Below are 144,179 nucleotides of genomic sequence, written 5' to 3' on the forward strand. Positions count from 1 at the left end.
TTGTCAGTCCGCCCCTGGTCACACTTGCCCCTTTAAGTGGGATTCTTCTGTAAAATCCCCCCAAAAAGGGGAATGATTTAATTTCCTTCCTGGAAGGATCATATATAAACTGGGGGTGGAGTTGAGGGGGGATCCATGCTGGCTGATGGGAAGATAGGAAACAGAGATGACCTAGAGCAGTGGTGTCCAAACTACGGCCCTTTGGGCATGATTTATCCCACCAAAATGAGATACTATTCTGCCCACTGACATGAACAATGTGGCATAGTTCCTGCCACTGACACAACAATGGGGCACTATTCCTTCCTCTAATACCAAAGAGGGGGCGCAGTTTACTCCCACTGATGGCAGAAAAATTTCTATTCCTTCTGGCCACAGTCCACCCCCACCCCCCACAAAGTCTGAGGGACAGTAAACTGGCCCTTTGTTTAGAAAATTTGGAGACCCCTAATCTTGAGAATGGCATTTATATTTTGTACAATTCCTGGGAAGGGCACTCCTGCTATTGGTAATGCAAAAAGTACACTGCCACTCCACATGGAACTGATATTTGGTAAATAGAAGAATTTTTAATTTTATGGACTTGTGCTGAGAACTGTTGAAATAAAGTTAAGCTGGACCAAGCTTGTGATTGCTTCGAGTATCTGAAGTAGATCCTTAGTACCCTTGCTGGCAAAAAGTGGGATAGTATCCCATTAAAATTATGGAAGACTTCATGAGGTACCCACTTGTAGAAGAAGGATTCCTGTGAAACCAATTATGTGCAAACTTGGTTGGACTAGGGGATGGTGGTGGATAGGGTAGTGGTCCTGGAACCACATGCAGGACATCAGCCCTGATGCAGTGAGTGTCCCCAACCAAAGGAGCTGTGCTGACAGAAGTGACCAGGAGTATGGTACATGTGTGCATAGTGTGCAAATGTCTTAGATACACCATAACTGTGTGGGTGAAATGCAGTAATTAGGGGGCTGTGGACTGTGACTATAGCCAGTGTTAGGCCTGAGTAAGCCTTCGTGTAGATGGTCTCTGGTGGAGTACACATGGATGTTTCAGACGTGTTTTGGGACCCACCTACAAACCTCTAAAGACAAACATAGCTGTGCTGTGTGATCACTTGTATCTCCTATTGTAACCAACCTTAACATGGAGGAGGTGGAGAAGATAGCCTTGAACTTTCAGAGGGAATAACACCAAGTTCTTGGTTCAGGTATGTGGATGACACAGGTGCAAGATTATGACATCAGGAATACCAGCTTATAGTGAAAACAAACTCAGTGGAAAAGAACAACAAGGCACAGAATAGAAAATACCTTTTTTTGGACTAGATAACAAGGGGGAAGGGTGGCTTGACTTGACTTATTATTATTATACAGTATTTATATAGCGCCAAAGGGTTTGCTCAGCGCTGTACAATAGCGAGGGGGACAGAACATGAGACAAGACAGAAACAATACAATACACGAGGGGTTCGAGGGCCCTGCTCTTTCGAGCTTACAATCTAGGAGGGAGGGGATAGTGATACAGGAGGAAGTGGCTGTGGGGGATGGAGTGGTGGGAGGAGTGGAGGAGATCGGTTGTTAGGTGAGGGTGGGGTAGGCTTCCCTGAAGAGATGGGTTTTCAGGGTGCGCCTGAAGGTGAGGAGGGTAGGTGACAGTCTGATGGATTGGGGTAGGGAGTTCCAGAGGATGAGGGAAGTCCTGGAGAAGTCCTGGAGTCGGGCGTGGGAGGAGGAGACCAGGGAGCTAGAGAGTAGGAGGTCCTGTGAGGAGCGAAGGGCACGGGTAGGGTGGTATTTGGGTATCAGGTCGGTTATGTAGTTTGGGGCAGCGTTGTGAATGGCTTTGTAGGTCAGAGTTAGTAATTTGAATTTGATGCGCTGGGCAATCGGGAGCCAGTGAAGGGATAGGCAGAGGGGGGTGGCAGATGTGGAGCGGTTGGTGAGGTGGATGAGTCTAGCCGCTGAGTTCAGGATAGACTGGAGTGGGGATAGCGTTTGTTTGGGAAGGCCAGTGAGAAGGGAGTTGCAGTAGTCCAGGCGTGAGATGATGAGGGAGTGTACGAGTTGTTTTGTAGTGTCTGGGGTGAAGAGTGTACGTATCTTGGAGATGTTGCGGAGGTGGAGCCTGCATGATTTTGATAGTGATTGGACATGAGGTTGGAAGGAAAGGTTTGAGTCCAGGGTGACACCTAGGACTTTGGCTTGTGGGGTGGGACTGATGGTGGCGTTGCTAGTCGTGATGGACAGGATGGGGGGGGGGGTGCGTGCTGGGGGGAAAACCAGGAGCTCGGTTTTGGACAGGTTTTGAGGAAATGGAGCGACATCCAGTCTGATATGTGGTTCAGGAGGTGGGCGATGCGGGCGGAGAGAGAGGGAGTGAGGTGAGGGGTGGAGAGGTTTTTTTGTGTGTCGTCGGCATAGAGGTCATAGTTGAAGCCGTGGGAGTGTATCAGTTTGCCAAGGGAGGAGGTGTAGATGGAGAAGAGGAGGGGTCCGAGGACAGAGCCTTGGGGGACTCCAACAGAGAGAGGGAGGTGGCAGCGTTATAGGTGACGCTGAAGGAGCGTTGGGATAGGTAGGAGGAGAACCAGGAGAGAGCAGCGTCCCTGATGCCAAAGGAGTGCAGTTTGGTAAGGAGGAGGGGGTGGTCGACTGTGTCGAAGGCCGCGGAGAGGTCGAGGAGCAGGAGGACTGAGTCGCGGCCATTAGCTTAGCTTAGCAAATTGGGAGTTATTAAAACTCATCACATCAGTCTAAGATGGTAACAACAAACAGAGTCTAAAGACAAAGAACACAGACATCTCAGGGGGGCTTTAGAAACATTGCAGCCACCTAAACTGGGCTTTCATTAAAACATCTACAAGGTCAAGACAACAATTTACACCTTCAGCATTTGAATTGAAGGATTAGCACCTGATGTAGGGGGTCCTGCACGGCTCCGAAACATTGTGCTTGGTCCATTGTGATGGGATCATCCTTCAATAAAAGCTTCGGCTGAAACGTGATGATCAAATCAAAATGAGCAAATATATGCACTGCTATGACACCAAGGATGAGATTATGTAAATAGAACAGAGTGGTTCTACAACTTTCACACCTCCCATCCTGCTTCTGGAAAATCAACATCTGCTTTAACACAGTCCATGGTGATTGGACGAAGGTATGTAGACATACAGTAAATGCTGGGTATGTTCCTAACTTTCATTAGAACTCAAGAACTTGCTTGGATAAGCTACAAAATATCTTCATCGTTACAGAACAAGCCAATTGAACTAACTACTACTAGATGTACTATAACTTGGATAAAGGAGAAAGTTCACAGACTTCTTGAAGCTGCATTCATGTTGACCATTTACAGCACAAATGGGGGCCTTCCCAGGAGGATTAGGAACCAGATGGGGGCTTATCCGGGATGGACCAACTGAGGGCCCACCCAAGATGATTAAGGGGTCCTGTATAAGACTGGGTAAAGCACTCTTACCTACAGCACAGGGGTTTTTAAGTAAATTCCTCTTTTTCTCATGGAGGAAGTAGAACATCCTCCAGTCAGGTGGAATTCTTTGGCAATGCTTAGAGACAAGTCCATCCTGCTGAGACTTCCTTTTCCACAAGGCCGGAGAGTCAATAATATCCCTCCACAGTGTGCAGACGAGCCGACAGTGCAGGATAAGATCACAAGCAGGGACCACAGACAGAATTTCCAGCAGTGCTCCTTCCGGGATACCGTTAATGATCATTCTGTACTCTGTTCAATTCTTGCAAAGTCCAAAAAAAAAAAAAAAAAAATTTAAATAATGACAAACACTTGGAGACTCATAAAAGCATGTACAAAATGACAGTTCAGTGTAACTCTATGCTGCCCCTATATGGAAGTGCTAGAAATTACAGGGCCCCACAGAATGCACCTTATTTAACCTCCAATAATATTGGTGGTTGGGGTGGCCAGTCATTCGAACAGGGACATCACATCCAAGATGGTTCAGGGCTTTTAGAGGTCTACTTAAAAGGGGACTTTTGCAGGTAAATAACATGCAAATTATGCACATACAGTATAATCTCAGGGTACGATTATTGCTGAAATGAATGGTCCAGTGGCATAACAATAGCCATAGTAACCCATGTAGCTGCTAAGGGGCCAGTATAAAAAGGGCTGAAGCAGGGGCATACTGACAACTCATGGGGCCCCCAGGTAATAGGGGATCATGGGGCCCCTGTGTCCTTGCCCAAACTCAAAAAAGCCTATGAAAAAAGGTACCAGGGGCATCTCATGGGGTCCCCTACTGACCCCGGGCCCTCGGGCAGTGCCCGATTTCCAAATGGTCAGTCCGCCCCAGGCTGAAGTCAGACCTCAGAAATCTCCTAGTCACAGATCCTCCTCTGTGCAGTAAGAAGAATGTGCTTATCTGTATTAGGGGAGCAAATATATTGCGCTCTCAACTTCTGCTATGGATTGAAATTAACCCTGAATGTCTAATACAGTCACAAATCCCAGAGACTCTCCCCATCCCAGCTATGCAGTTCTACAAAAAAAAGTTAAACGTTTAAAGAAAATTTTAAATAGGGTAATAGAGTAATTGTGTGCAAGAACATTAATAACTGCATTGTACGCTAAAAAAAATCGTTCTGATTACTATTATCGCAATTGCAACTATAATGTTTATCCACAGCACAGCTTAAAGTGTATGTAAACCCCCACCTACATCCCGTTCAGTTTAGAATAGGAATGAAAGGTGAAACATTTGTGCATAGATATGTATATATATATATATATATATATACACACATATACACACACACATATATACACAAACATATATACACACACATATATATATACACACATATATACACACACATATATATATACACACATATATACACACACATATATATATACACACATATATATATACACACATATACACACACACATATATACACACACATATATATATACACACATACTGTATATACACATATATACACACACACATATATATATACACACATATATACACACACATATATATATACACACATATATACACACACATATATATACACATATATATACACACACATATATACACACACATATATATACACACACATATATACACACACATATATACACACATATATATATATACATATACACACACATATATACACACACATATATACACACACATATATATATACATATACACACACACACACATACAGTCATGGCCGAAATTGTTGGCACCCTTGATATTTTTCCTGAAAATCATGTATTTCTCACGAAACGTATTGCATTAACACATGTTTTGCTATACACATGTTTATTCCCTTTGTGTGTATTGGGACAAAACAAAAAAAGGGAGGAAAGAAAGCAAATTCGACATAATGTCACACAAACCTCCAAAAATGGGCTGGACAAAAGTATTGGCACCCTTTCACAACTGCGGATAAATAAGAATGTTACAAGCATGTGATGCTCCTGTAAACTCACCTGGGGCAAGTAACAGGTGTGGGCAATATAGAAATCACACCTGAAAGCAGATAAAAAGGAGAGACGTTCACTTAACCTTTGCATTGTGTGTCTGTCTGTGCCACACTAAGCATGGACAACAGAAAGAGGAGACGAGAACTGTCTGAGGACCTGAGAACCAAAATTGTGGCAAAATATCAACAATCTCAAGGTTACAAGTCCATCTCCAGAGAACTAGATTTGCCTTTGTCCACAGTGCGCAACATTATCAAGAAGTTTGCAACCCATGGCACTGTAGCTAATCTCCCTGGTCGTGGACGGATGAGCAAAATTGATGAAAGATTGCAACGCAGAATAGTCCGGATGGTGGATAAGCAGCCCCAAACATGTTCCAAAGACATTCAAGCTGTCCTGCAGGCTCAGGGAGCATCAGTGTCAGCGCGAACTATCCGTCGACATTTAAATGAAATGAAACGCTATGGCAGGAGACCCAGGAGGACCCCACTGCTGACACAGAGACATAAAAAAGCAAGACTACAGTTTGCCAAAATGTACTTGAGTAAGCCAAAAGCCTTCTGGGAAAACGTCTTGTGGACAGATGAGACCAAGATAGAGCTTTTCGGTAAAGCACATCATTCTACTGTTTACCGAAAACGGAATGAGGCCTACAAAGAACAAAACACAGTACCTACGGTAAAATATGGTGGAGGTTCAATGATGTTTTGGGGTTGTTTTGCTGCCTCTGGCACTGGGTGCCTTGACTGTGTGCAAGGCATCATGAAATCTGAGGATTACCAAAGGATTTTGGGTCGCACTGTAGGGCCCAGTGTCAGAAAGCTGGGTTTGCGTCCAAGATCCTGGGTCTTCCAGCAGGACAATGACCCCAAACATACGTCAAAAAGCACTCAGAAATGGATGGCAAAGAAGCGCTGGAGAGTTCTGAAGTGGCCAGCAATGAGCCCAGATCTAAATCCCATTGAACACCTGTGGAGAGATCTTAAAATTGCTGTTGGGAAAAGGTGTCCTTCCAATAAGAGAGACCTGGAGCTGTTTGCAAAGGAAGAGTGGTCCAAAATTCCGGGTGAGAGGTGTCAGAAGCTTATTGATGGTTATAGGAAGCGACTGATTTCAGTTATGTTTTCCAAAGGGTGTGCAACCAAATATTAAGTTAAGGGTGCCAATACTTTTGTCCAGCCCATTTTTGGGGTTTTGTGTGACATTATGTCATATTTGCTTTTCTGCCTCTGTTTTATATTTGTTCCAATACATACAAAGGGAATAAACATGTGTATAGCAAAACATGTGTTAATGCAATACCTTTTTTGTGTGAAATACTTGATTTTCAGGAAAAATATCAAGGGTGCCAACAATTTCGGCCATGACTGTACATATACACACATATACACACACACACACATACAGTTGCAAGAAAAAGTATGTGAACCCCTTGGGATTATGTGGAGTTTTGCATGAATTGGGCATAAAATGTGCTCTGAACGTCATCTAAGTCAAAACAATAGAAGAACACAGTCTGCTGAACATAATACTACACAAACATTAGATGTTGCCATGGTTTAATTGCACATAACATGTAAACATTCACAGTGCAGGGAGGAAAAAGTATGTGAGGCCCTAGCTTAATGACTTCTCCCAGAGCTAATTGGAGCCAGGAGTGAGCCAACCTTGACTCCAATCAGTGTGATGATATTGGATGTGTTGCTGACAGCTGTCCTGCCCTTAAAAAACACACACCTGTTTTGGGTTTACTGGTTTCAAGAAGCACTATCTGATGTGAACCATGCCTCACAGAAAAAAGCTCTCAGAAGACCTAAGATCAAGAATTGTTGACTTGCATGAAGCTGGAAAGGGTTACAAAAGTATCTCCAAAAGCCTTGATGTTCATGTGTCCATGGTAAGACAGACTGTCTACAAATGGAGAAAGTTTAGCAGTGTTGCTTCTCTCCCTAGGTGTGGTCGTCCTGTAAAAATGACTGCAACAGCACAGCGCAGAATGCTGCATAAGGTAAAGAAGAATCCCAGAGTGTCAGCTAAAGACCTACAGAAATATCTGGCACATGCTAACATTTTTGTTGACACATCTACAATAAGGAAAACATTAAACAAGAATGGAGTACATGGGAGGACACCACGGAGGAAGCCATTGCTGTCCAAAAAGAATATCGCAGCACGTTTGAAGTTTGCAAAAGAGCACCTGGATGTTCCACAGCACTACTGGCAAAATATACTGTGGACAGATGAAACCAAGATTGAGTTGTTTGGGAAGAACACACAACACTATGTGTGGAGAAAAAAAGGCACAGCACACCAACATCAAAACCTCATCCCCACTGTAAAACATGGCGGAGGGAGCATCATGGTTTGGGGCTGCTTTGCTGCCTCAGGGCCTGGACGGATTGTTGTCATTGATGGGAAAATGAATTCCAGAGTTTATCAAGACATTTTGCAGGAAAACGTACGACCATCTGTCCGCCAACTGAAGCTCCGCAGAGGATGGGTGATGCAACAGGACAATGACCCAAAGCATACAAGTCATTCAACAAAACAATGGCTGCACCAGCACAGAATACGCCTTCTGGAGTGGCCCAGTCAGAGTCCTGACCTCAACCCGATTGAAATGCTGTGGCATGACCTTAAGAGAATGATTCACACCAGACATCCCAAGAATATTGCTACACTGAAACAGTTTTGTGAAGAGGAGTGGTCCAAAATTACTCCAGATCGTTGTGCAGGTCTGATCTGCAACTACAGGAAACGTTTGGTTGAGGTTATTGCTGCCAAAGCAGGGTCAACCAGTTATTAAGTCCAAAGGTTCACATACTTTTTCCTCCCTGCACTGTGAATGTTTACATGTTATGTGCAATTAAACCATGGCAACATCTAATGTTTGTGTAGTATTATGTTCAGCAGACTGTGTTCTTCTATTGTTGTGACTTAGATGACGTTCAGAGCACATTTTATGCCCAATTCATGCAAAACTCCACGTAATCCCAAGGGGTTCACATACTTTTTCTTGCAACTGTATATATACATATACACACACATATATATACATATACATATATACACATATATACATATACACATATATATACATATACACATATATATATATACACACACACACATATATGGCTATGCTAATGGGGGGGGGGGCGTCAGGACAAATCTGATCATTGAAGGAGAGCAGGCTGAGTTCCCAGCACAGCTAGAAAACTGACCACACTGTGCTCTCATGCCTAGTGTGGTCAGTTTTTGACAGGAAAGCAGAGGTGCTGGCAGGAACACCAGGGATTGCCTACAAAGGAAGCAGGATACGTTTTCATACAAGTACATGGTACGGCAGGCACATATTAGAAATATGAAATGCTGTGTTTACAAGGCCCTGTTCACACTTTGCGTATCTGAAATTGCTAGTAACATCTCATGATTCTAGATCAGGCTACTTGTTATTGGCATGCCAAATGTGATTAGCAGACACATATTTTGTTGTGCTACAAAGGTGCAAAAAAGCCTTGCTGAGAAATGTGTGATGCTCCATGCCAGAAAAAGTGCAGGAGCTTCTTTGGCACATTTATTGTGCATAGCGCAGCCCATTTAAGTGCATGGGCTGCGCTATGTGGTGGCACAGTGGCTAAATGGTTAGCACGTCCGCCTGGCAGCACCACGGTCGCCGATATGCACAGCCATCCAAAGCAGTGTGCAGGAGCTGTCAGGGAGGAGAACTGTTCTGTTTACAAACAGTTCTCCTCCCCGTCGGAAATGCTCAGCAATCACTGGGCGCCGGCGAGTAATCACCGACTGGGACCCAGTGATTGACAGCCGCAGCCGTGCATGTCCCCTACCCGGAAATGCAAAATCACGTATATATACGTGATTTTGCGCACCCATGCCACCCTGTAGCAGTATATCTGCTATAGGACGGTCAGGAAGCAGTTAACATGTGATCGGATTTAAAGGGATGAGGTGGCAACCCTTATCGAAGCCACACAATGAGAACATCAGATGAATGGTCCTCTGTTTTGTTTTTTTTTGGGGGGGGGTTGCATGCAAGTCTCATATTGAAAGTGAAGAGGTTACATTTCTTTTCTTTTTAAGTCACCGGTCACACCGCTGCAATTTAAAATCACACAGTTTGCGATTTCAGGTGCAATTTCTGAAGACTTTATTGCGATTTTGTAAAGATTTTTAACGATTTCTTGCAATTTGCAGTGCGATTTCCATTATATTCTATGTATGTAAAATCACAATAAACCGCAGAAAAGGTAATGCAGGAACTACTTTAGAAATCACACTGCAGCAAATCGCACGTTAAGACACCGATATTCACATTCAATAGATGTAATTTCAGGTGTGATTTCTGAAGACTTCAGCCCTTGTTCACACCGCCGCAATTTCAGGTGCGATTTGGGAATTGAAATTGTACCTGAAATTAGATCTAATGAATGTGAGTGTCTTAACAAATGCGATTTGCTGCAGTGCGATTTCAAAGTAGTTTTTGTATTACTTTTTCTGCAGTTTATTGTGATTTCACATATAGACTGCAACAGAATTCGCACTGCAAAACGCAATGGAAAATGCAATAAATCGTTGGGAAATCTTCCGAAAACGGGGTGAAACCGCAAACAAACCACGCGATTTTAAATCGCATCCAGTGTAAACCAAGCCTTATTGTGACTTGTGAAGGTTTTCAATGATTTCTTGCAATTTGCAGTGCGATTTCTATTGTATTCTATGTGAAACTGCAGAAAAGGTAATGCAGGATCTACTTTAGAAATCGCGCTGCAGCAAATCGCACATGTTAAGACACTGACATTCACATTCATTAGATGCGATTTCAAGAGCGATTTCTGAAGACTTTATTGCTACTTGTGAAGATTTTCAACGATTTCTTGCGATTTGCAGTGTGATTTCCATGTATGTGAAATCGCAACAAAACTGTAGAAAAAGTAATGCAAGAACTACTTTAGAAATCACTCTGCAGCAAATCGCACCTGTTAAGGCACTGACATTTACATTCATTAGATGCGATTTCAGGTGCGATTTATGAAGACTTTATTGCAACTTGTGAAGATTTTCAATGATTTCCTGCAATTTGCTTAGTGATTTCCATGTATGCGAAATCGCAACAAAACTGCAGAAAAAGTAATGCAAGAACTACTTTAGAAATCACACATGTTAGGACACGGACATTCACATTCATTAGATGCGATTTCTGAAGACTTTATTGCGACTTGTGATGATTTTCAACGATTTCTTGCGATTTCCACTGCATTCTATGTATGTGAAATCACAACAAAGCTGCAGAAAAAATCATGCAGGAACTACTTTAGAAATCACATGTTTGGACACTGACATTCACTCGATGCGATTTCAGGTGCGATTTCTGAAGACTTTTTTGTGACTTGTGAAGATTTTCAATGATTTCTTGCAATTTGCAGTGCGATTTCCCTGTATGTGAAATCGCAATAAACTGCAGAAAAAGTAATGCAGGAACTACTTTAGAAATCACGCTGCAGCAAAACGCACATTAAGACACTGACATTCACATTCATTAGATGCGATTTCTGAAGACTTTATTGCGACTTTGTGAAGATTTGCAATGATTTCTTGCAATGTGCACTGCGATTTCCATTACATTCTATGGATGTGAAATCGCAACAAAACTGCAGAAGAAGTAAAGCAAGAACTACTTTACAAATCGCACATGTTCAGACACTGACATTCACATTCATTAAATGCGATTTCAGGTGCGATTTCTAAAGACTTTATTGCGACTTGTGAAGATTTTCAACGACTTCCTGTGATTTGCTTAGCGATTTCCATGTATGTGAAATCACAACAAAACTGCAGAAAAAGTAATGCAAGAACTACTTTACAAATCGCACGTTAAGACACTGACATTCATTAGATGCGATTTCTGAAGACTTTGTGACTTTGTGAAGATTTGCAATGATTTCTTGCAATGTGCACTGCGATTTCCATTGTATTCTATGTATGTGAAATCGCAAGAAAACTGCAGAAAAAGTAATGCAAGAACTACTTTAGAAATCACGCTGCAGCAAAACGCACGTTAAGACACCGACATTCACATTCATTAGATGCGATTTCTGAAGACTTTATTGCGACTTTGTGAAGATTTGCAATGATTTCTTGCAATGTGCACTGCGATTTCCATTACATTCTATGGATGTGAAATCGCAACAAAACTGCAGAAGAAGTAAAGCAAGAACTACTTTACAAATCGCACATGTTCAGACACTGACATTCACATTCATTAAATGCGATTTGAGGTGCGATTTCTAAAGACTTTATTGCGACTTGTGAAGATTTTCAACGACTTCCTGTGATTTGCTTAGCGATTTCCATGTATGTGAAATCACAACAAAACTGCAGAAAAAGTAATGCAAGAACTACTTTACAAATCGCACGTTAAGACACTGACATTCATTAGATGCGATTTCTGAAGACTTTGTGACTTTGTGAAGATTTGCAATGATTTCTTGCAATGTGCACTGCGATTTCCATTGTATTCTATGTATGTGAAATCGCAAGAAAACTGCAGAAAAAGTAATGCAAGAACTACTTTAGAAATCACGCTGCAGCAAAACGCACGTTAAGACACCGACATTCACATTCATTAGATGCAATTTCTGAAGACTTTATTGCAAATTTGTGAAGATTTGCAATTATTTCTTGCAATGTGCACTGCGATTTCCATTATATTCTATGAATGTGAAATCGCAACAAAACTGCAGAAGAAGTAAAGCAAGAACTATTTTACAAATCGCACGTTAAGACACTGACATTCACATTCATTAGATGCGATTTCTGAAGACTTTATTGCGACTTTGTGAAGATTTGCAATGATTTCTTGCAGCATGCAATGTGATTTCCATTATATTCTATGGATGTGAAATCGCAACAAAACTGCAGAAGAAGTAAAGCAAGAACTACTTTACAAATCGCACACGTTAAGACACTGACATTCACATTCATTAGATGCGATTTCTGAAGACTTTATTGTGAATTTGTGAAGATTTGCAATGATTTCTTGCAGCATGCAATGTGATTTCCATTATATTCTATGGATGTGAAATCGCAACAAAACTGCAGAAGAAGTAAAGCAAGAACTACTTTACAAATCACATGTTAAGACAGTGACATTCACATTCATTAGATGCGATTTCAGGTGTGATTTCAATTGGCACAATCTCACCGGTATGACCGGGCACTAAAAAGCAAAAAAAAAACACACACACAATGTTGCAGTGGCCGCTGGTTTTCTTTTTTCTTTCTAAGCTCCTTCCCAGTTTTCTGAGCAGGAAGCAGAGAAGAAAGGACGGAAGGGAGAACGATCGGTGAGACGCTCAGCCTGCATTTTCTTGCAGCCTATTAGAAAATGATCAATGTGACGGAGCCGCCCCCCACCCTGTCCCCGAAGGCACAAAACGTCTCTACATCAGAGATGGGGGGCCCCTCCTGCCTTTCGATGTTGGACGCAGATTGTCCCCGCAGCGGATCTTGCTCTCAGACAGGAAGAAGTCGTCTCTCCCTGGGGTGGGATTTACGTTGAAGTTTCACTTTCATGCGACGTCATCCTCGGGCTGAGGGAGAACTCTGCAGAGATGATGTAGATGGGGGGAGTGGGATGGGAATAATCGTTGTGGTGCTGGCGTAAAGGTCGTACAGCGATTACTTCCTCTCTCCGTTCCTGATGTCGCCTGTGTGCGTTCGATGGATTTCCCAGCAGTCAGCGGGGATCTTCCTGGCTCGGGATGACGGACAACCAGCAGAAAATGGCTTCCCAGGAGGAAGTGTGAAGCTTAACAAGGACCTGTCATTATCCCAGCTGACTAGTCAAATACAGAGAAGCATTTGCTTTTGCTGTCATGTGAGACGGAGAACAAGGATCTGTTCCATTTAGCAACTTCCCTACCAGGACAATTCTGACATTTCTCTCCTACATGTAAAAAAAAAAATAAAAAATTAGTATTTATTTGCTAGAAAATTACTTAGAACCACCAAACATTATATACACTCCCCGGCCCCTTTATTAGGTACACCTGTTCAGGTGCTTGGTAACACAAATTGCTAATCAGCCAATCACATGGCAGAAATTCAATGCATTTAGGCATCTAGACATGGTGATGACGACTTGCTGAAGTTCAAACCGAGCATCAGAATGGGGAAGAAAGGGGATTTAAGTGACTTTGAACGTGGCATGGTTGTTGGTCTGAGTATTTCAAAAACTGCTGATCTACTGGGATTTTCACGCACAACCATCTCTAGGGTTTACAGAGAATGGTCCAAATAAGAAAAAATATTCAGTTGTGTGGACAAAAATGCTTTGTTGATGTCAGAGGTCAGAGGAGAATGGGCAGACTGGTTGGAGATGATAGAAAGGCAACAGTAACTCAAATAACCCCTCGTTACAACCAAGGTATGCAGAATACCATCTCTGAATGCACAACACGTTGAACCTTGAAGCAGATGGGCTACAGCAGCAGAAGACCACACCGAGTGTCACACCTGTCCAGGGGCGGACTGACCATTTGGAAACTCGGGCACTGCCCGAGGGCCTGGGGTCAGTAGGGGGCCCCATGAGATGCCCCTGGTACCTTTTTCATAGGCTTTTTTGAGTTTGGGCAAGGACACAGGGGCCCCATGAGTTGTCGGTCCGCCCCTGCTCCTGTCAGCTAAGAACAGGAAACAGAGGCTACAATTCGCACAGGCTTACCAAAATTGAACAGTAGAAGACTGGAAACCAGTGCCTGGTCTGATCAGTTTTGATTTCCCCAGAGATGGTTGTGCGTGAGAAATCCTGGCAGATCAGCAGTTTTTGAAATACTCAGACCAGCCTGTCTGGCACCAACAACCATGCACATTCAAAGTCACTTAAATTCCCTTTCTTCCCCATTCTGATGCTCGGTTTGAACTTCAGCAAGTCGTCTACACCACGTCTAGATGCCTAAATGCATTGAGTTGCTGCCATGTGATTGGCTGATTACCAATTTGTGTTACCAAGCAATTGATCAGGTGGACCTAATAAAGTGGCCAGTGAGTGTGTATGTATATATATACAGTGGGGATCGAAAGTTTGGGCACCCCAGCTAAACATTTGTATTACTGTGCATAAAGAAGCCAAGGAAAGATGGAAAAATCTCCAAAAGGCATCAAATTACAGATTAGATATTCTTATAATATGTCAACAAAAGTTAGATTTTATTTCCATCATTTACACTTTCAAAATAACAGAAAACAAAAAAATGGCGTCTGCAAAAGTTTGGGCACCCTGCAGAGTTAATATCTTGTACTGCCCCCTTTGGCAAGTATCACAGCTTGTAAACGCTTTTTGTAGCCAGCCAAGAGTCTTTCAATTCTTGTTTGAGGTATCTTTGCCCATTCTTCCTTACAAAAGTCTTCCAGTTCTTTGAGATTTCTGGGCTGTCTGTCACGCACTGCTCTTTTAAGGTCTATCCATACATTTTCAATTATGTTGAGGTCAGGAGATTGTGAAGGCCATGGCAAAACCTTCAGTTTACGCCTCTTGATGTAATCCCCTGTGGATTTCGAGGTGTGTTTAGGATCATTATCCATTTGTAGAAGCCATCCTCTCTTTAACTTCAGCTTTTCGCAGATGGCATCAAGTTACCATCCAAAATTTGCTGAAATTTTATTGAATCCATTTTTCCTTCTACTCATGAGATGTTCCCTGTGCCACTGGCTGCAACACAACCCCAAAGCATGATTGATCCAACCCCATGCTTAACAGTTGGACAGAGGTTCTTTTAATTAAATTCTGTGCCCCTTCTTCTCCAAACGTACCTTTGCTCATTCCTGCCAAAAAGTTCAATTTTAACCTCATCGGTCCACAGAACTTGTTTCCAAAATGCATCAGGCTTGTCTATATGTTCATTTGCAAAGTTCAAACGATGATTTTTGTGGTGAGGACGTAGAAGAGGTTTTCTTCTGATGACTCTTCCATGAAGACCATATTTGTACAAGTATCTCTTTATAGTGAATAGTGTACCACAACTCCAGTGTCTGCCAGATCTTTCTGGAGGGATCGTGCAGTCAAACGTGGGTTTTGAATTGTTTTTCTCACAATCCTGCAAGCTGTTCTGTCTGATATTTTTCTTGGTCTCCCAGATGTTGCTTTAACTTCCACTGTTCCTGATGACTGCCATTTCTTAATTACATTCCGAACAGAGGATATTGACATCTGAAAACGCTTTGCTATCTTCTTATAGCCTTTTCCAGCTTTGTGAGCGTCAACTATTTTCAGTTTCAGTTTTCTAGACAACTGCTTAGAAGAACCCATGGTGCTGATTGTTGGGGCAAGGTCAGATGAGTCTGGGCATTTAAAACTTTTGAGATTGACATCACCTGGTCTTCCCAGACGATGATTGAGAACAATCCATGACACTGGCAGGTCTCAGCTTGGCAAAGGGGCAGTGCATGCTATAAATTCTGCAGGGTGCCCAAACTTTTGCAGACGCCATTTTTTTGTTTTCTGTTATTTTGAAAGTGTAAATGATGGAAATAAAATCTAACTTTTGTTGACATATTATAAGAATGTCTAATCTGTAATTTGATGCCTTTTGGAGATTTTTCCATCTTTCCTTGGCTTCTTTATGCACATTAATACAAATTTTTAGCTGGGGTGCCCAAACTTTCGATCCCCACTGTATATATATATATATATATATATATATATATATATATATATACACACACACACATATATACATATACACACACATATATATACACATATATATACACACACATATATACATATACACACACATATATATACACATATATACATATACACACACATATATACATATACACACACATATATATACACATATATATATACACACACATATATACACACACATATATACATATACACACACACACACATATATACACACACATACACATATATACATACATACACACACACATATACATACATACACATATACATACATAAACACACACTTTTTTTGTTGTTGTTGCATAAACCCTGGAGAATAAATTGGTGGGTGTTGCAATTTTTTTATGTCAGACGGTATTTTAGCCGTGGTTTTTCAAACACAATTTTTTGGAAACAAATAAAAACTTTAATGAATGTTATTGCACAAAAACACTGTAGTATACCTATTTTTTTGTTAAAATGTAAATGATGATGTAGCGCCAAGTAAATAGATACCAAACATGTCACACTTTAAAATTGTGTATGTCCGTGGAACGGCGCCAAACAACGGTGCCTAAAATCTCCATAGGCGATGCTTTAAAAGCATTCACAGGTTACCAGATTAGAATTACACAGGAGGTCTGGCGGTAAAATCATTGCTCCCACTCTGATGTTTGCAATGATACCTCAGGCGTGTGGGGCGATCACCATTTCCATATGTGTGCGGGACTTGCATATGCGTTTGTGTTTGCGCATAAGCACGGGGAGGGGGGGAAGCACTTTAATTTTTTTTTATTAGTTATTTGAAACTTTTTTACGCTGTCTTTTTAATTCAACTTTACTGCTTTCACAAGAGATGAACAACATCCCTTGTGAAAGCATGGGCCATGACAGGTCCTCTTTATGCTCTATTAGACCACAAATCTCTCCTCCGGCCTCCAATGCAGCCGATCGGACACAGATCAGTCTAATAGGCTTCTTTCCTGGCTGCTAACAGCCAAGTAAACAAAGAACTGAAACCAGGAGTGACAAAATCCTCTTTGCTTCCAGTTTCTGGGAGTCACACAGAGGGAGGAACAAATTCAGTTCCTCTATCTCTGCCATTTGCAGTGATCCCGGGCTCCGCTATCGAATGCGAGAGCCCTTGAAAGGTGGCAGCGGCGACAGGGGCGTATTTACCACAATGCAAACAAGACATTTGCCTAGGGTGGCATTTTTCAGGGGGGGCAGCAGTGTTTTTCAGGGGGGCAGTGCTGCCCCCCAAAAGAAGGGATGGAAGAAAGGACACACGCAGCATGGGGAGCAGGTGGGATCTGAGACAGGCTTCAGGCTGCTTGATGGTGTACGCCAGGGGTAGGCAACTTGCGGCTCTCTAGCTGTTGTGGAACTACATTTCCCATGAGGCATTGCAAAGATTACAAAACTGACAGTTACAGCTATGACTTGTAGAGGCATGATGGAACTTGTAGTTCTGCGGCTATCAGGTTGCCTACCCCAGGTGTATGCGGAGCCTGACTCTTGTTCCCGGGGATGTCTGGAGCTGAGGTGTCCTCTCTCTCGCTGGGGTGGTGGGGGGTTGTCAGTGTATGGGGGGTGGTGGTAGTGGAGGGCTTTCTTGGGTGTGGGGGGGGGGGGGGTGCTGGGGCATTGTTGGTTCTCTTCATGGGGGAGGGGGGTATTGGTCAGTGTCAGGGTTTCTCCGTGGGGGGGGGGGGGGAGCCGATTTTTGTGTTGCCTAGAGCAGCATGAAACCTAAATACACCACTGAGAGGCGGGAAGGGGGGGAATCACTTGCGGCACCCACAGAATTGATCAAGTGGCTGTTCAGCAAGTCGAATCACTTCTGCTAAAGAGGGAATTGCCGGCTGTTAAATTTGATACCACGATGATTCCTGAAGGTGCAGGGCCGGCATAATCCTGGTATAACCACTTCAACCCGAGGACGTCATATGATATCCTATGGGGGGTGGGGCAGTGGCTAAAGTATATCTGACATTAAACCTTTTTTCACCCCCATTTTGGACAGAGTAGATATGATGGGATAGGACTGCAGAGACAGCGCACTCTCAGGCCGATCACACGGGACCCATGGAGGTTTCAGCGCACAATAGGGCTGGAGGGATCAGGATGAATGGATCTTCTATTGCTGCACTTAGAGGCGCCCTCTTGTGCTTAATATATTGCAGATAGCCCCTTCTATCTATTGAGTGGCTGTCCTAAGGACATTTGTTGAAACAATAAATATCTTGTTTGATTCTTTCTGTATTTCTACTGCTGCTCTCTCTGGGACCACCAGTGACCCTTGCGCTCAAATGGACTACTATATAGTTAAAAGAGAACTGCAAGTTCCAGCAGTCCCAGTGTCCAGAGCAGCACACAGTCAATAGAGAACTGCAAGTTCCAGCAGTCCCGGTGTCCAGAGCAGCGCACAGTCAGTGCAGAACTAGGGGTGGGCTGACCATTCAAGCACTCGGGCACTGCCCGAGGGCCCGGGGTCAGTAGGGGGCCCCATGAAATGCCCCTGGTACCTTTTATATGCTTTTTTGAGTGTGCTTTGAGTGTCGGCAAGGACACAGGGGCCCCATGATCCCCTATTGCCCGGGGGGCCCATGAGTTGTCAGTCCACCCCTGTGCAGAACTGCAAGTTCCAGCAGTCCCAATGTCCACAGCAGCGCACAGTCAATGCAGAACTGCAAGTTCCAGCAGTCCCAGTGTCCACAGCAGGGCACAGTCAATGCAGAACTGCAAGTTCCAGCAGTCCCAGTGTCCACAGCAGGGCACAGTCAATGCAGAACTGCAAGTTCCAGCAGTCCCAGGGTCCACAGCAGGGCACAGTCAATGCAGAACTGCAAGTTCCAGCAGTCCCAGGGTCCAGAGCAAGCGCACAGTCAATGCAGAGCTGCAAGTTCCAGCAGTCCCAGTGTCCACAGCAGCACACAGTCAATGCAGAACTGCAAGTTCCAGCAGTCCCAGTGTCCAGAGCAGCACACAGTCAATGCAGAAATGTAAGTTCCAGCAGTCCCAGTGTCCACAGCAGCGCACAGTCAATGCAGAACTGCAAGTTCCAGCAGTCCCAGTGTCCATAGCAGCGCACAGTCAATGCAGAAATGCAAGTTCCAGCAGCCCCAGTGTCCACAGCAGCGCACAGTCAATGCAGAACTGCAAGTTCCAGCAGTCCCAGGGTCCACAGCAGCGCACAGTCAATGCAGAAATGCAAGTTCCACCGGTCCCAATGGTGGGATAGCAACATGCAGTCAGTAGAGAATGCACAGGAGGGCGCCTCTAAGTGCAGCAATAGATTTAGAGACTTAAAAATAATATATCCATTCACATTTTGCAGAATATATTTGAGCATGCCATACACCAATCTGACATCCAGGTCACTGGCAGCAGAGGGTTAAATGCAAATGCAAAGTGCAGAGCTGCTGGTAGATGTTCTAACAGTATGCACAGCACCAATACGCAGGCAGTGAAACTACACTGAAGCCAAGCTGTCAGAATCTGACAACGTGGGACCTCAGACGCTAGGGGCATGGCTATGCATTTCAAGATGGTACTGCATCTTTTTCAAGTGGAAAAATAAATAAATCATCTATTGCTACACTTAGAGACGCCCTCTTGTGCTTTCTTAATATAGTGCAAATAACCCCTTCTATCTGATGAGCAGCTGCCCCAAGGACTTTTGTGGTTGCATTACATACTGTACAGGGGCGGACTGACAACTCATGGGGCCCCCGGGTAATAAGGGATCATGGGGCCCCTGTGTCCTAGCCCACACTCAAACCACACCTAAAAAAGCCTATGAAAGGTACCAGGGGCATCTCATGGGGCCCCCTACTGACCCCGGGCCCTCGGGCTGTGCCCATATGGTCAGTCCGCCCCTGATACTGTATCTTGTTTAACTCTTTTTATGATTCTACTGCTGCTCTCTCTGGGACCACCAGTGACCCTTGCACTCAAATGGACTACTACATAGTTAGTAGAGAACTGCAAGTTCCAGCAGTACCAGTGTCAGGATAGCAGCATGCAGTCAATATGGCACTTCCCGGTGTCCCAAACACAGCATGCAGAATGGCCATAACCTGTTCCCCTGGAGCTTGGCTTTGGTTGAGGATTGGTGGGGAAATGATCAAGAGATGGGCGTCAGGATGGCATATGCAGGGGAAAGCTAGTATTGGTGGGCAGAAAAGAAAAAGGGTTCCATTGTTCCCCCTGGATAACATGTCACTTAGTAGGTTTTTTGGGAGCAAACACCCCCTCTAGCCCACCCTTTATCATCACTCAATGGCAACACATCTTCACACCATGTTGCAGCAGATGGAGGTAAAGGAGACTAGCAGGCTTGTTTTATTTCTAATTTAACCTGGACTTGGTCATGGATTAACCTCAAAAGCAGGCCATACATGGGTTGAATTCCAAGCGATTTTTTGATTGAAAACGTCTTTTGTTCTGTAATCCAGTGGTGCCACCAATGAAAATCGGTCATTTTTCATGAATTTTCCAGCATGCCCAATAAACGAAATGGGGAGTAACCATGAAAAAAGTCCGGTGCCATTGCCCCACTAACAGAGCGAAAATCGGTCGATTATTCTTAGGTCCGAATTTTCGGATGAAAAATCGTTCGGAAACCAACCCATGTATGGCCGGCCTAATAATGTACAGGAGTCATGCGCTTGATATCACAGCTAGCGGTATCTCTCAGCAAACTGGCAGGGTAGGTAGTTGATGGAGTGCCATTAAGTTGGCCATATACGAATCAACTGAATCAGTTGAAACCCTTTCTGTGGGTGGCCCCGTTGGCACTACCCAGTTTGACGAATTTGACCTTTCAATTGGCTTTTTGTCAAAAGAGACAGGCAAGAAAAACTGACAGCCAAACATCACATGCACCAAATCAGATGCAATCCCTGTTCAGATATTCTGACAGCTGAAGGTTCTGGCTGTTGGAGATACAAGAGCCATCACTGCCGATTCATCCATCTATAGAACTGAATGGGAGAAATCGGAACATGTATGGCTAGATACAGGGGCGGACTGACAACTCATAAGGCCCACGGGCAATAAGGGATCATGGGGACCCTGTGTCCTTGCCCAAACTCAAAAAAGCCTATGAAAAAGGTACCAGGGGCTTCTCATGGGGCTCCTCCTGACCCAGGGCCCTCGAGTTTCCAAATGGTCAGTCCGCCCCTGGGCTAGAAGTAGCGTCTAGTTGATTATGAGAGTTTGCACATTTTTAGGTTGGCACCATTAACTCAGATTCAAAGTTAGGTACCGAGTACTCAACATAGCCAGTGGAAGGAAACCCATGTAGGCCCCTTAGCCTAACCTTTAGGGCTAGAGGCTGAATTGCCTCCAGATTAAGATAGGGCACTGAGTATTTCAAGAATTCAGACATGTTAACATGTTTATTACTGGTTCTATTCTGAATTATCCTTAGAACATTTATTGAGCAGGAGTGTCTGTAAATTTAGTTCTGCAGCAGGGGCGGACTGACAACTCATGGGGCCCCCGGGCAATAGGGGATCATGGGGCCCCTGTGTCCTTGCCCAAACAAAAAAGCCTATGAAAAAGGTATCAGGGGCATCTCATGGGGCCCCCTACTGACCCTGGGCCCTCGGGCAGTGTCCGAGTTTCCAAATGGTCAGTCCGCCCCTGGTCTTCACCAGGGGCGGACTGACAACTCATGGGGCCCCCGGGCAATAGGGGATCATGGGGCCCCTGTGTCCTTGCCCAAACTCAAAAAAGCCTATGAAAAAGGCATCTTATGGGGCCCCCTACTGACCCCGGGCAGTGCCCGAGTTTTCCAAATGGTCAGTCCGCCCCTGGTCTTAACCTAGTTGAAGATAATAAAGTTGTTGGTCTGGTTATTTTGGATAACGGTTAAGGGAGAGGAAGAAGTGAGTATGGCATCAGTCAAGTCCCAGCAGACCTAGTGTCCACACAGCTAAAGGGGAACTACAAGAACTACTCTCGGTTTTTAGATGGCAGTGCCCAACCATTAAAGAACTATTGGTCCCTCTAGTTCCAAGAAATCTCCTTCTAGTAAGGTCCATGGCCATGAGTTTCTCCATGACTATTTTTGGAGAAAACACTAAGTACTTAGCCCGATATTCAGAGAAAGAGTCTTATATTGTATGTGGAGTTCAGCCATCAGAGTCCTGAGCCCAAATTCCTGGTGTTGAGGTTTCTAGCAATATTCAGGTGCAGAATATGTTGAATCCTGTGCTCCCTGCCGAGTCTCCAGATCCCCTGGGTGAATACAGGAACCCATTGATCAACTATGTAGATTTGTTTATAGCACTGGGTAGTTTAATCCAGTTCTCTCACCAGGGCCTACAGTTGAAACGTTGCAGCCAAGAATGTTAGAATCCTCTCCTATAGCTCCAGCTCACTTTTCTCAACCTACAGGCCTGGCTGTATGTCAGGTCCATCAAGGGGGTAGCCTCAAGCACCCAGACCCGAAATGACACCAGGGTAATAGGGTCTAAACAGTGTGGTCCAGACAGGATACATCACTACTGCCAGGTTGACTGACCCTCCTTCAGGCCATCTCCAGTTTCCTAATCGAGCCAGTCTATATACTTATTCAAATAAAAAGATGGCCACGACCCAAGTCTATAACTGGCTTATATAGCAAGGACACAAACAGGCATCACATAGCGAATGAAGGGGAGAGAACAATGTTCCTGGACAACTTGCCAGCCAGCTTGCCAACAACCGAATTAACCGGTCTAACAGTATGCGTTTATAACAAGGGTTTAATTAGCACACATTTGCAAATACATACGTAAGCCACAGAGCCACGTCACGGCACCCTGATAATCTGTAGTCCTAACTCTACAATTTCTGAGAGCCCCCATAGTAGAGGCACATGCATTTAATGGATAGATCAAGGGCAGGTGGACCTGAGTAAGCCCACCCCTCTTAAAGGCAAAGGAGTGCACAGGACCCTAGCATATAGCACAATGGCAGCCTAGTGCACCCACGTACCTAAACTCCAACATGCAAGTAAAAAGATGGCCACCGCCCAAGTCTATAACTGGCTTATATAGCAAGGACACAAACAGGCATCACGTAGAGAATGAAGGGGAGAGAACAATGTTCTTGGACAACTTGCCAACAACCGAATTAACCTGTCTAACAGTATGCATCCACAACCCTCAGCAATAGAGACTCAGCCCATTTGTTTGTGGACTTCCTCTGAATGCAAGTTTACAAAATTAGTCCATTTTCAATTTGGTATTTTCTTTCTACTGGTCAATTTCAGAACCCTTGCTCACTAAGGGTATTCTCAATAGAGTTTTCCAGCTTTCCTCGAAGGAGCCATCATCATGGAAAGCCTCTTCCCCAAGGGGAAAGTGGTATCCCAGGAAGGTACATGGTCTTTGATAGCGCTTGGTTTTTCACAGACGACTCAGGCAAAACCCCTGCTTAGTTTGTAGGCTGGTGTAGTTCTCACTCAATCCAGCAGTTGGCGCCATGTCGCTGTGCAGATAGCCGAGACTTAGAGGCTTTTAATGGTTGTTGAACTTGGATGGGGTGCAGGGTGAGCTTTGGGATACTCCAAATTTAGTGCACGAAGTAGAGGACCCTCGTTGCCTTGTCTACATTCTACAGGACAATTTTCCTCTTGGCAGACCATAGGAGAACAAGCAACCCTCAGACTCTGAGCAAAGGAACATTTCCAAATCAGCAATACTGGAGCAGGTGGGCAAAGGGTTAAAGCTGCAACAGTCACATTCTAGCCTATATTCAAAATGTCCCTGGATACTTGGATGCATCCAATACCTGCCAGACACTTCTGCTGGCCTCCAGGCCAGTTCCCCAAGGAAACTCCTTTGAATTGGCTCCAGCTCCTTCCAGAAAGTAGTCCCCAAGCTCTCACTGAGCTGGGACCTCGATTAACTCCTGCTACTCTGTCCCTTCAGGCTGGGTCTTCCCCTCCTGGACAAGAACCCTTCTGTTCCTGGCCCCAGACTATTTATACACTTCTCAGCCACCTACTGGGCATCTTCAGCCCCCGAAGATTGTCTGAAAGCACATGAATATTCAGGCCCAGCATCTGCCTCTTCCAGCCTACTGCATTCGAGAATCCACTAGAAGTCAGGGGGAAGCAGTGGCACCTCCAACCAGTGAGACTTAGAACAGCAAAAAATAATCACACATTGTCCACTGCCTACAAAGGAGCCTAAGCACTGGATTTACTAGAACATCTCTAGCAACCTATGCTAGGAGAGTGCTACAAAATATTACCCCAAGTGTGAATGGCAATTATTACAATGATGCAGGGGCAGACTGACCATTTGGACACTCGGGCACTGCATGAGGGACCGGGGTCAGTAGGGGCCCCATGAGATGCCCCTGGTACCTTTTTCATAGGCTTTTTTGAGTTTGGGCAAGGACACAGGGACCCCATGATCCCCTATTGCCCGGGGGCCCCATGAGTTGTCAGTCCACCCCTGCATTGATGGTTACTGTAAGTGATACTAAAAGTCTTTCTACAAGTATTCCTGTAATTTCTGGCATACTCCTCTCTCAAATACAAGAACCTCTACCCTTAATTGGTCTCTGTGTGCATGCCCCACCCCTATTGGGTACCTCAACTTCTAACCCCGCCCACACAGTCTCTTCTCTCCTCTGCACAGTCGCAAGGCTTCACTACCAGTTTCCCTTAGTTAAGATGTCGGCGCCTGGACCTCAAGTTGAACGTCGAAGTCAGCTTTGGTGAGGACAGCGCTGGATCCCTGGACAGGTAAGTGTCCTTATATTTAGCCCTCATGCACACTTGACGTTTGATAACGCTGGTAACATTAGCTGTGTAAAATCAAGTTTTTCAGATTTTTTTAGCATTTAGCTGCATTTTCCACATTTGCTGTTTTTAGCTTTTTTTTACCAAAAAGAAAAATTGGGGGGTAAAAAAACTCCAAAAACGCTGGTTTGTGTTGTTTTACTGTGTTTTTCAGCATTAGAGCATTTTCACAGCTAAAAAACTCCTTGTCCTCTAGTCCTGGGTTTTTTTTTCCAGCCAAAAAATGTTGATTACAGTCTGGGTGTGTGTGGACACATAGGATAACATGCTGGGGGGTTTACTGGATGTAGAAAAAAAACCCTGAAAAGCCAAAAACAGTCGCTGTAAAAACGTCCCGTGTGCATGTGGACTTAATGTCAGCAACTACAGTATTTGTAGCTGCTGACTCTTATTTTTTGGGGAGAAGACTGAAGCTCCTCTTTAACTTGGGCTGCAGAGTGTGACGGGTGGCTGTTGAGATCAGTAGGGCCACACCACAACCACAAGCCAAATAAAGAGCCAAGTCTTATGCAGACCATAGACGGGTCAAAAATCGACTGATTTTTCAGCCGAAAAAAAAAAAAACGGCAGATTTTCACACTGTTAATGGGTTAATTGGTCAGCTGTTTTTCGGGTTTTGGCACTTTTTTTTATTGGTGAAGTTGGAAAAAAATCGTCCGATTTTGTCGATTGGACGATTTTCCCAGCAATGATGGGCAAATCGGACGATCTTTTTACCGATTAAAAATCTGCACATGAGCCATGGCCTGTGAGAAGGAGAAAAAGAAGAAGAAGAAGAAAAAGAAGAAGAGGAAGAAGAATAAGAATTCCAGTCCGCTATTATATTTGACATGAAAAAGTATTGCAGTTGCAACAATGTATCTATTTGTATCTGAATAAAAACATCTGTATCTGAAATGGATACAAATAGATACATTGTTGCAACTGCAATACTTTTTCATGTCAAATATAATAGCGGAGCTCTCTGCAAGGGACAGAAGCAATTAAATGCCGGCCGTAGACAGGATGAAAATCGGCCAATTTTTTTTTTTTCTAAATGGCCAGTTTTTGACCCATCTATGGCCTGCATTAGAATGTAAAATTGACATGCAGCAAAACAGGGGAAAAAAAAAAACACACACACACACACAGATGTCAACTGCTGCTATACCGCCCTCTGAAAAGTAAGCCATCACGGGTCACTTTTCAGAGGGCAGTTAGCGTTACCACCAGTGTGAAAGAAACCTAAGGCTCCCTTCACACCCAAGCAATTTGCCATTGTTTTTAATGGTGGTAAAGCAATAAAAAAAAAATACACAAAAAGGGAAACACCCAGGTATGAAGCCAGCCTAAAATATTTTAGATTGCAGAAACGCAGTACAGTCCATTTAACATGATTTCCTATGGGACATGTTCACACCTGTGCGTTTTCACCCGGTGCATTTTTTGGAAAGGGTCAGGGACCTTATTTAATGCAAAAAGTTGAGTTTTTGGTTATATAGACTTGAATGGAAACGCTGCAGAAAAGAATGTATTGAATTTTTGCTGCATTTGTGCCGCGTTTTTGATGCATTTTGAATCTGCCTAACAAGAAAAGAAAAAAAAAGGCATCAAAAACGTGGTAGAAGCGGCTCAAATGCATCCTGCATAGGTGTGCACCTAGCCTTAGAGGTAGGAGGTGTTCCTCTTTCCTGTCCTGTAAGGTGGTCTGAGATGACAGAATCCCCTCCACTACCTGTCAGAGGCTCCGTACACGCAGGTGAAGGAACTGATATGAGGACAGATCTGGGTGGCCGGTATGTCCTGTACACATCCCAAGGACCATGTGACCCGGAAGAGCCAGGAAATCAGATTTTCATATGTAAAGATCTGCAAAGCCAATCCAAATCTGAGCAAAGAAGGATATCTGGGTAGCTGCACCTGGCTATGCTGCAAATCAGGATTGGCCGGCTCTTCCCACACCTGTGTATGATGAGCTCCCTTCTCGTATGGATTAGCTGGCATGATCGGAAATGGCTGTCCTAGTCTTCTAAGCTATTGGTCACACCCCTGCGATTTAACATCATGCAATTTGTGTACGATTTCTAAAGACTAATGCAGGCCATACATGGTTTGAATGCTAAACAATTTTTGGTCCGAAAATCGAAAACGTTGTTTGTTCGGTAATCCGATGGTGCCATCAATGATTTCAAAATCGTCAGACCAAGTCATAAAGTTCATCCCATAGAACAGGCAAAACTTTTTCTGTTTTTTCCAGGCTCATGCGCATATTATTTTCGGAAAAAAACGATCGTACGATTTGGCCATCATTGAGTCGAAAATCGGTCGTTGAATTTTCCAACATGCCCGATCACCGAAAAGGGGAGGAATCGCGAAAATCAGCCGGTGCCATTTACCCACTAACGGAGCAAAAATCATCCGATTATTCTTAGGTCCGATTTTCAGAAGAAAAATCGGTCGATTTTTGACCCATGTATGTCCGGCATTAATTGCGTCTTGTGAAGATTTTTAACGTTTTCGTATGATTTGCATTGCGATTTCCATTATATTCTATGTATGTGAAATCGCAATAAACTGCAGAAACAGTAATCCAACTGCCCCTCCTTTAGCCTCAGAGGCAGGGGCCGGGGTGTATTTACCACAAGGCATTTGCCTAGGGCAGCATTTTTCAGGGGGGGTAGCACTGTCCCTTGGATGAAGGGACGGAAGAAGGGACTCACACGGCATGGGGACCTGGTGGGTTCCGAGAGATGCTGTGGGTTTCATGGCGGTGTATGCACAGCCCGATTCTTATTCCTGGGGATGTCCGGAGCTGTGAAGATGAGTGTCTTTCTCTCTCCCGCCATGGGGGATGGGGAACAGTGGTAGTGGAAGGATCGGGTGGAGGGTGTTCTTGGTCAATGCCAGGCTCTTTTTGCGGAAAAGGGGGGAGGGCGCGCCAATTTTTGTGTTGCCTAGGACAGCACAAAACCTAAATACACCACTGGGCCGGGGAGTAAACCTGCCACAGCTGTGGAATTGTACCCCCCCCCCCCGTTGTGTTTGGTGAGCACTAACACCTGCTGAATTTGGCCCATTCAAATAATTTCGGACTGCTCTGCAACTGCCAGTGTTGCTGCATGTAGAGGGTTAAAAAGGAGGCGATATGTCAAATGCCTCTGAAAAGAAATTAAGGGTGTATCACTTTTCAGAGGAGCAGCATCTCTCGCTGCTTGTGTTGCTAGTTGCATAGCTCCCAAATGTACATCATGTGGGGGGGGGGGGGGGGCTGTAAGCCGTCGATCGCAATCCAGTAGATGGTGAACACGGCCCTGCATTGCCGGTCCCTCTCACCAGCCTTCGCAGCTCTCCTCTTCACTGCAGAGCAGAGAGCGGGTGCTGTCGCAGTACTGGATGGATGGAGGGGGAGAGCTGCCGGAGTTAACTTTTCACATTAACTAGCAAGTGATTGGTTGTGGGGACCGCCCAGGTACCAATCACCTGCTGGTTAATGTGAAAACTTACCTCTGGCAGCTCCCCCTCCATCCAGTACTGTGACAACGCCTGCTCTCCTGTACACCTGTGTAAGGTTGGAGAGTGCTACCTACTCACTGTGTGTGCTGAGGGGGGCAGAGGACACTGCTTTGGGGGGGTGATGTGAAGGGGGGGCAGAGGACACAGCTTTGGGGGTGTGATGTGAAGGGAGGCAGAGGACACAGCTTTGGGGGTGTGATGTGAAGGGAGGCAGAGGACACTGTATGGGGGTGTGATGTGAAGGGGAGCAGCGGACACTGTATGGGGGTGTGATGTGAAGGGGGGCAGAGGTTACTGTATGGGGGTGTGATGTGAAGGGGGGTAGAGGTTACTGTATGGGGGTGTGATGTGAAGGGGGGCAGAGGACACTGTATGGGGGGGTGATGTGAAGAGGGGCAGAGGACACTGTATGGGGGTGTGATGTGAAGGGGGGCAGAGGACATTGTATGGGGGTGTGATGTGAAGGGGGGCAGAGGACACTGTATGGGGGTGTGATGTGAAGGGGGGCAGAGGACACAGCTTTGGGGGGGTGATGTGAAGGGGGGGCAGAGAACACAGCTTTGGGGGTGTGATGTGAAGGGAGGCAGAGGACACAGCTTTGGGGGTGTGATGTGAAGGGAGGCAGAGGACACTGTATGGGGGTGTGATGTGAAGGGAGGCAGAGGACACTGTATGGGGGTGTGATGTGAAGGGGAGCAGCGGACACTGTATGGGGGTGTGATGTGAAGGGGGGCAGAGGACACTGTATGGGGTGTGATGTGAAGGGGGGCAGAGGACACTGTATGGGGGTGTGATGTGAAGGGGGGCAGAGGTTACTGTATGGGGGTGTGATGTGAAGGGGGGTAGAGGTTACTGTATGGGGGTGTGATGTGAAAGGGGGCAGAGGACACTGTATGGGGGGGTGATGTGAAGAGGGGCAGAGGACACTGTATGGGGGTGTGATGTGAAGGGGGGCAGAGGACATTGTATGGGGGTGTGATGTGAAGGGGGGCAGAGGACACTGTATGGGGGTGTGATGTGAAGGGGGGCAGAGGACACAGCCCCCTTTCACATCACCCCCCCAAAGCTGTGTCCTCTGCCCTCCTTCACATCACCCCCCCAAAGCTGTGTCCTCTGCCCTCCTTCACATCACACCCCCATACAGTGTCTTCAGCCCCCCTTCACATCAACCCCCCCAAAGCTGTGTCCTCTGCCCCCCTTCACATCACACCCCCATACAGAGGACACTACACGGGGGGGGGGGGGGTTGTAGATGGGGATCAGAGGACAATACAGTGGGGGGGTGATGTGAAGGGGGGGGCAGAGGACACAGCTGTGGGGGGGGGGGGAGGGATAGAGGCTGTAAAAGGGGATCAGAGGGCACTACAGTAGGGGGGTGGTTTGAAGGGGGGCAGAGGATACTGCTATAGGGGGAGGGGCATAGGACACTAGAGTGGGGGGGGTGATGTAAAGGGGGGGCAGAGGATACTGCAGGGGTGGTATGTAAAGTGCAGAGAGAAAAAGTGCCTAATATTATCTAACATTTCTACTAGTGATTGTTTATCACACCTCTTAGTTTTTAGTACGGGGTAGTTGGGGGGGATATTACATACTTACAGTGGTGCTCCACCCAAAAGGGGAGGTTCTGTTTTAATGCTTTGTCCCCCGCCCCCCATCAAGGATTGGCACCTTGGGGGAGCAGGTACCCGAATTTGACAGGTACCCGCTCCCACTTCCGCTGCGATCGCCTGAGACGATTGGAAGCAGAAGTCGTCCTCCCTCCCCATAGTCTTCTGGGACATGTGACAGGTCCCAGAAGACTACGGGGCCATTCCCACAGCGCAGCTCTTCTTGCACATGTGCAGTGGGCACCCGGCTGTGAAGCCGCAAGTTGTCACAGCTGAGAGCCCACACTCCGGGGAGAGAAGACGTCCAGTGAAATCAGCCATGGTGAGGACACCACTGGACTGAAGGACTTTTTTTTTTTTTTTTTCTCTGCAGGAACTCCGCTTCAAGCCGGCCATACGCAGGTTGAATTCCGAAAGAATTTTCTTTTGAAAATCTTTTCTACAAATTTTAATTTGAATTTTGCACCATTAGTGGGTCACAGAAATGGCCAATTTTCGAGCGACCATCGAATTTGAGTGATCGGGCATGTTGGAAATTTTTTGGAAAATGAACAAATTTTGAATCAATGATAGGAGAATTGTGAGAGAAACATAAACGAAAAGGAAATGAGCGTGAGCCATGACCTGGAAAGAAAAGAAAATTCCACGAAAATGAATTTTTGTAACAGGAGGTGAAGTTGAAGGCTTGGTTGTTTGAATTTCAAAATCAATGGTGGCGCCATCGGATTACAAAACGCACAATTTCCGATTTTCTTAACAAAATTCCTTCAGAATTCAACCCATGTATGGCCTGCATTTTAGTTGCACATTTTTTTAGGGATTGTAGGTAGCGAGGAGATCGATTTGCTGCACATTGTGGGTTGTGATTTCAAGTTAGTGCTGTCCCATCATTTACCAGTCCTGATTGGAGATCGTTCCATCACAGAGAATAGCAGCTGCTGGGAGTGAACATATTGATTGCATTTTTATTGCTTGTATTTCTCTGCAGTCTGTAAGATATTTTATATAGTCAGAGAAGAAACAAAACTCCTCCCACAAGCTTTAACCAGTTCTGTGCTGGACACTGAGAAGTCACAAGACTGCTGATGAGAAAAGGTATTTAGCAGTTTATATTTACTAAAATAATTGCATTTCCATGTTCTGTGAACTGTGGGAGACCAGATATAGTGAATGCGGGGTCCGGGGAGACCGGATATAGTGAATGCAGGGTCCGGGGAGACCAGATATAGTGAATGCGGGGTCCGGGGAGACCAGATATAGTGAATGCAGGGTCCGGGGAGACCAGATATAGTGAATGCAGGGTCCGGGGAGAGCGGATATAGTGAATGCAGGGTCCAGGGAGACCGGATATAGTGAATGCGGGGTCCGGGGAGACCAGATATAGTGAATGCGGGGTCCGGGGAGACCAGATATAGTGAATGCAGGGTCCGGGGAGACCAGATATAGTGAATGCAGGGTCCGGGGAGAGCGGATATAGTGAATGCAGGGTCCGGGGAGACCAGATATAGTGAATGCGGGGTCCGGGGAGACCAGATATAGTGAATGCGGGGTCCGGGGAGACCAGATATAGTGAATGCAGGGTCCGGGGAGACCAGATATAGTGAATGCAGGGTCCGGGGAGAGCGGATATAGTGAGTGCGGGGTCCGGGGAGACCGGATGTAGTGAATGCGGGGTCCGGGGAGAGCGGATGTAGTGAATGCGGGGTCCGGGGAGAGCGGATGTAGTGAACGCGGGGTCCGGGGAGACCGGATATAGTGAATGCGGGGTCCGGGGAGACCGGATATAGTGAATGCGGGGTCCGGGGAGACCAGATATAGTGAATGCGGGGTCCGGGGAGACCGGATATAGTGAATGCGGGGTCCGGGGAGACCGGATATAGTGAATGCGGGGTCAGGGGAGACCGGATATAGTGAATGCGGGGTCCGGGGAGAGCGGATATAGTGAATGCAGGGTCCGGGGAGACCGGATATAGTGAATGCGGGGTCCGGGGAGACCGGATATAGTGAATGCGGGGTCCGGGGAGACCGGATGTAGTGAATGCGGGGTCCGGGGAGAGCGGATGTAGTGAACGCGGGGTCCGGGGAGACCGGATATAGTGAACGCGGGGTCCGGGGAGACCGGATATAGTGAACGCGGGGTCAGGGGAGACCGGATATAGTGAATGCGGGGTCCGGGGAGACCGGATGTAGTGAACACGTTTTAGTAACACTTTATATTTACAATATGACCTGAGTCACAATTGCATATGCTAAATTATTTTTATATGCTATTTTTTTTTCCCACGAAAGTGGAGTTACCCTTTAAGGTTTTCCTGCACTGGTTCCATCCTGAGGCTGCTATGTGCTGCACTCCTATAATGATTCCTATAATGATTCCAGTGGACAGTTTGTTGTTTTTGTAACTTTTAGAGCCAGTTTACACTATATGCATTTTTTTTCTGCAACCAGAACGCACCGGAACTGCAAGCACTGATGTGAACTATGATATTGGCAACCACATCGCCAACTTTCTGTGCGTTTTGGATGCAGAAAAAAAAGCAACTGAAACACATGGAGTGTGAACTGGCCCTTTAAAGAGGAATTCTGATCTAAGCAAAAAGTTTTCTGCAGTTAAAGTATGGGAGGAATTTGGGGAATGCGGTCCTTCTGATCCCATTTCTTGCATTCTGCTGGTCCTCACATTGTCACAGCCGGCAGTGACTGCAGACATGAAGTTTCAGACAGATGCATGCCTCGCCCCTTGCAGATGCATTGGCTGCAGCATGATGTAAGGGGAGGCCGGGTATTGTGCTGACACACTATGGGAACTGGTGCCAGGAGGTAACCTAATAATAGGAAGAGGCTGGGACTGGCTCACAGTGCTGGGAGGACAGTGTACTGAGCTGCGCTCTTCTCCTAGGCCTGTGTGCTCCAGCTGACTACTCCTCAACCTGCACCCCATCCAGGTAAGGCGCTGCGTCCTCCTGCCTCTTCCGTAACTCATTCCCGCGCTCTCTTTACGGAGATCTTCTGGCTCAGCTGTGCGAGAATCATCATTCCATTACTAAAACTGGAGCACTCAGAATCTGCTGCAGCTCTGCATGGCAGCCAATCCGCTTCCTCTTGTTCAAGTAAGCTTTGACTATAAAAACTGGAAGCTGATTGGTTCCTAGGCAGAACTGCTCCACAGTTTTAGTAAATCTCCCCCAAAGTTGCAGAACAGGAACCGTTTAACCTCTGCAGGTAAAGGCGGAAGGAGAGGAATGTCTACTGGGACTGAATCAAAGGGTTAACGGCCCACCAAGACCCTTTAACACCCTGCGACCCAGTACTGAGATCTGCGCTCCCCGATTTCTGTCCTGTCTGTGGATGGCGTAGTCGTATTTCGCATGCAAGCCTTAACCCTCGCATGACTAGAGCTCAGTGATGCACGGAGGACTAAGAAAGATTTAGCAACATCCATGAACTTGACTATAACTGACTAATTTTCCGACCGAAAACATTTTGTGTGTTTTTTTGTTTTGTTTTGTTTTTGTCTCTTTATTTGTGTGTGTGTTTTGTGTTTGTGTTTTTTATGTGGGAGGGGGATTTTTTTTACTTAGTTTTTTTTTTGGGTGGCACAGTGGCTTAGTGGTTAGCACGTCTGCCTTGCAGTAATTGGGTCATGTGTTCGATTCCTGACCATGGAGTTTGCATGTTCTCCCTGTGCCTTGGTGGGTTTTCTCTGGGTACTCTGGTTTCCTCCCACACTCCAAAGACATGCTGATAGGTTAATTGGCTCCTGTCTAAATTGTCCCTAGTGTCATCCCTGGCCACGTGGGATCTCCTGCATGGTAGGGGTTGGGGAAAGATTTATTTGCATGTTGGGGAAAGACCTGGCAACCTACCCTGTAAAAATAATTGCTAAGAGAATTCATGGAAAAAGTCGCTTACGAGTGACGGTCCATGTAATCGCCAAGGGTCGGATACCACTGAATGGATAGATAAAATCTGGAACATGTTGTTTTTTTGTGCGGTATTTTTTTTTTTGTGTGTTTGTTTTGTTTTTTGTTTTGTTTTTTTGTGGGAGAGGGGTTTAGGTTTTTTGTTGTTTTTTTTGGGGGGGGGGGGTATGGGTTTTTTTTTTTCCTTTTTTTTTGGGGAGGGGTTGTATTTCTTAGTGGGGGGGGGCGTTTTTTTAATGATTGGTAAGCTGCAACATGTTAGGTTTTTTTCGTGTGTTTTTTGTTTTGGTTTTTTGTGGGGGGGTATTTAGTTTTTTGTTTTGTTTTTTTGTTTTTGGATTTTTTTTTTGCTCTTTTTTTGGGGGGGGTTGTGTTTTTGCTTTTTGTTTTTTGTTTTTTTATGATTGGTAAGCTGCAATATGTTACAGTTTTGGGTTTGAGCCCGGGTTCACACTGATGTGGTGAGGAATTCTCAGTTTTCTGTGTGAATTCCGCACCACATCAGAATCGCACCTCGTTCATGCAAACCGCTGCGGGTGTGTATGGTAACAACACCCTGAAATTGGTTCCTAAAAGACAGTGCGATGTGCAGAAACAGATCGCATAGGTGTGAATACCCATGTGATCCGATTCTAGTGCAGACAAAAAAAGGGTCCTGCGCCTTTTTGGTGCATATGTGGAGCGATTTTGAGCCGTACAAAATGTATGGCTGAAATTGCACTGCACAGAAATCGCATGTGATTTGCACAGGAATGCGATGCGGGTCCTGTGCGAATCACATGCGATATACCGCACCGCATATATGTGAACCCGGGCAGGCTGATACCTCTTTAGGCTAGTTTCACACGTATGCAGTTTACGTTTGATCCATTTCAGCAGTGCTTTTTGCAGTGCATTTCGTGTTTTTTGCACATGCGTTTTTGCCACTTTTTTTTTTTTTTTTCAACTTGCTTGGCAGAGTAAAATGTGTCAACACACTACGTGCTTTTCTGCAGCGTCTCCATTGACATCCATAGAACCAAAAACGCAACGTTTTGCATTTTAAAAATAGTCCCCGAGCCTGGGTTCACACTTCTGTGGTACAGCACATCGCATGTGATTCGCATAGGAACCGCACCGCATTCCTGTGCAAATCACATGCGATTTCTGTGCGGTGCAATTTGAGCCATACGTTTTGCATGGCTCAGATCGCACCGTATCCGCACCAAAATAGTGCAGGACCCTTTTTTTTTTTTTTTTTTTTTTTTTTTTTTGTGTGCACCAGAATCGGATCACATGGGTATTCACACCCAAGCAATCCGATTCTGCACATCGCACCACGTTTTCTGGGTGTTGTTAATTTAACATACAAGCCCGCAGCCGTTTGCATGAAACAGGTGCGATCGTGATGCAGTGCAGAAATCGCACAGAAACCAGTGTGACTTCTACACCGCATCAGTGTGAACCTGGGCTGACCCTTTCCGGGTGCACCGGGTGAAAACGCAGAGATGTGAATCTGTCTCATAGGAGATCATGTTAAATGGACTGCTGTGCATTTCTCCAAAATGCAGCCAAAAATGCATAGGTGTGAACCTAGACTTAATGACTGCTCTGCTGACTACCATCGTCCAATCATATGGAAGGAAAAATACTGTTTGTTTTTTTTTTTGCTCCTTGCATGTGATAAGGTTTTCTTTGCAAAGTGAAATGTCTCCACATTCCACAAGCTCAGGGTCAAATCCCCTTGTAAAATGAACAGCTTGTTTGCCTTCAGTAATCCCCACTCTAATTCTTTGTATTCATTTTAAGATCGGACTTTATTTGTGCAGAGTAAACTTGGCCAGAAATGGAGACAATTTTGTCTGAACTTTCGCATGGATTGTCTGCAAAAAAAAAAAAAATTCTGCTTAAGAAAAAAAAAAAACTGAACAAAACGCGGCCTCAAGCAGAAAGTGCAGGGTCTGGAGGAGGATCAGAGTCAGCTGCCAGAGTCTGATGAATGCTGAGACCAGGGGATGCAATGACAAAGGGGTGCTACGGCTCCACAGAGAAGCACAGGATCTGTAGGAGGAGTTCTGTCCTCCACTCTGCTGCTGGTTGGGGGCAGAGATGAGCCTCTCTGTAGCCGCACAAAGAAGGACAAGATCTGCAGGAGGAGTTCTGTCCTCCACCCTGCTGCTGGTTGGGGGCAGAGATGAGCCTCTCTGTAGTTGCACAGAGAAGGGCAAGATCTGTAGGAGGAGTTCTGTCCTCCACCCTGCTGCTGGTTGGGGGCAGAGATGAGCCTCTCTGTAGTTGCACAGAGAAGGGCAAGATCTGTAGGAGGAGTTCTGTCCTCCACCCTGCTGCTGATGGGGGCAGAGATGAGACTCTATGTAGCCGCACAGAGAAGGGCAAGATCTGTAGGAGGAGTTCTGTCCTCCACTCTGCTGCTGATGGGGGCAGAGATGAGACTCCCTGTAGCCGCACAGAGAAAGGCAAGATCTGTAGGAGGAGTTCTGTCCTCCACCCTGCTGCTGATGGGGGCAGAGATGAGACTCTATGTAGCCGCACAGAGAAGGGCAAGATCTGTAGGAGTTCTGTCCTCCACCCTGCTGCTGATGGGGGCAGAGATGAGACTCCCTGTAGCCGCACAGAGAAGGGCAAGATCTGTAGGAGGAGTTCTGTCCTCCACCCTGCTGCTGATGGGGGCAGAGATGAGACTCTATGTAGCCGCACAGAGAAGGGCAAGATCTGTAGGAGGAGTTCTGTCCTCCACCCTGCTGCTGATGGGGGCAGAGATGAGACTCCCTGTAGCTGCACAGAGAAGGGCAAGATCTATAGGAGGAGTTCTGTCCTCCATCCTGCTGCTCATGGGGGTAGAGATGAGACTCCCTGTAGCTGCACAGAGAAGGGCAAGATCTATAGGAGGAGTTCTGCACGCCACTCTGCTGCAGGACTGCTAAGACAAAGTGAAAGCAGAGACAATAGTTGATGTCACAGCTGTTGGAGAAGTACAAGGGCCACATGAAATGGCTTGGCGGGCCAGATTTGGCCCTCGGGCCTCGTGTTTGACACATGTGCTGTACAGGATTACTTTACCATTTCCTCTGGTACATCTCCATGCATTCAGTCATTTCCACAAATGAAGGTTCCTGGCAACAAATATGATATTTCTGGGTGACATTGATCATAGCCTATGGGTAGTACAGTATATATCATTTTTCATCATAGGAAACTGCATTGACAATTACAATTTTGTCTCTTCAAACAAGAAAATGTTCCATCCTTCTCCTCCTTTTTTTGATTTTTTTTTTTTTTCTTATGGTCAAAAATGATTGCTGATTGGAGCACATTACCTGCAGAAGCTCCAGGATGTACACATGCCATGGCCGCGTCCAGTGGCGGTGGGTGGTACCACCACTGGACGTGACCCATTCAAGTGAATGGAGCCACACCACAAAGGCCCTGCAACTGGTGGTAGAAATTTTGAGGGTAAAGCAGGAGGTGAGGCGGAGAAGATCACATTTTGGCTTCTCACCGGCTGTCAAGCGTTCTTTGAAAAGATCTGCGGCAGTATAGCCGCACGTATGAATGAGCCCTTTTAAAGAGAGAGGATCTGTGCCATCTGCAGGTTGGAATCAATACCAGTACCAGTCTGCTGGTAATCAATACAATTGGATGTAATAGTAATCACATGGTTGGGAGCCAGACTGATTCTTAATCATGAGTCTGGGACCTGCGGCTAAGGGCTTATTCACATTCGTGGTTGAGGGTTGATAAAACGTAACAGTTGAACAGCCTGCCAAACGCAATCTGTTCAAGTGAATGGGACAACTTTTTACTATTATTTATTATATCAGGTACTTGTATAGCACCATCAATTTGCGCAGCGCTTTACATATATATTGTACATTCACATCAGTCCCTGACCCTCAAGGAGCGTACAATCTAAGGTCCCTAACTCACATTCATACACATACTAGGGACAATTTAAACAGGGGCCAATTAACCTACCAGCATGTCTTTGGAGTGTGGGAGGAAGCTGGAGTGCCCAGAGGAATCCCACGCAGGCACAGGGAGAACATGCAAACTCCAGGCAGGTGGTGCCATGGTTGGGATTGGTACCAATGACCCTAGTACTGCCAGGCGGAAGTGCTAACCATTTAGCCACTGTGCTTATTATTATTATTATTATTATAATACAGGACTTCTATAGCACCAAAAGTGTGCACAGATATAAAGGGAGACAGTACAGATACAATACAATCAAAAAAAGAGGACTTGGGCTGGCCATGCACTATACAATTTTTTTTTTTTTGTCCAATTTCTGCCCGATTTCCTTTAGATTTACCTTAAAGTATGTAGTGCAAGTGCCTACCTAATTGGATACAATTGAAAGTGTTGCTAGTTTTGACCTCCTATTATATGGTTTTTGGTAAATCTAAACCTCAAAAAATCTCAAGAAAATTGTATAATGTATGGCCAGCCTAAGAGGGCCCTACATATAAGAGCTTACAATCTAACAGGGTGGGGCAAGTGGTAGAAAAGGTTGTAACTGTGGGGGATAAGCTGATGGAAGTGATAAATGTCTATTCTGAGGCGTGATGGGCTTCCCTGAAGAGATGAGTCTTCAGGGATCGCCTAAAGGCAGCCAGAGTAGGGGATAGCCGGATAGATTGAGGTAGAGAACTCCAGAGGTTGGGAGAGGCTCTGGGGAGGAGGAGACCAGGGAGCTTGGGAGCAGGAGATCGAGAGGAGAGGATGGTTTGGGTGATACTTGGAGACAAGATTGGTGATGTAGTTCGGGGCAGAGCTGTGGATGGCTTTGTGTGGTGTTAGTATTTTAAATTCAATTCGCTGGGTAATTGGAAACCAGTGGAGGGATTGACAGAGAAGGGTGTGCAGTTGGTAAGGTAGATGATCCTGGCAGCAGCATTCATGGTAGACTGAAGAGGGGATAGCCTACGGAGAGGTATGTCTATGAGAAGGGAGTTGCAATAGTCAAGGAGAGAGATAACAAGGGAGTGAATGAGTAGCTTGGTGGTTTCATTGGTTAAAAAGGAGCGAACTTTAATGATGTTACGGAGGTGAAGTCTACAAGCTTTGGACAGTGATTAGATTTGGGGCCAAAAGGACAGATGGGAGTCTAGGATTACACCTAGTACCCTGGTTTGAGGGGAGGGACTGATAGTTGTATTATTGATCTTGATGGAAAAGTCATGAAGGAGTGCACGTGTCAGAAAGCCGGATATGACCAGAGATGTGTGGACTGATACAGGGAATATCAGGCTTCAGGAGTGATGTAATAATATAATTTATTGTGAGAAAACGCACAGTGCAAACAAAAACCAAATAACCAAACCTTCACCCAATATATATAATATAAACAGCATAGTCAGGCAGGCTGGGTCAGGATCAATCGGGCGGGTCAGGTACAGAGGAGTAGGAAAACAGATAGTCAAAGGGAGAGCTGGGTCTGTGCAGGCGGAGTTCAGTTGTAGTCAAAATCAAGCAAGTAGTCAGAATCAAGCAAGTAGATCACAGGAGTCGGGATACAGGACAACAAAGGCTCATGGGAAACAAACACCAAGGCACTGACTACAGGCCTGGTTACTGTTTAACCACCTTCCGCCCACCCTATAGTACAATGATGGGCGCAAGGTGGTTCTGATAGGATGTCATATGACGTCCTACCATTCTCACTGCGCATGCGCGGCTCAGGGAGCTCGCAGCGCGGTGATCGCCGGTGCGCTGTGTTCCTCGGACACAGCGGATCACGGAAAGAGCCGAAGATTTCGGCTCAGTCATGTGATCAGCTGTGTCCAATCACAGCTGATCACATGTAAGCATGGAAATGCCGGTTATCGGCATTTCTCTCCTCTCTAGCTGTCACGCTGACAGCTCGAGCAGAGAGAAGAGCCGGTAATCGGCTTTCCGCGGAGGGGACATGTACACTGATCATGAGGGCACTGATGATCAGTGTGCCCTGATGATCAGTGTGGCCCCAGAAGTGCCACATGCCAGTGCCATGTGCCCATCAATGCCACATGTCAGTGCCCATCTGAGCTGCCTTTCAGTGCCACCTATCAGTGCTGCCAGTCAGTGCTGCCTATCAGTGCCATATATCAGTGTCCTGTATCAGTGCTGCCTTTCAGTGCCCATCAGTGATGCCTGTCAATGCCCATCAGTGCAACCTACCAGTGCCTCCTCATTAGTGCCACCTATCAGTGTCCATCAGTGCAGCCTATCAGTGCCCATCACTGCAGCCTCATTAGCGCACATTAGTGAAGGAGAAAAATCACGTATTTACAAAATTGTATAACAAAAACTAAGAAAAAACGTTTTTTTTTTTCAAAATTTTCAGTGGTTTTTGGTTTAAGAAAAAATAAAAATCCCAGAGGTGATTAAATAAAGAAAGCTCTATCTGTCTCAAAAAAATGATAAAAATTTCATATGGGTACAGTGTTGCATGACCGCGCAATTGTCATTCAAAGTGTGACAGCGCTGAAAGCTGGAAAGTGGCCTGGGCAGGAAGGGGGTATAAGTGCCCTGTAGGCTAGTGGTTAAGTACACCTCCTGCAATCAGCCTCAAGTGATGGCTTGATTGCAGGTGAGATCCTGGCTGCTGAAAGGCACCTGCTGGTAAGTCCCGGTACTGCAGCCCATAGAGCAGGTGAGCCACAGCACCACCAGCAGTGAGCCCTTTCCTGACAGCACATGGGGGAGGAAATATCAGCTCGATTTTAGAGAGATTTAGTTTAAGGAAGTTGTGTTACATCTATGTAAGTTAGAAATGTGAGAGGAGACTGAAGGAGTGGAGAGATAGATTTGGGTGTCATCGTCATAGAAGTGGAATTTGAAGCCATGGGAGGTTATCAGGTGACCATGAGAGGTGTAGATAGAGAAGAGAAGGGGTCCAATAACAGAGCTATAGGAAACACTGAGGGAACGCTGTGACAGGTAGGAGCAGAACCAGGATAGAGCTGAATCTCGGAGACCAAGGCAGTGGAATTTATTGAGGAGGAGCAGATGATCAACAGTATCAAAGGCCACAGAGAGATCTAGTAGTATGAGAATGGAATAGCAACCATTGGTTATAGTAGTTAGTAAATCGTTAGTGAGCTTTAGTAGGACAGTTTCTGTGGAGTGCTGCGAGCTAAAGCCAGACTGTAGGGGGTCAAGAAGGTTGTTTTCAATGAGGTAGGAGCTAAGACGGTTGTATACTAAGTATTCTAGAAGTTTAGAGGTGAATGGGAGCAAGAAGATGGGTCTTAAGTTGTTCAGATTGGTGGGGTCCAGCGAGGGCTTTTTAATTATGGGAGTGATCTGTGCAGGCTTTAGGGGGGAGGGGAAGGTGCCAGTAGAGAGGGAGAGTTTGAAGATGTGAGTTAGGGAGCCTAGGATAGAAGAAAATGGTGACCAAAGTAGTTGTGAGGGAACAGGATCCAGGGGACAATTGGTTAAGTGGGCATGTGAGAACAGTTTGGTAACCTCTTCAGTAGTAGCTGGGTCAAAAAAGGAAAGTGTTGACTGTGCTGTTACACCTGGTATGTTAAGTTGGTAAGATATCTGTATAGTGGATGTGTCCTCATGGATTGCATCAGTCTTGTTTTTGAAGTGATTGACAATCTCTTGGGTAGTGAGTGGGTTAGTGGGTGAAGGAGGTAGGGGACAAAGCAGAGAGTTAAAGGTAGCGAAGAGCCGACGAGGACCGGATGAAAAGGTATTAAGAGAGACAAAGTAGGTTTGTTTGGCAGCATGAAGGGAGGAATGGTATTTTAGAAGGGCAGGTTTATATAGAGTGAAGTCCTGCAGGAATTTGGTTTTACACCACAATCTGTCAGGGATCTCCGCGATCCCTGCAGCGATGGTCCCGGCGCAAGCGCAGTGCGCCACCCTGTGCAGGGACGTGGACACTAGGTCCGGGCCAGCCGCGGCGTTCGAGTTCACGCATGCGCAGTAGAAGCCGCGGCCGCCCGCTGGGCACCAATGGCAGCGCAGGGCGCGATATTTAAACGGTCCTGAGCTGTCATTCAGTGCCTTCTGGTCTTGCCTGCATTCCTGAATCTGTGAACCTGTGCCCTGTGAGTTATTGACCCAGATTGTACCTGACCTTACCATATTCTCCTGTCCTGACCCTTGCTTTGTCTGACCTCTCTCCTGGATGCCCCCTATCGGATCTGACCTGCTGATGCTGACCTGGCGTGTGACCCGACTATTCTCTGCCCGCTGCCTTGTACTGCACCGTCCTCTCTGTTACCGACCCGGCCTGTCTGACCTTGCTCAACCATCCATCCGTTCATCCCTCGCAGTGGGGTCTTCAGACCTCCTCATATCAGACTCTTTCCCGTGGGAGCCCTCGGCGTATACCACTACCACTAACGGACATACCCAGTAGCCACGACCTGGTCTCGGGGTGCTCCAAGTCCATCCCCACCATCAGGGGCCCTGGTGAACAAGCACTCTGGGACTTAGATTCCGTGCGCTGGGGACGCCTATTCAGTGGAGTGCTAGTGGTACCGCCGGGCGGTCCCTTTCACAATCGTTCAAGAGCATGATAATGTCTCTTGAGATTTTTGGTGTTGTCAGTTTGCCAGGGTTATAACAGTCGGGGCCTGATTCTTCATGTAGTTAGAGGAGCAAGTGCATCCAGTGAGGATGAGAGTGAATTGTTGTAAACAGAGATGGCCAGGTTAGGACAGGAAAGGGGAGAGATTTTGCCATATAGGTGGTCAGTAGCAGAAAAGAAAAGTGAAGGGTTAAGTGGTGAAGGTTTCTACAAGTAATCATTTTCTACTTGGGGGGATAAGTGGTTGAAGACAGGGACACGGTGAAAGTGAGTAGGTTGTGATCGGAGAGAGGAAAGAGGGTGTTTGTAAGGTTGCTAGGAGTGCAGAGATGGGAGAATACAAGGTCATGGGTATTACCACTGGAGGGAGTGGAAGTATGGGTCCTTTGTGTTAGGTCAAAAGATGAGGTTAAGTTGAGAAGCTAAGCAGTAGCCAGGCTGTTAACATTAACAGGGATGTTAAAGTCACCAAGAATAATAGTGGGTATTTCAGTGGTGAGAATGTAGAGTAGCCAGGCAGGGAAGTCCTCAAAAAAGCATGATACTGGTCCAGGAGGCCGATAAATCACCTCAATCCTCAGAGGAATTGGCTAAAACAGACGAACAGTGTGTCTCGAAAGAAGGGAGGGATATAGAGGGAGGGGTAGGAAGGACTTGGAAGGTGCTCTGTCTGTGGGGTTAGAAGGAATCAAATTCCACCTCTTTTACGTCCACTAGGTCTTGGTGAGTGAGTCCAGTGGAGGCCACCATGAGAAAGGGCAGCAGGAGAAACAGAGTCAGAATCCTGAAGCCAAGTTCAGTTATAGCAAGTATGTTAAAGTACTGGGAGCTAAAAAGGTCATACACAGATGTGAGCTTGTTACAGACTGACCTGGCATTCCAGAGAGCACATGAGATTGGGGGGCTGGTTTTTGGGAGCAGGAGGAAGGAAATTAAAACAGCTGAGTAGATTGCAGCTGTTCCAGAGGAGGAGGGGTGTTGGATGTGGGGTTTGCTTTTAGAAAATGGAGGGCCAGGATTGGGGAAAATGTCCCCAGAGATTAGGAGAAGGAGGGTAAGGAAAGTAAGATGGGGGTTGTATGTATATGAGCGCACATTTTTCACTGCCCTGGTTTTTGTGTCAGCATGTGGGTTCAGTATTTGCAAGAGGTGATGGCTGCAGTAAAAGGGAGAGGGTAGGAGTGAGGGTGATGTAAGCTGTGGGATGGAGATGAGGGGGTAAAGTAAGGAGCACACAAAGTCAGGTTTTCGTTTCCCATTGTTGCTCAGACTACTTAAGGGCTCTTCCCCCACCTTCTGGGCAATGCCTCCCCAGGGATTGATGGAAATTCCATAAATATTCTGGCTGCAACCTCTGCTCTCCCACCCACTATGTTCTGGAAGTCCCCAGATAGTTCCAGAACACAGGAGGAAGTAGCAAGGCAGCACCCTGTGAAACCCTGAGCAGCCCTAACCAATCAACTCTTGCTCCTCTGCCTATTGAAGAGCCAACTAAATTTATCTAATAACTAGCAAACAAAGAGGGTGCTACACAAAAAAGTTCATCATTGCCCTAAAGACCAATTCCTGTTTTACCTAAATATGTACAGGCCCGTCTTGAACATTTTGATAATGGAAAAAAAATGGTGCCAGGTCCTGTAATCAGAAATTTCATGAAACCACTCATCCCCTACTAACATACCTTTATGTTGTTGGTATATCTCCTGCATCTGAGCAGGCAAGCAGCTTGGACCTTCCACATCTTAGAGTTGGAAAGAATCCTGCCCCAGTTCCCATGAACTTGGACAGCTGCTGAGATACAGAAACTGAACTGCAGCTTTGATGGCGATAATGAGAACGATGTCTCATGTGAAGCAGCAAAGGAGGAAAAAAAAAATCTCATCTTTCAAGGTGAAACGGAGATTTCCCTACTCTTCTGCCTGAATTATGTCATCATAGAGCATAATGCATTAAAAAAGATTGAAAATATGTCTTTTATCTGAATTGCTGTTGCAAGGAAAGGAAAAGAAAGTGGATTCATTTAGTGATTTCATCAGCTTTTTTGCATTAAAACCGGGTCATCAGTCTAGCAACTGAATTTGCACAGCAGAAATAAGAACATGGCACATTGATTAAAACCAATTCAAATCATTGCGTGCAGATTGGGAGGCGGGGCAAGCTGTAAAGTCACTTATGAGATATTCATTACCGCTCACAGCTGCTTCCCATAATCTGAGCCCCCAGGACATGCAGAAGTGCATCTGAATTGGGAGTTAAAAATTAGAAACACACAACCTTTTAGATCTGTTATTTTTAGTCTTCGGAATCCCCTTCAGTATTTAAATTTAAAAAATGAAATTATCTTAAAAAATTTCTGTCGCGTACCTGGATAGGGAGCCTGACGTGAAGAGGCAGGCCTCCCGTACATCTCCGGTTCAAGGACCGCTGGTGGTGGGACCGCGGCCGCAGGGGCACGGTGGGGTATGAGTGCCTGTGATCAGTCCAGTGGTAGCTGGCAGGCAGGTGAGCCGCAGGCAGGGGCAGACTGACCATTTGGAAACTCGGGCACTGCCTGAGGGCCCGGGGTCAGTAGGGGGCCCCATGACATGCCGCTGGCACCTTTTTTCATAGGCTTTTTTGAGTTTGGGCAAGGACACAGGGGCCCCATGATCTCCTATTGCCCGGGGGCCCCATGAGTTGTCAGTCTGCACCTGGACGCAGGGCAGGCTGAAGGCAGGGAGCAGGATCCGGATGCAGCCGTGCTGGATGGATCACTGGGCAGCACAGTGGCTAAGTGGTTAGCACTTCTTCCTGGCAATACTAGTGCTATTGGTTCAAATCCCAACCACAGCACCACCTGCCTGGAGTTTGCATGTTCTCCCTGTGCCTGCGTGGGTTTCCTCTGGGTACTCCAGTTTCCTCCCACACTCCAAACACATGCTGGTAGGTTAATTGGCTCCTGTCTAAATTGTCCCTAGTATGTGTATGTATGAATGTGAGTTAGGGACCTTAGATTGTGCGCCCCTTGAGGGTTAGGGACTGATGTGAATGTAATATATATATGTAAAGTGCTACGTAAATTGATGGCGCTATATAAGTACCTGAAATAAATAAAATACTGAGGGGTGCGTTTTGAGGATGCAGGGTCAGATGACCCAGGATCAGTAGCGGTCGAGCAGATCAGGCATAAATGGCAGGAGGAGGAGTAGTCGGGTCACAGGCTAGGACAGCAGGGGAAGATCAATCAGACAGGAGCGGAGACAGAAGGATAATCCAAGGCAAGCCAGAGGTCAGGGCAGGCAGCGTTCAAGCAGAGGTCAGGAACAAGCTGGTTCAGTATCAGGAGTCAATCACAGGAATCGGGCAACACAAGCAGGGATAAGGCCAAACGGCAATGAGACATTTACTGCAGTCAGATTAAATAGCCCTTTTAGCGCCAGCATTAGTGACAGGTGTGCGCCTGGATGCACGAGTGCGCGCCCCTATGCCCAAGCACCCGCACATCTGCCCGGCTCCTAATAACTCTGCGCATATTTGTGCGCCGTGGATCTTCGCCTGCACTACGGGCAGGCCTTTCCTGACAATTTCTGTTGGAAAAGTTTTTAACTTTATTTTTCAGCTGGTTAAACTTCCATGGAGGGCTGTGTGAGGCCTCAATCCTTATTTGAAATCGTGTTACTCCTTAAAATTAGAACAACGCTACTTCCACTTGCCCAGCTGCCTCTAATCTTGAGAAGAGGAGATTAAGGGGGGATATGATCTCCATGTATAATACATAAGGGGGGATATGATCTCCATGTATAATACATAAGGGGGGATATGATCTCCATGTATAATACATAAGGGGGATATGATCTCCATGTATAATACATAAGGGGGGATATGATCTCCATGTATAATACATAAGGGGGATATGATCTCCATGTATAATACATAAGGGGGATATGATCTCTATGTATAATACATAAGGGGGGATATGATCTCCATGTATAATACATAAGGGGGATACGATCACCATGTATAATACATAAGGGGGGATACGATCTCCATGTATAATACATAAGGGGGATACGATCACCATGTATAATACATAAGGGGGGATATGATCTCCATGTATAATACATAAGGGGGATATGATCTCCATGTATAATACATAAGGGGGGGATATGATCACCATGTATAATACATAAGGGGGGATATGATCACCATGTATAATACATAAGGGGGGATATGATCTCCATGTATAATACATAAGGGGGATATGATCTCCATGTATAATACATAAGGGGGGATATGATCTCCATGTATAATACATAAGGGGGATATGATCTCCATGTATAATACATAAGGGGGGATATGATCTCCATGTATAATACATAAGGGGGGATATGATCACCATGTATAATACATAAGGGGGGATATGATCTCCATGTATAATACATAAGGGGGATATGATCACCATGTATAATACATAAGGAGGGATATGATCTCCATGTATAATACATAAGGGGGGGATATGATCTCCATGTATAATACATAAGGGGGGATATGATCTCCATGTATAATACATAAGGGGGATATGATCTCCATGTATAATACATAAGGGGGGATATGATCTCCATGTATAATACATAAGGGGGGATATGATCTCCATGTATAATACATAAGGGGGGATATGATCACCATGTATAATACATAAGGGGGATATGATCTCCATGTATAATACATAAGGGGGATATGATCTCCATGTATAATACATAAGGGGGGATATGATCTCCATGTATAATATGTAAGGGGGGATATGATCTCCATGTATAATACATAAGGGGGGATATTTTTTCCCTGCAGGAGCAAATTGGATCATGCTTCACTGGGTTTTTTCGCCTTCCTCCGGATCAACTGTGGGTATAGAATTATAACTTTTTTTTTTTTTATGGTTGAACTGGATAGACTTTTTGTCTTTTTTCAGCCAGACTAACTATGTAATCTATATCTCGTTCTAAATCAAGTGCAATGTGCTAAAAACAGTACATATATAATGTCATGTTATGCGACCCCCCCCCCCCTTATAAAGTGCAACCAAATAGATATACGCTCTTTCCCTTTATACAACCTCTTTTCATATATACATACTGTATATCTCAAAGGACGTGTAGTGATGAAACGCGTAGGGTGGGGCCAGGAGGGGACGTCACCACGCATGGCGGTGTTGAGTGTCACGGGTTCGGTTTGCGGCTGGAGACAAACCAATTCACAACTATATACGAGTTCACTTGTGTCAGTGGAGACATAAATATATGTAAGTTGTTTTCTACTGTTTTTATATGAATAAACCTGGTGAATGGTTTTACATTATGGAAGCTCCTTTCTTCTTTTTCCTTCTATGAGTGATTGAGTGTGCAGTTCTAAGAAGCCCCTGGAGACAGAATTGCTAGCTGTAGATCATTACTCCTAGAGCAACAGGTGTTTATGTTGGTTTATGATTCGACCAGCATATCGCTCTGGTGAGTTGATTTTGATCTGTTTGGTGGTGGAAGAGCACTTTGTCGGTGGTGTCATTAGAATGGTTTAGCACTCACAAAAGGAAGACTTTTCATTGGTGGACTGTTTCATGTTTTTTATGGACATAAGAATACATGCTGGATTTTGTGGGACATTAGAGAGTGTTTTGAGTTAATTATTGATTTGGTGTTAACACGTTTTTATGGTATGTATTTTTTTGCACTTTTACATATGCTTGCAGTGGACACCTTGTTTTAAGAACATATATGTATATATGATAAGAGGTTATATAAGGGAAAGCTTGTGTGTATGTGTGTGTGTATATATATATATATAATTTGGATGCACTTTATAAAGGGGGGTCATATAATATCAGATTATATTTGCACTGTTTTAGCACATTGCACTTTAATTAAAACAAGATATAGATTAGAGGCAGCTGGGCAAGTAGCGGAGTAACACATTGTTTATGGTTCTACCATAAAGAACGGCAGCTGCTTTAATAGGTTATGGATTTTTGAGCAGTTTGAGTGGTCCAGGGCACAGTCCTATATAACATATTAATTTACTTGAAATCACAACAGCTAAGATAATGGAGAGCTAAACATCACACCTATCCAAGTCATGCTGTTTTCACATAAGCTGGCTGAAAAACCCATCCAATCCAAGGGCTCAAAGTGACACTCAAGGCTGTTTGGGATATAATAGAAATCACAATGAGAACTTCTAATGTTGGAAATTCTCAGTGCGTATTGACCAATTCTTCCTGTATGTAGCGCACCTCTGTAGGGAGCTTCTGTTGATTTAGTGAATAACTTTTTTAAATTTTAGGGCAAACACAACCATGCACACAGCATTTTCTCCTTTCACTGGCTCAAAAAAAAACAGACTAGGGGTATCCTTTTTTTTTTTTTTTTTATTCTTTTATTGTAGATTAAATTTGTATAGGGTGAAGGGAGCATGGGATATCCCAAAAATGCAGACTTATCTTGGGACACATCTCTTTCCACAGATCTGATAGAAAGTTCCCACAGAACTTTCTACTGGCTAAGAAATGCCTAGGACCTCCTTTTGCAGAACTGAGAACTACACACATTCACTAGGGCACAGAACTTAGGTCCGTAATCACAATGCCATGGGATCATTGATTGCCTCCTTCCGATATCCACAAGGCACTCTTCAGTGAGGGAGACACAGACTCACAATACCACATGAATGCTAGACACTCTTTCCCCCAACTTCCACTGGGTACTACAGTGAGCTCTCCAGATTAGAACATTCCCAGACCAGACTTTTTGGAAATACAGGCCCTACAGCTGAGACCTCAATGACCTTCAGGCAGCGTTTCCAGCAGACTGCCCTTAGGGGCAGAGCCCCTAGGCAAGGGAATCCTCTTGCAGGAATAGTCCTAGGACCTTTACTCTAGTCCTCTGACTATTTATCGGCACTTCAGTCACATACTTTAATCCAATTTTTAGCACTGTGACACTGATATGATTTTTTTCCTTCACTTCTTGACTTGGTCACATATGTACTAAAAATGTGACTCGGGGAGTCAGAGAAGTGGGGGAGATAAAACCGGAAGTCAGGGCAAATCTCCGCACTGAGGGCAGAGATAGCAATAAGAAGAGATTTCAAAGAAAATCTGTCACTTTGTCCATTCGGGACAATGTGACAGGTTCTCTTGAAACTCCTTCACCCACACCACTACTTACTTTCCCTGTGTTCCATGCTGACTTGTACCAGTTGAAGATATTAGTACCCAATATGGGGAAGCATGTGATCTTCACACCTTCCCACCAGGATGCAGTTCTTAGAGCTGAGTGGCCAATATCTAGACCCGAACACCATCCTATGAGGGAGGATAGAAAGTCATAAACTGTGAAGAATTTTATCACTATGACAATGTTCTCTTGAAAAACCACTTTCCCCACACAGTTATTTACCTTCCCTCTGTTCCATGCTGCCGTGTCTGCTTAAAGATATTAGTACCCAGTATGGGGAAGCATGTGATCTTCACCCCATCCCCCAGGATGCAGTTCTTAGGTCTGAGTGGTCAGTCTCTAAGCCTAAACATAGTCCTGTGAGGGAGGAGAGAAGGTCCTTAACCCTGAAGAGTTTTACCACTTAGGCTCAATTGAAAAACCCCTTTCCTCACACACAGCTTTGCACCTTCCCTGTGCTCCATGCTGCCTTGTTCTCTTGAAGATATTAGTATCCGGTATGGGGAAGCGTGTGATCTTCACTCCTTCCTCCCAGTGTGTTCTTAGGGCCAAGTGTGGTCAATCTCCAGGCTCAAACACAGTCCTGTGAGGGAAGGGAGAAGACCATTAACCCTGGAGAACTTCATCACTAAGACAGCAACACTTGCCTTTACCAGAAAGACTGGTTCTGACTGGCAACAGTGGCTCTTGCCAAGAGAGCTGGTTCAATACTGGCCTTTACCAGAAGAACTTGTTCTAGCTAGTAATACAGTATATATATATAGATAAATCAATGCAGAAAGTGCAGTAACACACATCGATTGATGAATTTAACTTCACATAACTACAATATGCTATAATTGATGGCCTACTGCAGTTTATATTACTAAGGATGACAAAATTGAGACTTTTAATTTTGTTGTAATTTTCTGAAGACATCTGAAGATTTTGGCAAGACTTGACCATTTTAATGGAATGCATTGAATTTAATTGGGAAGGCAAAATTAGGGTGGTTTGTTTTAGAGGTTTATAAGAGTGCAATGGGCTTAAAATGGCTCCTGAGGATTACAGATGCCCCTTTTTATCTATCCTGGACTTGTTCTTGTGCCATAAAATGGTTGAGATGGACTACGCTCATCCCTACTCATTACCACTGTTGGCTTCATCTAAATAAATTATTTTAAATTCCAGGCTGCTCAGCGAAATATCAGAATAGTGGGCAGGATCTTCAGAGGCTCTGGAAGAAGTTGCTTTTCCAAAATAAGCCGAAAACACATCAGCCTATAGAACAAGATGGGGAGAAATCTCATTAAAAATGGATGCGGAGAAGGTGAGTTGGATCTTCTCAATGACACTTTTTTTTGGCATGTTTTGTGGCATGGAAGAAACATGATCTGTCATGGCAGCATTTCAATGTGTCACAAGGGGAACATTTTCTACTACAGAGGAATTTGAATTCTGGGAAATTGATCAGAATGGAGGAGATGGCTGGAAGGTGGAAGAGGTTCCCGGAGACTGTGGAGCTACATTTCCAGATGACGGTGTCAAGAAATACTTTGCTTCATCCTTTGAGTGAGTTTACCATCTTTGTATTTGTCCTGCTCCTTTACTTTGGCAGTCTTGTTGTCTGCTAGGTATGTTGTAAAAGAGAAACTACAATGTTACATTCCCACACGGATCTGGCCATTGGGTGTAAATCCTCAGGAAGTGCAAAGGAGAGCTAGTCCCACCCCCTCACTTTCTGGGCTATCGAGAGCAGTAGTGGGTCTTCTGACTTTTAGTCATCTATAGAAGCCAAGAGACACAAATGTGCAATGCAGAGTAATCCACCCAACTGTCAGGAATGGACTGGCCAATGGTGGTGGGACTCACCTGCCTTGTGGGCTGCAGTACCAAGGCTGGCGAGCGGGTGCTCTCAGCAGCCAGAATCTCACTCCTGCAGTCAGGCCATCACCTGAGGCTGATTGCAGGAGGTGTATTTAAGCAGGACCAGGCCTGTGATCAGTGCCTTGGTGTATGTTTCCCATGAGCCCCTGTACCTGCATCCTGTCTGCTTCCTGCCTGATCCTGTTTTGATCCTGACTCTGAACGAACTCCGCCTGTCCTGACCTCGGCTATTCCTGACCACTCTTCCGCTCGCTCCTGGTACCCTGTTTGCCCATTAGCTACCGACCCAGCCCGCCTGACTACGTTGTGCTCCATATATATATATATATATATATATATATATCAGTTTAGGTTTGGGTTTGTTTCACTTTGTTGTATGTATTTGTGTTAGTTTTGGGTTTGGTTTGTTGCACTGTGTTTATGTTTGTGTTGTCCTTAATAAATTATCTTGTTTACACGCTATACCTGAAGTCTGTTTCCCTGTGTCGGTCCACACACCTCTGGTCATTCCCGAAGCACTGACACCAAGACTGTCTGTATAGTTCTGTTCTTGGGTGACATCCCTTTCTCTTGGCTCAGCAGGGAAGTGACATCGCTCAGCACCCAGCTAGCCCTTCCTCTTAACTTTTTTTTCATCTAGAATAAAAATGAATCCCAAAAGCCTGAACAACCCATGCTCTGCTACTGCACCTAAGAGCACAACCCCTTTATCCCTTACTACCACTGCCCCAACACCCATGACCTTGCTTACCGCCATGGCTCTGATGTGCATCTTCTCACATAGCACCACTGCCCAAAACTGTACTTTTCAAGCTTGTCCCAAATGCCCTGATATGGAATATGTCACTCACCACCCCTGCCCTGGCACTCAGTTATTCACTCACCACCCCTGCCATTACAAAGGCTTCCCCAGTTGTCACCATTGCCCCGATGTGCACCATCACACCACTACCTCGATGTGTACTTTCTTACTTGTCCCAGTATGGACTACCTTACTTACAACCCCCGTCCTGACATGCACTTCACTCATGACCCCTACCCCGATGATCACTTCCACATTTGACCCCTCTGCCCCGACAGGCACTTCCTCACTCATTATCACTACCCAACATGTTCTTCCTCACTTCCCACCCCTGCTCTAATGTGCACTTCCTAACTCGCCACCCCTGCCCCAACATGCATTTCCTCATTCATCATCTTTGTTTCAACATGCTCTTCTGCACTCCCCACCTCTGCCCCAAGTGCCCTTTCTCACTTGCCACTTTTGCCTCAATATGCACTTATTCACCATCTTTGCACCAACATGCACCTTCTTGTTTATCACCCCTACTCTGTCATGCACATCCTCATTCACCACCCTACCCCGATTGTGCCCTTACTCACCACCCCTGCCCCAACATGCACTTCTTCACTCACCACCTCTGCTCCAATGTGCACTTTATTACCACCCACCCCTGCCTTACTCACTCACTACCCATTCCCAATGCTCAATTCTTTGGTCTCCAGCCTTTCCCTGATGTGCATTTCTTCGCTCTTCACCATTGCCGAGATGTACACTTCTTCACTCACCACCCCTTCCCAGACATGCAATTACTGACTCCCCACCCATTTTCAAAGTGCAGTTCCTTGCTCTCCATCCATGCCCCAATGTGCACTTCCTCACCTCCTCCCACACCTGCACTTCCTCACTATCACTGCCCCGGTGTACATTTTTTTACTTGGAACCACTGCCCCGACGTGCAATTCCTCACCTACCATCCCTGCCCTGACATGTGCTTCTGTATTCATTTGGTTCAACGAATTAACAGTTTTTTGCTTTGTTTCTTGCTAAGGACCAGTGCTGTGTATTTTGTCTGCATCTATTAGCTAATGGGCACAAGTTGCAGATCAATGTTTTGTAGCCAGAAATGAAATGCTTAGCTGTACATTTGAACCACTTGCCCTCCTGAGGAATTACACCCCTTCCTGACCAGGCCATTTTTTTGCGGTGCGGCGCTGCGTTACTTTAACCGACAATTGCGCGGTCATGCAAATTAAATTTATGCCCTTTACTCCCACAAATGTAGCTTTCTTTTGGTGGTATTTTGATTGCCTGTGCGTTTTTTTTTTTTTTGCGCTATAATCAAAAAAAGACTGACGATTTTGAAAAAAAAACAACAATATTTTTGACTTTTTGCTATAAAACATGTTCAGTAAAAATTTTTTAAAAATCTAATTTTGTAATACATTTAGGCCAAAGTGTATTCTGCTCCATGTCTTTGCTAAAAAAAAAAAATCCCAATATGTGTAAATTAATTGGTTTATGTGAAAGTTATAGCGTCTACAAATGGCGGTGTGTATGTATATATACTGTGATTTTTTTTTATTCTAGTAATGGCAGTGATCAGCGACTTATAGAGGGATTGCGGCAGGCATTCTGACTCTGGGGGGGAACTGACTATCTGCCACTGACATCCCCAGTGACAGTAATACAGTGATCAGTGCTAATAAAAAAAGCATTGACACTGGGTAGGAAGGGGTTAACATACGGGGCTATCAAAGGGTTAACTGTGTGTGCTTTACTATGTAAGCATGCTGGTTTGTATTACTCTGCTATGGAGGTGCAATACAAAGCAGCATGCTGGCACTGACAGGGGTGATCTGTATTGTTTATATACAGACCTCTCCCCTTTCAGTGTTCCTCAGCAATGCCGCTGGGGAATCTCTGGCCGGGACCCAGTGATCGACAGCTGTAGCCGCCAATGGTGGCGCGGGTAGGGCAGCGCACCCCCTACCCGGAAATACATGATGTTGCGTAGCCCTGCCACCCTATATCAGTACTTCTGCTATAGGGCGGAGGGGAAGTGTTTAAAAGAGTATGTGACTTCCGGTTCCGGCGCCGGATGCTGTAGTTCGCGGGACCCGCGGCTCCCGGGATCCCGGCTCTATAAAGCCTGCCTACTGCCTCGGGGACCCCCACTATATAGCCTTGGGGTGCCCCTTACCTTCCTGCAGCGGCCCCAGCATGGAGCGGTACCTTCTGCCGGCGCAGTCCGGCCATGAGTCGGCCGCCAGAGCGGAGGGATGCGGCTCTCCCCCTTCTGCAGCCAAGATGGCCGACGGTGCCTGTCACAGCATGGACACAGGCACAGAGCGGGATCGCAACGTGGGAGCAGGTATGACAGAGCCTCTCCCCACCATCCTCACTGCCTCTCACTCCCTCCTGGCATTGATAACACTCCTGAGCAGTATGTTAAAATAGCTCAGGCAGTGTCCTCCATCCTGCTCCCAAACATTACACAGGCTGTAGATAGAGCTGTCAGCTTGGGCATGGAACAGCTAAGAAAAGACTTAGGCGATCATTCTAAACGTTTATCTGAGGCTGAGCAGCGCGTATCAGATTTAGAAGATGAAGTCTATTCAATGCAAGCGGTTACGTCACAATCCAATTGTGTACAGCAAAGTATATTGGATAAACTCGACGATCTGGAAAATCGATCACGTAGGAATAACCTACGCATTGTGGGTCTCCCAGAATCCTTTAATACAGGTTCTCTCCCCGATCTCTGCTCAGCGCGGATCCCTGCAGCTTTGGGCCTATCCTCCTCTTGCCAGGTAGAGAGAGCTTATCGCCTGGGGCCCCAATCTAATGAGCGTTGTGCGCCACGCTCTGTGATTGTCCGCTATCTCAACTATGCTGACCGCGTAGCGATCCTCACCTCTTTCCGTAACTCCCGTTCTTTGCAAATTGAGGGTCACAAATTACTACTACTATTTGCGGACTACTCACAGGAAGTATCACGTAAACGGAAAGCATTTCAGCATGTTTGTGCCACTCTTTACCAGAAAGGAATAAAGTTCACACTCGCATATCCGGCCACGTTACGTCTCACTGCACCATCGGGGGATTCTAAATCTTTCGTTCATCCTGAAGAAGCCCACCAATATCTGCAAGACCACCTAAATGACGGGGATCAGTTGCCGCAACCCGCGGATAGAAATTTTGGTCCCAGAGACCAACGCAGTCCTCGCAAAGACCCCCCTAAACGTCAACGTACCAATCCAGCGTCCTCCAAATCTCGCCCGCCTTGAAGGTCTGAGAGGCCATCGGTCTCTTCTCAACTTCTTCAAGCCTTTCTCCTGGTCCGATTGGTTCATTTGGAACTGTTTTACATTTTTTTTTTTTTTTGAGTGGTTTCTCTTGCTATTTTCTGATATGCTAACACACTCAAAAGTATGAGTCTATTGGCTGTTCAGCACGAGCTGTTTTTTTTATACTATCTGATGTTGAGGTGTTTCCTCGTACTCACCTGTTTCAATGTTACTGTTTAATTTACCTATATATCTGATTTTACTACTTCCTTACTCCTGCATGTGCCTGGTTCCATATTTCAGCGGTGCTGTGGATGGCGGGGTGCTGGAGCCGTTGTTGGGAATAAGTTTGAGGGACGCCCTTCCTCATCTCAACAATTAGTCTCTGGTCCCTGGGGCAGGCCCCTCCCCTGCTATTCCCGGTTACGCGGGTATTGGTGGAAACAGCATGCGGAATGACGTGAAGTCCTGTATACAGTACTGGTATATTGTATGCTTTGATTTTTTGTTGGGCTCACTCAGGGCCCTTGCTCCTGTCTCTGTCTTCTCTTCTCTTCTTTCTTATCTCTACTTCTTGGGAGAACTCCTTTGTCCTTTGAGACCAGATTCCAATCACCCCCAGTCGTCCATCACAACCGCGCCATTCGTTCCTACATCTCTAATTGGTACGACTCTTATCCTTTTATTATATATATCACAACAGTTAAAATGACACGTATATTTTCTTGAAATGTTAAGGGCCTCAGATCTCCTCACAAACGCATGGCGATACTAAGACACTTGCGGCGATTACGCGCGGATATAGCTTTGCTCCAAGAAACTCATCTTACCCAATCGGATTTTGCCTGTATGCGTAAACTCTGGGTAGGCCAGATCTTTGGCTCCTCCTCCTTAAATAATAAGGCTGGGGTACTTATTCTTATACACAAACGGCTTAATCCTGAATTAATTTCCATGGACGCTGACACTGAGGGCCGTTTTATAGCAGCACATATTAAACTCGGATCCCAAGAGCTGGTTCTCTCCAGCTTTTACGCACCCAACTCCCCGACGAGACAGGTTTTCCAAGCCCTCTCATCACAGCTGGCGGCCTATATTCACAAGCCACTCGTCATGGGAGGGGACTTTAATTCCGTTATGCAGGAGCAGGAGGATAAATCACAGAGTGTTGAACGTGGACTTCGCTCCTCTCAGGTCTCCCGTCCAACACCTACTTTACTATGTAGCTGCATTGAAGCAATGCAAATTACAGATATATGGCGTTTAACCCATCCGGACAGCAAAGAATACACTTTCTATTCTCCCGTTCATCATTCTTTATCTAGAATCGATTATATTTTCTGTAACTCCGTATTACTGCAATATGTTGTATCATCTACCATACATGACATAGCCATATCGGATCACTCTCCAATTTCTATTACTATAAATTTTCTAGACCCTACGCCACATCCTAGGATATGGCGCTTTCCTTCGTTTCTGGCGAATAATCAGGAGCTCTCCCGGCAGTTACAAGACACATGGGCAGACCTCCAAACTACTAATGCGGCCCATGTTTCCAATCCAAATTTGTTTTGGGATGCGGGGAAGGCGGTGTTACGTGGTAAAATCATTGCTTTTACGTCCGCTTATAAAAAAAGAATTCTGCACAATTTTACTGAGGCTAGTAACCTTCTTAGACTGACACAAAGAGTTTTGGCAGAATCCAATATGCAGGAAAACAGGAAAGCTTGGGCGGGTCCAAAAAAACAATTTGACACATGGGCGGCAGCTCAGGAAACACTATATCACTCACACCTTGACTTACAATATCATAGGTTTGGTAACAAACCAAGCAAACTACTGGCGCGCCTGTGTAGGAAGCCTTTCACCCCCACACAATTCACCCCTCTTAAAGACTCCCAGGGGGCACTTAAACAATCTCTGGAAGAGATCATATCTATTTTGGAAAGCTTTTATGCAAAGTTATATGGGCTGGATCCTATTGACCAGGAACAAGCACACTCCTTTCTGGACAGTGTAAATCTACCTCAAATAGATCCAATAGCACTGCAATCTCTAAATGCCCCTATATCACAAGCGGATATTTGTCTAGCTATTAGATCTTTAGCTAATGGCAAAGCTCCGGGTCCGGACGGGTACACTTACGAATTCTTTAAACTTATGGACAAAACCCTCTCTCCTACTCTACAGCTGGTTTATCAGTCCATTCAGGAGAGTGGGCTTTATCTCCCATCGGCTTCGCAAGCCCATATTAAATTAATAGCTAAAAAAGGCAAAGACCCTTCGGATCCTGGATCATATCGTCCCATTTCCCTCCTTAACCTAGATGCAAAGATCCTTTCTAAAATCATAGCTAACTGTTTGGACATTATTTTACCCTCGCTTATTCACCCTTCTCAAGCGGGTTTTATAAAGGGACGCTCGGCCACGTCAAATATCCGCAAAGTGCTTACACTTTTGCATCAGGCTAAAAATAATCCACTACAGGATCTAGCGATTGTCTCTCTTGACGCTGAAAAAGCCTTTGATAACGTCAGTTTTCAATGGCTCAAATTAGTTCTCGCTAAATTTGGCTTTTCCGGTCCATTTACACAGTTAATTCAGGCTATGTATACTGCCCCAATGGCCCAGATAGTAGCAGCGGGAAAAATATCCAACCCTATTCTATTACATAAGGGAACAAGGCAAGGGTGTCCATTATCCCCCCTGCTTTTCAATCTTGCATTGGAACCTCTAGCCCGTTTCTTGTTATTTCAATCACACCTCCATGGTGTTCCAATTGGTCAACAGGATCTTCGCTTAGCTTTATTTGCTGACGCTATATTAATATTCACTTCCAACCCAACTCTAGATTTACCATATATCCAGACGGTTTTCGCAGAATTTCGGTGCTGTTTGGGCCTCCGTATAAATTTTGCGAAAAGTGAGGTTCTTCCCCTATACCATGCTCGACTTCCTGATTGGGCCTGCAACTCCCTCTTTAAAATTAATACTAATCATATTACTTATCTGGGTATTAAAATTGGGAAATTATCCTCGTCCCTTTATTCTCTGAATTATTCGCCAGTCATTCAAAAAATTTTAGTGGAATTGGAAATGTGGAAAGACCTGCCGTTATCACTCATGGGCAGAGCCCATCTCTTCAAGATGACGAGTTTTCCGAAGCTTTTATACCCTCTCCAAACTATCCCACTCCTGCTCAAACATACGGATATAGTCAAGCTAAACAAGGCGGTTTTCTAGTTTCTTATGGAGGGGGCGCCGCCCGCGCATAGCTATACATAAGTTGTTTCTCCCTAGATGTGAGGGCGGACTGGGCCTCCCCAACATTAGACTTTATAATCTATCTTGCATTTTACGGGTGTGTATAGATTGGCTCTCCCGAGCGTCCGTGTTCTCCAATTACCAACTTGAATTAGACATGGTGAGCCCGTTTGATCTGTCAGCCCTTTCTACATTCTAATTCCAACTCACTACCGGAACATCTTAAACATAATCCACTCATACGGGACACACTCTTTACATGGAGGGAGGTCAGACGTAGACTAGGAGTTTCTCCCTGGCTATCTCGTTTTCTTCCCATTCATCACAATCCTTCCTTCTCTGTCTCTCAACAACATGCAGCTTACGATCTGTGGTACAACCAGGGTCTTAGACTTGTCAGCCAATTGTATGACTTTGCATCAGGATCTCCCCTTCCGTTCCAACAAATCCTTAGCTCGTTTGAGTTGCCTTCTCATCATTTTTTGTACATTTTACAAGTCAGGAATTTTGTGCAATCCATAGCATGGAATAAACCCACTCGTTTCTGCACGACTGTGATAGAGGTCCTTGTAAGGAATCAGAAATATAACATATCTAATATTTATAGTCAGTTGTCTATGCAATACGCAACACCGCTGGAATCCTCCACATCCATCAAATCGTGGATCCGAGACTTTGACAACGCTTTCACTGCGGAACAACTACTCACAGGCTTTAACATGACCTGTGTGTTCAACACTAACGAATTTTGGCGGGAGCAGCAGTTTAAAATTATGCACCATGCTTATATGCCCTGTCTGTACTCACGTTCAGACTCAACGATCTCTACGTGTCCGCTCTGTGGTTCATATAAGCCGTCACTTCACCACAGGTTCTGGAGTTGCCCATTGGTCTCTACCTTCTGGAACCAACTTTTGAACTTTATGCTCTTCATCACTACTCTCCCGTTACCTAGAGACCCACTGCTTCTTCTTTTCGGCAACTTGGATGCTTCCGTGTCTGCTGCTCCACATCAGCACATTGCTATGCTCAGAACTGCCAAACCGTGGCTGTCCACATGTTTGATGGCTGCGAGAAGGTCTATTCTAAAAAAATGGGTTTCCAAATGCCCGCCAACCATCTCGGATCTCAAATTGGAACTTAACTTCATACTTCGTTTGGATCGGCTCAGCATCCATATCTCTCCATCCACATCAGGAGTGGAAAAGTTCAACCGCAAGTGGGGTCAATATGTTTCAAGAATATTTCCTACCTCGGAGATCCAGCTCCCCTCCTAAGGATTTCTAACCTTGTCCTAACTTAGCCTCTAGGCGATTCCTGATGCACTGTGTTTTATTTGTATTAGGGGGCAATTGATTGCTAAATTACCTTCTCTAAGTTTTCCTGGAACTTTACTCAACTATTTTGGCAATCTGCCCCTTTTTCCACCTTGGCTTCTGTTTTTTTTTTTTTTTTTTATTCTCTCTCTCTTTCATAATCTCGCTTCACTGTTGACTCTCAGTGAAGCGTCCCCGTAATAGCACATTTTCACACATAATGTAGAGCTGTTTCCTATTATATTATCATATTATCTTAATATCCTATCACCCTATTATCTTAGTCTCCTAATTTCTATATTCCGGCTTGTCCTCTTGGTCTTCTGGTCTCTGATCTTTGGTTACACAATTCCTTGTCCTCCTTTTCTCCTTCTTTTCTTTCCTGTCTGTATACTCCTTTCTAGGCTGGTTCCCTCAGCCCCTTGTTCTTTTTTCTTCACTGCTCTATCTCTCGACTTTCTGTTCTCATTTTTCCTCTACTTCTTACCCATATACACGATGACTTTCCTCTTGGTCATTTGACAAATGGTCAACATGGAATACATGTGCGGATCTCTATTTTGCTCATACTTACGAAGGTATATACATGTACCTTTCTAAATCCTGGATACTCTATTCTTAAGCCCTTGCAACCTGATACATCATACGATGCCTCCTTTCCTATAAGTAACTTTCTCCTTCCTAAATTCATCTGATTCCTCTTTGTCTCTCTCTGGGCTTGGGCAATTTGTTTATGAGAATAATTTGTTTATGAAAACAATTGTTATTTCTTGAATTTTTCACCTGCTTTGGCATGTTGCCACGCTATGAATACTGCATAAATTCACCGTTGGTTAATGTGTGTATACAATAAAACCAAATAAAGTTTCTTTAAAAAAAAAAAAAAAAGAGTATGTGACCAAATGACAGACTGGCAGCTGGATTTGTTGTTTGGTTAATTTTGTATTTAATATATTATTCATGTAGGTTGTTGCAACCTCATTTGCATTGCCTTTCACTGGAATTCTGACAACTTTCCACCCAGACCTGAATAATTTGCTCTAATAAACTCTGGCAGCAAAACCTTCATCGTCACTAGTGGTTGATTGATGTCCTTTCAAGCCTCAGTGGTGCTCTGTGTTATAAAGATGATGAAAACATAGAGGTGTGCTGGATTTATACCATGAAGTGCAATAGTGAGATTAGACAAATTCCAAACGACAAGGGGCTCACTTAGGGGAAGTGGGTGGAGACATGAAAATTATTTCCTTATACCCCAGAGGCCAACTGTAATACCCCAGAAGAGTCTGAATTTAGAGCCATTTATCCAACTGTCCATCCTGAGCCACTGGTTTATAGCCCAGATACAGTACATACTAAAAATAGAGCCATTTAGTCAACTGTCCAACCAGAGCCTATGGTTTATAGCCCAGATACAGCGTATAAATAGAGCCATATATCCAACTGTCCACGCAGAGCCATTGATTCATAGCCCAGATGCATCCTAAATATAGAGCCATTTATCCAGTTGCCCATCCAAACAATTGGTAGCCCAGATGCAGCCTTAACATAGAGCCATGTATCCAACTGCCCATCCAAACCATTGGTTTATAGCCTAGATACAGCCTAAATGTAGAGCCATTTATGCAACTGTCCATCCAGAGCCATTGGTTTATAGCCCAGTTACATTCTAAAAACAGTCATTTATCCAATTGTAAATGCGGAGCCATTGATTTATAGGCCCACTACAACCTTAGTATAAAACCATTTATCCAACTGTCCATCCAAAACAACTACATTATAACCTTGATAGAACCTCAATACAGAGCTTTATATTCAACTGTACATCCAGAGTCATTGGTTTATATTCCAAATACAACTTAAAATGAATACCATGTATCCACCTGTCCATCCAGAGTTGCTGATTTATAGCCTAAATATAGAGCCATTCAACTCTCCATTTTATAGAACATACCTAGTCTAGAATACATGGTCATTTCCTAAAACTCTGCATGGGTGTTTAATGCCTATTAGCCTTCCCCAATGCAATATCTAGACATCACTGGAGATTTTTTTTACTATCTCTTTGGCTTCTTCATATAGCTTGATGGATATACTCTCCAGTTGCTCCCCAAACCCTGATGGCTAAAGCCAAGTTGTCCAGATCTTGCATTAATGATGGCTACTAAGCCTTGGACATTTGTACAAGCCATATTTTCAAAGATCCTTTGCCTAACACCTTCCTGTCCATGTCCATATATGTCTAGCTTTTCCAGCAGTGTAGGGGTGCCATACATGAAAAGTTGTTTCTTAATGTTGTGTTCCTGAATAATGAAATATGATCGATGTTCTGGGGGTCTCTTCTGATTGCAGATGGTGCAGTAAGTTTCAGGTGATTGATCTAGTCAGTGAAGGCTTTTCGGAAGAGGCCTTAGACAATGAGCAGCCCAGCATTGTGGTCAGTGACTGGTAAGTCATCATCAGAATCCCACATTCATTAGACTGTGTAAGACCTAAAGCTCTGCATCCCAAAGCTCATGCTCCCTGCAGATTGAAGAGTGCTAGATCTGACTAATCGGGGGGGAAGGGGGGGGGTGTCGGACTTCTGCAGAAAGAACACTGCTTCAATGAAGAGGGTCCCTCTTTGCAGCAAGCCAGCAGGAGATAGGTTGTAGCTGCTTTTTAAAGAGAGAAATAAGTATTTGATCCCCTTCACAAAACATGATTTAGTACTTGGTGGCAAATTCCTTGTTGGCAATCAGAGGTCAGACGTTTCCTGTAGTTGGCCACCAGGTTTGCACACATCTGAGGAGGGATTTTGGCCCACTCCTCTTGGCAGATCCTGTCCAAGTCATTAAGGTTTGGTAGCTGACGTTTGGCAACTCGAACTTTCAGCTCCCTCCACAGATTTTCAATTGTATTACGGTCTGGAGACTGGCTAGGCCACTCCAGGACCTTAATGTGCTTCTTCTTGAGCCACTCCTTTGTTACCTTGGCCGTGTGTTTTGGGTCATTATCATGCTGGAACACCCATCCACGACCCATTTTCAATGCCCCGTCAGAGCTGATAGCAGGACAGTCAGTCCACAGGCTGAACCACCCCCATGTCACCATCATCAATGCACTCTATTAAGGAGACCTTTTCCTATTGTGCCAGTAGTCTTGCAGTCCAGAGAAGAGTTGCCCAGTGCCAACAATTATTTTTGCCAGCTTAGCCACTTGTTGCTTTAGATTCACTAGCTACTAGTGCTTTAAAGGAACATTACACCTGCCAATTGCTGCTTCCAGGGGGAGTGTTGTTCTTCTCTTCCCTTATTGCATTGTTCCTCGGAGAACCATATTTCACACTTCTTCTCGCTGTGCACGAACTGGGCCCTATTATGCGCGCATTACAGTCTTCACTGCCTTTTAAAGAACATTGGTTCTTTTGGGGTAAAGAGCTCTTTTTCTAATTCGAAGCCATTTCCTTGCCATCAGGTCCTGAGGGCCCAAAGTGAGCTAGTCCACCAGTTTTGATAGTTCTCTCTGCTCACTGGGGACAGTAAAGCCACCTCAGGTTGAAGGTATTTGGTTAGTTCCTGAAAAGCAGGCCTGCTAACACTAACTTGGATTTTGTGATAAGTGTTGTTTCCTTTCTCTGCTTAAAGTTGAACATAAGTAGTAATTGACTCTGCACATGCCAATTCTGTTTATGTTGTGTAACCAAGCTACATTGAAGTTGCTATAAATCTTTTAGCAGGTCATCCCAATCAGTGTGTGATTCTATTTTTTTGGGGGGGGATTTATCTGGTTAAAAGTATACTGTGGTGTCAGCAGGGGTTTGACTTTCAGAGAGGGGTCCATACAGAGTCACAGGGAGCCCGAAAATCAGTCTACTTTTTGGGGGGGATTTATCCGGTTAAAAGTATACTGTGGTGTCAGCAGGGGTTTGACTTTCAGAGAGGGGTCCATACAGAGTCACAGGGAGTCCGAAAATCATCCATCTCCTAGGGGGTAGTGATACATGAGGGTTTCTGATTTTCCTCTGAAGGGAGTGAATGGCTTTAGCTTTGGGGACAGAGAGACTTCTTGTAACGGGTTACCTTCTCTACAATATATCATACAGCTGTCTATGTGAATTTACAGGTACTGTGGCCGGACAGATGCGGGCTGTCTATATGATCTCTGTGTAGAGCTTCTCTCTGAAACCCGTGATGTGATCACTGAACACAAGAGTGACACCATCGCAGTTCCACAGTCTGCTGATAGCACCTGGAACGAGGTGAGTATGATGTGAGATACCATGGTAAGCAGTACTGATTCCTCAGCATTAAACTATCGTTTTACATTTTTATCTAACTCTCCTCTCCTGGAATACTCTGCACTTGCTGGAGGACTCTGCTCCTTCCTCTGTCCAGCTCTCCTCTCCTGAAATACTCTGCACTGCCGGAGGACTCTGCTACTGCCGGAGGACTCTGCTCCTTCCTCTCCTGAAATACTCTGTACTGCTGGAGGATTCTGATCCTTCCTCTAGAACTCTCCTTTCCTGAAATACTTTGTACTGCTGGATGAATTTGCTCCTTTTAACTCTCCTTTCCTGAAAAACTCTGCACTGCTGAATGACTCTGCTCCTTCCTCTGATCTCTCCTCTCCTGAAATACTCTGCTCCTTCCTCTGTCCAGTTCTCCTCTCCTGAAATTCTATGCTCCTTACTCTGTCCATCTCTCCTCTACTGAAATACTCTGCACTGTTGATGGACTCTGCTCCTTCCTCTATAACGCTCCTCTCCTGAAATACTCTGCTCCTTCCTCTGACTCTGCTCCTTAGTCTGTCCATCTCTCCTTTCCTGAAATACTCTGTTCCTTCCTTTGTCCTTCTCTCCTCTTCTGAAATACTCTGCACTGCTGGAGGACTCTGCTCCTTTTAACTCTCCTGTCTCGAAAAACTCTGCACTGCAGGATGACTCTCTTCCTTCCTCTGACTCTCCTGTCCTGAAATACTCTGCTCCTTCCTCTATAGCTCTCCTCTCCTGGAATACTGTGCAATGCTGAAGGTCTCAGCTCCTTCCTTTTACTCTCCTCTCCTGAAATACTCTGTTTTGCTGGAGGACTCTTCTCCTTCCTCTAACTCCTCTGACTTTCCTCTCCTGAAATACTCTGCACTGCTGGAGGACTCTGCTCCTTCCTCTATAGCTCTCCTCTCCTAAAATACTCTGCACTGCTGGAGGACTCTGCTTCTTACTCTTACTCTCCTCTCCTGAAATACTCTGTTTTGCTGGAGGACTCTTCTCCTTCCTCTAACTCTCTTGAAATACTCTGCGCTGTTGGAGGGGAGGACTCTCCAATATCATTTTCTACAGTTTCACTTGTGTTAATATTAGTTTTTATTGTCTTCTTCTCCTCCCACTGCAGATCACTCATACGTTTTCTGGTTACGGTCCAGGAGTGCGCTTTGTCCAGTTCAAGCATGGCGGTCAGGACTCCGTCTTCTGGAAGGGCTGGTTCGGAGTCCGTGTGACCAACAGCTGCGTCAGAGTTGAAGCTTAAAGACTTATTGCTATGTGACTCTGAATCACTGTCTGTCTGTGCTGCCCCATCTCCACCAATGACATTCAAACTTCCCTCCCTAAAACGAAAAAAAAAAATTATACATGGAGAGTTAAAGTTGTTCTAGTTTGAAACCCATACTGTAGAGATGTACAGAACCCAGACTAATATTATAATACTACTCTTTAGTCCAGTATTGAAGTAATTAAAGTATATCTAATTTAAAGCTGACTTTTAATCTATTTGCCTTCTCTGGTCCTGCCCATCAATAACTTGCTAATGACATTTTTAAATAAAACCTTTCCATTTTCACTGTATACAGCGGGTAAAAAGTATTGAACACATCACCATTTTTCTCAGATATATTTCTAAAGGTGCTATTGGCATGAAATTTTCACCACCTGTCAGTAACAAGCAATGCAATCCATACATACAAAAAAACAAATCAAATAAGTTCAGAAATTAAGTTTTATGTGTAATAAAATGGAATGACACATGGAAAAAGTATTGAACACATGAAGAACGGGAGGTGCAAAAGGGTATGCAAAGCCAAGATACCAGCTGAAATCTATTGGTAATTAGAAAGCAATCCTGCCCCTTGTCAGTCCAGCTTAATATCAGCTGGTTAAGTCTCAACTAATGGCCTATAAAATGATATCTCATTACCAAGGTGTCGCACAAGAAACATCTCATGATGGGTAAAAGCAAAGAGCTCTCTCAAGAACTGCACAACATTATTGTTGCAAAACCTACTGATGGCATTGGTTACTTAAGGATTTCCAAACTTCTGAATGTTCCAGTGAGCACTGTTGGGACCATAATCTAGAAGTGGAAAGAACATAATTTCTCCATAAACTGTCCATGATTGGTGTTCCTCGTTTCTTGTGGTGAACATATCATATCAATAGTACCTTTAGAAATATATTTACCTAGAAAAATGTGATGTGTTCAATACTTATTTAACCCGCTGTACCTTATTTTAGATCCAGCCTACTGACTGTGCCCATTTTTAAACCACACCCTCATTTTAGCCACACCCACACTTTGCACCATTTCATTGCAAGTATGACAAAATTGCCACAACAGCGGGATTGTCTTAAATCAGAACTCCACATTTTCGGAAAAAAAAACAACACTGAGGTAGGGTTTATATAATGGAAGAGACTCTCTTGGTCTCTTCTTTCCTAATTGCTTCTTCCTGTCTGTCAGCAGTATTGTACACTGAGTCATGCATGCGCAGCATCTGCAGAGTAGGTAAGTGATTTCCATGTCCATGCATGTGAGTGACATCATCGCAGCCTGGTCATTCAAGCAGCCGAATAGGGTGAACCTGAAAGGGAGACCAGGTGAAGATGGAAGTCCGGGACAAGCTGGAGTGCTAACACTGCAGCATTGGAGGACTTAGTTTGACAGGTAAGGCTGCCATACTATGCTATCATGCAGTGCGTATATGCACAGTACGGCATAAATCTCTTGGGAGCCCATTAGAAAATATATATATATATATATATATCAGTTTAATTCCACTTTTGTTGCAGATTCAGAAATAGCTGTTTGTCTGCCTCTGTCCATGTGCATAAGGATCAGAAGTATGTAACGCTTCTAGTGCAGGGATCAGGAGTATATAAGACATAAAGCATACCTCTCTACTTTTTGAGCTGGGAACGAGGGATACCTATTAGCAAAAAAGTATGTAGGCACAGGACACACACCCTGCCACACCCCCCAGAGGAGAATTATTTATATATATATATATATATATATATATATATATATATAGATTAGTTGGACCCACTTTTTTTTTTCTTTTTACTGCTATCTGTTATACTGACTTTTGAAATTTACAGGCAGCCGTTTAGAAATTGGATGAAAGGTTTAGCACTGGGAAACAATTGTGAAAGATAAATCATGCATTTTATATACAACTATATAGATCAGACCAAAATGAGGAGGAAAAAGGGACTTTGTTCGAAATCAGGGAAAGCCCCTCAAAATCAGGAACAGTTGGGTGCTATGCATATAGCACAAGGATCAGGAGTATGTACCACATGGAGTGCAGGGATCAGGAGTACACAAACCATACAGTGCAGGGACCAGAAGTATGTTGCACACGGAGCGCAGGGATCAGGAGTATGTTACACATGGAGCGCAGGGAGTCCCCCCAAAACAGGGACGAAGGGGAACATATGTTGGGAGAGCCGAAAGGATGCTGTACATACTTTCCTAAAAACATCACAGGACTCTGCCTCAGTACCCTCAGCCCTGATACAAGTTATGTGCTGGCCCTTGGGAGGAGTTATGCAAATATCAAAATAACTTGATAGGTGGATGTCAGTCTGGAGGAGTGGGCATTCCTACATGGGCTGAGGTTGCATGCAGACCACCCTCAATATTGACCACATGTGATGCTGAGCCCCCATGATTGAAGAAACTGAAATCCAATTAATGAAAGGCTGGTCAGGGACAGCCATCATGGCAAGAAAAGTACTAAAATGCTGCTGGACGTCCTCCAGCCAGGAAATGAGGTGGTCCTATCTGACTTGCTGCAGCTTCTAATGCACATTGTGCACTCACAGTGTGCAGTGAAATCAGAGCAAGCATTTTCAGTCCAGGAGAGGGAGTCGCCTCAACTGTGCAGACAGAAGGGAAGGCTGGAGGTCAGATCTTCCTTTTATTTTTATTTTTTTTATTATTTATATATGTACTATAATGTGCTGCACAACATAAATTAAGCCGAGTCTGACAGCATTGCAAACCAATGAATTTGTATAGCTCGGTGTTCAGTGCTGTCATGCTAACATGTTTCACCCATTGAGGGCTGAAGTTTAGAAGTATTTTGGTACTTTATATAAGAGCAGATTACAGTGAGGACCTTTGCTACTCAGTGCTGCTTTTTTGGAGCCCAGGCTGGTGATGAAACGGGAAGCTTCAATGCTGAATCACAAGGATGACTGAACAGCAGGATTGCCAACTCTCTGTAATTTTATAGACAATCCATGAAAGTAAAGCTAAATAAACCAGTCTGTGGATGTCCATTCATGTGTCTTTTTGCACTCCAGTGTTTAAAAAAAAAAAAAAATGTGGAGGATTCCGTCCCAGTTTTATTGTCAAAACGTAAAGCGATTCTAAAGGTTTTTTTTTTTTTTTTTATAGAACAAACCTTTTATACTTACCTGCTGTGTGCAGTTGTTTCGCATAGAACAGACTGGATCCTCCTCTTCTCGGGTCCCCCATAGGCTCTCCTGGCCCCTCGCTCCTGCTGAGTGCCCCCACAGCTAGCAGCACTCCATTGAAGTTTATGGGGCCAATAACACACTGAGGTTCATTTACTAAAACATGAGCGTGCAAGATTTGGTGCAGCTGTTCATGGTAGCCAATCAGCTTCTAACTCTGACATATAGAACCGCAGGACATCTTTGCTCATCCAGAATTCAGGAGTCTCTGAGGACATGATTACAGGGGAAGCCATGGTCATCTCAGGGGTTGGAGAACTCATCCCTGCAGTGCTTGTGGCTTGTGTCTCTTTAAAGTAGGAATCAGAAGCAAAGTGAGAGAAGTGGGCATATTACATCACCACTAATGTATTCCCCTGCACTAACCTGAGTAGTTGAACTTCCCAGGATGTGCACGGTCTCCAGGAACTAGAGCATCAGGTTCCTAATGTTTCTGCAATGTTTCAGAGTGTTGGAGGTGAGCAGGGTAAAAGGAGCATTTTCCTGCACTGGATCCTGATGGAACATTTGATGGTCAGAGGTTAAGGGAATGCTCTCCAGAATTGTGTTGACACCCCATGGCACTTATGTTTCTACAACCTCTGAGATGGGTGAAGGATGAAGGAGTGTTTCCCTGTGCTGGGTCCTGATGGTACTCTAGACGAGCAGAAGCCAGAGGATTGTTTTTCTGTACTAAACCCAAATGCTTCTTTTGATCTACAGCCTGAGAATCCAGATGGGAGTATTCGTCAGATTGTAGATAGAGATGAGCGAATTATTCAAAAATTTGATTCGGCTGATTCGCCGAATTTGAGGAAGAAATTTGATTCGATGCGAATTAATTCGCTACGAATTTAACTTATTAAAAGGGTTTCTAGGCTTCAGAGAGCCTTTAAATTAGTGCAGAACACTGTACCTTTAATTTAAATGCCCTTGGAGATGAGGAAGGACAAGGAGAAGGATGAGAAGAAGGAGAAGGAGAAGGATGAGAAGAAGGAGAAGGAGAAGGATGAGAAGAAGGAGAAGGAGAAGGATGAGGAGAAGGAGAAGGATGAGAAGAAGGAGAAGGAGAAGGATGAGAAGAAGGAGAAGGAGAAGGATGAGAAGAAGGAGAAGGAGAAGGATGAGAAGAAGGAGAAGGATGAGAAGAAGGAGAAGGAGAAGGATGAGAAGAAGGAGAAGAAGAAGGATGAGAAGATGGAGAAGGAGAAGGATGAGAAGAAGGAGAAGGAGAAGGATGAGAAGAAGGAGAAGGAGAAGGATGAGAAGAAGGAGAAGGAGAAGGATGAGAAGAAGGAGAAGGAGAAGGATGAGAAGAAGGAGAAGGATGAGAAGAAGGAGAAGGAGAAGGATGAGAAGAAGGAGAAGGATGAGAAGAAGGAGAAGGATGAGAAGAAGGATGAGAAGAAGGAGAAGGATGAGAAGAAGGATGAGAAGAAGAAGAAGGATGAGAAGAAGAAGAAGGATGAGAAGAAGGAGAAGGATGAGAAGAAGGAGAAGGATGAGAAGAAGGATGAGAAGAAGGAGAAGGAGAAGGATGAGAAGAAGGAGAAGGATGAGAAGATGGAGAAGGATGAGAAGAAGGAGAAGGAGAAGGATGAGAAGGAGTTTCAACCGCTGTATGGAGGGAATGTCACAGAACTGTCAGAAATAGCGGAGCTCTGCAGATACACTTAGCGGAGCTCTGCAGATACACTTTTTGCCGGCTTGGAATTCTTATTTTCATCCTACTTCTTCTTCCTCATCCTCAGAAGAAGAAGAAGAGGATGAGGATGAAGAGGAAGAAGAAGAAGTAGGATGAAAATAAGAAGAATTCCAAGCCGGCAAAAAGTGTATCTGCAGAGCTCCTCTAAGTGTATCTGCAGAATAGAGGAGCTCTGCAGATACACTTTTTGCCGGCTTGGAATTCTTCTTATTTTCATCCTACTTCTTCTTCTTCTTCTTCATCCTCATCCTCAGAAGAAGAAGAAGAGGATGCGGATGAGGATGAAGAGGAAGAAGAAGAAGAAGAAGAAGAAGAAGTAGGATGAAAATAAGAAGAATTCCAAGCCGGCAAAAAGTGTATCTGCAGAGCTCCTCTATTCTGCAGATACACTTAGAGGAGCTCTGCAGATACACTTTTTGCCGGCTTGGAATTCTTCTTATTTTCATCCTACTTCTTCTTCTTCTTCTTCTTCTTCATCCTCATCATCAGAAGAAGAAGAAGAGGATGAGGATGAAGAGGAAGAAGAAGAAGAAGAAGAAGTAGGATGAAAATAAGAAGAATTCCAAGCCGGCAAAAAGTGTATCTGCAGAGCTCCTCTAAGTGTATCTGCAGAATAGAGGAGCTCTGCAGATACACTTTTTGCCGGCTTGGAATTCTTCTTATTTTCATCCTACTTCTTCTTCTTCTTCTTCATCCTCATCCTCAGAAGAAGAAGAAGAGGATGAGGATGAAGAGGAAGAAGAAGAAGAAGAAGAAGTAGGATGAAAATAAGAAGAATTCCAAGCCGGCAAAAAGTGTATCTGCAGAGCTCCTCTAATCTGCAGATACACTTAGAGGAGCTCTGCAGATACACTTTTTGCCGGCTTGGAATTCTTCTTATTTTCATCCTACTTCTTCTTCTTCTTCATCCTCATCCTCAGAAGAAGAAGAAGAGGATGAGGATGAAGAGGAAGAAGAAGAAGAAGTAGGATGAAAATAAGAAGAATTCCAAGCCGGCAAAAAGTGTATCTGCAGAGCTCCTCTAAGTGTATCTGCAGAATAGAGGAGCTCTGCAGATACACTTTTTGCCGGCTTGGAATTCTTCTTATTTTCATCCTACTTCTTCTTCTTCTTCTTCATCATCCTCATCCTCAGAAGAAGAAGAAGAGGATGAGGATGAAGAGGAAGAAGAAGAAGAAGAAGAAGTAGGATGAAAATAAGAAGAATTCCAAGCCGGCAAAAAGTGTATCTACAGAGCTCCTCTATTCTGCAGATACACTTAGAGGAGCTCTGCAGATACACTTTTTGCCGGCTTGGAATTCTTCTTATTTTCATCCTACTTCTTCTTCTTCTTCTTCTTCTTCATCCTCATCCTCTTCTTCTTCTTCTGAGGATGAGGATGAAGAAGAAGAAGAAGAAGTAGGATGAAAATAAGAATAATTCCAAACCGGCAAAAAGTGTATCTGCAGAGTTCCTCTATTTCTGACAGTTCTCTGACTTTCACATTTACAGCGGTTGAAACATTGTATCTGTTTCCGAATAAAAACATCTGTATCCTAAATGGAAACAAATAGATACAATGTTTCAACCACTGTACATGTGAAGGAACTGTCAGAGAACTGTCAGAAATAGCGGAGCTCTCTGCAGGGACACTTTTGCCGGCTGATCGGGAAAAATCCGATTCGCGCACCCGAAGTAGGCTAATATTCGGATTCGACGCGAATCGAATTTTTCCTGAAATTCGAATCGAATTCCACTTCGCCTGGTTCGATTCGCTCATCTCTAATTGTAGACAAGTTGCATAGTAAATGTACAGAACCTTGGGGAGGAAATAATTGTGTTTTTAAAAAGCCTTATGGGCAAAAGAGTTGTTGTTATGTAACAATTTTGGAAACAAAGGAATGTATTCCTGAAGTATTTTGTGGGAAAAGGAATTGTGTTTCAGTAGAACCATCTGGTGGTCGCATGAAAACCTTGTCAGCATGCAACCCTAAAAGATGAAGGATTGTTTGCCTGTAACCATTTGTAGGATAAAGACCTATGTGGCCTCTTCCTCTATTGCTACAGTTGCAAGTACTACCATCAATGATTCTGCATTGGGTGCCATAAAGAAGATACTACTAGGCAAGGGAGAAATTTTGACCCAATTAAATTCCATTCTGTATAGGAAGCTGCAGCTGATAGATTTGATATCCGTCTGGAACAGAAGTCTCCAAACTGAGGCCCATGGGCTGGATACAGTCCTTTGGTTACCTTTTATGTAGGCCTTGGATCCCTATTGCTCCCACTGATACAAAGCACTATTCCTCCCACTTACATAAATGACGAGGTCTCAGTTCTTCCCATAATGCCAGCAGGGGGCATAATTCCTCCCACTGGAAATGATGAGTCCTATTATTCCCCCTGTAAACAATAATGGGGCATTATTCTCCCCACTGACACCAACAATGGTGCATTACCACCACAGGTGCTATGTAATTTTATTACTCCCACTGGGCCTAGAGTCCTAAGCATTTATTTACTCTCTGATGCTGGGGAATTTTCTACCTCCACTGAACCCCTCAAGGCCTGAAGGACAAAAATTGTCCCTTTTGTTAGAAAGTTTGGAGACCCCTGGTCTAGGATAACCCAGGTGTTGTGCTGACAGGCCCAGAGTTAGGAATCACATAGTAAAAGTGTGTGAAATGTGTCAGAGTTCAGGTCCTGGTGCCCATTCCATTAAACAAGCTCCAGGTCACATGGGAGCAGCCCTATAGTGGGCTCAAACATCTTAGTACTGAAAATGACAAACTGCCAGGGAACGAGGGAAATGTCTGAGAATGTTGACCGCACACAATATCATATTTGCCCGTATTCTTGCAGTATGTAGATTGAGACCAGCGGTTGAAATGGATTTGCTGGGTGATCCTCTGGCTAATATGATCCATTCCTATTAGAATACAGTTGCAAGAAAAAGTATATGAACCCCTTGGGATTACGTGGAGTTTTGCATGAATTGGGCATAAAATGTGCTCTGAACGTCATCTAAGTCACAACAATAGAAGAACACGGTCTGCTGAACATAATACTACACAAACATTAGATGTTGCCATGGTTTAATTGCACATAACATGTAAACATTCACAGTGCAGGGAGGAAAAAGTATGTGAACCTTTGGACTTAATAACTGGTTGACCCCCCTTTGGCAGCAATAACCTCAACCAAACATTTCCTGTAGTTGCAGATCAGACCTGCACGACGATCTGGTGTAATTTTGGACCACTCCTCTTCACAAAACTGTTTCAGTGTAGCAATATTCTTGGGATGTCTGGTGTGAAGGAGGGTCAACCAGTTATTAAGTCCAAAGGTTCACATACTTTTTCCTCCCTGCACTGTGAATGTTTACATGTTATGTGCAATTAAACCATGGCAACATCTAATGTTTGTGTAGTATTATGTTCAGCAGACCGTGTTCTTCTATTGTTGTGACATAGATGACGTTCAGAGCACATTTTATGCCCAATTCATGCAAAACTCCACGTAATCCCAAGGGGTTCACATACTTTTTCTTGCAACTGTATACCAGATAGGTGAGCAGTAGCCTTCTCTCATCTGCAAAGGGACATTTTCAAATGTCAGTGGCGCTGTAAATGGGGAAAGCGACCCTTGGAGTACCAGATTGTCATAGGCAGTCCAGGAACAAAGACACTTATAGGCATTTTCAACAGTGTTAGAGTCAAGTAACTATACACACAGTTTAGTAGCTCATTTCAGGAGTTCAGAATTTACTTTATGCAAGTACTGATTTTGAATTTGTTGTCTATGGGCACTGCCCTTTTACTGCTGTACTACTTGAACTCGTTATTAACTAAATCAACTGCAGTCAAAATACAGTAAATTAGTGATCAGAGACAAATATATTTCTAGAATAAAGAAGAGTTTGAGGGTAAAAGAATCATGCTTTATTGATACTTGAAGTTCCAGAATAATGACAGTGTGATACTTTGGGTTTCAGTTACATTAGATTAGAAATACAGAGGCAGTTAAGCACCCAAGCATTCAGATTAACAGTGACTGTGACACTTGGAGAATGACTAATAAAAAACATATCAAGTGTCACATTTTTATGCTGATGGATCCTACATTTCTATGGAGACACTGCTGTTGGTCATACGGACTCCATACCAGCCAGCCCAGTCCTGCGTGTCGCTTCCGCCATGCTGAAACAATATATAGCGTACTCCTGGTCCATAGTCACTGAATGTATGTGTTATCTAAACGAAAGAAAGACAAATGAGACTAGTTAAGTCAATATAAAAATGAGTGAAGGCGCACCAAACATAAAATCAAAGCTGGTTCACATAAAAGAAATGTTAACATTCGCAGAAAACTATGTAAACGATTAGTTCTGGAAGATATTACATGCATCTATACCCACCAATGCCAGCTAACAAAGAGCAATTGTTAGAAATGCCTCAATATATACAGAAAATTTCAAATATCATTATTATACAATTATTCTATAGTGCCAAAAGTTTGTGAAACATTTTACAATATTAAAGGAGAATGTCGTTGCAATACAATTCAGTACAAGAGGATTAGTTGTGCTTACTAGGGATGCACCAACACTTTTTTCCTGGCAAGTATGAGGATCGATTGGCTAGATGGCTTCTGATTGGTGAGCACTGTCCATGTGATGGTGTTGGTGTTGACCAATTAGAATTCCTATAGCCAGTACTGTCAGCAGTACATGCAGAGGAGATTTCAAATCCCCGGACCTGTGATGCAGCTTTTCATTGTCTGACAGAAGGGGGATTGGCAATCTGGTACAGTGGGACAGGGGGGAATGGGCAGGGGGTCCAGTGGATAGCTGGAACCACTGAAGGCTGGGTGGAGAGCCATGGGAGAGGCAGGTGGAGCCCAAGCCGCTGATGTCCACAGTGGGATTGGGAGCTGGAGCTGGTGGAACCCATCATGCAAGGAGGTTTCCCGCACCGCTCCTGTGTGAACTCAAAGTCACCTGGGTTCACGCAGGAGCTGTGCAGGAAACCGCATGTGATTCAGACAGGAGTCACACCACATTTCTGTTCAAAGAGCATGCATCTGTTTTGGTATCGGAAGCATTTGCACGAGTATCTGTATTTGTGCAACTACTTGGTATCGGCACCTAAACCAATATCTGTATCATTGCAACCCTTGTGCCTACAATCTAATAGGGGGAGGCAAGTGATACAAAGGGTAATAACTTTGTGTGATCAGTTGGAGAAAGTAAAGTTTATTAGCTGGAGTTGGGATAGGATTTCTTGAAAAGGTAAGTTTTCATGGATCACATAAAAACTTACGGACACATTGAGGTAGGTAGTTCAAAGAGGAGAGAGTTTCTGGAGAAGTCCTGGAGGTGAGCATGATAGGAAATGATGAGGGAGTTAGAGAGAAGGAGTTCTTGGGAGGAGTGGAATGGAAAGTTTGGTTGATATTTTGAGATGAGGTTGGTTATGTAGCTGAGGGTAGAGTTAGGGATGAATTTATACTGTATGTCACTGTTAGTGTTTCGAGTGTTTTACTCTGGGCAAGCGAAAGCCAGTGGAGTGATTTACAGAGGGTCCGATGGTCACTGAAAGGTTGGCCAGGTGGGTGAGTTTAGCAGCAACATTCATGACAGAATGAAGGGGGGTAGATGGTGTAATGGTAAGCCAGAGAGAAGGGAGTTGCAATAACAGTCAAGGTGAGACATAACCAGGGGGTGACTTAGTATCTTTATGATGTTAAGAAGGGGTACATTTTGGAAATATTACAGTGGTTAGGACAGCAAAATTTGGACAGTGTTTGGATGTGAGATCAGATTCTAGGATTACACCCTGGCATGGGCAGAAGGACTGAGAGTTGTGCGATTTATCTTGAGGAAAATGTTAGGGTAGAAGTACAAGGGGAAATATTAGGAACTTGGTTTGATTGAAAGATTAATTTTAAGAAAGTAGTATTATATCCATACTAATATGTCATTTAGTAAATTAATGATGCCTGTGGGGACCAAAGGGATGACCTGAGGAGTACAGAGAAAGATTTGGTTGTTGTCAGCATTGAGATAGTATTTGTAACCATGAGAGGCTATAAACTGGCCCAAGGAGGTGTAAATAGACTAATATAAGGAGTCCAAACACAGAGCCTTGGAGAACCACTACTGAAAGGGGAAGAGGAGTGGAATGATAGAGTTGTGGTGAGATAGGTAGAAGGAGAAGCAAGAGAAAACAGGGTCTTGCAGACCATAAGAGTGGAGTTTTTTTTCAGTAGGAGCTGGTGGTCAACTGTATCAAAGACAGCAGAAAGTTAAGAGTATGAGTACAAAGTAGTGACCATTGGTTTTAGCAGTTAGTACATCATTAGTGAGTTTTAGGAGGGCAGATTTGGTAAAGTGTTGCTGGCTGAAGCCATACTGTAAGAAGTACAGAAGGTTGTTATCAGTGAGGTAGCAGCTCAGATGGTTGTAAGCAAAGCATTCAAGAAATCTAGAGGTAAACTGGGAGCTAGGAGATGTGTATTAAGTTGTTAGGATTGGTGGGGTCCAGTGAAGGGTTTTTTTAGTATAAGGGTGACCAATGAATGTTTTGAGGGGGGATCGGGGGAAGATACTGTGACGGGAGTCACTTTGGGTGGGGGGCCCATGGAATCCAGCTCACTTTGGAGAAGTGGGAGACCCTTGCCTCAGCTCCCCATATCCCTCTTATGTGTAAGTCACCCTGTGCCTGTTAGGGGTACAGGGTGATCTGTCCTAATATTGGGGTGGGGGGTTGTTGATTGATTAATGCCATGTGGCTGCACCCCATTGTTCTATTGTGTGTCTCTTGTTGCGGAGTGTAGATTGCCCAGCCCTATGTCCTTATGCAGGGAGGGGGGATTTTCCCCTGAGTGTAAAAAAGCCAGTTCGAGTTTCAAATAAATAGTTCCATGTTCAGACAGACTGGTGTCGTCTAGTCTTGTTTGGTCAGCGGTGGTGTCTGTGGACAGTGTTTGGAATGGGAAGAGGTATTATAATGGAAGTACCCAAGCGCAGACTGGGTTGGTTCCATTACAGATACCTTTAGAGAAGAAGAGATTGGAAATGTGAGTTAGAGAGCATGGAGTAGAGCAAGAATGACTGGGGCCCAGGTGGTGGGTGATGAAGTGTGCCTCAGAAAAAAGCTTAGCAGCCTTCTCTGTGGTGACAAGGTCAAAGAAGGAGAGGATTAAATGTGGTGGTAGACATGTTTGTTATGTGGGGAGATATCTCTAAAATTCCATCCAGATATAAGATCTTTAATTTATGGATGTTTCAGTATTTTAGCACATTCACATAAAACAATATAGTGGGATATGTAGGGAGGCATAACATTACATGCTGCCAACGGGTGCCGCTGCCTTTTGCTATGACCACAGGTGGTGGGGAAAACTCCTGTAGAGAGCTCTTGTCTTCAGAAAGCAGTCGGACCAATAGCTGATAGTCACAGCCGCTGTCCTTCCGAGCTGCATACCTGGTAAAAAACAAAAAATGTTAGTGTAGCTTCAACTTTGAGTTATATGCTACAATTTCCATTTGATAATACATTGAACTTTTCCTATCACTTGTTAAAAAGATTGAGAAGGAGGCCTAACTGCTTTGTAGTAATCTGATACCTTAATTGGATACAAACATTTTATTAACCGCTTCCTGTCCGCCCTATAGCAGAAATACTGCTACAGGGTGGCACTGGTGCTCAAAATCATGTATATATACAGTTCTCTCCCCTGTCAGCTGCAGAACACTGCTTTGTATATCTCTGCATAGCACACACAGCACATAATGTGAAACAGCACGCAGTTAACCCTTTGATTGCCCCCACATGTTAACCCCTTCCTGCCCAGTGTCATTAGTACAGTGTCAGTGCTTTTTATTAGCACTGATTACTGTATTTGTGTCACTGGGGATGTCAGTGACACCAAGTCAGTTCTCCCCCGGTGTCAGAATGCCCACTGCAGTCCTGCTATAAGTCGCTGATTGCCGTCATTACTAGTAAAAAAATAAATAAAATTCTGCTATATATACCGCCATTTGTAAACGCTATAACTTTCACGTAAACCAATTAATTTACATGTATTGGGAATTGGCAAAGATGTGTAGCAGAATATATATTGGCCTAAATTTATGACTAAAACTTACATTTTTTTATTGGATATGTTTAATAGCAAAAATTAAAAAATTTAGTTTTTTTTCTCAAAATGTCGTTTTTTTTTTTTTGTTTTTTTTTTAATAGTGTAAAAAATAAAAAACAGAAGCGATCAAATACCACTGAAAGAAAGCTCTAATTGTGGGAAAAAAATAATGTAAATTTAATTTGGGTGCAGTGCTGCATGACCGCGCAATTGTCAAAGTAACGCAGTGCTGTAACGCAAAAAATAGCCTGGTCAGGAAGAGGGGGAAATCCTCGGGAGGGCAAGTGGTTTAAGCTCTTGGAATTTTGGTATTAGAGTGGAATTTCACTCTCTCATGAACTATTTTTAATCCCTATGCTGCTAGCCTTAGCAAATAGACAGGAAAGTATAGCATATTTAGGTGTTTTGTTTTTTTTTTTACATCTCTTCAGTTACTCCCTTGGTTCCATGCCTAGGCAAATTATGTCATACATCCCAGGAGTCTTCAGGTGGAGAGGAGGGGTTTTCTCAGCTAAGCTTAGCCTGCATGCCTGAACAAAGGGCAGATGGATTCTAGAAAGTAAATGCCCTTACTCAAGGTGGCCATGGCCAAAAATGCTAGGGGGTGTTTTTCAAAGTGGTTTCTCAACAAAATAAAGCATAGAGACATGGATGGAATTAAAAACAAATTAAATAGCATATTTGGTTTGTGGTGCTCAGATACAGTGTAGTTCTGCTTTAACTTTACTATATTCTATAGTAGTGCACCTGCTGTAAGAGGTAGGAGATACTATAGAGAATAACTGCTAGTCATTTCTAGCAAGTTATGATAATAGATACTTTTTAAAATAGGGCTGCCATTTGACTAATGATTTGATATCAAAGTACATGAAATGTTGTGTGTTTTTTCCTAGCTACATCATGAGTGGCATTTGAACTGCACAGGTACCACCCAAATGACACCAAAAATATATGTAGCATTCTGTAAATTAATATTATTATTATTATTATACAGTATTTATAAAGCGCCAATAGTCGCTCAGCGCTGTACATTACAAAGGGGGACAGATCATGTGACAGAACAATACCAATACAATGCAAAACATGAGGGGATCGAGGGCCCTGCTCTTTCGAGCTTACAATCTAGGAGGGGGGGGATGGTGGTACAGGAGGAGAAAGCTGTGGGGGATGGAGTGGTAGGAAGAGTGGAGGAGGTCGGCAAGTTAGCAGGGGGTGGGTTAGGCTTTCCTGAAGAGATGGGTTTTCAGGGTGCGCCTAAAGGAGAGGAGAGTAGGTGATAATCTGGAGAAGTCCTGGAGGCGGGCATGGGAGGAGGAGACCAGGGAACTAGAGAGAAGGAGGTCTTGTGAGGAGCGGAGTGTGCGTGCTGGGCGGTACTTGGATATTAGGTCGGTGATGTAGTTCGGGGCAGTATGGTGGACAGCTTTGTACGTCAGTGTTAGGATTTTGAATTTGATCCGTTGCGCAATCGGAAGCCAGTGGAGCGATTGGCAGAGGGGGGTGGCGGAGATGGAGCGGTTGGAAAGGTGAATGAGTCTGGCAGCCGTATTCAGGATGGACTGAAGCGGGGATAGCCAGCGGCGAGGCAGGCCAGTGAGGAGGGAGTTGCAGTAGTCGAGTCGTGATATGATGAGGGAGTGGATGAGCTGTTTAGTGGTTTCTGGGGTTAGGAACGTGCGGATTTTGGCGATGTTGCGGAGGTGGAGTCTGCATGAGTTTGTTAAAGATTGGACTTGGGGCTGGAAGGACAGGTTGGAGTCCAGAATGACACCAAGTACTCTGGCCTGCGGGGCGGGTTTGATGGTGGCGTTGTTAGATGTGATGGAGAAGTCAATGGGGGGTGGTGTCCGGGCTGGGGGGAAGACAAGAAACTCGGTTTTGGAGAGGTTCAGTTTAAGGAAGTGGAGCGACATCCAATCTGATATGTCGCTCAGTAGGTGTGTGATTCGGGCGGAGACCGAAGGGGTGAGATGGGGGGTTGAGAGATAGATTTGTGTGTCGTCAGCATAGAGGTGGTAGTTGAAGCCGTGAGAGTGTATGAGTTGGCCAAGGGAGGAGGTGTAGATGGAGAAGAGAAGGGGCCCGAGGACAGAGCCTTGAGGAACCCCAACAGAGAGGGGGAGTGAGGGGGAGGTGGTAGCATTATAAGTAACGCTGAAGGAGCGTTGTGACAGGTAGGATGAGAGCCAGGAGAGAGCAGAATCTCTGAGGCCGAGGGAGTGTAGTTTTTTGAGGAGGAGGGAATATCAGTTTATTCATTGTATTTACCAGTCTGTGACGACAATAGCCGGTTGATATATGTCCATAATATCCGCACTGTATCCTGTTTCCTTCAGGTCAATGAGCTGAGACATGGCATCAGACCTGGAAAGATCAAAACATTTAATAATGTCCCATAAACTCATTACGTCGCTTAGTCTGAATTGTGAGATTCCCATTTTCCTAACCACAAGGCAGAAGATCAGGTCTCCTCCAGCCCATGCTGGCCCTTTAAAAAAAAACATACATAGTCACATAGTCTGGCTGAAAAAAGACAAAAGTCCATCTAGTTCAACCATAAAAAAAAAAAGTTATAATCCTACACCCACAGTTGATCCAGAGGAAGACAAAAACCCAGCAAAGCATGATCCAATTTGCTCCTGCAGGGGAAAAATATCCTTCCTGATCTCTCGAGAGGCAATCGGATATTCCCTGGATCAACTTTACCTATAAATGTTAGTATCCAGTTATATTCTGTGTATCCAAGAAAGAATCCAGGACTTTTTTAAAGCAATCCACTGAGCTGGCCAGAACCAACTCTTGAGGGAGTCTATTCCACATTCTCACAGCTCTCACTATGAAGAAACCTTTCTGTCTCTCGTTTCTACCTGCGTTAGGAGTATCTACAAGGTCTAACAGCCGACTGCCTTCTCCATACTACTATAAGCCCCCCACTACAGATGGACTTGGACACCACCTCCACATGGACCTTCTACTAACCCCCATTGCTGTAAGGTCCATCCCCAAACGCACACAGGGTAGATGCGTCTTAGCGTTCCCTCCCCCCACTCACCTGAATTTTTTTTAATTTTATATATTAAAAAGCACCATGACCCAGAATTCTTTTACCTTCTTATAGTATAGAAATAGTCATCCATAGATTTAAAATGAAACTAGTTTATAATAATTATTGTGTAATAACATTAGATAGACGGAAAGTTGGACTTACTGAAAGGATGTTACAAAATATTTGGTGACAGATGGATTTGGAAAATCCTCTCCTCCATCTCCAGGTAAATTTTCAATTTTCCATCCATTACCACCATTCGCGTTTATATTCCATTGGTTGAAAGAGTCTATAATATGGAAACAAAATAAGACTGAATGTTGAAATTGATGTTTTTTAAATAATGCGCAGAATTTTATTATCCACTTTCCCTCAGGAAGATTTTACCCCAGCCCATTTTTTGCTATTTGGTAACTGACAATTGCATGGCCATGCAACACTGTACCCAAATTAAATTTATATCTTTTTTCACATAAATATAGCTTTCTTTTGGTGGTGTTTGGTCACCACTGGGTTCTTTATCTTTGCGATATAAATGAAAAAAGACCAAAAATTTAATAAATACAATATTTGTTGCTATAAAACATATCCAATAAGAATAACAAACACGTCTTCATAAATTTAGACCAAAATTTATTCTGCTACATTTTTTTTATGAAAAAATCCTAATAAGTATATATTGATTGGTTTGCACAAAAGTTATATCTTCTACAAACTATGGTATAGATACTGGAATTTTTATCTTTTTTTTTTTTTTCAGCCACTCAGCGACTTATAGTGAAATAGTTAGTGTCAGATTGCCTGCTGCACTATCACACTGATGCTTTGTGGGAACTGACTAACGGCTTCAGTGACACTAATATAGTGATGTGTTAATAGTATACACCAGGGGCGGACTGACCATTTGGGAACTAGGGCACTGCCCGAGGGCCCGGGGTCAGTAGGGGGCCCCATGAGAGGCCCCTGGTACCTTTTCATAGGCTTTCTTGGGTTTGATTTGAGGACACAGGGGCCCCATGATCCCCTATTGCCCGAGGGCCCCATGAGTTGTCAGTCCGCCCCTGGTATACACTGACACTGTACTAATGACACTGGATGGGAAAAGGTTACCATCTAGAGGCAATCCAAGGGTTAACTGTGTGACTAACAGTGCTCAGTGCATTCAGTCTGTGCTGTTTTATACTAAGAGAATTGCCAGTTTTCATTCTTTGCTTTACTTTAAAACCGGCATATCCCTGCTGATAGGACAGAGCTCTGTGCTGTTTACATTCACAGAACTCTGTCCTGTCTTCTCTTCGCCAATCGGCTTGTGCTGTGACTAATCACAGCACAGCCGGGGCGGCAGGTCCATGTGTGCACGCCCTCTACCTGGAAGTGCCGTATCAGATATGTGATCCAGCGCAGGAGAGCCGCTCTGTCGCCGTACTCATATGTGAGGTGGTCAGCAAGTAGTTATTAGAAGTTCACTATTCGATAAAGAATTCAGCAACTGATAAATGGTAAAGTGATTGTAAAGGGTCAATTTTTTAAAAAACAACAAACATGATATACTTGCAATGGTGTTGCACAGAGCAGCCTCAATCCACCTCTTCTCAGGTCCACCGCCGATGCTCCTGGCCCCTCCCCCTCCCCTTCATTGAGTGCCCCCATAGAAAACCACTTGCTATGGGAGCACTCATGCATAGATGCACAAAGCATGGCTCAGGCCCCGCCCTCTGCACCCTTCTCACTGGCTATGATTGACAGCAGCGGAGTCAATGGCTCTGAGCCAATGAGGAGGGAGTGCTGCTGCTCTCATGCGCAGAGCTGGATCGAGATGGGGCTCAGTATTAGGGGTGGCTGAAAGGGAGTAGCACACAGAAGGCTTTTTACCTTCATGCATAGAATTTATGAAGGTAACAAAACCTTTAGCCTTTAGAATCACTTTAAAATTCATTGTCACACACATTATAAATAACTATTAGTGTGTAGCACCCGTCAAGTTAGGATGCTAACTGGCTGTGACCAGTGAAGAGAGAGCAAGGGCCAAGTTGGTGTGATATGACCAATTTGGATATGGATGTGGTCACCAGACCATTCAATAGAGAGAAAACAGCAGGGCTCTTACTTTACTTTCCATTTATCGTGCATCAGCATCAGAGGTTGGTCATCAGCTCTGAGGAAAGGGATTCGTCCCCGAAACGCGTCAACCATGTGTCCGCACTGAGAGTGAGAACACCTTGCCCGCCGTTGTGGCCATTGTCATTTTTCTATGCTTTTTAGATACATGCTTCGTCTGTGAGTATGTTTTTATGATTTAATTCCTACAATAAACCTTGGATAATGCACTAGGTGTGTGCGCCACCTGTTTTCTCTCTATCCAGTGGCTGATTTCCCCGTCTGAGGAGGGCTGCACCCCTGGAACATTTCCTTTTGTTTGTCGCTGTCCTGGTACCCTTGGCTTCCCTTTTGGCTGTGCATATCCTGAGGCGCTGGAGAGTACATACGCTAACCAGACCATTCAACACCAATCTTCCTATAAGATTATATGGGCATTTAACACATTTTTTGAATGTTGTTTATCTGTAAAACCCTTCCTTGTGAAGACATCCAAAAGCCCTGATAAAATTGCTGAGTGCTGCCATCTTGGATGTGAAGTCAGCAGCCCAAACAAACTCACTCAAGTGACACTCTATAGCAGCCATTTTCAGCCAGGGTTCCACCAGAGGTTGCTAGGGGTTCTTTGAGCTGTGATTGGTTGACTTCCCATTTGATGGTGCCTGCATAGTTCCAGGGCCAACACCACTAAGCAGAGCCAGCAACATGACACCAGTCATATTTTTGGCATTAGGGGGCATTCTGACCACCGCTCTAAGGGTTGCATTCCTCCAGACCACCCATGTAAGGGGCATTTTCCCATTTGAACCCCAACATATTGAATTTAGCAAGGGTTCCCTGAGACCTGAAAATTATTATAGGGGTTCCTCTGGAATAAAAAGGTGGAGAAAGACTGTTCTATAATATTCCTTCACTCTTCCCCTGGCAGCTACATGAAAGGTTACATAGGGAGGGGTGGAGTAGTAGGGCCAGCACAGAGAGTAAATAGACACTCCCAGAAAAGGAAAGCGTGATGATGTACAAAGAGGGAAGGAGCTGAGCTAGGGAATTAACTCTACCTGAGAAGCACATTTGCTAGCTAGTTCAAATGCATGTCGCAAGTGAATAAAAATATCCACAGCAATAGAGCATTTAAAACATTTTATCTTTTTTGCTTTTACAGGCATACCTTGGTCTACGAACGCCACGATTAACGTAATTTTTGATTTACGAATAAAAATCCATTGAAAATAATGCCTCGGTTTACAATTTTTTTTCGCAATACGAACGGATGAATTGGTTTTCAATGCATTTACTAATTTTTTTTTAATCATGTCCCTGTACAGTATGTATGCCTTTAAATTGCACTTTATAAAGAGTTTTGAACAGATAAGACTTTTTTTTACTTTTTCTGGCCTCCGGAATGGACTAACTGGTTTCAATACATTTACAAATTATTTTTGCAATATGAACGGATTAATTGGTTTTCAGTGCATTTACAAATTTATTTTTAATCATGTCCCTGTACAGTATTTATGCCTTTAAAGTGCACTTTATAAAAAGTTTTGAACAGATAAGACTTTTTTTTTACTTTTTCTGACCTCCAGAACAGATAAATTGGTTTTCAACGCATTCCTATGGGAAATTGCGTTTCGGTTTACAAATTTTTCGCAATCCGAAAAGTCCTGCGGAATGAATTAAATTTGTAAATCGAGGTACACCTGTACCTGCATTTGTTTGTGTTGGTGATAAGGTCTCATTAGCTCATCTACTAGTGTTCATATACCACTTATTCCTGCAGTGCCATTTATAAATTACCCTCAGGTGACCAGTGCGCCTGTTAATGACTAAATCAAGCTGTCTGAGGGAAGTTTTTCGTTCACAGACACAGTGTACTGTGCCAATCCAAGCTGCTCTGTACCATAAGATCGCTGTGATGACCAATCACAATGATCACAAATGTAAACAGTGTCTTGTTTACATTGGGGAACTTGACCCTTCCTCTTACAACAGAGGAATAGAAAGGAAGAGGGACCTACTGTAATTAACTACTTGCTAACCCGCTCACAGTACATTTACTGTGGGCTGGCGGCATGTACAGGCACAATCATGGACAGTATATATACTTAACAGGGGCGGACTGACCATTTGGAAACTTGGGCTCTGCCCGAGGGCCCGGTTTCAGTAGGGGGCCCCATAAGATGCCCCTGGTACCTTTTTCATAGGCTTTTTTGAGTTTGGGCAAGGACACAGGGGCTCCATGATCCCCTATTGCCCGGGGACCCCATGAGTTGTCAGTCCGCCCCTGATACTTGATCAGCCTTCTATTGGGTTCGGAACGCCTCCTGCCAATCTGCACTGTGATTGGACACAGAGCAAGTTTGGCAGCTGATTTCAGCCAATGAAACCAGCTGATTGGCTGTGTCCAATCACACACAGAATTCTGTGTTTTCAAAACACAGAACTCTGTGCAGGCAGGGAGGGAACCGCTATCTGCCTGTTTATTCTCCTTGAAAAGCAGTAAAACAAAAGCAATTCAAATGTAAGTGCGGCGCTAAAGCATAAGTGACAAATGCAATCATAAAGTGCTTATGTGAATAGACGTGTTCACACAATATTCCAGGGAAATAAATCAAATAAAATGTCTGAGATCACATAGAATTATAAAATCATAAAAAACCTCTGAAATTCTGAATATAAATAGTAGCTAGTCCGTGGCACTGCAGGTCACAGAAGTGCCAAGTGATATGTGTGCTTACTTAGCAGTGGTGATTATACTTAGTCCGTGGCACTACAGGTCACAGCAATGCCCAGTGTTCGTGGAACAAGGTGCAACAATACCAGCTGGGATGCTCATGATTCAACATAGGAATCCACCACTTTCTATGGATGTGCACTGTGTGTGTAATGATGATCCTTATGGGGGATCTCAGGAAATAGGGACCAGACTTCTCCAGGGTCAGGGCTATGCAAAACCAGCCTAGGGGGAGAAGCTCACCACAGGAGCCGAAGGTATGGCAATATAGTGTTGTATTTATTGTAAATAGTTAAAAGCAATCCACATGGATACAGCAAAGAGAAATGCATAAAAGCGTACCAAAATGGTAGCTGCTCCAAACTCCAGCCGCGGCGAAGTGACGTCAGCATGTAAGGCTCCACCCTAAGCACATAAGGGGTGAAGCCTTACATGCTGACGTCATGCCGCTGGAGCTTGCCGCACCCCAGCAGTAATTGGGGAAAGTGCCATACATCTCTTGCAGGATGCCACTATTTTTTTCTTTTAAAGGGTATCTATGGTCAGAATCTAAAATCATATAAACATTTCCACATTGTATTTCAATTATTTCTTGCCTGATCCTAATATTCTGGAAGATCCTGACCTTTGTAAACTTATTTTACGAAAATATCCACATCTTTACGCCTGTGAATTCTGTGACACGTATTCACTATGCCCTGTGGGAAGGTACTGTTGTAGCACACATTTCACAGAGCCCGCCTCTTGAACTACAGAGGTGCTGAAAGGAGGAATTTCAGTAGGCAGAGTCAGTATAGGAATCATTGCTTACAGGCAGCATGGCACCATGGGATATGTAGTCCTTAGAAACTAAAGGTAAACATTTGAGTTAGGTGCAACATGGTGTGTTGGCAGTAATCACACTGAGGCCCAGACTGCGGAAACCAATGTATTGAAAAACATGCAAACAGTACAACAGCCCGGCTGGGAGGCCACCCAACCGGGAACTCACAGTCAATGCAGTGGAGAGCCAGCAGTAGTAGGCCCAAGCTGAAGACAAGGAAGATGGAGTGCGGTGTACAGACGTAGGCCCTGCTCTTTCCCTACTCCTCTGGAACCTCTCCTTGGTACTGGCTCTGACAGGCAGGTGTACTCTCCCTACATTAGCCACTTCGGAAATTCATGCCAAAACCTGGGGGCAGGGCTAAAAAAAGACTATATTTGACCCAGGATGGACATCGGGGGTCCCCTGGATGCACCGTAGCAGACCAGAACACTGCTCCAGGGGACTGAGGAAGCCATAGAGAAACCAAGTTCTCTCCAGCTGCAGTACCGCTCCAGTCGAGTGTCAACTACAGTGAAAAAAACAGATTAAACCTGCCTATAAACGGTAGAGGAGAAGTTGAAAAGCATGTAGGGAATCCAGGAAAATGTGCAAAGAGATGGCCAGCAGACAGGCAGCACTCACAACATGGAAAGAGACTGTTCAAGTAAACCTATATTGGGTTGTCAAATAAAACTAATGTTTGTATTGTTATTACAATGCTGTTGGTATAAAATGAAAGTGTATGTTACGACCAAAGCTTGATGGACACCCCTGAAGTTCGAGCCATGCATGGCCAGCCAGTAGTGTAGTTTGGGTTGCCAGCACCTGGGGTGCCCTCCTGGCTAAGGATGAGCTTGGACACAAGTATAAACTCACCCTAGCTATCCTGCCTAAAAGCTGTCAAAGCTGCCACATGGGGTATGCTGTGGGGTGGGAAACGCCTCCACTACCTATGATTGGCTGTTGGCTTTGACAACTTCCTGGAGCCTCCTAAGAATTTTGCACCTGAGGCAACTACCCTCGTGGCCCCCAAGTGCAGAACCTTACATTTATCAACATTAAACCTCATTTGCCACATAGTTGCCCAATTACACAGAGCATTGAGGTTGGCTGGTAGGTTGGAGACATCCTGTAAGGACATTATTCCGCTGCACAGCTTGGTGTCATCTGCAAAGATGTTAGCAATTTTCATTCTCTTGCATAATTATTACAATTATATGGGAAAAAAGCACCATTGTTTTATGATATGATAATGATAATTTGATGATGATTTGTAATTTCCTTCATTGTTTCCCCTGAAGATTTCTAAATTACAAAGACACAACAAAATACTCACCCAGACCACATGGGTTTTTGAGCAGGTTAAACTTCACACTAGACAAATAGCAGAAAATTAATATTAGTCAAAATAATGTGTAAAAACCTAAAGTAAGAAAATGGAATTTGCAGATTACGAGCCCTTAGATGTGGTAGCTGCTATCGTTTCCTTATCTTTCAAGGATTTTTAATGTATTTTCACCCGGTAACACACTTCCTGTTCTAGGGTGACAATGTTCACTCTGTACTGTAGCTCTGGAGGAACAGTGTTGTCACATTTGGACAGGAAATGTATTAGAACTATAGGAAATCTGCTTTTCTTTCCTTCTATGCCACAAAATGGGTCACTTTCTGAGAACCCTCCAAAAGCTGAGCTGCCAAAATTCACCTACCATTGACGAGGTCGAGCAGTACCTCACCCACCCACCACAAACATGGCAGCTGGACATTAAATCCGAATTCAGTAAGGCCGTCCATACATTTATCGATTTTCAAATGATTTATCATTTGAAAATTGGACCTAAGAATAAGCGGCCGATTTTCGCTCTGTTAGTGGGGCAATGGCACCGGTCGATTTTCGTGGTTCCTCCCCATTTTGTTTTTCGGGCATACTGGAAAATTCGTGAAAAAAGACATATTTTTGAAATCATTAGTGACACCATCGGATTACAGAACGAACAATGTTTTTGACCCATGTATGGCCTGCTTAAGTATGGAGCCTTGAAAGGAGTAGGGCGGGCTACATCAGCTCAAAGGAAGAGGGACATAAAGGGTAGAAAAAAAATATTTTGAACACTTCATTATACTTTAAATACCTGTAGAAGGGTGTTGCTGGGTGATACCATTTAAGTGGGTGACAGCATTGTGAATGAGGTGTGATCTGCTGATCACCACTTACTTTCGCTTTAATGCCAGAAGTGCAACGTAAACGCAATAATCGTGATCTCTGCTTACCGCTTGCAGGGGGACCTTTACAGAGGACTGACTTCTTCTGGACTGGGCTTCCAGTGGCCATCTTGGTGGACACTGAGTTCACCCAAGGTTTGGGAAGCCATTTTGAACCCAGGAGGCTATATATATATATATATATATAGCCCCTGTGGAGTCAATCTGGAATGCCCACAGTGAAAGGAACACCTAGATAGGGAGATGTACACGTTGGTTAATGAGATACTGGAGCAAGGAAAGGTTCCCGAGAAGCAGGGACAGTGCAACACGTTGTTTTTGAGTACTTCTCTAAGGCAGGCCATAGATTATGCAATTTTCTTTCATTATACACTACGGGTAGAAGGAAAGAAAATTGCTTGATTCCCCCACTAACATTGACTGTCAGTGTTTATGGGGGAATCCCTTTCGCAGTGCTATTGTTTTCTGTCAGTGGGGAGCCTTCCCTGCCAGAAGAACACAATGATTAGCCAGCTGAAATAATCCTTCGGGAAAAACTCAACAGGCTGGTTGTACACACATTTTGTATACCACCAGGGTGCCCAGAGATGGATTGAAATTCCGCCTGTCCCTGCTGAACTGGACAAATTTAGATGGCCAGTTTGGGGGAAGGACCTTGTGGCCCAGCCTGAATTTTGATTGATGCATACTTACGTCGAACATTGCCAGGACAACACCCTCTTAGAGAAGTTCATTGCAGAAGATCTGTTAACCTCCCTGGCAGTATTCCTGAGTGTAGCTCGGGGTAAAGTTTCAGCACCACAAGCGGTAACCCCGAGCTACACTCGGGCTTACCATGCGGCGCTGCTCCGCGATCCCTCAATCACTTACCTTGTCCTGCGCTCCCGCGATGTCCCTCCTGCAGTGTCCCCTGTAATGTCCTCCGGCTGATGCCGGCATCTATCTTCTGCGTTCCGTTCCCTGCGACGTCGGGACGTACGGGGGATGGAACGACGGGAAATTTGAAAATAACAAAAAATGACATTCACTAAATACACTAAAATCACATAGTAAAACATTCCTGTATCAAACCATTTCACATACATTTTGTCCGTACTGCTTTGTCCTGTGCCCTGCCTGCATTTTTACTGTTCTTTCTGCCTGGAAACTGAGAAACGTCCATGGCGTCCAAAAAGCGTCCCTTTAGGACAAAAGCGGTTTTAGACCAACTAGAGAACAGCGATAGTAAATCAAAACCACTTGCAGAATTGAGTGATAACGATTCGTGGGGGAAATTCATCATCAGACACTGAAAACGATTTTGTGACTTTGCTCAGCGATGTGTGAACTTGGCGCTATATTTCAAATTTCAGTGTTTTTGGTTTGATTATATTATTGAATTAAATTTATTATTATTATATTATTATTTTTTATGATTGTTTATTAAATTATAATTTATGATTTCATGTTTTAAATTTTATCATACCCGGGATGTTTACTAGACTCTTGTTCGGACAGATTTCAGTGAGTTATTCCTAAAAATTACAGGCCTACAATAAAAAAAATACATATTTCCATGCAAAAAAATGTATCGCATTGAGCACAGAAATATGGACATAATCAGACCGCTAGGGAGGTTAAAGCAGCACTCCTAGAGCATACTACTGCCTGTAAGTCCCTTCTTAGTGAACTGTAAAGTACCTTATTGCACATATGGTTACTTTTGATTATTACCAAACTGCAGAACTGTTCATTATTAACAACATAAAACCAGAAAATTCCCGGAAGACGTCTCACCTGGTCCTCCCAGTTAGCCTTGACCACTTCACACCGTCACCTAAAATGTTCCCAACAACTACTGTACATGTACCAGTTGATTGTGTTGAACCTTTGTTGCACTAAGCTTTGTGTTTGCTAAAACTGGTTCTGGCTGAGAATTGCAGTCTCACCTCTGTTGTCTCCACATGGTTGCAGTCACAGTCCCACTAGATGACCTGGATTTATAGAAAGAGAAACCCAAAGTGAGAATTACGGGCAGCACACAGATCAAGTGAAACTTGGTATTGGGTATCGGGTATAAGGAATGGGTAGGTTTAGCAGCCCGGTTGGTAAAATGTATTTACTAGATTACTATAGACTAGGGATGAGGTCTGAATTTGCTATAATGAAGGGGCATCACCGTAAAATGGATATTGGAAGACCCCAGGCCTCTTTTTTATTGTTTTGTGTGGGGTCCCCATTAAAACCCATACCAGACCATCATCAAGGATAACTGACTGGCATGAATTTTTAGGGGGAACACCACACCATTGTGGGTTTTTTTGGGGGGTCCCCCTTATAATCGAAGCAGCCAGGTAATTTAATAATAGGCAATTTTAAGTGTTACTAAATGCACAACAATAAAATCAGTCTGTATATGCAGTAAAGCATGCTTGTTATACTCACTGTGGAACCTAAGGGGTTAATCCAATGTGTAAAAATGCTTTTTGATCCTGTCTTCTCTGATCCTCCCCTTCTTCCAGTGACCCCATCTTATCTCCTGATGAGACTTATCGTGTGGAGTCGCTCTGCACATGCTCAGTTTGGTGTTTATTGATAGAGAGGTTTTTTTTTTCTTGGGAGAGTGCATGTGATCAGCACAGGGCCAATCAGCACTGTCCAGACAGAGGCCAGGGGTCCTGCATCCCCCTAGAGCAGAAAGAAAACTCCTCCTACAAGCTTTAACATGTACTCTGCTGGACACTGATAGAAGTCACAAGACTGCTATATACTGCTGATCAGAAAAGGTATTTGGCAGTTTATATTTACTAAAATAATTGCATTTCCATTTTCTGTGTACTGTGGGAGACCGGATATAGTGAATGCAGGGTCCGGGGAGAGCGGATATAGTGAATGCAGGGTCCTGGGAGACCAGATATAGTGAATGCAGAGTCCGGGGAGACCAGATATAGTGAATACAGGGTCCGGGGAGACCAGATATAGTGAGTGCAGGGTCCTGGGGGACCAGATATAGTGAATGCAGGGTCCGAGGAGACCGGATATAGTGAATGCAGGGTCCGGGGAGACCAGATATAGTGAATGCAGGGTCCGGGGAGACCAGATATAGTGAATGCAGGGTCCGGGGAGACCAGATATAGTGAATGCAGGGTCCGGGGAGAGCGGATATAGTGAATGCGAGGTCCGGGGAGACCAGATATAGTGAATGCAGGGTCCGGGGAGACCAGATATAGTGAATGCAGGGTCCGAGGAGACCAGATATAGTGAGTGCAGGGTCCGGGGAGACCAGATATAGTGAATGCAGGGTCCAGGGAGACCAGATATAGTGAGTGCAGGGTCCGGGGAGACCAGATATAGTGAGTGCAGGGTCCGGGGAGACCAGATATAGTGAATGCAGGGTCCGGGGAGACCAGATATAGTGAGTGCAGGGTCCGGGGAGACTAGATATAGTGAATGCAGGCTCCGGGGAGACCCTGCATATATATCTGCCCAGCCCAGCCTTGAAAATGGCTTTGGTTACAAACAGAAGGAAGCTGACCAGCAAATGTCATTTAGTAGCATATGATATTTTTTTTCTTTCTAAGCCCCGACTCACACTAATGCAGTGTTGTTAATTTAACATTGACACCCGTACCAGATCGCATGGACGCCGTGCGATTGCAATGTGGTGCGGGAAACGCACAGGATTTGTTGCTTTTCCCGCACCGCATTCATGTGAACCACGGCTAAATGTCACTTTTGCTTTAGTATATCCTACAGATGCACCACTTCAAAGGCATGATTAAGGCATCCCCCAAGCATGGCTTATAGGGAATTGTACATTTTCACTTTATTGCCCTTTAAAATCTTGCCCTCCAGAGGATTTACCCCCCTTCCTGACCAGGCCTTTTTTTTTGCGTTACGGAGCTGTGTTACTGACAATTGTGCGGTCATGCAACGCTGCACTCAAATTAAATTTGCATCCTTTTTTTCCCACAAATGGAGCTTTCTTTCGGTGGTATTTAATTGCCTGTTTGTTTTTTATTTTTTGCTCTATATAAAAAAAAGACTGACAATTTTGAGAAAAAAAACATTTTTGACTTTATGCTATTAAACATGTCCAGTAAAAAAATGTAAAAAATCAAATTTCGTCATAAATTTAGGCCAAAATGTATTCTGAGACGTCTTTGCTAACAAAAATTCCAATACGTGTAAATTTATTGGTTTATGTGAAAGTTAAAGCGTTTACAAATGGCGGTATAGACACTGGAATTTTTTTCTTTCTACTAATAATGCGACTTATAGCGGGACTGTGAGACTGCAGCGGGCATTTTGACACTGAGGGGAACTGACTTGGTGTCACTGACATCCCCAGTAACACCAAAAAAGTGATCAGAGCTAAAAAAAAAGCACTGACACTGTACTAATGGTGCTGGGAAGGAAGGGGTTAACATGAGGGGCGATCAAAGGGTTAACTGTGTGCTGGGAGTGTTTTGCTGGGGGGTGGTGTGTTGGTGCTTCTCTGAGCCATCCAGAGCAGTGTACCCGAACCGACAAGGAGGAGGACTGTTACTGAACAAAGTAGCCCTCCTCCCCATCGGAGATCCTCGGTAATCTCTGGGCGCCAGTGGGTAATCACTGGCAGGGACCCGGTGTTTGACACCCGTGGCTGCAAATGGCGGCACGACTAGGGCGCATGCGTGGCTTGCGTGCACCCCCTATCCAGAAATGCAAAATCATGTATATATACATGATTTTGCGCACCCCTGCAGCTTTATATCTGCTATAGGGTGGCGGGGATGTGGTTAAGCCTTATGACATAAGCTGTTCCCTGCTGAACAGTATTTTCTTACATTTCTTTTTGCATTGGTACATGCCCCCCCCCCCCCCCCCCCTTTTGCAGTGCCCAGCTCCCAATACTCTTTGTTTGACAATCCATTGCCTATTAGACCTAAATTAGAGAGAATTGATTTTCAAGTTTCACCTTCTATTGGCATTTTGCATTAAAGTTCCCAGTTTGTAGATTTTTCTGTGTTCATAAATCAAACCCAAGCATGTTCGCCCATCACCATTAAAGAGTATGTAAACCCAGCATTTCATATTCCTGTTATGTCCCCGCTGTACCATGTACTTATATGAAAAAAGTATTCTGTTCTCTTTGTATTGCTTCCTTTATGTGAAATCCCTGGGGTTCATGTCAGTCTCTCTGCTTTCCTATTAAAAACTGACCACTCTAGACATTAGAGCACAGTGTGGTCAGTTCTCTGGCTCTGTTGGGAATGCAGCCTGCTCTCCTACAATAATCAGACGTCTGCTGACACCCTGTACACCCATACACAGCCTTTCACTGAGAAGATTAGTGTTCTGCTGTTTCTCCTCCCACAGCTCTCTGTTCTCAACTGCATAAGGAGCTAAGAGGTATGTAAACACTTATAAAATGGGGGAAAATCACAAATCCACACACAGAAAAGAACAATGATGGACAAACATTATTTCAAAAGAAGAACATAATGAATAGGAGAGCACATGCTTACCCTCAGTTGTGCCAAGTTCTGAAAGGAATGGTAAAATCCACTGATTCACCTAAACTTATACCCATAACAGCTGTCAATCAAATGAGCTTCCCTCCCCCTACATTACCATAACATTTACCTAACCCTTCATCTACCTGCTTTGCATACAAATCCGAAAGTGAAAGAAGATGATCTAAACAATTACAATACAAAGTTTACTGCAAATGGTACATCAAAACCATTGCACAGTGACGTGATTTTATATACACTCTATTGCCAAAAGTATTGGGCCAGCCCTCCACATCATTGGATTCAGGTGTTCCAATCACCTCCATGGACACAGGTGTATAAAATCATCACCTAGGCATGCAGACTGCTTCTACAAACATTTCGGAAAGAATGGGTTGCTCTCAGGAGCTCAGTGACTCCAAGCGTGGTCCCGTGATAGGTTGTCACCTGTGCAATAAGTCCATCCGTGACATTTCCTGGCTACTAAATATTCCACGCTCAACTGTTAGTGGGATTATAACAAAGTGGAAGCAACTGGGAACAACAGCAACTCAGCCACCAAGTGGTAGGCCACGTAACATGACAGGGCGGGGTCAGTGCATGATGAAGCGCACAGTGCACAACTATGCGCAGCAGGTTGAGTTGGCCCACTCTTTGCAGCTAAGTAGTAAGCAGTGATTCCTGTACTGACTCTGCCTACTGAAATTCCACCTTTCAGCACCTCTGTAGTTCAAGAGGCAGGCTCTGTGAACGTGTGACACCAAAGTGCTTATTCACAGGGCATAGTGACTACGCATCACAGAATTCACAGGCGTAAATACACTATATTGCCAAAAGTATTTGGACGTCTGCCTTTACAGGCACATGAACTTGAATTGCATCCCAGTCTTAGTCCGTAGGGTTCAATATAGAGTTGGCCCCGCCCTTTGCAGCTATAACAGCTTCAACTCTTCTGGGAAGGCCGTCCACAAGGTTTAGGAGGGTGTCTATGGGAAGGTTGGACCATTCTTCCAGAAGTGCATTTGTGAGGTCAGGCACTGATGTTGGACGAGAAGGCCTGGCTCACAGTCTCCACTCTAATTCATCCCAAAGGTGTTCTATGGGGTTGAGGTCAGGACTCTGTACAGGCCAGTCAAGTTCCTCCACCCCAAACTCATCCATGTCTTTATGGACCTTGCTTTGTGCACTGGTGTGCAGTCATGTTGGAACAGGAAGGGGCCATCCCCAAACTCTTCCCACAAAGTTGGGAGCATGAAATTGTCCAAAATGTCTTGGTATGCTGACGCCCTAAGAGTTTCCTTCACTGGAACTAGGGGGCCAAGCCCAACCTCTGAAAAACAACCCCACACCATAATCCCCCCTCCACCAAACTTTACACTTGGCAAAATGCAGTCATGCAAGAAGCGTTCTTGTAGCAACTGCCAAACCCAGACATGTCCATCAGATTGCCGGACAGAGAAGCGTGATTGGTCACTCCAGAGAACACGTCTCCAGTGCTCTAGAGTCCAGTGGTGGCGTGTTTTACACCACTGCATCCGACGCTTTGCATTGCATTTGGTGATGTAAGGCTTGGATGCAGCTGCTCGGCCATGGAAACCCATTCCATGAAGCTCTCTACACACTGTTGTTGTGCTAATCTGAAGGCCACACAAAGTTTGGAGGTCTTTAGCTATTGAATCTGCAGACAGTTGGCGACTTCTGCGCACTGTGTGCTCCATGGAGGTGATTGGAACACCTGAATCACATGATTTGGAGGGCTGGCCCAATACTTTTGGCAATATAGTGTAAATCCCATAGTTTGTAAATGCTATAACTTTCGCACAAACCAAATAATAGACACTTACTGGGATTTTTGTCACCAAAGACATGTAGCAGAACACATTTCGGCCTAAATTTATGACGGAATTTATTGTATTAGATATGATTTATAACAGAAAGTAGAAAATATTTTTTTCCCACATTTTAAATTGTTTTTCATTTATATTGCAAAAACAAAAAAAACCCAGTGGTGATTAAATACCACCAAAAGAAAGCTCCGTTTGTGTGAAAAAAAATTATATAAATTTAATTTGTGTACAGTGTTGCATGACTGCACAATTGCCAGGTAAAATAGCACAGTGCCGAATAGAAAAAATAGCCTGGTCATGAAGGTGGTAAAAGCTTTCGGAGCTTATGTAGTTGATAGTAATGCAAATAATTTTGTTGTTTTAGTAAGATCCCATGGAGGCCCATGTCTGACCCTACCTAAGAGAGCTAAGAGATGAGAACTCAGCAAATTGGTTTCAAAACTGGTATTTCTGGCACCTAGATATGATCTGAAGTTTATTCATGTGTTCTCTTAATCAAGTTTAATAACATACATGTGATTATCCTTTAATAGTAAAGAATCTTTTTTATAAGATCCCATGGGGGCCCATGTCTGATCCCACCTCTGAGGGCTAGGAGATCAGCTCTGCATACTGCTGACAGCAGAGCAAACTGGCTGCAAAACTAGCATTTATAGCTCTCTAGGTAAGGTCTGAAATTTGGCAGTACTAAGGTCGTTGGTTCAAATCCCAACCACGGCACCACCTGGAGTTTGCATGTTCTCCCTGTGCCTGTGTGGGTTTCCTCTGGGTACTCCAATTTCCTTGCACACTCCAAAGACATGCTGGTAGGTGAATTGGCTCCTGTCTAAATTGGCTCCAGTATTTGTATGTATGAATATAAGTTAGGGACCTTGGATTGTACACCCCTTGAGAATTAGGGACTGATGTAAATTTACATTATATATGTAAAGCGCTGCGTAAATTGACGGTGCTATATAAGTACCTGAAATAAATAAATAAGTTTACACTTGTGTGCGCTTAATCTGGCCTTAAAGTGTTACTAAACCCAGGACCCTGAATTCACTATATCTGGTCTCCCCGGTCTCTGCATTCACTATATCTGGTCTTCCTGGACCCTTCATTTACTATATCTGGTCTCCCCAGACCCTGCATTCACTATATCTGGTCTCCCCGGACCCTGCATTCACTATATCTGGTCTTCCCGGACCCTGCATTCACTATATCTGGTCTCCCCGGACCCTGCATTCACTATATCTGGTCTTCCCGGACCCTGCATTCACTATATCTGGTCTTCCCGGACCCTGCATTCACTATATCTGGTCTTCCCGGACCCTGCATTCACTATATCTGGTCTCCCTGGACCCTGCATTCACTATATCTGGTCTCCCTGGACCCTGCATTCACTATATCTGGTCTTCCCGGACCCTGCATTCACTATATCTGGTCTCCCAGGACCCTGCATTCACTATATCTGGTCTCCCCAGACCCTGCATTCACTATATCCAGTCTCCCTGGACCCTGCATTCACTATATCTGCTCTCCCTGGACCCTGCATTCACTATATCTGGTCTTCCCGGACCCTGCATTCACTATATCTGGTCTCCCCAGACCCTGCATTCACTATATCTGGTCTCCCCAGACCCTGCATTCACTATATCCGCTCTCCCCGGACCCTGCATTCACTATATCCGCTCTCCCTGGACCCTGCATTCACTATATCCACTCTCCCTGGACCCTGCATTCACTATATCTGGTCTGCCACAGTACACACAACATGGAAATGCAACTATATTACTAAATACCTTTTCTCATCAGCAGTTAAAGAAGTCTTGTGAATTCTATCAGTGTCCAGCAGAGCACTGGTTAAAGCTTGTAGGAGGAGTTTTCTTTCTCCCCTGATTGTCTTATGAGGCTGCATCACCCCTGACCCTCTGTCTGGACAGTGCTGATTGGCCCTGTGCTGATTACATGCACCCTCCCAAGAAAACAAAAAAAAAAGATCTCTAGCAATACACACCAAACTGAGCATGTGCAGCTTACCCCCAAGTCTCTGGTATATCAGCAGATGGATTGGGGACAGTGGAAGGAGAGGAGGATCAGAGAAGACAGGATAAAACCACCTTTTTAAACAATTCGGATGATTAACCCCTTAGATTCCACAGTCCGTATAACAAGCATGCTTTTTACTGCATATATAGACAGATTTTACTGTTTAGTAACACGTTATTAACACACATCATGTAGTTATCCTTTAAACGTAAAACAAAGAATTTTGTCTCTTTAATAAGATCCCATGGATGGGAAATTCTTCCATTAACAAAAGGGTTTTTCTAATCTGTCCCAGTTTTCAGTCACTGGAATGTTTTCCAGCAGTAAAAGACAAACAAAGTCTCTTGGAGGATCCCATCACTAATCCCTTTGTGTGCGGTTACTCCACCCAAATTTCCCATTCATCCAGACAACAGAGGAGAGTGCCAGAGGGCACCCTGAGCAGGATATACAGCTGGTAGAAACCCAAAAATTCCCCTGAGCAAAGACCTTTCATTGTCTGTCCCAGATAAAAAGATTAAATGGGTAAATATTGTTGTCTCTCCTCATATGAAAATATTGGCTGTTCTTAGAATAAAGGGAGGTAAAACAGCCAGAAAAACTATTCTAGAAAACAATTACACATCACTCTTCACTTTAATATGATGTAATCCAATGCCTTTATTCCACCTTCTACAAGAAGAAAAAAATAACTCCGTACGAGGCTGGAAGGAATGCCATTGTGAAGATGATGGTCCCACCAAGGATTATTTTGTTTATTTTGCATTTTCCCATCTACACCGTTCTTACTTAAACCCCAATCTGCCTCATCACATTTTATCTAGCAAGGGGAAAATCCAGATTTAAAGGGAAACTGTTATACAGTATAGGCATGTGATTGATGGTGGTATGGGGGCTCCAGACACTTTGAATTACCACAAAGTAACCATTCTGGAAGCATTGGGGTAGATTTATTAATCCAAATAGATTTTGTACATTGCAAGTGCAGTTGTACTCTGTAAGGACCAGGGGCGGACTGACCATTTGGAAACTCGGGCACTGCCCGAGGGCCCGGGGTCAGTAGGGGGCCCCATGAGATGCCCCTGGTACCTTTTTCATAGGCTTTTTTGAGTTTGGGCAAGGACACAGGGGCCCCATGATCCCCTATTGCCCGGGGACCCCATGAGTTGTCAGTCCGCCCCTGGTAAGGACATTTGCTCCAGAGCTTAATAAAGGAGGGGAAGCTCTACTCACTTCCATCATCCAATCATGCAAGTGTAACACCGTGCTGTAATGTCAACTTCAGGATGTTAAAACCAACACAAGATGGCAGTGTCCTAGGTATTCACTGGCACTCACATTTTGCAGAGCAGCCCCATGGACCTTGTATGCTAAATCACATGACTTTGCTGGGGAGTAGTGTACCAGAGGACTACATTTCCCAGAAGAGCTGGTGTGTGGGCGGGAGGCAGATTTATACAGAAGCCCTGGAGACTGGACAGGAAGCGAGAGGATAGAGAGCTGGGGAGCGGAAGGATAGAGAGAGTTGTGCTGACTGCCGGAGAACTGAACCAGGCTGTAGAGCTAGAGAAAGAAGAAGCAAGGAGGAGTCATTGACCGCTGGCCTTGTCACCCTCTTCAGCAAGACAGTCTGCAAGCAGGTGACCCAGAGCGCCATGACCAGACATAATGTTGCAAGTGAGACTGTGGGGGCCCCCATCCGCTGAAAGAGAGAGACAGCCAGGACCTGCTGGAAGCCACCAATCGGGCGAGAGAGTCCCACACACCAATTGAACAAGAGAACACGGACATTCTTCTCATATCTGCTACTTCTCCTGCCATTATTACGGACATTACATCCAGTTAGCATGTGTTGCAGCCTAGTTCCCACAGCCGCTACTATTGAGCACGTTTGCAGCGCAGTCGAATCATCAGAGCTGGCCACAGTGTACACTTTCTGCAGGCCATATCACATCAGTTCTCCCTTGATCATTGGCTTACCCTCATAAAGGAGCATTTACTACCATTGCCATTTGTTACTGCAGCCCAGAGTGGAGTTGCCCTCTTGCCAACAAGCCCTACTGCCAGTTTGACACCTTATTCTCCTAAAGCCGCCTGAGTGCATAAAAAGGGACAACCCCCAAGTCAAGTGCCACTTAAAGGGAGAGTACTTGTCCTTTCTTGTTCCTCTCCTTGTGTTAATCCTTTCAGGCACTGTCACCTACATCACTTTCTACTTGTGCACCAACTGGGCCCCAGCGAGCGCGCAGAAGAATCCTCTGCATTTAAAGGGACATTGACTACATTGATCAAATAGTTCTTTCTATCTCAGTTTTAAGTCTTGCCATCAGATTCTGTGGGCCTCAAGTGAGCTAGTTTTTCTGTTTGCTAGTTGTCATTGCTCACTGGGGTTGAGAACACCTCAGATTGAAGGTATTGGGATAACTTCTGGAAAGCAAGTCTGCTAACACTGATTGAGATTCTGATGTATGTGTTGCTTCTTTGCTTGGAGTTGCTAAGAGTAATCATTGCCATTCCACATACGAATACCATTTTGTACTGTCTTTTCAAGCTTGCATTGAACCTTAATATGAATTTCATATCAATTTGCTCTAATTTGTGTGTGAATCTACTTTCTGGTGGCAATTTACTCATAAGAGTCCCATGATGTCAGCAGGGGTTGGGCTTTCAGAAAGGGGTCCAGAACAACGGGGAGCCTGAAAATAACTCAGCGACTCCTAAGGGGGTAGTGCTACACCAGAACAATGCTGGTTTTTATTTTCCTTACAGGTGATTGGGTATGCCTTGCAAAGTGAAGCTTTATCTCATTTACTATGCTCTGAAGCAAATGCCCTTGCAGAGTGCACAGTCTATTTGACTTTAGTAAATCAACCCCGATGTGTACAACACGATGGGTCCACATGGCAAGTGTATGACACAAGAAGTCCACATCTTACCAGGATGTAATCTTTCTTCTGTTTGGACACCTTCCTCCTCAACCTTAAGGATCCTTTTACAAGGGCGTTCCATTTTTTCATTAGTTCAGTCACGTGTTTTCCAAGAAAAAACGGATCAGTTCACATCAGTTTTTCCTCCATTTACAAATGTTTTTCATCAGTTTATGTCAGTTTTTCCTCCATTTACATCAGTTTTTCATCAGTTTTTCATCAGTTTATGTCAGTTTTTCATCCATTTACATCAGTTGTTCATCAGTTTACGTCAGTTTTTTATCAGTTCACATCAGTTTTTCATCAGTTTAATTCAGTTTTGTATCAGTTTACATCAGTTAACATTTGTTTTTTATCCGTTTACATCTGTTTTTCATTAGTTTACATCCTTTACCAATGCAAAAACGGACCGTATGTCCATTTACATCCATTTACATCAGTTTTTCATATGTGTGCATCTGTTTACATCTGTTTTTCTTCCATTCCGTTTTCTTTTCCAGAAGAAAAATAGGGTTTTCTTTTGTTCAAAAAACAGATGTAAACGGATGCGAACATTAACGGATGTAAACAGATGTTCATCCGTTTACATCCGCTAGTCCATAGAAATACATGGGTGTCTGTTTTTCATCCGGAAATGTACAGATGAAAAATGGGCATACAGAACGCCTGTGGGAAGGGGCCTATACACAGATCGCAGTTCAGCCGGTTCAGGTCAGCTTCAAAGGACACATAGAGCAGAGACTCGGCCCCTCCTTCTTATTCTCTCCACATTGGCTTACTGGTTGAGATTGACAGCAGCGGGAGCCAAAGGGCTCCCGCTGCTGTCTCAGCCAATGAGGAGGGAGAGTCCCCAGTATTAGGGCTGTATTGTTTTATTTTGTTGTCTGTTCTCTCCACTGTACTGCAGGAGTCTCCAGACAGCTTTCATTCCCTGCATAAGAACAAAAGTAGAACTACTTCTGCTGAAGAGGGGCTTTCTTCTAGGAGGAGGTGTGTCCTCTCCATTTGGTTATGTCCTGTACATATGTTTTTGGTGATTTGTGGGGTTTTTTCCAGCTAGCTATGAATAGCTTTAATCAGGGTGTATATATGCCTGTTAATGTAAATATGTACATTATTTATATTCTCTATTTTTCTACTAATATTTATTTGTACATCCCATCCCCTCCCAGTTTGTTCCCTTTTCCCTTCCCTTTTTTTGTATAAGATGCCCCATTTCTGGTCTCAAGAATCTTTTTTGTTGTCCCCCCCAGCCAATGAAGACATGGCTGTTTTCTAGCTGGGGGGAGCGCTAGATAGGTTTTTTAGATAGAGGCTAGATAGCAGCCTGGTATGAGTTAGCTTGGGATGAGTCGCCAGTTAACTTTAGTTCAGGGCTGAGGGCTCTGCAGGTCACTTCCCTGATACCTCCTCCTGCTCTGGGAGCTTGAGAAGTTTCTAGAAGGCAGCGGGTGGGGGTGAAGAAAGGCTGATCTACATACTTAGGGATCTTGGCCAATCCCCAAGCAGGAGGCTTGGCATGGGGCCAGGACAGACCATAAATATGAGAGATCCTGATCAACAAGTGGAGTAATTATGGGTGGAAGATGAAGTGAAGGCTTAAGTGTGGAGCCTGAGATGGGGCCCAGGAGAGGGGTCTACCTGCAGGCAGGAGCTGGAAGGGAGGATCTCTCATCCTCAACCATCCCCTGAGAGAGAACAGCCTGGAAAGCAGGGAAGGAGCCAGCCCAGAATAAGGCCTGAAGGCAGCCACCAACCCACAAGCTTGAAGGAGAGGACTGAATGAGTAATCCCACACTCCCTGGGCCAGATAAAGAGAGAGGGCAGTCAGGTGGCCAACTCAACTAGCTCCTTATCTTGGGCTTTTTTTCTGCATTGGTAGGTTCTGGGTCCCCTTGCCAAGGGATTCCCTCAGGCAGCTGGGTGAAGAGAAGATTTCATCTGGGGTCTGGGGTGATGCTCTAGGAGGGCTGGACAGCTCTCCAAGAAGAGAATCTTTGTCTGTGGACTTGTACATAGTTTCTAAGGGATTGTCTTCAAGTTGCAGTTTCCTTGGGAATCCCTTACACCCTCAACCATATCCAAGTTCAGTACCGCTTAATAAAACATAAAAACAAGCTCAAGGACTGTTTACTGTCTCCAGTGTGCAAGGTCTGAAGAACATGTGTGTTGCCTGGTTGTGCAGGACTATAGGGGACCCAAAACTCAGTGACTCCGAAGGGGGTAGGGCTACATTTATTTTTTTTAAACTTTATTTGAAGTGTACAATGTAACACTTCATTGATGATCCTACAATAGCATGATGCACTGCTGTGCAGTGTGGTAACATGTGGTGCCATCCAATGCGCTGCAGAAAACAGTGAGCATTTCTCCGCAATGCAACATACCTCACACCCCATCAGCATTGTGGTGTGAACAGGTGCAAGGAAAGCAACCGTTTTCTATGTGCCCTTGCAGTGACTTATGTTTATTCATTGTGGGACAGAGTCATGTGGTGGTTCCAATTTGTGACCGAGCACCCACATGCTCTTCTCTGAGAACGTCAGGAACCTCACACAGCAAGTGCTTATTCCCGTGTGCACATGTAGGGACATGAGCATAGAAGCTTAACAAGACGTGCAAGGACAAGAATGAATGGGCCTGGGTGCACACATTCAGCTTCTATGCTGAATTGTTTTAAATAGAGATGAGCGAAGTATTCAAAAATTCGATTCGACTGATTCGGCGAATTCGTGGAAAAATTTTGATTCGAGTCGAATATATTCGCTGTGAATTTAACTTAAAAAAGGGTGTTTCTAGGCTTCAGAGAGACTTAATATTAGTGCTGAACACTGTACCTTTAATTTAAATGCCCTTGGAGTCTGCTGGGGAAGAGAAATAATACTGTCAGTCAGTATGACATGCAGATGAGTGCCGTCGATCTTAGAATCACCGCACACTTCACTCATTTGGGCAGTCACGGGGCCAAAACCAGAGTGTGGAGCCACAGTGTGGCGGTGGAGGCAGCAGCAATGGGAGGCCATACTGCACCCTATGACAAAAATGGAAACCACCAGCAGTGTGAGGAGACCTGAAAGTGGCACATGGCAGAGTGTGGCGATAGAGACAGCAGCAATGGGAGGCCGTACAGGGACCCATGACACACTCTGGACCTGGCAGCAGCATGAGGAGGCGGTACAGGGGCCCATGGCAGATTACGGGCCTGGCAGCAGCATGAGGAGTCGGTACGGGGCCCATGGCAGATTACGGGCCTGGCAGCAGCAATGGGAGGCCGTACAGGGACCCATGACACACTCTGGACCTGGCAGCAGCATGGGGAGGCGGTACAGGGGCCCATGACAGATTACGGGCCTGGCAGCAGCATGAGGAGTCGGTACGGGGGCCCATGACACACTCTGGACCTGGCAGCAGCATGAGGAGGCGGTACAGGGGCGCATGACAGATTACGAGCCTGGCAGCAGCAACTTGGACAGGAGGACGTTCAGCTTCTGCACCGTCTGGTGCGTGCTCGCAAACTGTTGTCTCTTGGAAACGGATTCCAAGAAAGACTGCTGACGGAATCCGTGAAGAGGAGTAGCAGGAGAAGGAGCATCTGAACGAGCGGAATATGCCAACAAGCGACAACAGGGGCCCATGACAGATTACGGGCCTGGCAGCAGCATGAGGAGTTGGTACGGGGGCCCATGGCAGATTAGGGGCCTGGCAGCAGCTATGGGAGGCCTGTAATCTGCCAGCACCCTATGACAAAAAATGGAACCCACCAGCAGTGTGAGGAGACCTGAAAGTGGCACATGGCAGAGTGTGGCGATGGAGACAGCAGCAATGGGAGGCCGTACAGGGACCCATGAGAGACTCTGGACCTGGCAGCAGCATGAGGAGGCGGTATAGGGGCCCATGGCAGATTAGGGGCCTGGCAGCAGCTATGGGAGGCCCGTAATCTGCCAGCACCCTATGACAAAAAATGGAATACACCAGCAGTGTGAGGAGACCTGAAAGTGGCACATGGCAGAGTGTGGCGATGGAGACAGCAGCAATGGGAGGCCGTACAGGGACCCATGAGAGACTCTGGACTTGGCAGCAGCATGAGGAGGCGGTATAGGGGCCCATGGCAGATTAGGGGCCTGGCAGCAGCTATGGGAGGCCCGTAATCTGCCAGCACCCTATGACAAAAAATGTAACACACCAGCAGTGTGAGGAGACCTGAAAGTGGCACATGTTTGGGGCATGATTCATGGCGGATTTAGTCAGTTGTGTCAGGAACTGGTGGTTTGAAATCCAGACTAATCCACGCCTGATTCATTTTCACAAACGTCAGTCTCTCCACACTTTGGGTGGACAGTCGTGTCCTCCGCGGAGTTGCAATACCTCCTGCCGCACTAAACACGCGCTCCGATGCCACGCTACTGGCCGGGCATGACAGCCTTTCAAGGGCAAATTCAGCTAGTTGGGGCCAAAGGTCAAGTTTCGTTGCCCAGTAGTCAAGGGGATTGTCTACCTCGGTTGGCAGGGTGCTGTCCAAGTAGGCCTAAGCCTGTTGTTTGAGGTCCTGCTCCAGGTCCACCTGATGCTGCTGCTGCTGCTGCTGCGGCTGGTTAGTAGTTTCCTCACTGCGCTGGTGAAGAAAGCTACTCATCATCGACTGCAGACTGAGGCAGCCGCTGCTGGTGGAGCTGCCACTGCTCCTACCACCCCAGCCCTCCCCTGCTGCCATGGCAGCGGAACGCGAGCGCACAGGGCCCACAGTGTCTGAGGATGGACGTTGGCGCAGACAGGCAGAGACCAGCTGACTACATAGGTGGTTTTTATAGTACGTTATTTTGGCCTCCCTCTCAGCAGGTGTGAAAAAGGCCACCATTTTTGAACGGTAGCGAGGGTCCAACAAGGTGGACAGCCAAAAGTCATCCCTCTGTCTGATGGTTATTATTCGGCTGTCGCTACGCAAGCAACCGAGCATGCTATGGGCCATTTGTGCCAAGGAATGCGAGGGACTCCCTGCCTCCATCTCCACAGCATACTGCCACGGTGCGTCTGGGTCCTCTGTCTCCTCCTCTTCCTCTACCAGATGCTCCTGCTCCTCCACTCCTGTCCGCTGAGTGGAAAAACCACCCATTTCACTCAATAATTCCTGAGCACCAATGTCCTCCTCTACCTCCTCCTCTTCTTCCTGTCCTGCCCCCACAGGGGTCATGTGGCGTTGAGATCTGTGCGCCACGTCTACCGCACCCTGACCAGCCATTGTTAACAGCATTTGTTCCAGGACGTGCAACAGAGGAATGATGTCGTTCATCCCATAGTCCTGCCGACTCACGAATAGCGTGGCCTCCTCAAAGGGCCTGAGCAAGCGCAGGTGTCACGCATGAGCTGCCAATGGCTGACATCTAAGTTACACAGGGAGTACCTTTATCCGCTTTTAACATCAGGAAATCTGTGATGGCCTTTCGCTGTTCGTAAAGGCGGTCTAACATATGTAGGGTTGAATTCCACCTTGTTGCAACGTCACAGCATGAGGAGTCGGTACGGGGGCCCATGGCAGATTACGTGCCTGGCAGCAGCAATGGGAGGCCCGTAATCTGCCAGCACCCTATGTCAAAAAATTCTACACACCAGCAGTGTGAGGAGACCTGAAAGTGGCACATGGCAGAGTGTGGCGATGGAGACAGCAGCAATGGGAGGCCGTACAGGGACCCATGAGAGACTCTGGACCTGGCAGCAGCATGAGGAGGCGGTATATAGGGGCCTATGGCAGATTAGGGGCCTGGCAGCAGCTATGGGAGGCCCGTAATCTGCCAGCACCCTATGTCAAAAAATTCTACACACCAGCAGTGTGTGAGGAGACCTGAAAGTGGCACATGGCAGAGTGTGGCGATGGAGACAGCAGCAATGGGAGGCCGTACAGGGACCCATGAGAGACCCTGGACTTGGCAGCAGCATGAGGAGGCGGTATAGGGGCCCATGGCACATTAGGGGCCTGGCAGCAGCAATGGGAGGCCCGTAATCTGCCAGCACCCTATGTCAAAAAAATCTACACACCAGCAGTGTGTGAGGAGACCTGAAAGTGGCACATGGCAGAGTGTGGCGATGGAGACAGCAGCAATGGGAGGCCGTACAGGGACCCATGAGAGACTCTGGACCTGGCAGCAGCATGAGGAGGCGGTATATAGGGGCCTATGGCAGATTAGGGGCCTGGCAGCAGCTATAGGAGGCCCGTAATCTGCCAGCACCCTATGTCAAAAAATTCTACACACCAGCAGTGTGAGGAGACCTGAAAGTGGCACAAGGCAGAGTGTGGCGATGGAGACAGCAGCAATGGGAGGCCGTACAGGGAACCATGAGAGACTCTGGACCTGGCAGCAGCATGAGGAGGCGGTATATAGGGGCCTATGGCAGATTAGGGGCCTGGCAGCAGCTATAGGAGGCCCATAATCTGCCAGCACCCTATGTCAAAAAATTCAACACACCAGCAGTGTGAGGAGACCTGAAAGTGGCACATGGCATGAGACACTGTGGACCTGGCAGCAGCATGAGGAGGCGGTATATAGGGGCCTATGGCAGATTAGGGGCCTGGCAGCAGCTATAGGAGGCCCGTAATCTGCCAGCACCCTATGTCAAAAAATTCTACACACCAGCAGTGTGAGGAGACCTGAAAGTGGCACATGGCAGAGTGTGGCGATGGAGACAGCAGCAATGGGAGGCCGTACAGGGACCCATGAGAGACTCTGGACCTGGCAGCAGCATGAGGAGGCGGTATATAGGGGCCTATGGCAGATTAGGGGCCTGGCAGCAGCTATAGGAGGCCCGTAATCTGCCAGCACCCTATGTCAAAAAATTCTACACACCAGAAGTGTGAGGAGACCTGAAAGTGGCACATGGCATGAGACACTGTGGACCTGGCAGCAGCATGAGGAGGCGGTATATAGGGGCCCATGGCAGATTAGGGGCCTGGCAGCAGCTATGGGAGGCCCGTAATCTGCCAGCACCCTATGTCAAAAAATTCTACACACCAGCAGTGTGTGAGGAGACCTGAAAGTGGCACATGGCAGAGTGTGGCGATGGAGACAGCAGCAATGGGAGGCCGTACAGGGACCCATGAGAGACTCTGGACTTGGCAGCAGCATGAGGAGGCGGTATAGGGGCCCATGGCAGATTAGGGGCCTGGCAGCAGCAATGGGAGGCCCGTAATCTGCCAGCACCCTATGTCAAAAAATTCTACACACCAGCAGTGTGTGAGGAGACCTGAAAGTGGCACATGGCAGAGTGTGGCGATGGAGACAGCAGCAATGGGAGGCCGTACAGGGACCCATGAGAGACTCTGGACTTGGCAGCAGCATGAGGAGGCGGTATATAGGGGCCTATGGCAGATTAGGGGCCTGGCAGCAGCTATAGGAGGCCCGTAATCTGCCAGCACCCTATGTCAAAAAATTCTACACACCAGCAGTGTGAGGAGACCTGAAAGTGGCACATGGCAGAGTGTGGCGATGGAGACAGCAGCAATGGGAGGCCGTACAGGGACCCATGAGAGACTCTGGACCTGGCAGCAGCATGAGGAGGCGGTATATAGGGGCCTATGGCAGATTAGGGGCCTGGCAGCAGCTATAGGAGGCCCGTAATCTGCCAGCACCCTATGTCAAAAAATTCAACACACCAGCAGTGTGAGGAGACCTGAAAGTGGCACATGGCATGAGACACTGTGGACCTGGCAGCAGCATGAGGAGGCGGTATATAGGGGCCCATGGCAGATTAGGGGCCTGGCAGCAGCTATGGGAGGCCCGTAATCTGCCAGCACCCTATGTCAAAAAATTCTACACACCAGCAGTGTGTGAGGAGACCTGAAAGTGGCACATGGCAGAGTGTGGCGATGGAGACAGCAGCAATGGGAGGCCGTACAGGGACCCATGAGAGACTCTGGACTTGGCAGCAGCATGAGGAGGCGGTATAGGGGCCCATGGCAGATTAGGGGCCTGGCAGCAGCAATGGGAGGCCCGTAATCTGCCAGCACCCTATGTCAAAAAATTCTACACACCAGCAGTGTGTGAGGAGACCTGAAAGTGGCACATGGCAGAGTGTGGCGATGGAGACAGCAGCAATGGGAGGCCGTACAGGGACCCATGAGAGACTCTGGACCTGGCAGCAGCATGAGGAGGCGGTATATAGGGGCCTATGGCAGATTAGGGGCCTGGCAGCAGCTATGGGAGGCCCGTAATCTGCCAGCACCCTATGTCAAAAAATTCTACACACCAGCAGTGTGTGAGGAGACCTGAAAGTGGCACATGGCAGAGTGTGGCGATGGAGACAGCAGCAATGGGAGGCCGTACAGGGACCCATGAGAGACTCTGGACCTGGCAGCAGCATGAGGAGGCGGTATATAGGGGCCTATGGCAGATTAGGGGCCTGGCAGCAGCTATAGGAGGCCCGTAATCTGCCAGCACCCTATGTCAAAAAATTCTACACACCAGCAGTGTGAGGAGACCTGAAAGTGGCACATGGCAGAGTGTAGCGATGGAGACAGCAGCAATGGGAGGCCGTACAGGGACCCATGAGAGACTCTGGACCTGGCAGCAGCATGAGGAGGCGGTATATAGGGGCCTATGGCAGATTAGGGGCCTGGCAGCAGCTATAGGAGGCCCATAATCTGCCAGCACCCTATGTCAAAAAATTCAACACACCAGCAGTGTGAGGAGACCTGAAAGTGGCACATGGCATGAAACAAAGTGGACCTGGCAATAGCATGAGGAGGCGGTATATAGGGGCCCATGGCAGATTAGGGGCCTGGCAGCAGCTATGGGAGGCCCGTAATCTGCCAGCACCCTATGTCAAAAAATTCTACACACCAGCAGTGTGTGAGGAGACCTGAAAGTGGCACATGGCAGAGTGTGGCGATGGAGACAGCAGCAATGGGAGGCCGTACAGGGACCCATGAGAGACTCTGGACTTGGCAGCAGCATGAGGAGGCGGTATAGGGGCCCATGGCACATTAGGGGCCTGGCAGCAGCAATGGGAGGCCCGTAATCTGCCAGCACCCTATGTCAAAAAATTCTACACACCAGCAGTGTGAGGAGACCTGAAAGTGGCACATGGCAGAGTGTGGCGATGGAGACAGCAGCAATGGGAGGCCGTACAGGGACCCATGAGAGACTCTGGACTTGGCAGCAGCATGAGGAGGCGGTATAGGGGCCCATGGCAGATTAGGGGCCTGGCAGCAGCAATGGGAGGCCCGTAATCTGCCAGCACCCTATGTCAAAAAATTCTACACACCAGCAGTGTGTGAGGAGACCTGAAAGTGGCACATGGCAGAGTGTGGCGATGGAGACAGCAGCAATGGGAGGCCGTACAGGGACCCATGAGAGACTCTGGACTTGGCAGCAGCATGAGGAGGCGGTATATAGGGGCCTATGGCAGATTAGGGGCCTGGCAGCAGCTATAGGAGGCCCGTAATCTGCCAGCACCCTATGTCAAAAAATTCTACACACCAGCAGTGTGAGGAGACCTGAAAGTGGCACATGGCAGAGTGTGGCGATGGAGACAGCAGCAATGGGAGGCCGTACAGGGACCCATGAGAGACTCTGGACCTGGCAGCAGCATGAGGAGGCGGTATATAGGGGCCTATGGCAGATTAGGGGCCTGGCAGCAGCTATAGGAGGCCCGTAATCTGCCAGCACCCTATGTCAAAAAATTCAACACACCAGCAGTGTGAGGAGACCTGAAAGTGGCACATGGCATGAGACACTGTGGACCTGGCAGCAGCATGAGGAGGCGGTATATAGGGGCCCATGGCAGATTAGGGGCCTGGCAGCAGCTATGGGAGGCCCGTAATCTGCCAGCACCCTATGTCAAAAAATTCTACACACCAGCAGTGTGTGAGGAGACCTGAAAGTGGCACATGGCAGAGTGTGGCGATGGAGACAGCAGCAATGGGAGGCCGTACAGGGACCCATGAGAGACTCTGGACTTGGCAGCAGCATGAGGAGGCGGTATAGGGGCCCATGGCAGATTAGGGGCCTGGCAGCAGCTATGGGAGGCCCGTAATCTGCCAGCACCCTATGTCAAAAAATTCAACACACCAGCAGTGTGAGGAGACCTGAAAGTGGCACATGGCATGAGACACTGTGGACCTGGCAGCAGCATGAGGAGGCGGTATATAGGGGCCTATGGCAGATTAGGGGCCTGGCAGCAGCTATAGGAGGCCCGTAATCTGCCAGCACCCTATGTCAAAAAATTCTACACACCAGCAGTGTGAGGAGACCTGAAAGTGGCACATGGCAGAGTGTGGCGATGGAGACAGCAGCAATGGGAGGCCGTACAGGGACCCATGAGAGACTCTGGACCTGGCAGCAGCATGAGGAGGCGGTATATAGGGGCCTATGGCAGATTAGGGGCCTGGCAGCAGCTATAGGAGGCCCGTAATCTGCCAGCACCCTATGTCAAAAAATTCAACACACCAGCAGTGTGAGGAGACCTGAAAGTGGCACATGGCATGAGACACTGTGGACCTGGCAGCAGCATGAGGAGGCGGTATATAGGGGCCCATGGCAGATTAGGGGCCTGGCAGCAGCTATGGGAGGCCCGTAATCTGCCAGCACCCTATGTCAAAAAATTCTACACACCAGCAGTGTGTGAGGAGACCTGAAAGTGGCACATGGCAGAGTGTGGCGATGGAGACAGCAGCAATGGGAGGCCGTACAGGGACCCATGAGAGACTCTGGACTTGGCAGCAGCATGAGGAGGCGGTATAGGGGCCCATGGCAGATTAGGGGCCTGGCAGCAGCAATGGGAGGCCCGTAATCTGCCAGCACCCTATGTCAAAAAATTCTACACACCAGCAGTGTGTGAGGAGACCTGAAAGTGGCACATGGCAGAGTGTGGCGATGGAGACAGCAGCAATGGGAGGCCGTACAGGGACCCATGAGAGACTCTGGACCTGGCAGCAGCATGAGGAGGCGGTATATAGGGGCCTATGGCAGATTAGGGGCCTGGCAGCAGCTATGGGAGGCCCGTAATCTGCCAGCACCCTATGTCAAAAAATTCTACACACCAGCAGTGTGTGAGGAGACCTGAAAGTGGCACATGGCAGAGTGTGGCGATGGAGACAGCAGCAATGGGAGGCCGTACAGGGACCCATGAGAGACTCTGGACCTGGCAGCAGCATGAGGAGGCGGTATATAGGGGCCTATGGCAGATTAGGGGCCTGGCAGCAGCTATAGGAGGCCCGTAATCTGCCAGCACCCTATGTCAAAAAATTCTACACACCAGCAGTGTGAGGAGACCTGAAAGTGGCACATGGCAGAGTGTAGCGATGGAGACAGCAGCAATGGGAGGCCGTACAGGGACCCATGAGAGACTCTGGACCTGGCAGCAGCATGAGGAGGCGGTATATAGGGGCCTATGGCAGATTAGGGGCCTGGCAGCAGCTATAGGAGGCCCATAATCTGCCAGCACCCTATGTCAAAAAATTCAACACACCAGCAGTGTGAGGAGACCTGAAAGTGGCACATGGCATGAAACACTGTGGACCTGGCAATAGCATGAGGAGGCGGTATATAGGGGCCCATGGCAGATTAGGGGCCTGGCAGCAGCTATGGGAGGCCCGTAATCTGCCAGCACCCTATGTCAAAAAATTCTACACACCAGCAGTGTGTGAGGAGACCTGAAAGTGGCACATGGCAGAGTGTGGCGATGGAGACAGCAGCAATGGGAGGCCGTACAGGGACCCATGAGAGACTCTGGACTTGGCAGCAGCATGAGGAGGCGGTATAGGGGCCCATGGCACATTAGGGGCCTGGCAGCAGCAATGGGAGGCCCGTAATCTGCCAGCACCCTATGTCAAAAAATTCTACACACCAGCAGTGTGAGGAGACCTGAAAGTGGCACATGGCAGAGTGTGGCGATGGAGACAGCAGCAATGGGAGGCCGTACAGGGACCCATGAGAGACTCTGGACTTGGCAGCAGCATGAGGAGGCGGTATAGGGGCCCATGGCACATTAGGGGCCTGGCAGCAGCAATGGGAGGCCCGTAATTTGCCAGCACCCTATGTCAAAAAATTCTACACACCAGCAGTGTGTGAGGAGACCTGAAAGTGGCACATGGCAGAGTGTGGCGATGGAGACAGCAGCAATGGGAGGCCGTACAGGGACCCATGAGAGACTCTGGACTTGGCAGCAGCATGAGGAGGCGGTATATAGGGGCCTATGGCAGATTAGGGGCCTGGCAGCAGCTATAGGAGGCCCGTAATCTGCCAGCACCCTATGTCAAAAAATTCTACACACCAGCAGTGTGAGGAGACCTGAAAGTGGCACATGGCAGAGTGTGGCGATGGAGACAGCAGCAATGGGAGGCCGTACAGGGACCCATGAGAGACTCTGGACCTGGCAGCAGCATGAGGAGGCGGTATATAGGGGCCTATGGCAGATTAGGGGCCTGGCAGCAGCTATAGGAGGCCCGTAATCTGCCAGCACCCTATGTCAAAAAATTCAACACACCAGCAGTGTGAGGAGACCTGAAAGTGGCACATGGCATGAGACACTGTGGACCTGGCAGCAGCATGAGGAGGCGGTATATAGGGGCCCATGGCAGATTAGGGGCCTGGCAGCAGCTATGGGAGGCCCGTAATCTGCCAGCACCCTATGTCAAAAAATTCTACACACCAGCAGTGTGTGAGGAGACCTGAAAGTGGCACATGGCAGAGTGTGGCGATGGAGACAGCAGCAATGGGAGGCCGTACAGGGACCCATGAGAGACTCTGGACTTGGCAGCAGCATGAGGAGGCGGTATAGGGGCCCATGGCAGATTAGGGGCCTGGCAGCAGCTATGGGAGGCCCGTAATCTGCCAGCACCCTATGTCAAAAAATTCAACACACCAGCAGTGTGAGGAGACCTGAAAGTGGCACATGGCATGAGACACTGTGGACCTGGCAGCAGCATGAGGAGGCGGTATATAGGGGCCTATGGCAGATTAGGGGCCTGGCAGCAGCTATAGGAGGCCCGTAATCTGCCAGCACCCTATGTCAAAAAATTCTACACACCAGCAGTGTGAGGAGACCTGAAAGTGGCACATGGCAGAGTGTGGCGATGGAGACAGCAGCAATGGGAGGCCGTACAGGGACCCATGAGAGACTCTGGACCTGGCAGCAGCATGAGGAGGCGGTATATAGGGGCCTATGGCATATTAGGGGCCTGGCAGCAGCTATAGGAGGCCCGTAATCTGCCAGCACCCTATGTCAAAAAATTCAACACACCAGCAGTGTGAGGAGACCTGAAAGTGGCACATGGCATGAGACACTGTGGACCTGGCAGCAGCATGAGGAGGCGGTATATAGGGGCCCATGGCAGATTAGGGGCCTGGCAGCAGCTATGGGAGGCCCGTAATCTGCCAGCACCCTATGTCAAAAAATTCTACACACCAGCAGTGTGTGAGGAGACCTGAAAGTGGCACATGGCAGAGTGTGGCGATGGAGAGAGCAGCAATGGGAGGCCGTACAGGGACCCATGAGAGACTCTGGACTTGGCAGCAGCATGAGGAGGCGGTATAGGGGCCCATGGCAGATTAGGGGCCTGGCAGCAGCAATGGGAGGCCCGTAATCTGCCAGCACCCTATGTCAAAAAATTCTACACACCAGCAGTGTGTGAGGAGACCTGAAAGTGGCACATGGCAGAGTGTGGCGATGGAGACAGCAGCAATGGGAGGCCGTACAGGGACCCATGAGAGACTCTGGACCTGGCAGCAGCATGAGGAGGCGGTATATAGGGGCCTATGGCAGATTAGGGGCCTGGCAGCAGCTATGGGAGGCCCGTAATCTGCCAGCACCCTATGTCAAAAAATTCTACACACCAGCAGTGTGTGAGGAGACCTGAAAGTGGCACATGGCAGAGTGTGGCGATGGAGACAGCAGCAATGGGAGGCCGTACAGGGACCCATGAGAGACTCTGGACCTGGCAGCAGCATGAGGAGGCGGTATATAGGGGCCTATGGCAGATTAGGGGCCTGGCAGCAGCTATAGGAGGCCCGTAATCTGCCAGCACCCTATGTCAAAAAATTCTACACACCAGCAGTGTGAGGAGACCTGAAAGTGGCACATGGCAGAGTGTGGCGATGGAGACAGCAGCAATGGGAGGCCGTACAGGGACCCATAAGAGACTCTGGACCTGGCAGCAGCATGAGGAGGCGGTATATAGGGGCCTATGGCAGATTAGGGGCCTGGCAGCAGCTATGGGAGGCCCGTAATCTGCCAGCACCCTATGTCAAAAAATTCTACACACCAGCAGTGTGTGAGGAGACCTGAAAGTGGCACATGGCAGAGTGTGGCGATGGAGACAGCAGCAATGGGAGGCCGTACAGGGACCCATGAGAGACTCTGGACCTGGCAGCAGCATGAGGAGGCGGTATATAGGGGCCTATGGCAGATTAGGGGCCTGGCAGCAGCTATAGGAGGCCCGTAATCTGCCAGCACCCTATGTCAAAAAATTCAACACACCAGCAGTGTGAGGAGACCTGAAAGTGGCACATGGCATGAAACACTGTGGACCTGGCAATAGCATGAGGAGGCGGTATATAGGGGCCCATGGCAGATTAGGGGCCTGGCAGCAGCTATGGGAGGCCCGTAATCTGCCAGCACCCTATGTCAAAAAATTCTACACACCAGCAGTGTGTGAGGAGACCTGAAAGTGGCACATGGCAGAGTGTGGCGATGGAGACAGCAGCAATGGGAGGCCGTACAGGGACCCATGAGAGACTCTGGACTTGGCAGCAGCATGAGGAGGCGGTATAGGGGCCCATGGCACATTAGGGGCCTGGCAGCAGCAATGGGAGGCCCGTAATCTGCCAGCACCCTATGTCAAAAAATTCTACACACCAGCAGTGTGTGAGGAGACCTGAAAGTGGCACATGGCAGAGTGTGGCGATGGAGACAGCAGCAATGGGAGGCCGTACAGGGACCCATGAGAGACTCTGGACTTGGCAGCAGCATGAGGAGGCGGTATATAGGGGCCCATGGCAGATTAGGGGCCTGGCAGCAGCTATAGGAGGCCCGTAATCTGCCAGCACCCTATGTCAAAAAATTCAACACACCAGCAGTGTGTGAGGAGACCTCAAAGTGGCACATGTTTGAGGCATGATTCATAGCGGATTTAGTCAGTTGTGTCAGGAACTGGTGGTTTGAAATCCAGACTAATCCACGCCTGATTCATTTTCACAAACGTGAGTCTCTCCACACTTTGGGTGGACAGTCGTGTCCTCCGCGGAGTTACAATACCTCCTGCCGCACTAAACACGCGCTCCGATGCCACGCTACTGGCCGGGCATGACAGCCTTTCAAGGGCAAATTCAGCTAGTTGGGGCCAAAGGTCAAGTTTCGTTGACCAGTAGTCAAGGGGATTGTCTACCTCGGTTGGCAGGGTGCTGTCCAAGTAGGCCCAAGCCTGTTGTTTGAGGTCCTGCTCCAGGTCCACCTGATGCTGCTGCTGCTGCTGCTGCGGCTGGTTAGTAGTTTCCTCACTGCGCTGGTAAAGAAAGCTACTCATCATCGACTGCAGACCGAGGCAGCCGCTGCTGGTGCAGCTGCCACTGCTCCTACCACCCCACCCCTCCCCTGCTGCCATGGCAGCGGAACGCGAGCGCACAGGGCCCACAGTGTCTGAGGATGGACGTTGGCGCACAAAGGCAGAGACCAACTGACTACATAGGTGGTTTTTATAGTACGTTATTTTGGCCTCCCTCTCAGCAGGTGTGAAAAAGGCCACCATTTTTGAACTGTAGCGAGGGTCCAACAAGGTGGACAGCCAAAAGTCATCCCTCTGTCTGATGGTTATTATTCGGCTGTCGCTACGCAAGCAACCGAGCATGCTATGGGCCATTTGTGCCAAGGAATGCGAGGGACTCCCTGCCTCCATCTCCACAGCATACTGCCACGGTGCGTGTGGGTCCTCTGTCTCCTCCTCCTCCTCCTCTACCAGATGCTCCTGCTCCTCCACTCCTGTCCGCTGAGTGGAAAAACCACCCATTTCACTCAATAATTCCTGAGCACAAATGTCCTCCTCTACCTCCTCCTCTTCTTCCTGTCCTGCCCCCACAGGGGTCATGTGGCGTTGAGATCTGTGCGCCACGTCTACCGCACCCTGACCAGCCATTGTTAACAGCATTTGTTCAAGGACGTGCAACAGAGGAATGACGTCGTTCATCCCATAGTCCTGCCGACTCACGAATAGCGTTTCCTCCTCAAAGGGCCTGAGCAAGCGGCAGGTGTCACGCATGAGCTGCCAATGGCTGACATCGAAGTTACACAGGGGAGTACCTTTATCCGCTTGTAACATCAGGAAATCGGTGATGGCCTTTCGCTGCTCGTAAAGGCGGTCTAACATGTGTAGGGTTGAATTCCACCTTGTTGCAACGTCGCAGATCAGGCGATGATGTGGAATTCCGTTCTGCCGCTGCAGCTCAAGGAGGGTGTGCTTTGCGGTGTAGGAATGGCTGAAATGCATGCAAAGTTTACGTGACATTTTAAGGATGTCTTGCAGTGGGATGGTGGATTTTAGGAACCGCTTGACAACCAGATTGAACACGTGAGCCATGCATGGCGCATGGCACAACCTTCCTTGACGCAGAGCAGACACCATGTTCTTTCCGTTGTCGGTCAACATGGTTCCGATTTTCAGTTTGCGCGGAGACAGCCATCTGTCAATTTCTCTGTTCATTACACTCAGAAGTTCCTCCCCTGTGTGACTACGTTCGCCAAGGCATACCAGGTGCAGAACAGCGTGACACCGTTGCGCCCTGCACATGTGATATGCCGGTCGGGTAATGGGACTTGGCACGGGGGTGGCGGCTGAGGACACGGCGGAAGAAGAGGTGGTAGAGGCGGACATCTTTGCCGGACCAAGGACGTGCAAACGTGGAGGCAAAAGCGGCGTGACCTGTCCAAGTTGCTGGTGCGGCTGTGACGGCACCACGTTCACCCAGTGGGCCGTAAATGACATGTACTGTCCCTGACCGTAGTTACAGCTCCACACGTCGGCGCTGCCGTGCACTTTGGCAGAGACCGACATGCTCAAAGACTGGCCCACCATGTCTTCTACATGTGAATGCAGGGCTGGCACTGCCTTTTTGGCGAAGAAATGACGGCTTGGCACTCTCCACCGCGGCGCGGCACAAGCCATCATTTCTCTGAAAGGTGCTGAGTCCACCTCTTGGAAAGGGAGGGACTGCAGCACCAGCAACTTGGACAGGAGGACGTTCAGCTTTTGCACCGTCGGGTGCGTGCTCGCAAACTGTTGTCTCTTGGAAACGGATTCCAAGAAAGACTGCTGACGGAATCCGTGAAGAGGAGTAGCAGGAGAAGGAGCATCTGAACGAGCGGAAGATGCCAACGAGCGACAACTCCCCTCAGCAGAGGTGTTGGAGCCTTGACTGGCTGATGGAGGGCGATTGACGTCGGGTGACGGAGCAAGTAACGGAGCGGGTGATGGAGCGGGGGCTGGGGCGGGCAGAACCGCCGTATCTTTATCACGGTTTTCCCAGGCCACCAAATGGCGACGCTGCATATGCTGCCGCAACGCTGTAGTCCCAACATGGGCCCCCTGGCCACGCTTGACTTTCTGGCCACATAGTCGACATACGGCTACGTTTACTTCCTCGGGCGGCTTGACGAAAAATTGCCACACCGCCGAGTAGGAAACTTTGCCCCCGATACTCCTCACTGGCTGACTGCTGCTTCCTCCTTGCACACCGGCACCACTACTGGCCGTGGTGGTAGGCTGCAGTGGAGCTGGTGCTCTACTCCGTGGCCGTTTGGCTCCACTGACACTGCTTCCACTGACACTGCTGCGACCCTGCTGCTGTCTCCTGGGCAACCCACCGACTGTTTCGCTCACTGCCAAGCTGCCACCCTCTTCTCCTGATGATGCGGAAGAAATTGCCTGATGACGACGAGGCTGCCAAGTGCGATCAACCTCCTCATCATCAAGTAGGGTCTCCGCCTCACTACTAGCCCCCTCGGCTGCGTCTGGGTCAGGAGACAGACCTGTCTCTAGACCGGCTACCGGGCCACTCTCCTCGCCACTACTTCTTCGCCTGGCTGCTGAAAAGGCGGATGTCTCCCCCCGTTCCTGACCGCCCTCTGTTAGCTCTTCCTCACTGTACAGTGGGGCTGAGCCCACAGCATGCGATACTTCGCTTGGTGAGGGAACACCAAAGGACAGGGGCAGGCTGGATGACACCGGGAGCACTGGCCTCTGGCTGCGAATAGTGCTGCCTCGACCCCTTCCTCTGCTGCCACGTCTGCTCGCTCCTAAAACATTGCCTCCTCTGCCACTCCTCTGCATGTTGTCTGACATACTCTTTAATTAAACGATTATGTGTCCCTGAGTAACAATTCTGTGTCCCTGAGTAACAATTCTGTGTCTGTGCGAGTAACAATTCTGTGGCCCTAAGTAACAGTTCTGTGGCCCTCAGTAACAATTCTGTGTCCCTGATTAACGTTTCTGTGGCCCCAAGTAACAGTTCTGTGGCCCTCAGTAACAATTCTGTGTCTGTGCGAGTAACAATTCTGTGTCTGTGCGAGTAACAATTCTGTGGCCCTAAGTAACAGTTCTGTGGCCCTCAGTAACAGTTCTGTGTCCCTGAGTAACAATTCTGTGTCTGTGCGAGTAAGAATTCTGTGTCTGTGCGAGTAACAATTCTGTGGCCCTAAGTAACAGTTCTGTGGCCCTCAGTAACAGTTCTGTGTCCCTGAGTAACAATTCTGTGTCTGTGCGAGTAACAATTCTGTGTCTGTGCGAGTAACAATTCTGTGGCCCTAAGTAACGGTTCTGTGGCCCTCAGTAACAGTTCTGTGTCCCTGTGTAACAATTCTGTGTCTGTGCGAGTAACAATTCTGTGGCCCTAAGTAACAGTTCTGTGGCCCTCAGTAACAATTCTGTGTCCCTGATTAACGTTTCTGTGGCCCCTAGTAACAGTTCTGTGGCCCTCAGTAACAATTCTGTGTCTGTGCGAGTAACAATTCTGTGTCTGTGCGAGTAACAATTCTGTGGCCCTAACAGTTCTGTGGCCCTCAGTAACAATTCTGTGTCCCTGATTAACGTTTCTGTGGCCCCAAGTAACAGTTCTGTGGCCCTCAGTAACAATTCTGTGTCTGTGCGAGTAACAATTCTGTGTCTGTGCGAGTAACAATTCTGTGGCCCTAAGTAACAGTTCTGTGGCCCTCAGTAACAATTCTGTGTCCCTGATTAACGTTTCTGTGGCCCCAAGTAACAGTTCTGTGGCCCTCAGTAACAATTCTGTGTCTGTGCGAGTAACAATTCTGTGGCCCTAAGTAACAGTTCTGTGGCCCTCAGTAACAATTCTGTGTCCCTGATTAACGTTTCTGTGGCCCCAAGTAACAGTTCTGTGGCCCTCAGTAACAATTCTGTGTCTGTGCGAGTAACAATTCTGTGTCTGTGCGAGTAACAATTCTGTGGCCCTAACTAACAGTTCTGTGTCCCTGAGTAACAATTCTGTGTCTGTGCGAGTAAGAATTCTGTGTCTGTGCGAGCAACAATTCTGTGGCCCTAAGTAACAGTTCTGTGGCCCTCAGTAACAGTTCTGTGTCCCTGAGTAACAATTCTGTGTCTGTGCGAGTAACAATTCTGTGTCTGTGCGAGTAACAATTCTGTGGCCCTAAGTAACGGTTCTGTGGCCCTCAGTAACAGTTCTGTGTCCCTGTGTAACAATTCTGTGTCTGTGCGAGTAACAATTCTGTGGCCCTAAGTAACAGTTCTGTGGCCCTCAGTAACAATTCTGTGTCTGTGCGAGTAACAATTCTGTGTCTGTGCGAGTAACAATTCTGTGGCCCTAAGTAACAGTTCTGTTGCCCTCAGTAACAATTCTGTGTCTGTGCGAGTAACAATTCTGTGTCTGTGCGAGTAACAATTCTGTGGCCCTAAGTAACAGTTCTGTGGCCCTCAGTAACAATTCTGTGTCCCTGATTAACGTTTCTGTGGCCCCAAGTAACAGTTCTGTGGCCCTCAGTAACAATTCTGTGTCTGTGCGAGTAACAATTCTGTGTCTGTGCGAGTAACAATTCTGTGGCCCTAACAGTTCTGTGGCCCTCAGTAACAATTCTGTGTCCCTGATTAACGTTTCTGTGGCCCCAAGTAACAGTTCTGTGGCCCTCAGTAACAATTCTGTGTCTGTGCGAGTAACAATTCTGTGTCTGTGCGAGTAACAATTCTGTGGCCCTAACTAACAGTTCTGTGGCCCTAAGTAACAGTTCTGTGTCCCTAAGTAACAATTCTGTGTCTGTGCGAGTAAGAATTCTGTGTCTGTGCGAGCAACAATTCTGTGGCCCTAAGTAACAGTTCTGTGGCCCTCAGTAACAGTTCTGTGTCCCTGAGTAACAATTCTGTGTCTGTGCGAGTAACAATTCTGTGTCTGTGCGAGTAACAATTCTGTGGCCCTAAGTAACGGTTCTGTGGCCCTCAGTAACAGTTCTGTGTCCCTGTGTAACAATTCTGTGTCTGTGCGAGTAACAATTCTGTGGCCCTAAGTAACAGTTCTGTGGCCCTCAGTAACAATTCTGTGTCCCTGATTAACGTTTCTGTGGCCCCAAGTAACAGTTCTGTGGCCCTCAGTAACAATTCTGTGTCTGTGCGAGTAACAATTCTGTGTCTGTGCGAGTAACAATTCTGTGGCCCTAACTAACAGTTCTGTGGCCCTCAGTAACAATTCTGTGTCTGTGCGAGTAACAATTCTGTGTCTGTGCGAGTAACAATTCTGTGTCTGTGCGAGTAACAATTCTGTGGCCCTAAGTAACGGTTCTGTGGCCCTCAGTAACAGTTCTGTGTCCCTGTGTAACAATTCTGTGTCTGTGCGAGTAACAATTCTGTGGCCCTAAGTAACAGTTCTGTGGCCCTCAGTAACAATTCTGTGTCTGTGCGAGTAACATTTCTGTGTCTGTGCGAGTAACAATTCTGTGGCCCTAAGTAACAGTTCTGTGGCCCTCAGTAACAATTCTGTGTCTGTCCCTGAGTAACAATTCTGTGGCCCTAACTAAAGTTTCTGTGGCCCTAAGTAACAATTCTCTGGCACTCAGTAACAATTCTGTCTGTCCCTGAGTAACAATTCTGTGGCCCTAATAACGTTTCTGTGGCCCTAAGTAACAATTCTCTGGCACTCAGTAACAATTCTGTCTGTCCCTGAGTAACAATTCTGTGGCCCTAATAACGTTTCTGTGGCCCTAAGTAACAATTCTCTGGCACTCAGTAACAATTCTGTCTGTCCCTGAGTATGAATTCTGTGGCCCTAACTAGCGTTTCTTTGTCCCTAAGTAACGATTCTGTGGCCCTAATTAACAATTCTGTGTCCCTGAGTAATAGTTCTCTGTCCCTAAGTATCGTTTCTCTGTCCCCAAGTATCGTTTCTGTGGCCCTAACTCTGTCCCTGTCCCTAATACAGAGCGGTCTGCCTCTGTTCAATGACTGCAGGCAAATGAAGAATTCCAAAATGGCCGCTATTTATAGCTCGACCATTACACAGTGCTAGCTGGCTGGCTGCTGATTGGCTGATGCGATCACATGTCGTTGAGGAATGCATTATGGGTCAGCGCGCCTTGTCTGCGCGCCTTCCCAGACATCCCCGCTCCGTCGCCGCACATGTCAGCCGCCATTTTCGGAAAAATTTCGATTCGCGCGTCCGAATTAGGCTATTTTTCGGATTCGGCGCGAATCGAAATTTTTCCGATATTCGACTCGAATTCCACTTCGGCTACTTCGATTCGCTCATCTATAGTTTTAAACTCTGATCCCTGTGCCCTATATTCCTGATATTGTTACTGACCCAGCTAAGTCTGACACTTCTCTTCAGATTTCCTTTGCCTGCTATGCTTGTCTGTGTTACTGACCTTGGCCTGGACTTTTGACCACATATCTGCCTCCCGACTTTGTCCCTCGCTGCCAGCATGTTACCGACCTTTGCCTGTCTCTGACCTGGAACATGACCGTGATCCTGTACCCATCTGCCCAGCTGGTGACCTGACTCTATACTTGTACACTGTGGATCTCTGCGTTTCAAAGCTTGAGTTTGCTGCTCCTGCTTCTTGGCACCTGTGCCCTTCTGCACCCTAGCAGTCTCTGTTTCCACTAGCATGGAGGCTTAGACGGGAACTGTGCTAGAGGCCACTCTTGTGATCTTGGGCTCCACAGTCGGGTGCGTGACAGGGACCCACCTAAAATAGGGCTGTGACGGAGCGTAGGCAGGACAGAACACACAGAGTAAATGTCAAACAGTTAAAGCTTTATTAGAACAGATGACAGTCACTCAATGGGGAGTAGTGCAGCGAGAGAGAGTCCGAAGCACTTGTAATCCAGCCCCGGTGGGCAAAGTTAATGTCTCTAAAGCAGTTTGTAAACAGTCAGATAACACCGGGGAAGAATACACTCAGACAAAGCTGATGTGGTAGCCTCAGGCAAAGCTGGTGTAGTGGTCTCAGGCAGAGCTGGTGGCATTGCAGGCAGGGCTGATGTAGCTTCTGGGGTCCCCCTGCTTCAATGGGGCTTAGGCAGAGTCTGGTCATTATCGTCCCGCCGCAGCTGGGATCCCTTAGTGACTGTACGCAGAATGGAACAACAAGAGAGACCAGCACTGGCCTCTTAAACCCCCTGAGCAGGACGAGAGGCAGAGGGGGGTCATTAGCAGGTGACAATGAAGAGAATGGACAGGAATGGAACTATGGTAATTTAATTTGCAGCTGTAAACAGAAAAGACCAGTTGGACAGGCTGGATACTGAAACAGGAACATTGGATTTGCAGCTGTAAACAGTGTAATAGTGGGGGAAATACATTACTACAAAAGTAAGGCACTAATTAGTGGGGATAGAATTAGGCAAACGGTTGAACAGGATGGACACAATAATTCAATCTGCAGCTGTAAACAGTGTAACAGTGGGGGAAAATACATTAGTACAAAGGTAAGGCACTAATTAGTGGTGTATACACTAATTAAATTTGGGACCTTTTGTGGAGGGTCGAGTTAATTACATCTAGGGGCCTTTGGCACACAGGAGTGAATACTAATTGGAGGATGCTCTCCTTATGGCCAGGAGGGATTAATAAAGGAATTAATAACTGGGACTGGCAGAGACCCATATCGTGACAAGGGCATACTACTGCCTATCTCCCAAGTCATGCACAGTCCATCTTAGTACTCCATAGACATGGTGTGCCCCTTGCACAAACTCACCATACTCCTGGTCGCTTTTGGCAACATTGCCCCTCTTGCTCCAAGCCCGAGGTCTTGCACGTGGTGCCAGGTAGAGCTCATATCCCCTTATCCACCACTATCCCCTGTCCTGACCAGGTTTGCATACAGTTGGTTCCACCAGGATCTTACTTGTCCATGTGTGTTCCTCATAAGATATACAGTCTAGCATTAGCTTAACATGGCACTATCCAGCTTCACCACAGCAAAAGTACTAAGCATCCAATCCAGGAGCTTGAAGAAGCCACAGGCTCGGTCCAACTCATTTTTATTGAGGTAGTCAGACAGCAGTTGAATATGATGATCTCTTAGGCAGTCATCATTGATCAGTTCCTCTCTTTGTGGAAGCATACCTTCTGTACCCAGGAGCATGGATGCCCATCCCTGGGGTAGCAGAGAAAAGAAATGAATCCTATACCATATCTCAATCCTGGCTCCTCTCTTCCCATCAACCAGTCTGGACTGAATTTTCAGCTAAACTTCACCCAAACCTTATATAGAAACCTGCCAAGAAGGAAATTAAATCAGTCCCCTTAATGGAAGGAAAAAAAAGAATTCTTCTTAAAGGGACAACAGAGTGGCCCCTGCCTGCACTAGGCCATTGTATGAATGAGCCCAAAGTCGTACCAATTAACTCATCACTTGTTGCAATGATCCTCAGAAATAGAGAAAGTTTTCGTTACTCTGACACTTGAGATGTAAATGTAAGCATGTGGTGCATTTTCTTTTGTATTTACTTCATTTTTTTATGCTTTGAAATATAGTTTTGGAACATAAAAATGTGTCAAAACTTCAGAAGAATTAATTCAAGAAAACACAGCATTTTATAAGTGCAGCCGCACAGAGATAGGTGTCAGTTAAAATTCAGAGCCAGTCACGTCGGCTGTGCGTTATTACAGCCAGCATTATTCAGAATGATCACCACCCGGGCACAGATTATAAATCATGGCAGACCCGTGTTTACGACATTCCGATCAGAAAAACAGCAGCGAATGGAGAGAGGGGGAGTAACACATTCATCATATGAGCTGACAAAACGCAATGTAAATCCAAAGGCAGATTTATTATATTTACTTATCATGTTTATTGGAACCGATTCATAAAGAGCGCAGAAAAGGAGGATGCGGCATCTCCCCACTGCAGGCAAATAGCGCGAGCTAACATTTGTCAAAAAATGGCCATAAATAATTCATTTTATTTTCCTAATTTCATGATATTTTCCTTTTTTTCTTATTTACAAACATTTGACATTGAAATTAGTAACATCAGAAGAATTCCAGGTATGGCCTTATTTACATATTTACATAATACTTACAGTTCCATTTATCCAGCTTGGACCAATGTAACTATGCATATACCATATACCTATGATATTCTCTGAAATATTACCTGTGCCATGTGCAACTCAGAAAAGACAGGTGGAGATTAGAGAACTCAATGCATGGCTAAAGACCTGGTGTAAGAGGGAAGGATTTGGGTTTCTAGAGCACTCGGCTGACTTTTCATTGGGGTGTAACTTATATGCTAGAGATGGTTTGCACCTAAATGGAAGGGGGTCTGCAGTGCTGGGGGAGAGGTTTATGGGAAGGCTGGAGGAGTATTTAAACTAGGATCGAGGGGGAGGGAGAATTAGATATTAAGAGGGTAGACAGGGGTTAGTGCTTATTGGTGGGTGGAATGGGGAAAGCTATGGCACATGATAAGAAGGTTCCCATGTTGCAAGCAACCAGTGCAATTGGTACCATTTGTATGAAAATAAAAAATATGCAAAATACGTGTGCACAAGGTGTCAATGGATTAAAGTGTTTGTTCACCAATGCCAGAAGTCTGCCAATCAAAATAGGTGAGTTGAAAGCTTTAGTGCATGAAGAGAACTATGATTTAATTGGTATTTCTGAATCTTGGCTTCATTCTTCACATGGCTGGGCCATTAATATTCCTTGCTATGTCCTCTTTCGGACAGACAGGGTAATAGGAAAGGTGGTGGTGTCTGTGTCTATGTGAGATGTGATCTCAGAGCGATTTATTTATAGGTAAAATTGGTCCAGGGAATATCCGATTGCCTCTCAAGGAATAAGGAAGGAGTTTTTTCCCAGCAGCATCAAATTGGATCAGGCTTTGCTGTTTTTTTCCCTTCCTTTGGATCAACTGTGGATATAGGATTATAACTTTTTTTTTTTTTATGATTGAATTGGATGTACGTTTGTCTTTTTTCAGCCAGACTAATTATGTAACTATGTAATGGTTCCAGGCACAGTTTACTTGTGGACTGGTTTGGTTCAGTGTGAGTGCAAACCGTGTCTGAGCATGGAACTCTCCATAGATGACTATGTACAGATGACGGGATCACTGTGGTCAGTGTGAGTGCAAACCGTGTCTGACTATGGAACTCTCCATAGATGACTACAGATGAAGGGATCACTGTGGTCTGGTTAGCAGAGGTAATAATGTACACTTGCCCTAGAACACTTCCTTATAGTCCAGTGTGAGTGAAGAGCAGTGGGAGAGTGGGTACAATTGAACTTGGGCACAGTTCAGTTCAACCAGTCCCAGTGTTAGGGCACCATAAAAAACAGAAATTGGGAAAAATAGACCCTATTGTAGGAAAAGAGATATAGTGAGAGAACAACAAGGGAGTTCATCTATAAGGGGTTCTACTATAACCACCTATAATAGGTTTGAGGCTGTAGAATATCTGAGGGAACTAGTAAGGCATACAGGAGGTCCGAAGACTCAGACCTAACTACCAACAAAATGATGGCAAATAAGGGAAGCGGAAGGTTTTTCATTTTCAGGAAACCCTAGACCAGCCTTGTCCAACCTGCGGCCCATGACAGCTATCAATGCGGCCAAACACAAAATACTTGCTTAAAAATGTTGATTTTTTTTTTTTTAATCTTTGTAAAAATGCATTTACACTTAGTGAACACATTCAGCCGAAGAAAAATTGACAGTGTCTCTTTACTGGACTTGTAAAAATATTATCTCCCACTCTTCACAATCATGCTTTATTCATGTCATCAGTTTTCGGAAGCACCTATATTTGTGAACAATTATTTACAAGGATGAAGCACACGAGGGGCAAAATTAGAACCAAAATATCTGATGAGTACCTTGAAAATTCATTGAGAATTGCTACTACAACCATCCAACCAGATATTGATGTGTTAGTTTATCGAAAACAGTGTCAGATATCACACTAGTTTTATGTTTCTCTCTTTTACTTTTATAAAAATTACAAAAAAATGAAGTTTTATTACTCAGATACATTATCAATATAGGTGATAACTAACTTGTAATCGACCCAACTTTTTCTGCTCATCAGCTGTCATTGTTAGTGTATTTTATGTGTGGCCCTTCCCATGTGGCCCAGGTTGGACACCCATGCCCTAGACCGGGTGTCGGCAACCCGCGGCTCCAGAGCCGCATGCGGCTCTATATTCACCTTGGCTGCGGCTCCGGAGCACACTGCCCACCAGGTGACAGGCAATAGGGTCTTCTGTGTCCTGGGCGCCCGCTCCCCTCCCTCCTCTCGGGCGGCCGCCCCAAAAGTCAGGACTCTGCAGCTAGCCCAGCAATGGGCAAACTACGGCCCGGCTGACCTTTTAATCCGGCCCGCGGAGCGTGGCAAACATTGGCTGTCAGGATGTAGGTGGGGCAGCGTGACGAACTCCTCTCCTCTCACAGTCCGCCCTGAAGACCGGAACGGCGCGGGAACACGGCGAGAGGAACGCGCGGAGCAAAGGTAAGTGAATTGACACAATATAGGGAATGAATTACTATAGGGGGGATGAATTACTATAGGGGGGATGAATTACTATATGGAGGATGAATTACTATGGGGGATGAATTACTATATGGGGGATGAATTACTATGGGGGATGAATTACTATATGGGGGGTGAATTACTATGGGGGATGAATTACTATATGGGGGATGAATTACTATGGGGGATGAATTACTATATGGGGGATGAATTACTATGGGGGATGAATTACTATATGGGGGATGAATTACTATATGGGGGATTAATTACTATGGGGGATGAATTACTATATGGGGGATTAATTACTATGGGGGATGAATTACTATGGGGGATTAATTACTATGGGGGATGAATTACTATATGGGGGATTAATTACTATATGAGGGATGAATTACTATGGGGGATGAATTACTATGGGGGATGAATTACTATATGGGGGATGAATTACTACAGTCAGGTCCATAAATATTGGGACATGAACACAATTCTAACATTTTTGGCTCTATACACCACCACAATGGATTTGAAATGAAACAAACAAGATGTGCTTTAACTGCAGACTGTCAGCTTTAATTTGAGGGTATTTACATCCAAATCAGGTGAACGGTGTAGGAATTACAACACTTTGCATATGTGCCTCCCACTTATTAAGCGACCAAAAGTAATGGGACAGAATAATAATCATAAATCAAACTTTCACTTTTTAATACTTGGTTGCAAATCCTTTGCAGTCAATTACAGCCTGAAGTGTGGAACGCATAGACATCACCAGACGCTGGGTTTCATCCCTGGTGATGCTCTGCCAGGCCTCTACTGCAACTGTCTTCAGTTCCTGATTGTTCTTGGGGCATTTTCCCTTCAGTTTTGTCTTCAGCAAGTGAAATGCATGCTCAATCGTATTCAGGTCAGGTGATTGACTTGGCCATTGCATAACATTCCACTTCTTTCCCTTCAAAAACTCTTTGGTTGCTTTTGCAGTCTGCTTTGGGTCATTGTCCATCTGCACTGTGAAGCGGCGTCCAATGAGTTGTGAAGCATTTGGCTGAATATGAGTAGATAATATTGCCCGAAACACTTCAGAATTCATCCTGCTGCTTCTGTCAGCAGTCACATCATCAATAAATACAAGAGAACCAGTTCCATTGGCAGCCATACATGCCCACGCCATGACACTACCACCACCATGCTTCACTGATGAGGTGGTATGCTTAGGATCGTGAGCAGTTCCTTTCCTTCTCCATACTCTTCTCTTCCCATCACTCTGGTACAAGTTGATCTCAGTCTCATCTGTCCATAGGATGTTGTTCCAGAACTGTGAAGGCTTTTTTAGATGTCGTTTGGCAAACTCTAATCTGGCCTTCCTGTTTTTGAGGCTCACCAATGGTTTACATCTTGTGGTGAACCCTCTGTATTCACTCTGGTGAAGTCTTCTCTTGATTGTTGACTTTAACACACATACACCTACCTCCTGGAGAGCGTTCTTGATCTGGCCAACTGTTGTGAAGGGTGTTTTCTTCACCAGGGAAAGAATTCTTCGGTCATCCACCACAGTTGTTTTCCGTGGTCTTCCGGGTCTTTTGGTGTTGCTGAGCTCACCGGTGCGTTCCTTCTTTTTAAGAATGTTCCAAACAGTTGTTTTGGCCACGCCTAATGTTTTTGCTATCTCTCTGATGAGTTTGTTTTGTTTTTTCAGCCTAATGATGGCTTGCTTCACTGATAGTGACAGCTCTTTGGATCTCATCTTGAGAGTTGACAGCAACAGATTCCAAATGCAAATAGCACACTTGAAATGAACTCTGGACCTTTTAGCTGCTCATTGTAATTGGGATAATGAGGGAATAACACACACCTGGCCATGGAACAGCTGAGAAGTCAAGTGTCCCATTACTTTTGGTCCCTTAACAAGTGGGAGGCACATATGCAAACTGTTGTAATTCCTACACCGTTCACCTGATTTGGATGTAAATACCCTCAAATTAAAGCTGACAGTCTGCAGTTAAAGCACATCTTGTTCGTTTCATTTCAAATCCATTGTGGTGGTGTATAGAGCCAAAAATGTTAGAATTGTGTCGATGTCCCAATATTTATGGACCTGACTGTATATGGGGGATTAATTACTTTGGGGGATGAATTACTATATGGGGGATTAATTACTATGGGGGATGCATTACTATATGGGGGATGAATTACTATATGGGGGATTAATTACTATATGGGGGATGAATTACTATGGGGGATGGATTACTATATGGGGGATGAATTACTATATGGGGGATGAATTACTATATGGGGGATGAATTACTATGGGGGATGAATTACTATATGGGGGATGAATTACTATGGGGGATGAATTACTATATGGGGGATGAATTACTATGGGGGATGAATTACTATATGGGGGATGAATTACTATGGGGGATGAATTACTATATGGGGGATGAATTACTATATGGGGGATGAATTACTATGGGGGATGAATTACTATATGGGGGATGAATTACTATGGGGGATGAATTACTATATGGGGGATGAATTACTATGGGGGATGAATTACTATATGGGGGATGAATTACTATATGGGGGATGAATTACTATGGGGGATGAATTACTATGGGGGATGAATTACTATGGGGGATGAATTACTATATGGGGGATGTATTTTCAGTTTTAAAAATGTGGCTCTCAAAATAAATTTCAATCGTGGTTTTGGCGAGATTTGGCTCAGTTGAAAAAAAAGGTTGCCCACCACTGACCTAAGGCTATGATTGTGATTATGACGATACACTGTGGCCCTGATTAACCCTTTGCTTACTGGGCCCTTAAATTAGCCCTCGGATTTGTTTTAAATGTTGCAATGGTTTTGCGGCTCCCAGTCTTTTTTTCCCTCTCGGAAACGGGTCCAAGTGGCTCTTTATGTCTTAAAGGTTGCAGACCCCTGCCCTAGACCAAGCAACAAATTGTCACCTTCCCAGACTCCATTTGCACAATCCCAGAGTCTAAACCTAACATCAAAATAATCATCAAGTAAGAAACACTCCAAAGAAGAGAGCAAAAGGAGGAAATTACAGTGCAAAAATAAAAAGGGAATATTGGGAGAGGCTAATGTGATATGAAATAATAACAAATAAAAAAATACTAAACAAAGGGCTACAGTCTGTACTGAAAACAATATAAACAAGTTTAATGTGTATGTTGATTTAACAAGGTGTATAAGGAAGTTGAATATGAAGAAATACATTTTAAGTAACACAGGTCCCGATTTTAATTGTATTAGACCTAGTGATAATAAAGCTATAATAGTATTGGTTTAGCTAATAAACCAACATTACCACTAACATAATGGTAATTAACACATGGGGGTTTTATACACACCTGAGAAAAAGAGATTAGTAAAATGAAGATAAAAGGATGCAAAGATGTAGAAGACATTAGATAAACTAATAAAATTTTAGAAAAGAGAAAGGTTGTGGTTATAGGGGGTCATATGCCCAGCTGAATGAGAAAGAGATAGGGAGACTATTGAGTGACAGAAATACATACAGTATTCAGCTTTGAAGAAGGATCCTACATATTGTATGTGTAAAAAAAACACTGTTAAAATCATTAGCTAAAAAGGTGAAAAAAGGTGAAAGTGAAGGTATCCTGAATAAGAAAGAGTCTGCTTATTTGACTCCCTCAGCTCGTCCAATCCTGTACTTTATTATTTACCAAAAATAAAGATGACATCCCCCAAGGATATATATTTGTATGGCTTTAAAAAAGGCCACCATGTGCCCAAAGTACCAAAAATAGGCCATTGGGTACCAAAAGTCAATTACAACGTGCCCAAAAATGCAAACACATGCCATGAATGCATACTTGGCTTTCCTGACAGGTGCATAACTTTTTCGAATGTATAGGTTTGTATAATGGCATGGCTATTATTAATTATTGTGTTTTCATAGAAGTTTTAGTGATATATTATTTTTATATATTTACTGCAATTATTATAAAATAGCTGAATTATTATAATAAACTCCAGGACTGTGGCCAGTAGGAGTAGAAAATATCTGGGTGTCAGTAGGACTAGTGCTCAATCCTTTATGTCAGTGGGAGGAATAGTTCCCCATCATTGGTGTCAGTGGGAAGAATAGTTCCCCATCATTTGTGTTAAGGAAGGAATAGTGCCTATCATTGGTATCAGTGGGAGGAATAGTGCCCCATCATTGGTGTCAGGGGGAGAAATAGTACCCCATCATTGGGAGGACTAGTTTCCTGTCATTGTTGTCCATGGGAGGAATAGTGCCCCATTATTGGTGTCAGTGGGAAGAGTACTTCCCCATCATTGGTGTCAGCAAAATCGGCATAAGAGTGAAACTAGGGTAAGTAAACATATTGGTTTAACAATGTCCCCAAATACAGAGCACCATACAATATATTATCTGTACACTATACTGTAGAGACTCATGGCATGTCAGTGGATGCAAATAACATGAGATACATATTGGTATCAGTACATCAAGAAAAAGTAGATTCAAAGTCTTTTAGCATATACATGAGAGGCACACGTACAGCATATAAAGCATTAATGACACCAGGGGAGAACCAACAGGGTGGCAACATTTCAGGGGGTGTCCCATCATTGGTGTCAGTGAGATGAATAATGTCCCATCATTGGTGCCAGTGGGAGGAATAGTTTCCCATCATTGGTGTCAGTGGAAGGAATAGAGCCCCATCATTGGTGTCAGTGGAAGGAATAGTGCCCCATCACTGGAGTCAGTGGAAGGAATAGTGCCCCATCATTGGTGTCAGTGGAGGGAATAGTGCCCCATTATTGGTGCCAGTAGGAGGAATAGTTCCCCATCATTGGTGTCAGTGGAAGGAATAATGCCCCATAATTGGAGTCAGTGGAAGGAATAGTGCCCCATTATTGGTGTCAGTGGAAGGAATAGTGCCCCATCATTGGTGTCAATGAGAGGAATAGTGCCCCATCATTGGTGTCAGTGGGAGGAATAGTGCCCCATCATTGGTGTCAGTGGAAGGAATAGTGCCCCATCATTCGGGTCAGTGGAAGGAATAGTGCCCCATTATTGGTGTCAGTGGAAGGAATAGTGCCCCATCATTGGTGTCAATGAGAGGAATAGTGCCCCATCATTGGTGTCAGTGGGAGGAATAGCGCTCAATCATTTCTGTCAGTGGGAGGAATAGTGCCCCATCATTGGTGTCAGTGGAAGGAATAGTGCCCCATCATTGGTGTCAGTGGAAGGTATAGTGCCCCATCATTGGTGTCAGTGGGAGGAATAGTGCCCCATCATTGGTGTCAGTGGAAGGAATAGTTCCCCATCATTGGTGCCAGTGATATACATACTTTATACAGCATTTACAGTATTAATGACACCAGGGACGAACCAACAAGGTAGCAACATTTCAAAGGGTGCCCCATCATTGGTATCAGTGAGAGGAATAGTGTCCCAACATTGGTGCCAGTGGGAGGAATAGTGTTCCATCATTGGTGTCAGTGAGAGGAATAGTTTCCCATCACTGGTGTCAGTGGGAGCAATAGTGAGAGAAGTAGTGAGAGAACCCCCCACCCCCCTTTGTCAAGCTGTTCTACCTCTTACATTGTTACAATTCCTTCATCCGCTTTTATTTTTCTCCAAAAGGACAGAGCCACCTTTGTTCTGGCATCATCTATGTTCAACATCTAATCTACTTCCAGGACTGAGATTCCAGCTCAGAGATAACACAGTCATGGAAACCCTGGTACCTGTGCAGTTCTTGGCTGTGTTTACCAATGTCTGACCCAGATCAGCCCCTGCTGCAGTCTCTCACCCTGTGACCCGCTACAAAGTGGCAATGCTGCAGTCTGATCACTGGTGAAGAGAAGACTGAGGAAATGCTTCTTCCTTCCTGCAGCAGACTGATGACATCTTCTCAACCTCGACAAAGTCCCCTGATGGAGTTCAAGGATGGTTTTTTATTGATAAAAGATGGAGTTTTTCTGAAAACCTACACTGTTGCTGTATATTGTGATGTTTCAGTAATTCATTCATGTCGACTTGTAAATGAACTGAAAAGTCGATTTAAAGGAAATGTGTCAAGACTGAAACCTAGGTGAGGATTTACTAAAACTGGAGCACTCACAATTTGGTACAGCTGTGCATGGTAGCCAATCAGCTTCTAACTTCAGCTTGTTCAATAAAGGTTTGACAATAAAACTTGGAAGCTGATTGGTTCCTATGCAGGGCTGCACCAGATTCTGCACCCTCCAGTTTTAGTGAATAACCCCCATAGAGTCTTTCAGTGCTGATCTAAATATTCTAGCTGCGTGGCTGTTATAAGGACCATCTGGCTTCAGTTTTGGAGTTTCTGACATGAAACAAGTGTTTAGGTCAGAAAAGTCAGACGCAGGGGCGGACTGACCACTTGGAAACTCGGGCACTGCCCGAGGGCCCGGGGTCAGTAGGGGGCCTCATGAGATGCCCCTGGTACCTTTTTCATAGGCTTTTTTGAGTTTGGGCAAGGACACAGGGGCCCCATGATCCCCTTTTGCCCGGGGGCCCCATGAGTTATCAGTCCGCCCCTGGTCAGACGTTTTTATCTGCTGCCTATTCCAGGCCAGTGATTGAAAGTATTAAATCCAAAGTTCCAGAATGATGGTCAGCCAACATGCATTTTCAAAAGGAGAATTCAACAATAGCAGCCCCCATGCTGAGCTTCAGGCAGATGTAAAAGCCAATCATTTACTCCAGTTATCTACTCATTAAAATGATGACATGTATTTTTTACAAAACAATAGTACCTGAATGCAGGGGCGTCTCTAGGGTTGGTGTCATCCGGTCCGATAATACTTGGTGACACCCCCATCTGATAATCCCCGCAGAATGGATCGGATCTGCGGATTGAGCATAATGGATTGGAGTCCGATCCATTATGCTCCCCAATCCGCAGATCTGATCCATCCTGCAGAGATCATCAGCATGCAACCTATACGGGGTGACACCGGACCCGCTCCATGAAAAGGTAAGTTTTAAAGCAAGCCGACGATCCCCGCAGGATGGTTTGGATCTGCGGATTGAGCATAATGGATCGGAGTCCGATCCATTATGCTCCCCAATCCGCAGATCTGATCTATCCTGCAGAGATCGTCGGCATGCAACCTATACGGGGTGACACCTGACCCGCTCCATGAAAAGGTAAGTTTTAAATCAAGCCGACGATCCCCGTCGGATCGGATCTGCAGATTGAGGAGCATAATGGATCGGACTCCATTATGCTCCTCAACTCCTCAACCCTTCTACTAACCCCTATTGCTGATGGTCCATCCCCAAACGCACACAGGGTAGATGTGTCTTAGTGCTCCCTCCCCCCACTCACCTCTGAATGTTTTTTAATGGCAGAGGCACTTTTAAGTGGGGCTGGAAGATATCCATGATGGCACAAGAAGTGGGCAGCCAAAAATGCAAAGGACAGAAGCAAATGTGGAAAATGAAAAGGTTACGGAAAAGACGAGAACTCTGGCCTGACAAGTGGATACTCCACCACAACAATGCTCCTGCACATGATACATTACGTGTTCGCAGGTTCCTGGCCCAGAAATCCATTCCAAAACTTGACCTATCACCTTATTCCCCTAACTTAGCACCCTGCGACTTTTGGCTGTTTCCAAAACTAAAAAATGCCTTAAAAGGACACAGATTTGATGGCATTCTGGACATCCAGTGTCTTGTCTAGAAAAGAGTGTCACTTCACTACTTTGAAGATGACAACAGCCACTAGTGTATAGATAAGCAAAGATTTATTTTTCAGGATTTAAACACAGCTCACCTGTGCAGCCTCAGACCTTCAGAAAGGAGCCCGGAAATACGTGGACATTGTGTACACTCACTGCTGACAGCTCTGTAAGCCATGCACTGTGTCTCTCTCCCTTAACTTCCTACCTCTGTTCCCAAGCACTGCACATGCTATTGCTGACTGTACAGTGGATTGCTTTAAAAAGGCCTGGATTCTTTCTTAGATACACAGAATATAATTGGATACTAACATTTAAACTTGATCCAGGGAATATCCGATTGCCTCTCGGGGGATCAGGTAGGAACTTTTTTTCCCTGCAGAAGCAAATAGGATCATGCTTTGCTGGGGTTTTTTGCCTTCCTCTGGATCAACTGTATAGGATTATATAGGATTATACCTTTTTTTTTTTTTTAATGGTTGGCTGGATGGACTTTTGTCTTTTTTCAGCTAGACTAACTATGTAAATACACAAAGAGAATCCATACACACTCACTACTTAATGGCCCTATAATCTATTATTGTGTTTTTCAGCCTCCTTGTACATCCTCTGTGAGCTCCCAAGCCTCTCCTTTTCCTGCTCGCTTCTATCCCTTATGTATTATACATGGAGATCATATCCCCCTTATGTATTTAAAAAAGATTATTATATCCCCTCTTATGTATATAAACATGGTGATAATATCCCCCTTATGAATTTATACATGGTGATCACCCCCCTTATGTATTTACACATGGTGATCATATCCCCTCTAATGTATTTATAAATGATTATCATATCTCCATTATGTATTTATAAATGATTATCATATCCCCCCTTTATACTTGGGGATCATCTCAAGAAAGAATACATTTAGTTCCTCTAATCTTTCCTCATAGCTGAGCTCCTCCATGCCTCTTATCAGTGTGGTTGTCCTTCTCTGCACTTTCTCGAGTTCCCTGATATCCTTTTATGTAGCCCAAAACTGAACTGTATATTCCAGGTGAGGTATTACTAATGAGGGGAAAAATAATGTCTCTTTCTCTTTGGAGTCTATATTCGGTTGCCTGAAGTCACCAAATTAAAGGCAAGGTCTTCCTTAAACCTGAACACTTTGAGCTCTGACAACAAAGAGACCATCAAAGGATCGTAACACGCTTATTTTAGCTTTGTGATCACTAGTGGGACTAGTAGAGGCAACAGAAACACCAGGCCAGAAAACCACCGCATTACCTGTTCTTTGAAGTAGGATTAATGTTGATCCATCCTCGTTGTAGAACACTACGCTCCCTGTATACTACGTATTGGATGGCCATTTGTGTCACTCGCCTCTAAGCCCGAGTCACACGCAATCATGTACCTTATTAGCAGTTTCTCTATTTTTCGGCAGAGAGACGGCAATAAATTTTCCACCGGCCGCCTGCACCTGGCGGTTTTAGCACCGAGCTGTTCTCCCTGTCCGCTTTGTGACGGGAAGCAGTGTTGTGAGATATGTGGCAGCACGCTGTGATTTACAGTTCGCTTTCCACTTATCAGGATGGAGCAGGCCTATGTAAAGCATATTGTGGCTCTGTCAGCCCGCCATACATCCAAATGGCTGATTAGCCATGTTAACGACCCCCCGCCCTATATATTGAAAGAGGCCTCAAATGAGAACGCTGCATCCTGATGCTGTTGGCTGCCATTACGATTTATGTTTGGGAAGATAAATCTGACATTGCTCGGTAATTGCAATGGATGCCAGCACAGAATGTCTGTGTTATTAATAAGGTTTTCCATCCAAAGGATAGGACTAGAATACCTATCCTGGTTCCTCCACTGCTGACCGCCGGATAGTTTCTCCAGGTATGAAACACCAACAAGTTGTATGAACAGAGATGCCAAGCTGCTTGCCCAGTGTTTCTGAGCCAGGAGACTCGTCAGTAGCACGAAATTTTGGATGAACCCTCTGCACACTGCTATACACCCTTTCTAGCAAACTTTGCACAAGAAAATAAATTTTTAGTTCACATACATTGCAATACATGTTTAAGCTGGCCAACTGCATCCAAGTAATCCCTTTCTGGCCAGTCCCTACTCTGCTCTGCAAAATGCAAATACTCCAGTAGATATATGGATAACTCATGTTCTTTGTAGAGCCAAACCAGGACTAATATGAAGAACACCTACAATTACAGCATAGCCCTGTATGCTGAATGCCAGTAAGCATGGCATTGTGTGAGCGGCCAGTGTTCTGGATAGAGGAAGCCATCTTGCGCTCCAAACACTGGAAGTCATTACTTGGCATCACCCAGTCATGTGATGGACTGATCACTGCTTAAAGTATAACTAAAAGCAAAATGTTTTTTACTGATTTCAGAGTAGAGATGAATTAGATCCCCTGTGAGGTTTTTATTGCCATCTGTGTGCCCATTAGGGAGATTTGCCCTGTTTACCAGTTTCACCCAGAGTGAAAGTAAAAGAAAATGCCAAATTTTGGGTTTTCCCCAGAAAAGGAATAGAGCGAAAATCTTCCAGTGGGGACACTAGTTCTGGTGACAGCCAGGGAATTCTCCCTCTTCTGCTCACTTTCTATTGTGGCTATGGTACAGGAAGTGAAGGGAAATCTCCTCAATGGGACACAGACAGCAACAAAAAAACTGACAGAAGTTATAACTCTATCTGAAATTAACAAAAAAAATGCCTTTAGTTATACTTTAAAATTTTTATTTTAAAATAAAATAAATAAGAAACATTTAAAAAGCTCACTCCTGTGATGGAGGAGGTGAGCAGTAATGACTAGGCCTCACGTAGCAACGTTCTGGGAGTACTCCAGTCAGGCTTCATGAGGTACATAAACCTACAGCAAGGGTATTCAACTTTAGTCAGTGCTGCCCAGTTTGTTTTTATCTACAGACACCCCTTATCTGCAAAGGCAGCTATTGGTAAAGGTGAACTATCCCTTTAAGCACTTGCTTTCCTTAGGCCATATTAAAATGTCCTGAAATTCAAGCAGTCAAGCAATAAAAACCTGACAAGGGTTCTAACCCCCTCCCCACTCTATCCAAAGTAAATACAGTAAAAAAAAATTGCCTTCAGTTGTACTTTAAAGCTGTATTAAACCCAAGAGCAAACATTTATTGTATTATTGCAGCTTAAGAATTCTTAGATGTGGTGGCTGCTTTAGTTTCTTTTTTTTAGGTTTTCTTTCTTCTATTTTCACCAGGTGATCCAGTCAGTAAATCTGTTGTATTTCAAAAGCACAAGCTCTCCAACAGAATGTATCAGCTTACAGACAATGTATCAGTTTGATAAGCAAACCATTTAACCGTTTCAATACCGTGCAATTTTACACCTTCCTGCCCAGGCCAGTTTTCAGGTTTCAGCGCTCTCACACTTTGAATGACAATTGCGCGGTCATACAACATTGTACCCAAACTAAAATTTGATCATTTTCTTCACACAACTAGAGCTTTCTTTTGGTGGTATTTAATCACCGCTGGGGTTTTTATTTTTTGCTAAATTAACAAAAAAAGACCAAAAATTTTGAAAAAAAAACACATTTTTCTTTGTTTCTGTTATAAAAGTTTACAAATAAATAATTGTTCTTCATAAATTTAGGCCGAGATGTATTCTGCTACATGTCTTTGGTGAAAATAACCCAAATTAGGATGTATTTTTTAGTTTGTAGGAAAGTTATAGAGTTCACAAACTATGGTATAGATCTGAAAATTGATCAATCCTGAAGTACTGACGGCCAATCTAATTTCTTGAGGTCCAAGAATGTCAGAACAGTACAGATATCCCCCAAATGACCCCTTTTTGCAGAGTAGACAGTCCGACGTACTTCATAAGAGGAATGGCGAGTTTTTGAAGTTGTATTTTTTTGTCATAATTTTTCGGAAAATGAAAAAATTAAAAAAATTATTTTCACTATTTTTTTTTTACATACTGTCACCAGTGCAGTACAGTGTCATCATATAACTGGCATGGCAGTGAACAGCGACACTGACTGGTGACAGTATGAAAAAAATATATATTTTTTTTTTTTATTTTTTTTAATTTTTTTTTTATTATATTTAATTTTTTATTACATTTTTTTTTTTTTTTTTTAAGATTTTTTTTCATATTTTACTATGACCAAAATAGTACAATGTTACCATAGTAACACTGTACTACTTTGGGGAAGTGATCAGTATTTTTTTTTTTTTTTACACAATTTGCTTATAGCAAAGAATTACTTTGCTATAAGCAAGCATTTACCTGAATGACATCGATTCATTCAGCTTTTTTTTTTTTTTTTGTGCTTAGCTGTGATTTGGTCACAGCTAATCACATGACATGTGCATGTGATTAGCTGTGACCATTCACAGCTAGGCACTAGTATACAATGGATGGCATCATGAATGAAGCCATCCATTGTATACAACTGTCATGTGACCTGCTGTGATTGGTCACAGCAGGTCACATGGTACCGGCAACGGGAGCCGGTACTCGGATCTGTCATCGGCCGTGTCCGAGGTGCACGGGCGGTGACAGATCGCACTGCTGCGTCGCTCTGCAACCGCGCAAACCGCGCATGTGCGGGAGCTAGCCAAATGGCGTGCACCCGGAAAGCTGCAACGCTTTTCAAGCCGCCAAACGGCCATTGGTCGGGCAGCTAATGGTTAACACTGACAGGGGTGCTTACAATGATCAGCTTTTATTTATTCATGAAAACCTTTATCCCAAAAGAAAGAAAAACTCTTTGAAGTAACTGATTATAAGGTGTCAGTTGGAGTTTGGCTTCAATTTGTTAGTGTATCTAAACCTGCTTATACATTTAACACTCCCCTCCCCCCAGACTGACAATGCTGCTGTCTGCTGTGCCTCCTGTGCTCCTTCCAGAGTGGGGCACTGTAATACAGAAGGTGTATTACTGGCCAGATCACCAGGTTAAAGCAGAGGGGAAAAAACAAAGAAAACAAAACTATTGCAGCCACCACATCTAATCTTTGGTATTACATTTTTGGTTTGGGGTTTTTTGTACTGCTTTAGGTTGAAAACCGCTGTATTGCAGGGGTCTCCACATTTTTTAAATAAAGGAGCAGTTTACTGCCCCTCAATCTTTAGGGGGCTGGACTGTGGCCAGTGGGAGTAAACAATGCCATAGGTTTGGTGGTCAGTGAGAGGAATAGTGCCCCATCATTGGTGTCAGTGGGAGGAATAGTGCCCCATCATTGGTGTCAGTGGGAGGAATAGTGCCCCATCATTGGTGTCAGTGGGAGGAATAGTGCCCCATCATTGGTGTCAGTAAAAGGAGTAGTGCCTCATCGTTGGTGTCAGTGGGAGGAATAGTGCCCCATCATTGGTATCAGTTGGAGGAATAGTGCCCCATCAAAGGTGTCAGTGGGAGGAATAGTGCCCCATCACTGGTGTCAGTGGGAGGAATAAAGCCCCATCATTGGTATCAGTTGGAGGAATAGTGCCCCATCATTGGTGTCAGTGGAAGGAATAGTGTCTTATCATAGGTGTCATTGGGAGGTATAGTGCTCTATCATTGGTGTCAGTGGGAGGAACAGTGCCTCATCATTGGTGTCAGTAGGAGGAATAGTTCCCCATCATTGGTGTCAGTGGGAGGAATAGAGCCCCATCATTGGTATCAGTTGGAGGAATAGTGCCCCATCATTGGTATCAGTGGGAGGAATACTGCTCCATCATTGGTGTCAGTGGGAGGCATAGAGCCCTTATCATTGGTATCAGTTGAAGGAATAGTGCCCTATCATTGGTGTCATTGGGAGGAATAGTGCCCCATCATTGGTGTCATTGGGAGGAATAGTGCCCCATCACTGGTGTCAGTTGGAGGAATAAAGCCCCATCATTGGTATCATTTGGAGGAATAGTGCCCCATCATTGGTGTCAGTGGGAGGAATAGTGCCCCATCACTGGTGTCAGTGGGAGGAATAAAGCCCCATCATTGGTATCAGTTGGAGGAATAGTGCCCCATCATTGGTGTCAGTGGGAGGAATAGTGCCCCATCATTGGTGTCAGTGGGAGGAATAGTGTCTTATCATTGGTGTCATTGGGAGGTATAGTGCCCCATCATTGGTATCAGTGGGAGGAATAGTGCCTCAACATAGGTGTCATTGGGAGGTATAGTGCTCTATCATTGGTGTCAGTGGGAGGAACAGTGCCTCATCATTGGTGTCAGTGGGAGGAATAGTTCCCCATCGTTGGTGTCAGTGGGAGGAATAGTGCCCCATCATTGGTATAAGTTGGAGGAATAGTGCCCCATCATTGGTATCAGTTGGAGGAATACTGCTCCATCATTGGTGTCAGTGGGAGGCATAGAGCCCTTATCATTGGTGTCATTGGGAGGAATAGTGCCCCATCATTGGTGTCATTGGGAGGAATAGTGCCCCATCATTGGTGTCATTGGGAGGAATAGTGCCCCATCAATGGTGTCATTGGGAGGAATAGTGTCCCATCACTGGTGTTATTATATGTATGTATTGCAGATGACTCTATGGAATTTGCACATATCCTGAGTAAGCAGAAATTTGACTGTGAAACGCATTCAGTCATATGCTTTGTTATACACATCATTGTTGAATCTATAGTGGTACAAGCAAAAAAAAATTGTTAGTGATGTTTTCAATGTATTTTTATTGAATATTCTTTGATTTGTACAATCCTATTATTAATGTTGTATTTAAGGTGTGGATTTTAAGGTGTTTATTTGGTATGTTATGATTTTTGAGATACTGCCTTCCACCTAAGGCACATTGTTTGTTCTTGTTTAGGTGCACGTTGCATATGAATTGCCCATAGGATGATACCTCTTGAGGAAATGATTTAGAGCTCATTCATGCTAGTGTTGGACTCTGAAAAGCAGCCCACATTCAGATTGCTCTTCAGAAAGCGTTTGACAGGAGGTGAAAAGGCAATGTATGGCTGTGATCGCATGCATTGCGCATGATTGCAAAGTGCTTGTACATCAGCCCCATTGACTAAAATGAGTCATGTTCAACAATCACTACACCCTCCAAAAGTGACAGGGGATAACATTTTTGCTGCAGCCACAAAGCAGAGCATTGTGGCTGCCGCATGTGTACAACCCCCAGCCACTGCCTCTGCAGCTACATGGGTTAACAGTTGGAGGGGGATAAAAGAGCGGCTAAACCATGGGGTTTTACCCCCTGTCAACCTGATGTGTGAATGAGCCCTTAGCTAGCATGTGAATTCAACTTCTCTGTTTTTCAGTACAAAATGAATTACTGGGATATTGCTTTTTGCATGATTACTTTGGCTAGCCCCATTTGCTCCTATGAATACAAAGCCTTGAAACATTCGGTTTTACATTTACAGAACAAGTTGCTTTTGTTGAAAAACAAATTTAGATGACATCTGCTTTGTGAAACTGCATTGCATGTTTACCTTTTGTATGGTTGGTACTGACACTGCAACTG

At 45.4% G+C, this 144,179-nt stretch overlaps 3 protein-coding genes across 6 annotated transcripts in view; 1 reads left to right on the plus strand and 2 right to left on the minus strand.

Moving 5' to 3' along the window:
- LOC149440603 (F-box only protein 6-like) overlaps positions 1 to 13,292 on the minus strand; it is a 21,452-nt gene extending 8,160 nt beyond the window's left edge. Inside the window, exons 1-2 of one of the 4 annotated variants that reach the window (XM_089658395.1) lie at positions 12,977 to 13,292; positions 3,481 to 3,754 (exon numbers count right to left, since the gene is read on the minus strand). In XM_089658395.1, coding sequence (XP_089514521.1) covers positions 3,481 to 3,736 — 256 coding nt within the window. In that variant the 5' untranslated portion in view covers positions 3,737 to 3,754; positions 12,977 to 13,292. Of the gene's footprint in view, positions 1 to 3,480; positions 3,755 to 12,750 lie in introns of all 4 variants that reach the window. The other 3 variants (XM_089658394.1, XM_089658396.1, XM_089658393.1) reach the window with 3 other exon arrangements.
- Positions 13,293 to 32,864: 19,572 nt separating this feature from the next.
- LOC149440604 (F-box only protein 2-like) lies at positions 32,865 to 66,022 on the plus strand. Its single transcript, XM_089658397.1, has 6 exons — positions 32,865 to 33,054; positions 50,938 to 51,076; positions 51,192 to 51,318; positions 62,640 to 62,735; positions 64,392 to 64,527; positions 65,657 to 66,022. The coding sequence occupies exons 2-6, from the start codon at positions 51,040 to 51,042 to the stop codon at positions 65,789 to 65,791; spliced, it is 531 nt and encodes a 176-aa protein (XP_089514523.1). The 5' UTR covers positions 32,865 to 33,054; positions 50,938 to 51,039; the 3' UTR covers positions 65,792 to 66,022.
- Positions 66,023 to 74,605: 8,583 nt separating this feature from the next.
- LOC149440605 (F-box only protein 6-like) lies at positions 74,606 to 95,242 on the minus strand. The gene is made up of 7 exons (XM_089658424.1): positions 95,227 to 95,242; positions 91,666 to 91,710; positions 88,851 to 88,888; positions 82,041 to 82,167; positions 81,101 to 81,196; positions 78,039 to 78,174; positions 74,606 to 74,940 (listed from the first exon to the last, which is right to left on the minus strand). Exons 2-7 carry the CDS (start codon positions 91,680 to 91,682, stop codon positions 74,806 to 74,808), a joined length of 549 nt encoding a protein of 182 aa, XP_089514550.1. The 5' UTR covers positions 91,683 to 91,710; positions 95,227 to 95,242; the 3' UTR covers positions 74,606 to 74,805.
- Between the last annotated feature and the right edge of the window lie 48,937 nt (positions 95,243 to 144,179).

Source organism: Staurois parvus, unplaced genomic scaffold (genome assembly GCF_062004578.1).
Source record: "Staurois parvus isolate SC_StPar_1 unplaced genomic scaffold, SC_StPar_1.0 ptg001066l, whole genome shotgun sequence".
NCBI classification, from domain to species: domain Eukaryota; kingdom Metazoa; phylum Chordata; class Amphibia; order Anura; family Ranidae; genus Staurois; species Staurois parvus.

Bases quoted from the DNA above. Each gene is read 5' to 3' on its own strand.
- LOC149440604 (XM_089658397.1), top strand. From the start codon at position 51,040: ATGGGGAGAAATCTCATTAAAAATGGATGCGGAGAAG. The intron at 51,077-51,191 runs GTGAGTTGGATC...TTTCTACTACAG, and splicing joins TAAAAATGGATGCGGAGAAG to AGGAATTTGAATTCTGGGAA. The intron at 51,319-62,639 runs GTGAGTTTACCA...TTCTGATTGCAG, and splicing joins TACTTTGCTTCATCCTTTGA to ATGGTGCAGTAAGTTTCAGG.
- LOC149440605 (XM_089658424.1), bottom strand. The intron at 82,168-88,850 runs GTGAGTATTTTG...TCCATATTATAG, and splicing joins CAAAAACCCATGTGGTCTGG to ACTCTTTCAACCAATGGAAT. The intron at 81,197-82,040 runs GTAAGTCCAACT...TGATCTTTCCAG, and splicing joins TATTTTGTAACATCCTTTCA to GTCTGATGCCATGTCTCAGC.